The sequence below is a fragment of the Oncorhynchus nerka genome, linkage group LG23 (genome assembly GCF_034236695.1).
Source record: "Oncorhynchus nerka isolate Pitt River linkage group LG23, Oner_Uvic_2.0, whole genome shotgun sequence".
Classification (NCBI taxonomy): Eukaryota; Metazoa; Chordata; class Actinopteri; order Salmoniformes; family Salmonidae; genus Oncorhynchus; species Oncorhynchus nerka.
Window position 1 is genome coordinate 58,537,929 of NC_088418.1, and position 115,305 is coordinate 58,653,233.

Below are 115,305 nucleotides of genomic sequence, written 5' to 3' on the forward strand. Positions count from 1 at the left end.
TATAAGTGAGGTTTGTAAGTTTTTTGTTTTAATCAAGCACATTATGCCTACAACATGTGTTATGCACATGTAGAACTTTTCTTTTTTTTGTGCTTTTTTTTTTAACCAGGTGGGCTAGTTGAGAACAAGTTCTCATTTACAACTGCAACCTGGCCAAGATAAAGCAAAGCAGTGTGAACAGACAACACAGAGTTACACATGCTATAAACAAACATACAGTCAATAACACAATAGAAAAAGTATATATACAGTGTTTGCAAATGAGGTAAGATAAGGGAGGTAAGGAAATAAATAGGCCATAGCGGCTAAATAATTACAATTTAGCAGTTAAACACTGGAGTGATAGATGTGCAGAAGATGAATGTGCAAATAGAGATATTGGGGTGCAAAGGAGAAAAAAATAAAAAATAAAATAACAGTATGGGAATGAGGTAGTTGGATAGGCTATTTACAGCTGGGCTATGTACAGGTGCAGTGATCTGTGAGCTGCTGTGACAGCTGGTGCTTAAAGCTAGTGAGGGAGGTAAGAGTCTCCAGCTTCAGTGATTTTTGCAATTCGTTCCGGTTCAATGATAATTTGTGTGAGATTGAGGGCATCAAGCCTAGATTGTTGGATGGCCGGGGTGTTAAGCATGTCCCAGTTTAGGTCACCTAACAGCACGAGCTCTGAAGATAGATGGGGGGCAATAAATTCACATATGGTGTCCAGGGCACAGCTTTGGGCAGAAGGCGGTCTATAGCAAGCGGCAACGGTGAGAGACTTGTTTCTGGAAAGGTGGATTTTTAAAAGTAGAAGCTCAAATTGTTTGGGTACAGAACTGGATAGTAAGACAGAACTCTCCAGGCTAACTCCACCCCCTTTGGCAGATCTATCTTGTCGGAAAATGTTATAGTTAGGGATGAACATTTCAGAGTTTTTGGTGGTCTTCCTAAGCCAGGATTCAGACATGGCTAGGACATCTGGGTTGGCAGAGTGAGCTAAAGCAGTGAATAAAACAAACTTAGGGAGGAGGATTCTAATGTTAGTATGCATGTAACCAAGGCTTTTACGGTTACAGAAGTCAACAAATGAGAGCACCTGGAGAATGGGAGTGGAGCTAGGCACTGCAGGGCTTGGATTAACCTCTACATCCCCAGAGGAACAGAGGCGGAGTAGGATAAGGGTACGGCTAAAGGCTATAAGAACTGGTTGTCTAGTACGTTTGGAGCAGAGAGTAAAAGGAGCCGGTTTCTGGGCACGGTAGAATAGATTCAAGGCATAATGTACAGACAAAGGTATAGTAGGATGTGAATACAGTGGAGGTAAACCTAGGCATTGAGTGACGATGAGAGAGGTATTGTCTCTAGACACCATATAAACCAGGTGAGGTCACAGCATGTGTGGGAGGTGGAACAAAAGGGTTAGCTAAGGCATATTGAGCAGGTCTCTACAGTGAAATAAGACAATCACTAACCAAAACAGCAATGGACAAGGCATATTGACATTAGGGAGAGGCATGAGTAGCCGAGTGATCATAGGGTCCAGTGAGTAGCTAGGCGAGCTGGAGGTACTGCGATTCAGACAGCTAGCGGGCCGGGGCTAACTGAAGGGCCTTAGAGAGACGTTGCGACGAAAGAAGTCTGTTGTAGCCCCCTCATATGGTTGCGTTGGCAGACCAGTCGTGATGGATCAGCAGGGCTCCGTGTAGTAAAAGGGTCCAGGCCAATTGGCAAAATAGGTATAGTGGCCAAAGAAATTGGCTGATGGACCTCTTCAGCTAACTGTCCGATATGCTCTAGACAGCTAGCGGGCCGCGGCTGGCAGGCTAGCAGATGGACTTTCAGAGGACGTCGCAATGGAGAAGCCTGTTGATAAAAAACCTCGGGCAGATTACGTCGGTAATCCAGTCGTGATGAATCAGCTGGGCTTTGTATTGGCAGTAAAAAGGGGTCCAGGCCAATTGGAAAAATAGGTATTGTAGCCCAAGGAGTGGCTGATGGACCTCTTCAGCTTGCTGGGAGATGGGCCTAGCATGGGCTAGCTCCAGGCTAATTTATGCTTTCTTTCGGGACAGAGACGTTAGCCAGTAGTAGCAACTCGGATTGCAGCTAGCTAGCTGCAATGATCCAGGTGAAAAGGTTCAGAGCTTGCAGTAGGAATCCGGAGATGTGGAGAAGAAGTCCGATGGGTTGAATCTCGCTGTGCAGACTGGCACAAAGTTGTCCGGGCTAAAGGTTAGCTGATGACCGCTAGCAGTTGTTAGCTGACTACAAGCTAGTGGCTAGTTAGCTGGCTAGCTTCTTTGGGGGTTCCGGTTCTAAAGTAAAGGAAAATAGCAGATCCATACCACATTGGGTGAGACGGGTTGCAGGAGAGTATGTTGAAGTTGAGGTTAGTTGAGGTTAATAATATATGTGAAGAAAAAAGTTCTAAAAAGATATATACATGGGACACGACAAGACAAAGACAAAGAGGCCTGACTGCTACGCCAGCGGAATAGAAAACAAATATTGATTGTGTTTCTGGGTAAATCCCTACTTTCATGGAAGCACAATTAATTTGTTGTACAGTCCAATATGTTTTTGCAATACAACAAAATAAAAATGACATTTTAATAATATAACGTAGCAATTAAACTGAGATTGAACTGTGGGCTGGACTCAAACTCAGGTCCCAGTCTAGTTCTAAGGGTAGGTAGCCTACAGTGGTGGCTAGCGGCACTTAAAATGGGGAGGACGGCTAATAGTAATGGCTAGAACAGAATAAATGGAATGGTCTCAAACACATCAAACACCTGTTTTCTACGTGTTCTATGTGTCCGTTCACTAGATTCATTATTATAAGCCGTCCTCCCCTCACCAGCCTCCTCTGGTAGCCTACCCTTAGAACTAGAGGGACCTGAGTTTGAGTCCAAGGCCAGGCTAGGTTCGTTACAATACAATTACCCCACTCCTTTGGGATGTGCACAGAATGTATCAACGTGAGCCTTTATTAAAAACATGGATTTCCTATCATTTACTAAGCAGTTTCACTGGGGACTTTTATTTTGATGGCAGCTATCGGAATAAGAAGTTATATTATTGCCAGTTGTTGGTTATTGTTGCCAGGATTACAGATCTCTCACTGCTCACGCTTGTAAACTACATTGTAATGTAGATTGGACACTGCAAGGCATTGTGGACAGGTTTAAAGCCGCACATACCAATTGGAACCGCAGATCCACTTTTCCTCAGGTTCTGAGCACTTAACAGTCAGCAATGTGCAGGAATGTGCTGTTAATCAGTAAACTCATTAACTGTCCCATCTGCATCATCCTAAAATTGTTTTCTAACCCAACATAAACGATGGATGTGTGGTGAACTTTTGGTTGACGATGTAAAAATGATCTACAACACTACCAATGTTATGCTTTTGAGGACACCCGCCTTTAACTAAAAGGCCTTTGTGATTCTCTGCATATTCAACCATTTTTGTTCAAATGAAAAGCTAGCAGGGGGGTTGTTGAAAGCCTAAAACTAAACAAATGATATACATAAAACAATTTGGAGGTAGTGGATATATATGAAGATGATAGTGGATATAACCTTGAAAAGTGAGAATGGATATCTGGACTTGTTCCTCCGCTTCCTTCTTGGCATCTCACTGGAATCCAACCACAAACAGTTGCAGTGGCATGTATTATTGGATTCCAAGGGAAGCCAAGCTTCCCCAAAACATTTACCAAGAAAAAAATGTAAATATTGTATGTACATATTTTTTTCTCTTTCGTCTCTCTGTGTTTCATAATTTTCCTACAATTTGCAAGAGGCTGAATGTATCTAATGAGAGAAAGCATCAGAGCGAGCGACACAGCGCCCCTTCGTCTCTGTATGTGTAGGCATTCTATCTGATGCTGTCTGGTCAGAAAGAGTATGACATTTGTTTCCGCCCATAGCCTTTTCCACCAGCGAGCATTTGGCCTCCCTTGATTAAAAAAATAACTAATAGCCAATCAGTGTTGAGCTAAACTGTTAATGGTCTTGGACCACCAAAAAAAGTATCAAGGAAAGCCAGTTTTGATTTGGCTTCACCCCTATCACATCGCATTGAGAGAAATATGTAATTGACAGAAACAACTTGAATTGTTGCACTTTGTTGTGTTGTTATCCTTCGGTGGCTAGCTAGCTAACTAAATTTGGCCCGTTTCTAAATTAGCCATGGATGGAGATAGGGTTTGGACTTGTGATTTTACCGGCCAATGATTATAACAGTGATTCTGATCCAACCATGAATTCATACATTGTGCCCCTGGACTGAGAGGATGGAAGTTCAGTATGTAGCTAGATGTAGAAGGCCAATGTTAACTAGCTAACATTGCCCATGAAAGGAAGTTAGGCTAGCGAGCAAGCAAGAAAATAGCTTTCAGGTACACACTGCTCAGCACTGCCCAATGCTATGCTGGTGTCAAAGGGCATGCTGGATGAGTTTGACATGAGAAAATATGGGGGAGTGAGAGACTGATCCCTGCTGTGAGGAAACGTAGAAAGGCAATGTAAGTACAATAATAACAAAATGCCAAACTCACACATACCACATAACTATAGATAATCATACAATTTTAGACCTTAGGGGCTTTGGTGTGTTATTTTTTTTGATTCACTTTGACACTTTCATACATCAATACGGTACGAGACACAACAGCATTGGGGACAAATATATGACACTGTAGGAATGATATTTTCTTTGCTTCTATAGATTGTTTAGACTTAGTCTTTCAGTTGAGAGCTGTGAATCACTGGCCTTCATACTCCCATCAGCAGACTCACTTCTAAAAGAGCTGGACCTGAGGAGAGTTATGGTGAGGGCAGACTGTGTTCTCTTAGCTGGACTGAAACAATCACACCGTAAACTAGAGACCTTGAGGTCAGTGTCCTGTCCAGGGGGTGTGCTTCTACATAAAGCTGCCTCATGATATAGAAACAGGAGATAGGGTCCTGCCACATGAACTGGTCTGGCTCGCATAAGGCTACTTACTTCACATTATGATAGCCTTTAGATCTCTTCATTTTTGGACAGTTTGTTGGGGTCAAAAAAAAGATTAAAAAAAGATTAAAAGATTTAGATGCACTATTGTAAAGTGGCTGTTCCACTGGATGTCTTAAGGTGAACGCACCAATTTGTAAGTCGCTCTGGATAAGAGTGTCTGCTAAATGACTTAAATGTAAATGTAAAATGTCTCCTGTTTTGTTCTAATAATTATTTTTATTGGTACTCACACACCTACAGTCACATGCATACAATGAGTATACAAACATTAGGAACACTTGCTCTTTCCATGACATAGACTGACCAGGTGAATTCAGGTGAAAGTTATGATCCCTTATTGATGTCACTTGTTAAATCCACTTCAATCATTGTAGATGAAGTGGAGGAGACCGGTAAAATAAGGATTTTTAAGCCTTGAGACATGGATTGTGTATGTCTGCCATTCAAAAGTTTTTAAGTGTCTTTGAACAGGGTATGGTAGTAGGTGCCGGGCACAGAGGTTTGTGTCAAGAACTGCAACGCTGCTGGGTTTTTCATGCTCAAAAATGTCCGTGTGTATCAAGAATGGTCCACCGCCCAAAGGACATCCAGCCAACTTGATACAACTGTGGGAAGCATTGGAGTCAAAATGGGCCAGCATCCCTGTGGAATCCTTTTTGACACCTTGTAGAGTCCATGCCCCCATGAATTGAGGCTGTTCTGAGGGCAAAAGGGGGGAGGGGTGCAACTCTATATTAGGAAGGTGTTCTTAATGTTTTGTACACTCAGTGTATGACTACAACAGATGACCCAAGACATGGACTTATCTCAACAGAGGACCACTTTCGAGGTCTGAATAGATTTCACGAAATGAATGTGATTTTGGGATGTAATGTCCCTTTAATTGTTTTATCTCTAATAATAGACACATCAACATTGGATTTCACTCATTGTATTAAATGTAACATGTATGTTTCATCCACAGGATCAGATGGTTGACTATCACAAGATGGCAGGTAAAATATGTCACCAATGGCAGTAGGGGTGTGGGTCAGCATACAGTATGTAGGCTGTTGTAAATCATATCTTAAACCCTCTATTGTTGCCTGGTCTTATGGACTTCAAGCTGTCCCATGGCAACGACAAACAAGCCCTTGACAAAGAAACTCCTGCAGCATGGAAACACAGAGAGAGAGGTCCAGAAAACAAGGCGCACATTGACGTTACATTACAAATTGCCTGAAAATATGTCACACATGCTGGTGAGTTTGACATTTTCAATCGCCTTACAGAAACTTGACTCTTTTTTGTCGAGCCTTTCTAAGAGAGAGAAAGGTTAGGTTCTTGTTCAGTCACACTGTTCATATCAAGGGAGATGGACATGTATGCACAAAAACATGAACAGTTTTGAATATTTCATCTCTGAATTACTGTGGACCGAAATGATGTTCTTTATATAGACTTCAATGTTTACATGGTGGATCATTTTGGTCTATTTTCAGTATTCATTTCAGTTTGATTAGGAGCAATCTGTAGCATGACCAGTGAAATGTGGCATATCAGGGGAGGAGGAAAATGTCCATCTATCTTGTCCTCCACTCCAGGGTCGTTTTTAGAGTCGTGGTCAGAGCAGGAGGGCTCTTCTACTCATTACGTTATACAGTACATTTGCTCTTAAGGTAGGGCCAGGGTGATACCAGAACATGACTTTATGCTGTGTACTGTAGTATTGTGTTTAGTGTTCTGTTTAGAGGCTAAGTTAGCCTGATCCACCTGCCTGACCACTGCGCTGAACTTTCCTTTCACTTCATGTACGTTTGCGAGATCAGGATGGTCGCGCGAGGCTAACCCTACTACTGTAAGTAGACACTAAACATTGTTGTAACATTGTCATAAGAATGACTATATACCTGACAGTACATGAAATGACAAGCAATGACACTGAAGTGATTTCCTCTGAAGCATCATGGCAGTTTCTTAAGAGTGTTCGTAAGGAACACTAGGAACCAGCTGGATTGCATCCGCAAAGAGGGACCTTTTGGCTTGCACCTTAAGAATAGCAACCACAGTTGTAGCTATAGCAATGTGCCCTTAACTTGCACATTAGGAATCCATCAATCCAGCAACCACAGTTGTAGCTATAGCAATGTGCCCTTAACTGACCCTGTAGAGTGGTTGTTTTATTACTGGGATATATATTTAATCCTGGCTATATCACTGACCCTAAAGCCTGTTAAAAGATGATCAACACAACATGGCAGTATTAGATTTGAAAGTGAGTGTATTTCCACTGTAAACTCTGAGACTGGTAACTAGATTGAGGGATGTAGAAAGCAATTCTCATTCTAGAGTAGTATGAGCATTAATCATGAGCCCTGCGTGTGGTGCTGATCAGGCAGAATCCTTAATCACTTCTCTCGCGACCCTCATTTCCGCTTATCCAGCCCACTCCCTATACATGCGTAAGCAGAAAAAGAGAGGGTGTGGGAGTATGATGTGGTGATTAAGAGCACTTGGAGGGAATCAATATATTACACAGGACGATACATATATATATATATATATAATATATAAAAAATTGGGGGAATAATATTTACTTTTTTTTTTACATTTACATAAAACATTTTTTTATGAACAACAACTTACAGACACACAAACAATGACTACATCTCATCTGCCCAGACCCTGTCACGACTTCTTCCGAAGTCGGCTCCCCTCCTTGTTCGGGCGGCGTTCGGCGGTCGACGTCACCGGCCTTCTTGCCATCGCCGCTCCATTTTTCATTGTTCCATTTGTTTTGTCTTGTTCCCCGCACACCTGGTTTTCCCCACATTCCCAGAGACGTGGAGTCTCTCCGTCTTCCAGCACCCCCGCTCCGGTGCCCATGGAGCTGGGAGGGGCTGCGCTTAGGGAGACTGGAGGAGGGGCCTTCACGTGCACCATCTGTGGCCACAGAGGGCACACTGCCTGTCGGTGCCGGGTTATTCCCTCTGGGAGTCAAGGCAGCAGGCAGGGGTCTCTGGCATCACCCCAGGTGAGTCTGCACCACTCTCATCCAGAGCCCTCTGTTGACCACCTGTTTGTGCATGCTTGTTTTCCTGAGTTTTCCCCGCATTCCCAGCATAAGGCGCTCGTCGATTCAGGTGGGGCTGGGAATTTTATCGACAGAGCGTTCGCCCTTAGTTTAGGGATTCCCATTGTTCCTGTGGTTAGACCATTCCCGGTACACGCTCTGGATTGTCGACCATTAGGGTCTGGGTTAATTAGAGAAGCCACCATCTCCCTGGCCATGGTGACGCAGGGGAGTCACGACGAGAGAATCAGTCTCTTCCTCATTGACTCTCCTGCGTTTCTCGTGGTACTAGGCCTTCCCTGGTTGGCTAGTCATGACCCCACCATTTCATGACAACAGAGGGCTCTAACGGGGTGGTCGCGAGAGTGATCGGGGAGGTGTGTAGGGGTTTCCGTTGGTGCTACCACTGTGGAAAATCCAGACCAGGTCTCCACCGTGCGCATCCCCCCAGAATATGCCGATTTGGCTCTCGCCTTCTCCAAAAAGAAGGCAACTCAATTACCACCCCATCGACGGGGGGATTGTGCGATAAATCTTCTAGTAGACGCTGCACTTCACAGGAGTCACGTGTATCCCCTGTCGCAAGCGGAGATGGCGGCTATGGAGACTTATGTCTCTGAATCACTGCATCATGGGTACATTCGGCCCTCCATTTCACCCACCTCCTCGAGTTTCTTTTTCGTGAAGAAGAAGGAGGGAGGTCTGCGCCCGTGCAATGACTATCAAGGTCTCAAACAAATCACGGTGAGGTACAGTTACCCGCTACCTCTCATCGCCATGGCAATTGAGTCAATGCACGGGGCGCGCTTCTTCACTAAACTGGATCTCAGGAGCGCTTACAACCTGGTGAGTATCCGGGAGGGTGGAAGACAGCGTTCAGTACCATCTCAGGGCATTATGAGTACCTCGTCATGCCGTACGGGTTGATGAATGCTCCATCAGTCTTCTAATCCTTTGGAGACGAGATTTTCAGGGACCTGCAAGGGCAGGGTGGAGTGGTGTATATCGATAACATTCTGATATACTCCGCTACACGCGCCGAGCATGTGTCCTTGGTGCGCAGGGTACTTGGACGACTGTTGGAGCATGACCTGTACGTCAAGGCTGAGAAATTCCTGTTCTTCCAGCAGGCCGTCTCCTTCCTAGGCTATCGCATTTCCACATCAGGGGTGGAGATGGAGAGTGACCGGAGGTTTTTAAGGTTTGCCAATTACTACCGGGGTTTTGGCCAGGTGGCTGCTCCAATTACCTCACTGCTGAAGGGGGTCCTGTACGTTTGCAGTGGTCGGCTGAGGCGGACAGGACTTCTGGGCACCTAAGGGCTCTGTTTACCTCAGCTCCCATGCTGGCCCATCCGGATCCCTCTTTGGCGTTCATAGTGGAGGTGGGCGTGTCCGAGGCTGGGATAGGAACCGTGCTCTCTCTGCGCTCGGGCACGCCACCGAAGCTCCGCCCCCAGCCCGGTGGAGCAGAACTATGATGTGGGTGACCGGGAGCTGTTGGCTGTCGTCAAGGTTTTGAAGGCATGTAGACATTGGCTTGAGGGGGCTAAAAACCCTTTCCTCATCTGGACTGAACACTGCAACCTGGAGTACATCCGGGCAGCAAGGAGACTGAATCCTCGTCAGGCAAGGTGGGCCATGTTTTTTACCCGTTTTGTGTTTACCCTGTCCTACAGACCAGGTTCCCAGAATGTTAAGGCAGACGCACTGTCCCGGCTGTATGACACAGAGGAGCGGTCCATGGATCAGACTCCCATACTCCCGGACTCCTGCCTGGTAGCGCCGGTTGTGTGGGACCTGGACGCGGACATTGAACAGGCGTTACGTACAGAGCCCGCTCCCCTCCCAGTGTCCCGTCGGGCGTATGTACGTTCCATCTGCTGTCCGTGACCTGTTGATCTATTGGGCCCACACGTCACCCTCCTCTGATCATCCCGGGATCGGACGGACGGTGCGTTGTCTGACTGGGAAGTACTCGTGGCCCACCTTGGCAAAGGACGTGAGGGTTTATGTTTCCTCCTGCTTAGTGTGCGCCCAGTGTAAGGCTCCTAGATACCTGCCCAGAGGTAAGCTACATCCCTTACCCGTTCCACAACGGCCTTGGTCACACCCGCTCACAGGGAAAAACCACGATCCTGGTTTTTGTGGATCGTTTCTCTAAGTCCTGTTGTCTCCTCCCTCTGCCCGGTCTCCCTACGGCCCTACAGACTGCGGAGGCCTTGTTTACACACGTCTTCCGGCACTACGTGGTGCCTGAGGATATAGTGTCTGATCGAGGTACCCAGTTCACTTCGAGAGTCTGGAGGGCGTTCATGGAAGGTCTGGGGGTCTCGATCAGCCTCACCTCAGGTTTTCACCCCGAGAGTAATGGGCAGGTGGAGAGAGTGAACAAGGATGTGGGCAGGTTTCTGTGGTCTTATTGCCAGGACTGGCCGGGGGAGTGGGCGGCGTTCGTGCCCTGGGCTGAGATGGCGCAGAACTCGCTCCGCCACTCCTCGACTAACCTCTCCCCCTTTCAGTGCGTATTGGGGTACCAGCCGGTTCTGACGCCATGGCATCAGAGTCAGACCGAGGCTCCTGCGGTGGACGACTGTTTCCGGCGCGCAGAGGAGACATGGGAAGCCACACATGTTCACCTCCAGCAGGCTGCGCTGCGCCAAAAAAACAGCGCGGACCGTCACCGCAGTGAGGCCCCGGTGTTCGCACCAGGTCTGGCTCTCGACCCGAAACGTACCCCTCCGCCTGCCCTGCCAGAAGCTGGGTCCGCAGTTTGTGGGGCCCCAGCATACTCCGTCCGTTCCATCCTGGATTCGAGGCGTCGGGCTGGGGGGCCTTCAGTACCTTGTGGAGTCGGAGGGGTACGGTAGAGAGGCGAGGTGCTGGGTTCCGGTGGCGGACGTGTTGGACCCTGAAATGCTGCGGGAGTTCCACCTTCTCCGGCCGGATCATCCGGCGCCTCGCCCTCCGGGTTGTCCCCGAGGCCAGTGTCAGCACGCTGCTGGAGCCGCGCGTCAAGGGGGGGTACTGTCACAACTTCCGCCGGAGTCGGCACCCCTCGTTGTTCGGGCGGCGTTCGGCGGTCGATGTCACCGGCCTTCTAGCCATCGCCGCTCCATTTTTCATTGTTCCATTTGTTTTGTCTTGTCCCGCACACCTGGTTTACATTCCCTAATCAACTGCATATATATATTCCTCTGTTCCCCCCCATGTCTTTGTGTGGGATTGTTTTGTTACGTGTTTTGTATTGACGCGCCTAACTGGTTTTTCCCCCGGGTACTATGGTTCAACCCGGAGTATGTTTAATTGTTAAACATTTTTGCTTATTTGTGACTCACTCTTGCCTTTGGCTGGAGGTTTGTTGGACACTGTTGCGTCTGTCTGTTGTTTGCTTCTGCCGAATAAAGTGTGCGCCTGATCACAACTCTCTGCTCTCCTGCACCTGACTTCAGCACCAGTAGCGCATATGCTGACAGACCCACATGCTCACACCCCCATCCCTAGTGCTTGCATTATTGTTTGCCACTTGGCCTTAGATTGTACCAATCTGTTTTTCTAAGTCATTACATATTGTATCATGCAAGATGTTTATTAAGGACACCCCATCAAGGTTGTTCAGGTATTCCCAATGACCTGTGTTATGTTCCAATAGGGTAGAAGGGATTTGATTTGACCTCACCCTCTGAACCTACAGGAATTCAAGATGTTTATTAAGGTTGTTCAGGTATTCCCAATGACCTGTGTTATGTTCCAATAGGGTAGAAGGGATTTGATTTGACCTCACCCTCTGAACCTACAGGAATTAAAATGCTCCATGTTTTGACCTTGCCTGCCTAACCAGATGAAGCCTCTACGATCTTTGACAGATGTTTGTCTACAGCTTTCAGGATATAGTCAATGTTACAAAATAACGGACTACTCAAGACTTAAATACCTCCGCTCAATTACCTGGTTATTTTAAATTACACCAATCTTCCAATCAAATTTTATTTGTCACATACTTCGCAAAAAACAGTTATAGACTAACAGTGAAATGCTTACTTGCAGTTCCTTCCCAACAAAGCAGAGAGAAAGAAAATAGCAAAATAATAGAAATGTAATAACACGTAATAGTAAAGGTAATAATAAATACACAATGAGTAACGATAACTTGTCTATATATACAAGGTACCATTACGGAGTCGATCTGCAGGGGTAAGTGCATTGGCTATGATGTCATTATGGTACAAAGTCCATGATCAGCTCTTTCATTCAGAAACTAGGCTCGGATTTGGATTACGAGATTGGATGATGTTTTATCATGTTTGCAATTGTGGAAGATCCCAAAGGCAATATGCAATGCCATCTGTTTGCTATTACAGTATTGTTGGACGTTAATACTGTGGGTGGATTTAGTATTTCATTTTATTTATTTAGTATCTACTGTTGGTTGACATAAGGACAGATGTGGTATATAACAGTTCACTAAAGCCAGATACAGACAGAGGAATACTAAAGAAAATACACAGTGCCAAAAATCCATGTACCGTGTTTTATATACACGGTACACTACAAGTGATAAACAAATACAAATAAAATATTAAAGTTGTGGCCTGTGAGACTGCCTGAGAATTTTGTGTGGTATATGAAATTACTTTAAGCTTGTCCTTTAACTTGATTTGTGACTGAAATGTCCTGCCTTTGTGACTCCCATTTTGGAGGAGAGCCAGATGAGAGACGGAAGAGTCTGTGTAAGTTACTGACCTACTCTACTCACACAAACAAGATAGCGTGTGTAAGTCAAACGTTATTTTATCAACTATTCTCTATAGCACAGCTTGCTTTGTACAATAGTTTCAAGATCGTTCTCTGTGTGTGTGCGTGTGTGCGTGTGTGTGTGTGTGTGTGTGTCACGGCTCGGGAAAGAGCTGGACTGAAAAGGAGGGATGTGGGGAGGACACACTGATTCATAGTATAATCGATAAGATCTCCTCTCTCTCTCTCAAACCCCCGCTGTGATTTCCTCCCCAAAAGTTTCAATCTGTGGTCAAACCCGTCGGGAAGAAACGGTGACCTCAACAAGATGATATGGTGTTTAAAAACACTTTCAAAACCCCTCTCAAAAAGGTTCTCGACAAAGACCAAAAACCTTTGCATACTTAGTGGTTGCCATGGCACGGCCTCGCAGTGTTTGTTACATCATAGAGGGTGTTACTACATTCCATACATTTTTAAGAGATCAGAGGGATATTTTGGCGTGTTATATGGGCTCCACCTCATGAAGCTGATATATGGAACAACTCTCCACAATGCTGGGGTGAGTGCTGCATAGTACAGGCCTCAATGACTTCATTATCTTCCAGAGTCCTTCTCTGTGTGAACGTATTTCAGTGGATGATAATTCCCTCTATGCAGAACACCACTAGCAGTGAGAGTCAGTGTGGGGGATTAGGAAAAGAGACAAGACTCTGCAAATTAACTCTGCATGCCTTGGCTTTCATCGCGGGTTGCCTTTCAAAAGATCCTGAAAATAGAGTTGTTTTTTTCTCCATCTATGTCTGAGAGTTGAATAACAACTACAAAGCAGAGGTGGAAAAAGTACCCAACTGTCATACTTGAGTAAAAGTAAAAATACCTTAATATAAAATTATCCAGTAAAATACTACTTAAGAAAAAGATCTACCTTTTATTTAACTAGGCAAGTCAGTTAAGAACAAATTCTTATTTCCAATGATGGCTTAGGAACAGTGGGTTAACTGCCTTGTTCAGGGGAAGAACAACAGATGTTTACCTTGTCAGCTCAGGGATTCAATCTTGCAACTTTTTGGTTACTAGTCAAACACTCTAACCACTAGGCTACCTGCCGCCCCACTACCTGCCGCCCCACTTGAGTAAAAATCTAAAAGTATTTGGTTTTAAATATACTTAAGTATCAAAAGTAAGTGTAATTGTGAAAATATACTTAAGTATCAAAAGTAAAAAATATATAAATATATAAATAATGTCAAATTCCTTATATTAAGCAAAACAGAAGACACCATTTCTTGTTTTTATTTTTTTTATTTACAGATAGCTAGGGGCACACTCCAACACACAAATATAATTTACAAACATAGCATGTGTGTTTAGTGAGTCTGCCAAATCAGAGGCAGTAGGGATGACCAGGAATGTTATCTTGACAAGTGTGTGAATTGGACCATTTTTCATGGTTTTTCAACAAGTCATTTTGGGTGTCGGGGGAAATGTATGGAGTAAAAGTAGATTATTTTCTTTAGGAATGTAGTACAGTAAATATAAATAGTAAAGTACAGATACCCACAAAAACTACTGAAGTAGTACTTTAAATTATCTTTACTTAAGTATTTTACACCACTGCTACAAAGACAGTGCTCCACCCAAGCAAACTAGATAGTTGATTGAAAACATCTGGCGCTTATTTAATGTAGACATCTTGAGGGAGTGCCAGATATGATGGTGGTTACCCTTAGAGATGTGAAGTAATGCCTCAACATAATGGTTATGTTTACATCACTTCTCGCATAGTCAAGTCAAGCACACGTTCATGGAATGCTTTCAGTCATGTAATGGATATAGACACAGTCGGCTACTGCACAACATTTGCTAGTCAAACATAAGCTCCAAACACTGTAAACAAAGACTGCTCTTCACGTTCCAAAAGTTCTTAGAACATCCAAATTGGAGCCTCAAATGAACACATTCATTGTGGTATCAGTAACAAAACAAAAGGCTTGCCATACAAATGAGAGTTGACTTTAAAGTATAACTTGTGCATGTTATCAAAGGTTTGGTGTTATAGGTATGTGGCTACTAGGAAAGCATCTGCAAGAGCATTTCATTGGGGATGTGACTGACGTTAACTGGCTTCAGAAACTCTACGTGACAACTGAATAAACTTAAAGGTCCTGAGTGTGCTCATGCAGTTGGTGAGGTAACATTGTCGGCTAATTGTATTAGATTACATCACTCGATACAGATTGATCCATTTAGAGCTCTGTGGAATGATTACAGGGATTACACATTTACCTCCAGGAAAAGATGTCTGTAGCCTCAGTAGTGTATCACTTTCTGAGGAATGAGAAAACAAGAAAACACCTTACTTGATTGGAAGAATGATAGGTGATGATATAATGTACAGCCCACCATAGTGTTTTTAGAAAAATAGATGTATGTTGTTTTGCTGTGTAAAATGGATCAAGGCACAGATGCTGATGTTACGTGGTAGTGTTAATTATTGTTGCAACATTGCCCTCTGTAGGAAAGATATAGGAATGCCTGACTTGTGGTAGAAAAAGACAGTCAGATCATTGTGTCAGTTCTGCATATTACATTTCTATGTCCAGATTTCCAAACTAAAAGGAAGCTGTATGACTGTTTCTGTTGATGCTCCAGCTTGGTCTTTTGAAGTGACATTTTAACAAATAAATAAAGTGAAGCCAGTTCAGAAGGGAAACCAGAGTGTGTTGGCATCAAATCAAACTTTGAATACAACAAGTGTCGACCTTACTGTGAAATGCTTACTTACAAGCCCTTAACCAGCAGGGCAGTTCAAGAAGACCTTACTGTGAAATACTTACTTACAAGCCCTTAACCAGCAGGGCAGTTCAAGAAGACCTTACCGTGAAATGCTTACTTACAAGCCCTTACCCAACAGGGCAGTTCAAGAAGACCTTACCGTGAAATGCTTACTTACAAGCCCTTAACCAACAGGGCAGTTCAAGAAGACCTTACCGTGAAATGCTTACTTACAAGCCCTTAACCAGCAGGGCAGTTCAAGAAGACCTTACCGTGAAATGCTTACTTACAAGCCCTTAACCAACAGGGCAGTTCAATAAGACCTTACCGTGAAATGCTTACTTACAAGCCCTTAACCAACAGGGCAGTTCAAGAAGACCTTACCGTGTAATGCTTACTTACAAGCCCTTAACCAACAGGGCAGTTCAAGAAGACCTTACCGTGAAATGCTTACTTACAAGCCCTTACCCAACAGGGCAGTTCAAGAAGACCTTACCGTGAAATGCTTACTTACAAGCCCTTAACCAACAGGGCAGTTCAAGAAGACCTTACCGTGAAATGCTTACTTACAAGCCCTTAACCAGCAGGGCAGTTCAAGAAAACCTTACCGTGAAATGCTTACTTACAAGCCCTTAACCAGCAGGGCAGTTCAAGAAGACCTTACCGTGAAATGCTTATTTACAAGCCCTTAACCAACAGGGCCGTTCAATAAGACCTTACCCTGAAATGCTTACTTACAAGCCCTTAACCAGCAGGGCAGTTCAATAAGACCTTACCGTGAAATGCTTACTTACAAGCCCTTAACCAACAGGGCAGTTCAAGAAGACCTTACCGTGAAATGCTTACTTACAAGCCCTTAACCAACAGGGCAGTTCAATAAGACCTTACCGTGAAATGCTTACTTACAAGCCCTTAACCAACAGGGCAGTTCAAGAAGACCTTACCGTGAAATGCTTACTTACAAGCCCTTAACCAACAGGGCAGTTCAATAAGACCTTACCGTGAAATGCTTACTTACAAGCCCTTAACCAACAGGGCAGTTCAATAAGACCTTACCGTGAAATGCTTACTTACAAGCCCTTAACCAACAGGGCAGTTCAAGAAGACCTTACCGTGAAATGCTTACTTACAAGCTCTTAACCAACAGGGCAGTTCAATAAGACCTTACCGTGAAATGCTTACTTACAAGCCCTTAACCAGCAGGGCAGTTCAAGAAGAGTTAAGAAAATACTTACCAAATAAACTAAAGTAAAAAATAAAAACAATTATAAAAAGTAGCACAATAACATAACAATAGCGAGGCTATATGCAGGGGGTACCGGTACCAAGTCAGTGTGTGGGGTACAGGTTAGTTGAGGACATTTGTACATGTAGGTAGGGGTGAAGTGACTATGCATAGATTATAAACAGTGAGTAGCAGCAGTGTAGAAAACAAATGGAGGGGGGGGTCAATGTAATAGTTCGGTGGCCAATTGATTAATTGTTCAGCAGTCTTATGGCTTGGGGGTAGAAGCTGTTAAGGAACCTTTTGGTCCTAGACTTGGCTCTCCGGTGCCGCTTGCCGTGCAGTAGCAGAGAAAACAGTCTATGACTTGGGTGACTGGAGTCTCTGACAATTTTATGGGCTTTCGTCTGACACTGCCTATTATATAGGTCCTGGATGGCAGGAAGCTTGGCCCCAGTGATGTACTGGGCCATACACACTACACTCTGTAGCACCTTACGGTTAGATGCCGAGCTGTTGCCATACCAGGCGGTGATGCAACCGGTCAGGATGCTCTCGATAGTGCAGCTGTAAAACCTTTTGAGGATCTGGGGACCCATGCAAAATCTTTTCAGTCTCCTGAGGGGGAAAAGGTTTTGTCATGCCCTCTTCACAACTGTCATGGTGTGTTTGGACCATGGTAGTTCGTGGGTGATGTGGACACTACAGCCCCGTCGATGTTAATGGGGGCCTGTTCGGCCCGCCTTTTCCTGTAGTCCACGATTAGCTCCTTTGTCTTGCTCACGTTGAGGGAGAGGTTGTTGTCCTGGCACCACACTGCCAGTTCTCTGACCTCCTCTCTATTGGCTGTTTCATCGTTGTCGGTGATCAGGCCTACCACTGTTGTGTCGTCAGAAAACATAATGATGGTGTTGGAGTCGTGTTTGGCCACGCAGTCGTGGGTGAACAGGGAGGACAGGAGGGGACTAAGTACGCACCACTGAGGGGCCCCAGTAGTGAGGATCAGCGTGGCAGACGTGTTGTTGCCTACCCTCACCACCTGGGGGCGGCCCGTCAGGAAGTCCAGGATCCAGTTGCAGAGGGAGGTGTTTAGTCCCAGGATCCTTAGCGTAGTGATGAGCTTCGTGAGCACTATTGTGTTGAACGCTGAGCTGTAGTCAATGAACAGCATTCTCACATAGGTATGATCTAAGGCAGTGGTTCCCAAACTTTTGTAGTCCCGTACCCCTTCAAAACATTCAGCTTCCAGCTGCGTACCCCCTCTAGCACCAGGGTCAGCGCACTCTCAAATGTTGTTTTTTGCCATCATTGTAAACCTTCCACACACACACTATACAATACATTTATTAAACATAAGAATGAGTGTGAGTTTGTCACAACCCGGCTTGTGGGAAGTGACAAAGAGCTCTTATCGGACCAGGGCACAAATAATAACATAATAATAATCCATTATTTTGCTCTTTATTTAACCATCTTACATATACAACCTTATTTGTTCATCAAAAATGATGAATAACTCACCACAGGTTAATGAGAAGGGTGTGCTTGAAAGGATGCACATAACTCTGCAATGTTGGGTTGTAATTAGAGAGAGTCTCAGTCTTAAATCATTTTCCACACACAGTCTGTGCCTGTATTTAGTGAGGGCCGAGAATCCACTCTCGCATAGGTCCGTGGTTGCAAAGGGCATCAGTGTCTTAACAGCGATTTGCCAAGGCAGGATACTCTGAGCGCAGCCCAATCCAGAAATCTGACAGTGGCTTCTGATTAAATTACATTTTCACAGAACCGCTTGTTGCAATTGCGATGAGGCTCTCTTGTTCAGATATCAGTAAGAGGACTGGAGGCAGGGCATGAAAGGGAAAACTAATCCAGTTGTTTGTGTCATCCGTTTTGGGAAAGTACCTGCGTAATTGCGCACCCAATCACTCAGGTGCTTCGCTATATCACATTTGACATTGTCTGTAAGCTTGAGTTCATTTGCACACAAAAAAATCATACAATGATGGAAAGACCTGTGTGTTGTCCTTGTTAATGCAGACAGAGAAGAGCTCCAACTTCTTAATCAAAGCATCAATTTTGTCCGGCGCATTGAATATAGTTGCAGTGAGTCCCTGTAATCCTAGATTCAGATCATTCAGGCGAGAAAAAACATCAGCCAGATAGGCCAGTCATGTGAGAAACTCGTCATCATGCAAGCAGTCAGACAAGTGAAAATGATGGTCAGTAAAGAAAATTTTAAGCTCGTCTCTCAATTGGAAGTCAGTCATGGCTACCGACGTGAGTGCTACGGGGCGGTAATTATTTAGGCAGGTTACCTTCGCTTCCTTGGAAACAGGGACTATGGTGATCTGCTTGAAACATGTAGGTATTACAGACTCTGTCAGGGAGAGATTGAAAATGTTGGTGAAGACACACTTGCCAGTTGGTCTGCGCATGCTTTGAGTACACGTCCTGATAATCCAATCCAATCTTAATCCTATATTGACGCTTTGCTTGTTTGATGGTTCGTCTAAGGGCATAGCGGGGATTTCTTATAAGCATCCAAATTAGTGTCCCACTCCTTGAAAGCGACAGCTCTAGCCTTTAGCTCAATGCGGATGTTGCCTGTAATCCATGGCTTCTGTTTGGGGTACGTACGGTCACTGTGGGGATGATGCTGTCGATGCACTTATTGATTAAGACGATAACTGAGGTGGTAGACTCCTCAATGCCATTGAATGAATCCTGGAACATATTTAAGTCTGTACTAGCAAAACAGTCCCGTAGCGTAGCATCCGCGTCATCTGACCCCTTCTGTATTGAGCGAGTCACTGGTACTTCCTGCTTTAGTTTTTGCTTGTAAGCAGGAATCAGGAGGATAGAATTATGATCAGATTTGCCAAATGGATGGCGGGGGAGATCTTTGTATGCATCTCTGTGTGTAAGGGGGTGCGTTCTGGCGGCAGAGAAGTCAGACGCAGGAGAGCAAAAACGGTGTTTCCAACGGCGCAGTTTAATAATAAAAACCCACAGGAAACAAGAACAATAAATAAATGGGTACAAAACCCGACACACACCAGACATAACGTGCACAAGCACTTACAATAAACAATCACCCACACGGACATGAGGGGGAACAGAGGGTTAAATACACAACATGTAATTGATGGAATTGAAACCAGGTGTGTGGGAAGACGAGACAAAACAAGTGGAAAATGAAAGGTGGCTCGGCATATGGCTAGAAGACCGGTGACGTCGACCGCCGAACGTCGCCCGAACAAGGAGAGGGACCGACTTCGGAGGAAGTCGTGACACTGTGTGTGGAGTAAAGGTGGTCTACAGTTTTTCTTCCTCTGGTTGCACATGTCACATGCTGGTAAAAATGTGGTAAAACTGATTTAAGTTTGCCTGCATTAAAGTCCCCGGCCACTAGGAGCACCACTTCTGGATGAGCATTTTCTTGTTTGCTTATGGCCTTATAGAGTTGGTTGAGTGCGGTCTTAGTGCCAGCAACGGTCTGTGGTGGTGAATAGACGGCTACGAATAATATAGATGAGAACTCTCTTGGTAGAATAGTGTAGTCTACAGCTTATCATAAGGTACTCTACCTCAGGCGAGCAATACCTCAAGACTTCTTTAATATTAAAACATTGTGCAGCAGCTGTTGCATTAGAGAATATTGCCCCAACATGCTACCTCGATGCCGGATGTCGCACACACACATGTGCTGGTGTCTCTTGCTGCTATTGCTGTTGCTGCTGTAACTAGCTATTACTCGCTATGCTTGCTGTTTTCTGATATCCCAGGGTTCTGTGTTTCTTCATTCAGGGGATTTGGTATAGCATATCGTGCTCACTACCTGTAGTTATTTGATCACCTTTATATGACGCTTCACTCTGGCAGTGAGCTACCCTGAAGGAGCAGAGCCTAATGCCAAGACAATGCATTGTACTCTTTTCTAAAATATGGTTAAACGTACACGTGGTGTTTCATTTCTGAACTAGGCCTTACTGATACACATTAAATGAAGTTGACATACGGTATTTGAGAGAATAGCTTGTCTTATCAAGGATATTTTTTTTAAACTGTACCAGACCTAATTTAGTATACCTATGGAATATAATCTCTTCCACACAGGCAATGTGGAAGGTGCCCTGGGATACCCATGGGACTTCAGCATTGGTCCCCAGGTAGGAAAGACTGGCCACATAACATATAAAAATGTATGTGCATTTGTGTGTGCACAAAGTTTCAAGTTTTCCACCTGGTCCCTCCCCAAAGACAGGCCCATGTGAAGAGACCTGCTACAGCTGCAGACATCTGCCCCAGAAAACCGCATCAGGGAGCAGATAGCAGTATGTATTTTTGCATTTGAATATAAGTATTGAGAACGCAGACTAAAACATTCAGGCAACAAGTCAAGTACTGTCATATTTAACAAACAAATTGTTTAGTTTCTATACATTGTTCTTCTGCTTCCAAAACCTAAACCGAGTGTGTGTGAAAGACGTGTAAATCAGCATATGCTGGGGTGGTGTCTGTATACCTAGTAGAGACAGCTGCTCACCAGTAACGCCTCGATCACACCAACAGTGTTTTTGCGCAAAATGGCACACAGCATCATCTTGATATGTGTGCAACAAAAGTTCAATATTCACCTTCTGCTGCCATTTATGCCAAGCCTTCTACACATACAGTCGTGGCCAAAAGTTTTGAGAATGACACATTAATTTTCACAAAGTCTGCTGCCTCAGTTTGTATGATGGCAATTTGCATATACTACAGAATGTTATGAAGAGTGATCAGATTAATTGCAAAGTCCCTCTTTGCCATGCAAATGAACTGAATCTTCAAAAAGCATTTCCACTGCATTTCAGCCCTGCCACAAAAGAACCAGCTGACATCATGCCAGTGATTCTCTCATTAACACAGGTGTGAGTGTTGACAAGGACAAGGCTGGAGATCTCTGTCATGCTGATTGAGTTCGAATAACAGACTGGAAGCTTCAAAAGGAGGCTGGTGCTTGGAATCATTGTTCTTCCTCTGTCAATCATGGTTCCCTGCAAGGAAACACGTGCCGTCATCATTGCTTTGCACAAAGGGCTTCACAGGCAAGGATATTGCTGCCAGTAAGATCGCACCTAAATCAACCATTTATCGGATCACCATGAACTTCAAGGAGAGTGGTTCAATTGTTGTGAAGAAGGCTTCAGGGTGCCCAAGAAAGTCCAGCAAGTGCCAGGACCGTCTCCTAAAGTTGATTCAGCTGCGGGATCGGGGCACCACCAGTACAGAGCTTGCTCAGGAATGGCAGCAGGCAGGTGTGAGTGCATCTGCACGCACAGTGAGGTGAAGACTTTTGGAGGATGCCCTGGTGTCAAGAAGGGCAGCAAAGAAGCCACTTCTCTCCAGGAAGAACATCAGGGACAGACTGATATTCTGCAAAATGTACAGAGACTGGACTGCTGAGGACTGGGGTAAAGTAATTTTCTCTGATGAATCCCCTTTCCGATTGTTTGGGGCATCCGGAAAAAAGCTTGTCCGGAGAAGACAAGGTGAGTGCTACCATCAGTCCTGTGTCATGCCAACAGTAAAGCATCCTGAGACCATTCATGTGTGGGGTTGCTTCTCAGCCAAGGGAGTGGGCTCACTCACAATTGTGCCTAAGAACACAGCCATGAATAAAGAATGGCACCAAAACATCCTCCGAGAGCAACTTCTCCCAACCATCCAGGAACAGTTTGGTGTCGAACAATGCCTTTTCCAGCATGATGGAGCACCTTGCCATAAGGCAAAAGTGATAACTAAGTGGCCAGGAAACTCCCCAGACCTTAATCCCATTGAGAACTTGTGGTCAATCCTCAAAAGGCGGGTGGACAAACAAAACCCACACATTCTGACAAACTCCAAGCATTGATTATGCAAGAATGGGCTGCCATCAGTCAGGATGTGGCCCAGAAGTTAATTGACAGCATGCCAGGGCAGATTGCAGAGGTCTTGAAAAAGAAGGGTCAACACTGCAAATATTGAATCTTTGCATCAACTTCATGTAATTGTCAATAAAAGCCATTGACACTTGACAAATGCTTGTAATTATACTTCAGTATTCCATAGTAACATCTGACAAAAATATCTAAATATCTAAAATTCATATATGTGTCATTCTCAAAACCTTTGGCCACGACTGTACAGTTTGACGCATATGTTCGATAAATCCAACTGTGCACCACACAGAACGCACTGAAACTGCCTCTGCAACGCAAGGCAAATGCAGCATTCCATTGGAAATGAATGTACTTCTGGTGTACCAAAATGCATTTTCACTGTCTGTGTGATCAAGGCGGAATCTTAGTTCGAGGTGTGTCCAATCTGGATTATGTTAGATGGACAACCCATGCCAATGTTCAATTGTTTAAAAAAGTGATGGTCCACAAAAATGAAACAAAAAATCCAAACTCTCCTCTTCTTCACCAGGTGAAAGCCAGCCTAAAAATGAGTTTCCAACATATTATTTTTTACCTGTTAAGTCATTTCCAATCAACTTCAAATGCCTTCGCAGGTAGGGACAAAATGGTTGCTCGTGCCAGGCGTTCTGAGTCGGCTGAGGACAGTCGAGCCGGATGCACCACAGATATCTGGAACTCCCTGACAAAGGACCTGGTGGAGGAGAGCATTCCCTGCGGGACACAGGAAATGAAGAGGAGGCCGTCCACAGCCAGGCAACACAGGCATGAATACTCCAGGTATGACCCTTGAACACAATAAGTTTGGGAGTAGGAAAGTGTCAAGTCATGCCAAGGTGACTGTGGTGCTGGCTTACTGTGATGATGATTAAGATGGTGATGATTGTGATGGGGATGGAAATGATGATGATGATGATGATGATGATGATGGTGGTGGTGTTGGGATGTGCTAAACTTTGAACATTGAGATATTAAATGAATGATAGGAAATTAAAAAGACTGGGTTATGTTAGAATTGAATGGTTCTCAGAAGAAAGAAGGCTTTGGAATGTGTTTGATGGAGGAGAGGAGAGCGATGTGTTGATACAGTGGAGACAGATGGACATCTGTGTATTAGATGAAAGAGGGGTTGAGGTCAGGAGGTGAGGACAGATTCTCTTAAGAGAGTAATACATGTTTGGAATCCTGTTACCCTCTTTATTAGCTTCCTGTAGAGCCATAAAATGTAAGGATTGGAGAGAAATTTGAGTGTTTTAAGTAGGATGCATATAAACGGTGAAGTCTGAAATATTTTGCTGTCTGTTTTCAGCTGTACAGAACCTTTGGGGAATGATTAAACTTGGTTAAAGCTTCTATAGTGTCTGAGTAATTAACTCTGAAAAATAAGGACCTAACAGTGGTGATGATGATGGAGATGATGGTAATGATGATGGAGATGATGGTGATGGTGATGGAAAGGATTGTGATGATGGAGAGGATTGTGATGGAGATGATGGTGATGATGATGGAGGTGATGAGGATGATGATGGAGGTGATGAGGATGGAGATGATGATGGAGGTGATGATGATGGAGGTGATGAGGATGGAGGTGATGAGGATGGAGGTGATTATGAGCATGATGACTGCGGTGCTATGCAATAGTGCCTCAGGCAGTGTGCGGATCACAGATGTCCAGCTGCAGGGTCTGTTAGTGAGGCTGGGAAACTCCTCCCAGAGAGAGCAGGACATTGGGGGGTTCCGTCTCCAGCAGAACGTAGCAGGACGTCCCATCGCAGAGTTCCTCTTCCCTCCCAGAACACTCCTCCAGCCAGCTAGCTCTGTTACGGTAGGCCTGTGATGAAAACACAGACATTAATCCTTTGGTGAACATTGGTATAGGTTGTCATAGTATATCGACTTTTGTTTACAAAAAAAGCCTCATTTAATTTTCAATTGAACAACTTAATCATTCTAGGAGGTAGTTTATGCTTTGACAGAGGTTTATGAAGTCGACTCAGTTTTGACCGTGATTTGTACTGTACTGTAAGGTTTGGTCTGAAGCCTCTGGAAGGAAGACACAGAGCCCAGGGGACTTCCTTTGGGTTGGGTTGGAGCGCATCATGTTGAGACCAGAGTGCACCACAGTCCTATGCAAAGACAATGGCCAAGTGAGAACACTGTGAGGGGTGAAGGATGATTGAGTGTTCTGCCCCTATGGTTTGATAGACTGATAGTATATAATTGATCCAGGACTACATTATTTGCCCTTTTTCACATAATTAATCTAAAAACACATTTCCTACAAGTATCGTGTATGTTAGCATTGAATATGCTGTATACATAACATGTAATGATCTGCATACTCTGGTGGGTGGCTAGGCCATAGCATGGTACACACCTGCACGCTGTACTGGGATAAAGCCACAAAAGGCCTGGGCTGAGCATCATGAGAAAGTGGAGAGCTGCAGAGAGGACACTTTGTCCTGTGAAGAGGCAAGCATCCCTGCAACAGAGATCAACTGCCCTGACAACACACCCTTTCTTCTGATTAAAAGGTCATCTGTGTATTCAAATGCAACATTCAATTAATGCTCTGTTGACGTACCATTAGAACAAGAATTGATTGAAGCATTACATAAAGTGATACAATTTCTTTAATGCTAGTGGTTTGATTTTCCTACAGGAAGAAGCATGTGTTTAGGGTGTGCCACAGTCCGTGGACCCAGAACCCTTCATCCATAACCCATCCTTGCTGCTCCCCCTGTGCTCTGCTAGACTTCCGGGCCCAGCCCCAGAGCAACCCTGCAAGGAAGCACACCGGTACAGATTTCCATAGTTCAAGTCAGAACTCTTATTCCGTCATTGAATTGAATTACTTTTTTTTCTGATTCCTTAATTGAATTTAGAATGCGTGACACATTGAACTTGAGAGATAAGTGTATCATAGTATGGTTCTCAAAGTCAAACTATGTGTGTACCATCACATGCAGCCGGTGTCCAGGCCAGAAGACCTGCCACCCTACGTTCCCAGGGGACTGGAGTGGGGGGAGGGCCTGTTCGATCAGCAGGGGTATGTAGATATTACACATGCTATTTTTTTCTTGCTGCTGACACTGAACAATGTAACTGGTAATTTTGTGGATAGAGAAACTATATGATTCAGTAGGGGACAATTCAAAGTCAGTGTTAGTAACATCCCACTGGGCACAGATATCAATTCAATGTTAATTTAACTGAAATGACATGGAAACAATGTTTATTCAACCAGTGTGTGCCGAGTGGGATGACCATTACCCAGAGTACAGTAAACATATGGCTGCTTTGTGTGTTGTGTCTCAGCCCTGTGTAGGAGGCATGATGTTCCTTGGCTCTCAGCCCCCCTGCACCTCCCTCCTCCAGCAGTACCGCACTGCAGCTAAACTACACAGCCACAACATGGTTATTACTGCTTAGGTGCATGAAAGTCAAAGCGGTAGCTACTGCTGCACAGGCACATGACTGTCCAGGGACTAGGGACATGAGACTGAAACCACCTTGGGCAAGCAGCAGAAACAGAGACCCACTCTAATCTTCATCTGTTTCATTAGATCTACTTAACAGAAGATCCTCTGTACTGTCAGCTTTGGCATCTATTGGTTGCCTGTTTAAAAATAAAATACAATGTACATGGTTAAATAGTCACAAATGTCTATATTATTCAATTGGATAAAATAAAATAGTATTTCTTTCTTTTTTAATAGGCAGGTTGCAAGTTGGGATGTATTTTATTTTCCTCCAGGTCAAAGAGGTGTAAGAAGTTCAAATGTATTATTCTCAATAAAAAGTCTAACTATAACCTGCCCTTTATCAAAAAGCATTCCATGTAATTTAAAAAGACAGTCAATTGACAAGGTCAAGAAGGTGCTTCTACATCTGCATGGCTTGTTGTTAGGGGTTTTAGGCTGGGTTTCTGTACAGCACTTTGTGACATCTGCTGATGTAAAAAGGGCTTTATAAATACATTTGATGAATTGATTGAACCAAACCCAGACAAAAACACAGGGGATGGAACAGGGTCAAGGGGAAGCACCACAACAGTGTAAGTGGATCTAGAACTGTCAATCACTGTCAATCACCCAAATTCCATCTCCTGGTTTTTCTCACATAACAAAACAACAACTCCCCAATACTAACTCTAATCCCCCCCTCTCAGGAACTTTAGTTATGTTCTTTATTTTATCAAGTTAGAAATTATACTATAAACAAAATATGTATTTTATTTATTAATGTAATCTTTAAAACATAGGTCCCAGCCCTCCCCAATAGTAAAGCTGGACTCAAACATTGTAGATAAAGAGCGGCTTCGCAGCAGGACTCCTAAATGAAGTGTCAACTCCCTTCATCCATGTCACGATTTTAAGCAAATCAACTTTCTCCAGTTTTCCCAAGTGATCTGTCTTAAATTTCTTTCATATTTTCATTGACCACTGGCTCTATACACTCAGTGGACTCTACCCACACACTGACACGCCAACACACACACACACACACACACACACACACACACACATTGATGCCACACACTCACACACAGACAAGAGTTTCACACTCTTTGCATACACTGCTGCTACTCTGTTTATCTATCCTGATTGCCTAGTCACTTTTACCCCTACCTACATATACATATTACCTCATACCCCTGCACATTGAGGCAGTACAGGTACAACTTGTATATAGCCTCGTTATTTTATTGTGTCACTGTTTCCTTCATTTTTCCCCTATTTTTTCCTACTTTTTAACTCCGTATTGTTGGGAAAGGGCTCGTAAGTAAGCACAGTAAAGCCTACACCTGTTGTATTCGGCGCATTTGACAAATACAATTTGATTTGAAATACACTTGATTCTATGACGTTCAGTCAACACAGAGCCACAGATGATCCACAACCAGGACCAACCCAAAACCCAGCACAGAGGTCCTCAGTGAATGTGGTCTGGACTCTGTGGAGGAGGGTCATTGTATCCGAGACGCTGTAGAAGGCCAGAGTCCCTGCCCTGCTGTCCAGATACACTCCTACTCTGGTGGAGCAGGGGACAGGGATATCAGTCCTATTCTTATTGTGCCAATAGGAACAACTCGAGTTGCGACACACCAAACTCCAGGACTGATCATTGGAACCAAAGCAACATTCCAATCCGCCCTTCCTGCTGATGCTTCTGTATGTGATCACTACCTCACACTCCCCCCTCCTATCCACCTCACAGTAGCGGGTTCCAGACAGATCCTCTTTACACAACACCTGGTAGTGGTCTGTGAATCTGTCTGGGTGGTCAGAATAAGACAGAGCCTTGTCACTCCATGACTCTTCTCTATTGCACTCAGACAGACGCAGGTGTTGATATGCCGAGTTGGGATCCAACGTGAGATGGCAGTAGTCTAAGAAAGTGAAAAAAATAAATGAAGGTGAAATATGCATTCGTGATAAGGTGTGTGTGTTTGTGTGTGTGTGTGTGACGGTATTACTTACTCTCCAAGAACTCCACTCTGGTCTTGGGCTCATGATGGAAATGTACTTCAGCAGCAGCCATTACTATATAGAGTAGGGAGGTATATTAATTAATTCATGTTTTATTAAGAAGCATTCAACACAAATATATACAACATTTAACCAAGATTAAATATTCAATTGTGTGTGTGTATTACTCACACAGACTTCGGAGGCAGCCGTTACTATACAGGATAGGCAGACAAATGGATGTATTAATTTATAATCAAGAAGCATTTAACAGAAAGTTAACCAAATATTTTATCTTCACTATATCTGTAACACTTACCTTTTCCAGGTATCTGGACCATTTCCTCCTTCAATACATCCTCCAGTCGCTCCATCATTCCAGAGATGGAGCTCTTCACTTCCTCAAAGGAGAAGTGCTGGTTGGCAGTGATATAGGGTAAGAGCTCAGATCCAGGAGCCACACAAAGAGACTGGAAAGTCTACAGCGGGAGAGAGTGAGAGAGGAAAAATAGACAATAAGAAAATATGAAGAATTCTGGAGCTCAGAGGTTATATGTTGTGTAGAAGTAAGGAATCCTGGGTCATGCTTGATGGGCACAAACGGGGAACATATTATGACACAAAAATAAACATTCTTATTGAACAAGCTCGGGTAGTTTCGTGCCTAGCTCTGAACACCACCCTGCCACTGTGGATAGAAAGACGTCACCTTGAAGAAATTAATGTTATCCTCTGTTTGTGCGAGCTGCTCCAGATCCTCATCTCTCCTCTTCAGCTCAGCTATCTCCTGCTCCAGTTCCTCCAGGAGTCCTTCAGCCTGGCTTACTGCCGCCCTCTGGTGGGCACTGATTAGCTCCACCTCACAGCGCCTTCCCTCAATGGAGCGGATCAGCTCAGCAAAGACCAGCTCACAGTACTCCACTGCTGCCTGTGCAGAAAGCTGTTACGAGAGAAGGACGGGGGGGGGGGCATTTTAACCAGCACATTCACTCTGCTCGCACCTAGACCCATAGAGATAGATAGAGCACTCCTCTTTGTATGTGTGTCATTGTAGTGTCTGTGACAGCATGGGCAGTGCAATTGAGTCAGTCTCCATTTTGAAGTAGTACTTTTTCTTCCTCACAATTGGCTAATCCCTCCTGATGACACAGTTGGACATGACTCCAACAAAGTCACCAGGAGGGATCAGCCAATGAAGTTAGAAGTCCCACCCAGTTAACTACATTAAAATAGTGGAAGCCCTTAACGGCGCTGCCCACACTAATTCGGCCTTCTGGCCACTAGAGGCCTCTATCATTCTCTATGCCTAGACCCCAGACAATCTGTCTGTTCCCTATAGTGTGTCCCAGTGGTATTTGGCTCCTCCCTGGTTTTAGTTCAGGAATAGTATGTAACTTTCTGCAAAATAAATGTACATACTCTAAATGGTTAATAAATAGTCACTGAAAGGGACATCACCGCCTGTCTTATGTCCTGCATCTCCTTCTCTCACACACAGATTCTCAGCCCGACGTGCTGCCGTTTCTCCCTCAACTGCCCCTGTGCCAAAATTAAAACAGTTTTCATAACAGACCAAGTTATGGCAACAAAATTATTATCACTTAGACTAATTTAACTGATAAATGAGTGCCTTCAAGACAAAAAGGTTACGATAGTTCAGAGTTCATGCCTCTGCAGTGTATGTAAATGAGTGACCTTTGACTTTTTTTTTTTCACCTTTATTTAACCAGGTAGGCAAGTTGAGAACAAGTTCTCATTTACAATTGCGACCTGGCCAAGATAAAGCAAAGCAGTTCGACAGAGTTACACATGGAGTAAAACAAACATACAGTCAATAATACAGTATAAACAAGTCTATATACAATGTGAGCAAATGAGGTGAGAAGGGAGGTAAAGGCAAAAAAGGCCATGGTGGCAAAGTAAATACAATATAGCAAGTAAAACACTGGAATGGTAGTTTTGCAATGGAAGAATGTGCAAAGTAGAAATAAAAATAATGGGGTGCAAAGGAGCAAAATAAATAAATAAATTAAATACAGTTGGGAAAGATGTAGTTGTTTGGGCTAAATTATAGGTGGGCTATGTACAGGTGCAGTAATCTGTGAGCTGCTCTGACAGTTGGTGCTTAAAGCTAGTGAGGGAGATAAGTGTTTCCAGTTTCAGAGATTTTTGTAGTTCGTTCCAGTCATTGGCAGCAGAGAACTGGAAGGAGAGGCGGCCAAAGAAAGAATTGGTTTTGGGGGTGACTAGAGAGATATACCTGCTGGAGCGTGTGCTACAGGTGGGAGATGCTATGGTGACCAGCGAGCTGAGATAAGGGGGGACTTTACCTAGCAGGGTCTTGTGGATGACATGGAGCCAGTGGGTTTGTCGACGAGTATGAAGCGAGGGCCAGCCAACGAGAGCGTACAGGTCGCAATGGTGGGTAGTATATGGGGCTTTGGTGACAAAAATTGCACTGTGATAGACTGCATCCAATTTGTTGAGTAGGGTATTGGAGGCTATTTTGTAAATGACATCGCCAAAGTCGAGGATTGGTAGGATGGTCAGGTTTACAAGGGTATGTTTGGCGGCATAAGTGAAGGATGCTTTGTTGTGAAATAGGAAGCCAATTCTAGATTTAACTTTGGATTGGAGATGTTTGATATGGGTCTGGAAGGAGAGTTTACAGTCTAACCAGACACCTAAGTATTTGTAGTTGTCCACGTATTCTAAGTGAGGATATGGTCTGGGTGTTATCTGGCCCATCATGCTGTTTTCTGTAATCTACTCCATCCTTTGTTTGTTTTAAAGTGATTTTGTTGTGACAGCCTATTTTGTCTAACATAGTTGGTTTTTGACTCTATAATCAGTCAATTTGAAAGCAGAATAGAGAATTTACAAACCTAATTGTGGATTATGTGATACTGACCCCTGAGTGTATGTCACTGGAACAACTCAACTTTGGAGTTGGCTGGAATTTCCTGCTCTCCCAGTTTCTGGCAAAACAGTAAGCAATAACGAAGCTGATCTCTAAATATAAAACATTATAGATGGCAATATTATGTTCCAGATCCATAGGCCTACCTGTTTCTCAGTCATCTCTGCTGCTGTGGCTGAGTCATCATGATCATACTTCACATATTCAGGTCCAGGGAAACAAGAAACAGAGGGAACCGTTTTGAAATCGGTCTTCAATTTCTCTACCAACTCAGCCAGCAGAATGTTTCGATTCAGAGCAGGTCTTGGGGTGAAGGTCTGTCGGCACTGGGGTCATCAAGAGACCAATATTCCTTGATACAGCCTTTACAGTAGCTGTGTCCACAGGGAATAGTCACTGGATCCTTCAGTAGATCCAGGCAGATCGAACAACTGATCGAGTCCATGGTCTCGACTATTCTGGTGCACACACCAACCAATTGAGTCCCAAGTGGTGAATGCTGAGGAGTCGAAGAGAAGGGCTATCACGTGCGCTGCTGTTACGTTAGAAGTGTTTACACTTCCTGTTTGGGTTGGGTCGTGGGTAATCTCGGAAAACCCAGATTTGTGTCCGCTTTGACGGAACATTGAGGGGGTTCGATTCATCCTGTCCGGGCGCCCGTGTAGGCGATGCCTTGACAAAATGACCGAGTGGTGGAGATTACTATTCAATTCGAGAATGGAACGCCTCCCTCCCCGCTTTCGCCCAATTACGTTACTGGTTCATGCCCGGTGCTCCGCGTTTCAGCATAATCGAATCTGCCCATTGGTAACATTGTAGAATAAGAAACCATGTCTATCTGCGACGTTCGTGGCTCTGTTAGATTGATTGACCCCCCAAAAAAATATCCATGATTATGGACATTTTTAATAGACCAACAGGTAGTAATTTAATATAGTTTACAACCAACTATGTTAACATCAAAACTATATTTTACAACTTCAGTTAGTTACTTCAGTTATGATATTAATTCATAACATACAGTAGATAATGTTACCCTTATCTTGTCTTCCTCTTCTATGCGGATTCATTTTCTTCCTCAAAATCTTTCCTACAAATGGAATTCAAGTCATTACTGATCCTCCATCTTAGTTTTTAATCATTGTTTTTCCCCATCGTAGACAGCTTGGTCTGCTACCAAGAGCTTTCAGAAATGGTTGTTACTGGAACACACTCACACACAGTGGAGAAGTCAACACACAAAACAAGTATTTTATAAAAGCAGTGAATTGAGTCATCCAAGTCCACACAGAAGAGAAACTACACTATTGCCTCAATCAGCACAATGCTTTGTGATTGTCCACTTAGTCCCATATTTAATGTACAGCCTTTGATGTCCTGCTGTTGACGAAGTCTGCTTTTCTATATCCAGCCTACCAAATGATGAGAGGAAAAGCAACACAGATTAATTCAAAACTATTGTCACCACACAAAATGTTTCTTATCCTTTGAGGTTCTACTGTGTATGGGGCCTTATCTTCCTATAGGCCCTGTGGAGCTCTGAGTGGCTCCACATGCTGTGTAGTAGGATGCAGGCTGCCTGGCCAGCCCTGGTGGGACCAAACCTAAAGGGACACAAGGTTACTGTCATCGGACATAAAAGGAACAGTATAAAGCAAGGAGAAGAGGTTTAACAGATTCAAATAAATTCCCTCCAATCCAACTCATAATGTTCAGGAATAATACAGTGCATATTAAGGCCATCTGCAGTCCTTGCATAGCATCAACCAACAGTGCCACATTGACTGTGCAGTCGGGCATCAGATTACTACGTGCAGTATATCATGATGTGGTTAGTGGACATGTTAAATCCAGGCAATGTAGTCAGCCTGGAACACAGCCGTGGTCTTCAGAAGCTACCCACTGACCCGTTGTCCTTTGCGCTGATGTTGATGATCTTGGGCAGCGCCCCGTGGTTGACGATGGCCCTGACGTGCTGCGTCTCGTCCTGGCTCAGGTTGATGAGGATGTGGCACAGGGACACAGTCACCTCTATAGGCAGGTCTGCGCTCGTGTCGGAGTTGGGTAACATGACCACCAGCTGTGGCAACAACTGTTTGACTACAGAGAGAGTGGAACGCTTCGTGAGAGATTGATTTTCTACAGCAGCAGGTTTATGCTGCTGTGCTTTTACATACACTTACAAGTCCAAAGACAAATACTTTGTGGGACTTATGTAGGACTAAAACAATGCAGCAGTCAATTCACAGCTCACCAATGTGAGCGTGAAGCTCTCTGTAGCGTGAGATGTTACATCGCAGGGACACAGCAGTCTTCTTCACAACCATCCCTCCTTCCTGGAGCATCTTCATGGCCTGGAGTAGACCATTCTCCCGCTGTACTATGGTGTGGGCGATGGCCTGGGATACCTGCCCAAACAGAGCCATGAGCCAAACATCACCAACTGACAGTCAATATAGTAATGCATAATATAGTAGTCACATCAATGTAATACTTACCATACAGTCAAGTCATGACAACATAATAGATGTGTGGCTGTATTATAGTTATTCCAAATCAAACCCATGGGCAAATCAATTCCACACTCCCAGAAGTGTACATCGCCCATAGAAATAGGATCAAAGATCTGTGATATAGCTTTACCAGGCCGTTCCCAGCTGTGATGTTCTGTAGGGCTCCGATGGCAGCCTCCTGGGTGTAGGGACAGATGCTGCGTGCCATGATTGACAGGTACATGCGCACTGTGATGGCGCTCCACAGCCACTCTATCCCACAGGGACTACCCTTCTCCTCCAGCAGAGGGCACTTTGGTTCAAGACGCTATAGGACAAAAACAACCAAAACACTTTGAATGAAAGGGCCTCCTGTTAACTCCCAGATACCAGGTTTCACATTCATTTTCAATTAATGTGTATAAGGCTTTTAATAAATACATTTGTCAAAGAAAACCGGGCTTAAAGAGTTAGTTCAAAACGTATGCTTTACCACTTACCAAGGTGGATTATCCATAACATAGGAATTGCTCATTTTCTTTAGTGGTAATAACTTATTTATAACCAGATATAAACAGTGCATGTCAAGTACATAAAGGCCACAAAGATGATAACAGCCACGACATAGAGGTCATGGGAGCCCACCTGGATGATTTTGGCACTGCGGGAGCCGAAACAGCTGGGGGTTTTGGTCTTTGGAGCCAGGTTGAGTCGAGACTCATGGAGGTCGCTGGCCAACTTCTGTGGAAGCTCCACCTGGTAGGAGAGATTGTGTAGGATGCACACACAGTTCTCTGTGGACTGTGGGAGGAAAGAAGTGGTTCTGTTCAGGGGACTATGATTTTAAGATTAAACATTCTGCAGATGTCTGTTGCACAAAAATTCAATTGGAGAACAGAGCTGGTTCATGATGTTCTCAATATTTAACACTAAAAGGAGAGATTAATAAGTTGTTCTAGAGACATAAATTAATAAAATATAGGCAAAAACAGTCTCATTTAATTTCCCTGTGTCAATATTTATTCCACCTACAAATGTTCAGTAATGCTTGTACGGAAATAAACAAGTGAACACTTTGCACAAAAGCTTAGTAAATGTTAGTCCTTCACATGCAGTACCTTGTCATCAGGCTTGTAGTCAGCTATGGTCCCGCGGATATAGTACACCAGGGAGTCAATAAGGTTCTCACACTACCGCATGGCTTTTCTCCCTTCTGGACCAGCCAAGCTTATGTTTCTGACAACAACAATGACAGGTTGTCATTATCGCCACTAGGCAACAACAAAAGCATTCTTTACATTCCAGACATTGGCCAAACTGGCTAAACATCTATCCTAGCGGTTGGCCGGATGAGCCAAATGTTTATGTAACGGAGAGATATTTGGAGTACTTTAAAAAGATTTTCTGTTGTCTGCAGTTAAAGCCATTAGAATACGTCATTGTAATAAAATGTCTCTATGCGTTGAGAGATAGCAACATGTATTTCAAGCACAAAGGAAACGTAAGAAAAAGAGTAACAAGAGTTAATCTTTCACTTTAATTTCAACCACTTGTCAATGAGTCAACTGTTCCACTTCCTTTTAGATGAAGTCAGCACGTAGAGAAAAAAACATGACAGTTGCCTCAATACATGTGACCAAATGGTCATTATTTATTCCTAAAAATTCTGCAGTGTTTTTGTTAACGTCAAGCCAAATACAGTAACATTAGTGATGACCCAAGGTTATGGCTGTGAGTTGGAGTGTTGGAGCGTTGGACTAGTAACCGGAAGGTTGCAAGTTCAAACCCCCGAGCTGACAAGGTACAAATCTGTCGTTCTGCCCCTGAACAGGCAGTTAACCCACTGTTCCTAGGCTGTCATTGAAAATAAGAATTCGTTCTTAATGACTTGCCTAGTTAAATAAAAAAAGTTTTTGTTTTAAATCATGCCAAAGACTGAGGAATTCCTCAGTGTTACACAAGTCAATGGTTGCCAGGGCTTGATAGCACCAGCCAAAATGGATTCAGAGGTTTCAACTCTACTAGAGCCACTAAGAGGGAGAGGGCTCCATTAATAATTTAGTCCCGGACTGTTTTCAGTTGTATCGGTTGCTAGGAAAAAGCAAAACACTCCTTGTTATACCATGTTGTGTTTGTCAGGTGGAACCTCACAGTTCTCACTCATGGCGAGGAAGCTGTCAGAGATAAATATAATAATCTTGACAAAGCCTTGTGAGATGTAACACTGTGGTGAGAGATGGATTGCACATGAACCGCCTGGGTCACCGTATAATAATCAGCGCCTTAAGTATTCACACCCCTTGACTCTTTCCACATTTTGTTGAGTTAGACTAAATTTAAAATGAATTCAATTGAGATTGTGTGTAGATCAGTGACAATACCCTGTAATGTTAAAGTGGAATTATGTTTTTAGCAATGTTTATAAATGAATTCAAAATGAAAAGCTGAAATGTCTTGAGTCAATAAGTATTCAACCCTTTAACGGCAAAGCCGAAATAAGTTCAAGAGTACAAATATGCTTAAGTCACATAATAAAGTAGCATGGACTCACTGTGTGCAATAATATTGATAAACATGATTTTTGAATGACACCTTCTCTGTACCCCACACATACAACTATCTGTATGGTCCCGCAGTTGAACAGAGAATTTCACAGATTGAACGAAAAAGACCAGGAAAGTTGCTTTTTGTTGCCAATGCCTCGCGAAGACCACCTATTGGTAGATGGGTAAAAAAGACATTGAATATCACTTTGAGCATGTTGAAGTTATTAATTACACTATGGATGGTTCTTGAGTGGCCTAGTTACAGTTTTGACTTAAAATCAGCTTGAAAATCTATGGCGAGACTAGAAAATGGCTGTCTAGCAATCATCAACAACCAATTTGACAGAGCTTGAAGATTTTTTTTCCATTAATAAGTAGGCAAATATTGTACAATGCAGGTGTGCAAAGCTCTTAAGAGATTTACAGAGAAATACTCACAGCCAAAGGTGATTCTAACATGTATTGACTCAGAGGGTTGAATACTTATCTAATCAAGATATATTAGTGTTTTACAGTGCAATATTATATATATTTTTTAATCTTCCACTTTAACAGAGTATTGTGTAGATTGTTGAATAAAAAAATAAGACATCCATTTTAATCCCACTTGGTAACAACAAAATGTGGAAAAAGTCAAGGGGTGTGAATACCTTCTGAAAGCACTGTATACCATTTAGCAGAAGCTTTAACCAAAGTGACTTAGTCATGCATGCATACATTTTACATACGGATGGACCCGGGAATCGAACCCACTGTCCTGGCTTTGAAATACACCACGCTCTACCAACTAAGCTAGAGGACCATCAATCAAGAAATTATTTAATGATCATTCCAAACATAACTACGATACCCCTTTCTGCATCCCACTGCCGAGTGTCTATCCCAGGCTGCCCTGAGATGGATCCCTAGAAATACTTGACCACAGATACTACATAGGTCAGTGTCAAACACACAAATGGCCAATAAATGCCTTTGTCCAGACCAGACGACCTACCGAAGGGAGCCAGTGGCGTTGTAAAAGGTGTCTGGGTCAGCCAGCATGGCGTCTTTGGGGTTCTCCCCCTCAGACAGGCCTGAGCAGGGCATCAGCACAGAAGTGGTCAGGATCTCCAGGGCCTCTTAGGAGAGATGCTCCTTCAGCAGGTCATGGGAGGATAGGTTCCACAACAGCCCTGTGGAACATGTTTCATTCTTAGGTTACTACTGTGTCATTACCATTTTACCATGTAAGTACATGTCAATCACATATTCACAGAGAGTCTCAGAATAAGAGTGCTGATCTAGGATCAGCCCCCCCCATTCATTCATTGTGATTTAAAAGGCTAAACTGATCCTAGATCCACTCTCCTGCTCTGAGGCACTTTGTGAATACGCGCCCTGGTCATTAATAAAGTTCTACGACGATTTCTTTCAGATCTACACCAGCTGTTAGTCTACGTGCATGTGACAAATGACATTTGATTTGTTGAGAACTAAATTAATTGCCAGATGTAATCAACTACAGGTTTGTGTAGAACACATAAGCCATCTTACAGCGCAGTGACTTCCTTCACGTCTGTCTGCTGGATCTCTGGCTCCGCCGCCTCCCTCTTCTGGCCCATGTCCACCTCCATGCTGACCAGCGAGGCCGGGTACGAGCGAGGCCATTTGGCTCCCACATGATTCTGGCTCTCCCTCCCCACCTGGCCCAGCCAGGCCAGGCCTCTGCTCTCTGAGTAACATTGAATGACCCATAGCCTGTTTGTCTCCTCGCCCCTCTTTGAACCTCCATCAGGTAGGGGCTGTTGTCGGTGCGAATCGCAGGGCTGCTGCACAGGAATGAGTGGTCTGCCCTATGGGCTTGGGGCTTACAATAGAGATGGGTATCTAACACTCTCTGCCCTATGGGCTTGGGGCTTACAATAGAGATGGGTATCTAACACTCTCTGCCCTATGGGCTTGGGGCTTACAATAGAGATGGGTTTCTAACACTCTCTGCCCTATGGGCTTGGGGCTTACAATAGAGATGGGTATCTAACACTCTCTACCCTATGGGCTTACAATAGAGATGGTTATCTAACACTCTCTGCCCTATGGGCTTACAATAGAGATGGGTATCTAACACTCTCTGCCCTATGGGCTTGGGGCTTACAATAGAGATGGGTATCTAACACTCTCTGCCCTATGGGCTTGGGGCTTACAATAGAGATGGGTTTCTAACACTCTCTGCCCTATGGGCTTGGGGCTTACAATAGAGATGGGTATCTAACACTCTCTGCCCTATGGGCTTGGGGCTTACAATAGAGATGGGTATCTAACACTCTCTGCCCTATGGGCTTGGGGCTTACAATAGAGATGGGTATCTAACACCCTCTGCCCTATGGGCTTGGGGCTTACAATAGAGATGGGTATCTAACACTCTCTGCCCTATGGGCTTACAATAGAGATGGTTATCTAACACTCTCTGCCCTATGGGCTTACAATAGAGATGGGTATCTAACACTCTCTGCCCTATGGGCTTACAATAGAGATGGGTATCTAACACTCTCTGCCCTATGGGCTTACAATAGAGATGGGTATCTAACACCCTCTGCCCTATGGGCTTGGGGCTTACAATAGAGATGGGTATCTAACACTCTCTGCCCTATGGGCTTACAATAGAGATGGTTATCTAACACTCTCTGCCCTATGGGCTTACAATAGAGATGGGTATCTAACACTCTCTGCCCTATGGGCTTACAATAGAGATGGGTATCTAACACTCTCTGCCCTATGGGCTTACAATAGAGATGGGTATGTAACACTCTCTGCCCTATGGGCTTACAATAGAGATGGGTATCTAACACTCTCTGCCCTATGGGCTTACAATAGAGATGGGTATCTAACACTCTCTGCCCTATGGGCTTACAATAGAGATGGGTATCTAACACTCTCTGCCCTATGGGCTTGGGGCTTACAATAGCTGCACATACCGGAGACTATCCAATTTGTTTTTATACAAACCATATGGGCGGTACATTCAAAACCAACGCAGCCCACAGTTTATTTTAGGGACAATAGATAGATACCATCTCATTTCCCTGCTGTTTCTTGTGAAGTTTATCACCTCGGTGACCCACTAAATAGGGAATTCTATTTTTTGTTAATAAATAAAAATGAACACACTTCACGTAACCTCCGAACACATTGCACATTGCCATGTAGGGTGAAGTCCCTTGCTCCGGAGTTGAATCGCGTAGCTGTTCATTCTAAAATTCAGGCTCTCTGATGAACTAAAGCACCTGTGACTGTGGATAGTGTGTATATTAAAGGACTGGCCTTACCTTCATGTTCGACAAGGTTCCATCTCTGTAACCGGTGATAATTGATGGCTTTCTGGATAGATGAAGACTACCTGAAAGATACACCACATGTGTTCTGAAGGATCATGCCATCTCGCCAATTCCCTAATTACCATCTGGATGCACGCCTTCTCCTATTGGAAAGGTATATGGGGAGGACTGCAAATACAGTAGACTAGAGGAGCTTGAATATAATAGTTTGCTGACATGATTGCAAACATCATGACAAATACAATGTCACTAAGAATTTGACACCAATGACCAGGCCTGCATGTCCATTCGGTTGCATCTGGTTTCGACCAGTCCTGTATTTCCTGGTAGACTATGCCGAAACATTTTTACCCCCCAATCATCAACTTCTGATTCCCTTGGCTAATCTTGCAGACCTTGTTTCTTCGTACAGACTCAATGAAAAACACATGTTAGACTACCCTTTTACCATTGGACGTTGTCTTTTTGCCCTTACGAGCAAGTGTGAGCTGAACACGAGAACTCCGGTCGTTTGATTGGGTATATGTATAATCCTCTGGTGGTAATGCCAAACTCGTGTCATCTGCGTCAAGTGTGAATGAGTCTAGTGCAGGTAAAACCGACGTATTAAATTGCGTCTCTTCCATGATTCCGTAGCTCTCCAAACGTGTAATTCCATAAAATAGCCCGCAGATTCATCAAAAGTGTCACTATCGTCCTTTCCCGACCCGTTCATATACAGTGAAGTACTCGGGTGAATCTGTGCAAGTGAGACAGTTGAGTTCATTGTCACTGGGGTGTGGTCTGTATAGTCGACACCTGTAATATCATTTTACAAATAAGGAAGCGAGGACACGCTGGGGAGAATGCCAAAATATTATCGTTGATAGGCTACAAGGCCAATTCTCTGGCAAATAGCAACCCTTGTAGATCCGGGATGGGCAACTGGCACCCCCCCTTTATAGGCCCGCGGATAAGTCTCCCCCCCAACCATTTTCTTTTAAGGAACTGTCAGGGTTTCAATTTACTGTTGATAGTTGGACTATTAGAAAATACAATATGCTATTTCGAAATGTGGTTGTGCATCAGCAGTTTTTCTCTTATGTCAGTTACTGACTGTCACTCACTTAGTTCATATCAGCAAAACTTTTTTAGATTGGTTTGTTAGTCTAGCGCCCAGCTATCTAATCATGTTCGAATTATCGACCGGACCCCATTGATCATCAGATATCATATAAAAACTTCAAACATGTCTACACCCTATGGAAAAATGGAAAAACATTGCAGGAAATTGTCTGTAGAACTGTAAATGTTTCTCTCTGCCCAACCTGGTCTCAGAGCATTTTGTATTATTCTGTATGTAAATTAGAGACATTCCATTTAGTATGATATGTTATGTTTGGTATGGTATGTATTATTTTGTGGATGCCCATCATCTATTTCTTATATATGTTACGAATGACAATTCGTATGAAACTAATTTGCTAAACTTATGATATGTTACGAATTCCAATTTGTTGTGATTGTCGTTAGCAAGGTGGCTCACGCTAGCTAGGCTAGGGCTTAGCGGAAGGGTTAGCTAACATGAAAAGTAGTTGAAAAGTTGCTAAAGTTATACACCCACCCATCCACCCCGACCAACCACCCTCCTTTTGTTTTTGTCTTAAGTAACATGTCTTGTGTAATTATACCATACCAAATATAACATATCATACTAATTTGATTGTCTCAGAGAGAGCCGGCACTGACTGCACTTGTAGGTTAACAAACCAGCGAGCCACTGCGGCCCCTCATGAGTGCCAAATGTATTCATTCAGTTTTTTGTGACGGCCCGACTCCCATCAACATTGCCCATCCCTGTTGTAGATCAGTGGTTCCCAACCTTTTTCGGTCAGTATACCACCAACTGAATTTTGCTGTGCCCGAAGTACCCCTGAAATACCCCCTCTTGCATTTTAACAGTAGGCCTATGGTCTCTGAGTATTCTCAAGTACCCCCCTGTGGATAGGCCAAGTACCCCAAGGGCTCCTAGTACCCCTGAAATACCCCCTCTTGCATTTTAACAGTAGGCCTATGGTCTCTGAGTATTCTCAAGTACCCCCTGTGGATAGGCCAAGTACCCCCAGGGCTCCTAGTACCCCTGATTGGGTACCACTGTTGTAAATTATGCAGAATTTCTGGATGAGGTCTTTTTTTTGCCATTGTTTCCATTTACTATCCAATCATTTCTGATATGCAACACCTGTATCACACCTGTCAATTACTAATACCATTTGAATCTCACAAAGTCACACTTTATGATTTCTATACCAAAGTTGGGTAGTTCTGTGTCATAATCAAGCAAAAGTTTTGTTTATGCCTGAAGAGCAAGCAGGCAGGCATGTACCTGAAAAGGAATGTAATGCTCCTGAGCATGTGATGTGTGTGTTGTGTGTCAAGTTGGGTACTGTGACAAATATCAAGAATATTAGTGCAAATGGATAAAACAAGTATTTTATTAAACTAATGCACATTAGTAGTAACAAGTGTTATAGGCAAGACCATTCACCTCGCTGTGTAATGGCTCTCTACATTTTCATTAAAGGAGGTGTTCCCAGTGCTGTACGGTACTAAGTATGACACAGCACTGCAGATTCTGGTGTGGGAGTTCTTCTCCAGACTGGAGGAGTTGCTGCCAGGGCCCAGTTATACACAGGTTCTGATATGACTGCATCTTCATCCTATCAATTCAAATGTGAAAAATGTTGCGTTTACAGTTATGAATGAATGAACCCCCTTTAATAGATTAATAAATGGACTGAACATCAACAAGTTTCCAGTGGGTAGGAGCTAGGGGTTGATTTGGGATTGGACTGCACTCTCCTTTTCCATTTTAACTTTAAGTTTGTCTCTCTCACGCTCAGACAGCATCTTGTCTCAGCCTTGCCTTCTCTGACCTGGATGATTGTGTTCAGTCTGTCTCTGACCTTGAGCACCCGAAGACACTGCTACAGCATCAAAGACACCTGGGACACCTAAACAGAGGTAGGTAGCCTTCAGGTTATCCATACTGAACAAAAATATAAATGCAACCATTTCAAAGATGTACAGTTCATATCAGGATATCAGTCAATTGAAATAAATTCATTAGGCCCTATATCTATGAATTTCACATGACTGGGAATACAGATATGAATCTGTTGGTCACAGATACCTTCAAAAAAAAGTAGGGGCGTGGATCAGAAAACCAGACCACCATTTGCCTCATGCAGTGTGACATCTCCTTTGCATAAAGTTGATCAGGCTGTTGATTGTGGCCTGTGGAATGGTGTCTCACTCCTCTTCAATGGCTGTGTGAAGTTGCTGGGTATTGGCGGAAACTGGAATACGCTGCCATACATGTCGATCCAGAGCATCCCAAACATGCTCAATGGGTGACATGTCTGATGAAGATGCAGGCCATGGAAGAACTGGGCCATGTTCAGCTTCCAGGAATTGAGTACAGATCCTTGCGACATAGGGCTGTGTATTATAATTCTGAAGCATGAGATGAATGGCGATAAAATGCTATTTTATTTATTGTCTGTAGCTTATGCCTGCCCATACCCTAACACAAGGGGAGGCAACGTACTTTAATCCGGCCCGCAAAACATTTAAAAAAATATATATATATATATATATATATATACACTGCTCAAAAAAATAAAGGGAACACTAAAATAACACATCCTAGATCTGAATGAATGAAATATTCTTATTAAATACTTTTTTCTTTACATAGTTGAATGTGCTGACAACAAAATCACACAAAAATGATCAATGGAAATCAAATTTATCAACCCATGGAGGTCTGGATTTGGAGTCACACTCAAAATTAAAGTGGAAAGCTACACTACAGGCTGATCCAACTTTGATGTAATGTCCTTAAAACAAGTCAAAATGAGGCTCAGTAGTGTGTGTGGTCTCCACGTGCCTGTATGACCTCCCTACAACACCTGGGCATGCTCCTGATGAGGTGGCGGATGGTCTCCTGAGGGATCTCCTCCCAGACCTGGACTAAAGCATCCGCCAACTCCTGGACAGTCTGTGGTGCAACGTGGCGTTGGTGGATGGAGCGAGACATGATGTCCCAGATGTGCTCAATTGGATTCAGGTCTGGGGAATGGGCGGACCAGTCCATAGCATCAATTCCTTCCTCTTGCAGGAACTGCTGACACACTCCAGCCACATGAGGTCTAGCATTGTCTTGCAATAGGAGGAACCCAGGGCCAACCGCACCAGCATATGGTCTCACAAGGGGTCTGAGGATCTCATCTCGGTACCTAATGGCAGTCAGGCTACCTCTGGTGAGCACATGGAGGGCTGTGCGGCCCCCCAAAGAAATGCCACAATTTTGTTTCTGGTGTCCTTTGACAGCTATTTGGTCTTGGCCATAGTGGAGTTTGGAGTGTGACTGTTTGAGGTTGTGGACAGGTGTCTTTTATACTGATAACAAGTTCAAACAGGTGCCGTTAATACAGGTAACGAGTGGAGGACAGAGGAGCCTCTTAAAGAAGAAGTTACAGGTCTGTGAGAGCCAGAAATCTTGCTTGTTTGTAGGTGACCAAATACTTATTTTCCACCATCATTTGCAAATAAATTAATTAAAGAAAATGTGATTGGGGCCTCCCGGGTGGCGCAGTGGTTAAGGGCGCTGTACTGCAGCGCCAGCTGTGCCATCAGAGTCCATGGGTTCGTGCCCAGTCTCTGTCGTAACCGGCCGCGACCGGGAGGTCCGTGGGGCGACGCACAATTGGCCTAGCGTCGTCCGGGTTAGGGAGGGCTTGTTCGGTAGGGATGTCCTTGTCTCATCGCGCACCAGCGACACCTGTGGCGGGCCGGGCACAGTGAGCGCTAACCAAGGTTGCCAGGTACACAGTGTTTCCTCCGGCACATTGGCTTCCGGGTTGGATGTGCGCTGTGTTAAGAAGCAGTACGGCTGGTTGGGTTGTGTATCGGAGGACGCATGACTTTCAACCTTCGTCTCTCCCGAGCCCGTACGGGAGTTGTAGCGATGAGACAAGATAGTAGCTACTACAACAATTGGATACCACGAAATTGGGGCGAAAAAGGGGTAAAAATTCAAAAACAAAAATGTGATTTTCTGGATTTTTTTTCTCATTTTGTCTGTCATAGTTGAAGTGTACCTATGATGAAAATTACAGGCCTCTCTCATCTTTTTAAGGTGGAGAACTTGCACAATTGGTGGCTGACTAAATACTTTTTTGCCCCACTGTACAGTTGAAGTCGGAAGTTTACATACACTTAGGTTGGAGTCATTAAAACTCGTTTTTTAACCACTCCATAATTTCTTGTTAACAAACTATAGTTTTGGCAAGTCGGTTAGGACATCTACTTTGTGCATGACACAAGTCATTTTTCCATGTTTACAGACAGATTATTTCACTTATCATTCACTGTATCACAATTCCAGTGGGTCAGAAGTTTACATACACTAATTTGACTGTGCCTTTAAACAGCTTGGAAAATTTCAGAAAATGATGGCATGGCTTTAGAAGCTTCTGATAGGTTAATTGACATAATTTGCGTCAATTGGAGGTGTACCTGTGAATGTATTTCAAGGCCTACCTTCAAACTCAGTGCCTCTTTCCTTGACATCATGGGAAATCAAAAGAAATCAGCCATTAATTGTAGACTTCCACAAGTCTGGTTCATCCTTGGGAGCAATTTCCAAACGCCTGAAGGTACCACGTTCATCTGTACAAACAATAGTACGCAAGTATAAACACCATAGGACCACGCAGCCGGCATACCGCTCAGGAAGGAGATGCATTCAGTCTCCAAGAGATGAACGTATTTTGGTGGGAAAAGTGCAAATCAATCCCAGAACAACAGCAAAGGACCTTGTGAAGATGCTGGAGGAAACGGGTACAGAAGTATCTATATCCACAGTAAAACAAGTCTTATATCGACATAACCTGAAAGGCCGCTCAGCAAGGAAGAAGCCACTGCTACAAAACCGCCATAAAAAAGCCAGACTACGGTTTGCACATGGGGACAAAGATCATACTTTTTGGAGAAATGTCCTCTGGTCTGATGAAACAAAAATATAACTCTTTGGCCATAATGATCATCGTTATGTTTGGAGGAAAAAGGGGGATGCTTGCAAGCCGAAGAACACCATCCCAACCGTGAAGCACGGTGGTGGCAGCATCATGTTGTGGGGGTGCTTTGCTGCAGGAAGTACTGGTGCACTTCACAAAATAGATGGCATCATGAGGATAGAAAACTATGTGGAGATATTGAAGCAACATCTCAAGACATCAGTCAGGAAGTTAAAACTTGATCGCAAATGGGTCTTCCAAATGGACAATGACCCCAAGCATACTTCCAAAGTTGTGGTAAAATGGCTTAAGGACAACAAAGTCAAGGTATTGGAGTGGCCATCACAAAGCCCTGACCTCAATCCTATAGAACTTTTGTGGGCAGCACTGAAAAAGCGTGTGCGAGCAAGGAGGCCTACAAACCTGACTCAGTTACACCAGCTCTGTCAGGAGGAATGGGACAAAATTCACCCAACTTATTGTGGGAAGCTTGTGGAAGGCTCACCGAAACGTTTGACCCAAGTTCAACAATTTAAGGGAATGCTACCAAATACTAATTTAGTGTATGTAAACTTCTGACCCACTGGGAATGTGATGAAAGAAATAAAAGCTGAAATAACTGTTTTTCTGACATTTAACATTCTTAAAATAAAGTGGTGATCCCAACTGACCTAGAACAGGACATTTTTACTAGGATTAAATGTCAGGAATTGTGAAAAACTGAGTTTAAATGTATTTGGCAAAGGTGTACGTAACCTTCCGACTTCAACTGTATTTCTTTTTTTACCCCTTTTTTCTCCCCAATTTCATGGTATCCAATTGGTAGTTACAGTCTTGTCCCATCGCTGCAACTCCCGTACGGTAGAGAGCCGTGTGTCCTCTGAAACATGACCCAGCCAAGCCCCACTGCTTCTTCTTGGCACAATGTCCTCTTAACCCGGAAGCACCAATGTGTAAGAGGAAACACCGTACACCTGGCGACCGTGTCAGTGTGCATGCGCCTGGCCCGCCACAGGAGTCACTAGAGCGGAATGGGACAAGGAAATCTCGGCCTGCCAAACCCTCTCCTAAACCGGACGACGCTGAGCCAATTGTTCACAGCCTCATGGGTCTCCCAGTAATGGCCAGCTGTGACACAGCCTGGGATCAAACCCAGATCTGTAGTGACGCCTCAAGCACTGCGATGCAGTGTCTTAGACCATTGCGCCACTTGGAAGGCCCCTGATTTGCACATTAAATTCTTTGGCAACAGCTCTGGTGGACATTCCTGCAGTCAGCATGTCAATTGCACGCTCCTTCAAAACTTGAGACATCTATGGCATTGTGTTGTGACAAAACTGCACATTTTAGAGTGGCCTTTTATTGTCCCCGGCACAAGGTGCACCTGTGTAATGATCATGCTGTTTAATCAGCTTCTGATATGCCACACCTGTCAGGTGGATGGATTATCTTGGCAAAGGAGAAATGGTCACTAACAGGGATGTTATCTTTTTGTGCGTATAACATTTCTGGGATATTCTTTGGCTCATGAAACATGTGACCAACACTTTACATGTTGTGTTTATATTTTTGTTCAGTGTACATGGTCATCTTGAGTCCCTTTCCATGCAGAATCATTGTGGACTTCCTGTTCTATACTGTCTTTTTAAACAAACACAAAGTAACACCTGACCCCACCCACTAACACCACCCTCACACAACCATGCACCAACAACCTACCAAAAGACTGGGAAAACACTGAACAAAATGAGTAGATACAGTACAGACATTACAGACAGAATGGAGTCAAGTAATTCCCTTTTAATTCATTATTATTCCAAACAGAATAGTCTTCAATCCACTTTATCCAATTTCACTGTTCATATGATCATAAAGGAAATTCTGTTTGCATTGATAAACAAGTGAGTTCTTCAAGACACCTTAGTGCGAGAGTGCCTGGAACAAAGTTGATCAGCACACATTCACAGCAGTCCCCCACCCATTCATTATACAGGGACTGTTTAGTGTCAGTAATAAGGGTCCATGGGGGTAATTCATTCAAAATAAAACTACAGCTGCTGTACATTTTCCACTTTTCCCCTGCAAATGTTTTTAAAAAGAAGGTAAAATTCAGAACAAATAGCATTAATGTCCTTACTTTCCTTCCTGAATGTAGTGTACCAGTATGCATAAATCCAATCTCCATAAATTGTTATATCCATAAAAAATACAACTGGTTCAAGGTGATAGTTTCATGAATAACCATGTTGTTTTGAAATCCTTAGAACATTACCAAATGTACCAATTATTATTATCATGTATTAGACATGGCTAGAGTAAGTAGATTTTGACTTTATCATTCTGCCTGGCCAATTATACCAAACATTTGTAATTTGGCACAGGATCGATATTTATTTGTCACAAAGACACAATGTATGCAACAAACAACACATGTAGTCTGACCAAGTGGCAGACATTATCCAATGACAGGTTTTATAGAAAGACTGGACCAGCCAGATGACTGTCCAATCAGACAGGCCGGTGAAATCTTTTCATGCAACAGATTTTAAGAAGGGTCAATATCAAACTCACAATAGACCCCACCTTCATCTTTTAACACTTTCTTGGGTTATTTACCTGCTCCTAAACACTGCCTCCCAAAAACCTGCTCTGATGAAGCATGAGCTCAAATTAAAACAAGCATTATCCACAATGGCAGACCCTGGTCAACACTTGTAAAATACAGTGCTCTTGATTTAGCTTACCTAGTAAAAATTGAACCAATGGAATAATCCCAAAAGTACAAACTCCGCCCACCCAGCAATACCTCAAGTATTTGAAAGTTGACATACTGGTATGTATTTGACCATGTCTGCCTCAGAGGGGTATTCTTGTGATAAAATGAATGCTGGGAGTCTGGGTGAGATAGTGGTTGAGTGATAAGATTAAAAAGTGAAACCACTTATGTTTGTGTAATCTCCAGTAAAACACTACAATTTCTCAACTACAATATCTCACATCCATGTCCATGGTAAGAACATTTCCATGTTCAGCCTAACCATCAGTGTCGTTCCACCATGAATCTAACACGGAAAGCACCCATTTCCATCCATTCCCTCTCTCTTTCAGACTACTTCCCTATTCGTTGTTCCATGTCATCTCATCTCTGTTCTCAGGTGGAACTGAAAGACTGAAAGGAGGAAAAGGTTTACTGTCACACCTTCACTACATGGCACAGCATTTTCTCAATGAAACACTTTTTTTTTTACATCATTAGAAAAACAATTGCAAATATGGAAGTTAATATGGTTGCATTTCTGTTAACCAGACACACAACTCTACACTTCTCTGCAGCAGAGTATTTACAGGTCCCCTGTGTGGGGGGGTTCAATGCTCATTCAGCGGTCAGACAAGATGCTCAACTGTGGATTATGGTACATTATCTCAGCATTGAGGAGACATCATTTCTGGAATTTTTTTGAAATATAGATATTATTATATTAAAGAGGGCCTGCCTTCAACTAGTAAAGATACTCTTTTGAAGGTTGACCAGATCATATATGGGGCGGGGGTTAAAAATTAAATTAGTATATCAAATTATTGTTATTTATGATGATGATAGATGGAGAAACTGATGACAATCAAGGCAACACAATTCAAGGCAATTAAATGTGAAATTCTCCATATAAGAAATTCAAAATGTGTTGTTTTTACAGCTAAACTTGAAGTAGGGCACCAATTACTGAGGTGAACGGGGAGGGACAATAGTGAGCCCTTGTCTTCTGCCCACACAGTATGGTACTACTTGAAGTAGGTAAACAGTCATATTTTTGAGCTGTAGTTTGTTTGTACAGGTTAAACACCAGCCAAAGGGAATCTGACACCATGCTAAGACATCCTTCCAGTGCTCGTCCAACTGAGGTAGCATCTCTTTGTTGTCAACACTGCTCCAGCTCCCGAGGTCCAGTGACACTGCCATTTTCCATCCTATTGTCAGCCAATGACCCATTTTCTGTGGCAGCCATGTTGTGTGATTTTCTTAATTATGGAAGAAAATAATAATACAATTGACCCCAATAGAACATTCTTAAAGACGTTACTGAAAGGCATTCCTTAACTGAATCATCCAGACACAGTTCCAAGTATGGCTTTGGTTTTTGTCCAAGTATACAGTCATTTACATACATGTGGCGTGAGCCGTGACTCTGAGGATTTGTATATTCATGCAAAATGTCAGTTTTCAGTGTATCTGTACAGGTAGAAGATAGTTCATAGGCATAGGAAGGGGCCAGTCCTATCTGCGCGAGGGGCCCAGAACAGACCCTGTGGTGAGGGGGCCGTAACGGGGGAAGTTGTCATTAGGGGGCTGGCTGGGGAGCAGGGAGTTCCCATTAGTTGGAGAGCAGCTGAGATGAAGCCGCTTCAAATACTCAGCGTGGTCCGGCTTGTGGTGCTGCAGGACTTTGATGGCTTCGTCCACTGTGAACCACTCCCGTTTACGACCTGCAGGGGGAAACAGACTGAGTGTCAATCACTCCTGCTGTTGACCACAGGGGGTCTTTAATACACACCCAATAACCAATCAGCATTCAGAACTACTGGGGTTTTCCACGTGAACTTAGTGTGACATTTGCCCTTTGAGGGATGGGGATCTTCTCACAAAGAGATGGGATCAGGATCAACCCCATGTGGCACTGTCAATAAAATATTCTGGTATCCCCTTACCAATCTGCAAACATGCCCAACGTTTGTCATCTAAACATTCAAAATGCCCCTATTAATTTCAGCCTACCTAAAGTCTTGTGAAGGGTGCTAATAGCCATTTTGAATACATGTTTCCAGAATAGATGTTATCAGAATACATTGATTATCTCTAACAACAGCTACATTGTTATTGCGTGAAGATGAGGCCATAGACATGAGCTCATTTAAAGGAAAGGTCATTCACAGTGGCATGTTTTAACAACATTCTTTTTGAGGAACAAGTTGTAGCCCATGTTTGGTAATCCTGTGTGTTAACGGGAATGAGGACTATTAGTGCAAAGGAACAAATATTGGTGCGGTTAAGTCGGTAAACAAAACGGAAAGAAAGACTGAGGCTGATATTCTGCCTACTGTAAAAGCTCTATAAGGACTGAAAGCTCCAGCCACCCAGGGAAAAGACTGAGGCTGATATTCTGCCTACTGTAAAAGCTCTATAAGGACTGAAAGCTCCAGCCACCCAGGGAAAAGACTGAGGCTGATATTCTGCCTACTGTAAGCTCTATAAGGACTGAAAGCTCCAGCCACCCAGGAAAAAGACTGAGGCTGATATTCTGCCTACTGTAAGCTCTATAAGGACTGAAAGCTCCAGCCACCCAGGAAAAAGACTGAGGCTGATATTCTGCCTACTGTAAGCTCTATAAGGACTGAAAGCTCCAGCCACCCAGGGAAAAGACTGAGGCTGATATTCTGCCTACTGTAAAAGCTCTATAAGGACTGAAAGCTCCAGCCACCCAGGGAAAAGACTGAGGCTGATATTCTGCCTACTGTAAAAGCTCTATAAGGACTGAAAGCTCCAGCCACCCAGGGAAAAGACTGAGGCTGATATTCTGCCTACTGTAAAAGCTCTATAAGGACTGAAAGCTCCAGCCACCCAGGGAAAAGACTGAGGCTGATATTCTGCCTACTGTAAAAGCTCTATAAGGACTGAAAGCTCCAGCCACCCAGGAAAAAGACTGATTAAGTCTAAAGGATGATTAATGGATTTCATCTGCTCGGTAATCCAATCACACGTTCACATTTTACTCTACCTTTTACCAGCTATTTTAGTCCACCTCTCCAAAGCCAGCAGGCTGGTGTGATTTAGCTGTTAGCAGCTTAAGTTGAGTCTTAATCAGCCACTTTGGAATTGATGTGTTATGACTCCAAACTTTAGATTAGGTGAAGCCGGATATTATTGGAAAAATATTGAACTTGTTTGTTGCTTGTTTTCTGCAATCCCAGGCCTTTTAGTCAGTGAGTGGGATTTCATTATTTAGTCTGTGAGGCCTGTTGGAACTGGCAATATCCTTCCTGGAAAAACATATTATTATACTAGACATTGAAGTCCTGATTAGAGGTCGACCGATTATGATTTTTCAACGCCGATACTGATCATTGGAGGATCAAAAAAAGCCGATACCGATTAATCGACCGATTTTTATATATTTATAATAATGGCAATGACAACAATACTGAATGAACAATGAACACTTTTATTTTAACTTAATATAATACATAAATAAAATCTATTTAGTCTCAAATAAATAATGAAACATGCTCAATTTGGTTTAAATAATGCAAAAACACAGTGTTGGAGAAGAAAGTAAAAGTGCAATATGTGCCGTGTAAAAAAGCTAACGTTTAAGTTCCTTGCTCAGAACATGAGAACATATGAAAGCTGGTGGTTCAATATTCCCAGTTCTTCAATATTCCCAGTTAAGAAGTGTTAGGTTGTAGTTATTATAGGAATTATGATGCATCTATTTCTCTCTATACCATTTGTATTTCATATACCTTTGACTATTGGATGTTCTAATAGGCACTTTAGTATTGCCAGCCTAATCTCAGGAGTTGATAGGCTTGAAGTCATAAACAGAGCTGTGAAGAAAGCATTGCTAAGAGCAGCTGGAAAACACAGTAAAGTTTGAATGAAAGCTTACAAGCCTGCTGCCGCCTACCACCGCTCAGTCAGACTGCTCAATCAAATTGTAGACTTAATTATAATAAACACAGAAATTCAAGTCATTAATATGGTAAAATCCAGAAACTATCATTTCGAAAACAAAACGTTTATTCTTTCAGTGAAATACAGAACCATTCTGTATTCAACCCTAAGTCTTAATATTCCTGTTACATTGCACAACCTTCAATGTTATGTCATAATTATGTACAATTCTGGCAAATTAGTTTGCAACCAGCCAGGCAGCCCAAACTGTTGCTTATACCGACTCTGTGTGCAATGACCGCAAGAGAAGTGACACAATTTCCCTAGTTAATATTGCCTGCTAACATTCATGCAACGATTGTGCTTTTTTCACGAATGCGCTTTTGTTAAATCATCCCCCGTTTGGCAAAGTAGGCTATGATTCAATAAAAAATGTACAGACACCACATTGATTATACGCAACGCAGGACAAGCTAGTTAACCTAGTAATATCATCAACCATGTGTAGTTAACTAGTAACTATGTGAAGATTGATTGTTTTTTTAATGCTAGCTAGAAACTTACCTTGGCTCCTTGCTGCACTCGCATAACAGGTGGTCAGACTGTCACGCAGTTTCCTCGTGGAATGCAATGTAATCGGCCATAATCGGCGTCCAAAAATACAGATGACCGATTGTTATGAATACTTGAAACTGGCCCTAATGAATCAGCCATGCCTATTAATCGGTCGACCTCTAGTCCTGATGTCATGTGACCATAAACTCACCTATGTTGACAGAGTCTTCCCATGCTTCCAATGTCTCCGTCACGGTCAATACGTAAACGTACGTTCGGTGCTTTCGGTCTTGATTCTGCTGTAAAGTTGAAAAGAAAACTACATTTCAAAATTCAGGTTGGAAGAATCTCTACCTGTGGCACCTCAAGAAAAAACAGCTGCTTTCAGAGGGTGCACATGCTTTAGGGTACTTTATCAACCCTTGACTAGGCATCAACCAAATCCACTCATTTTCTATTCTTGAATTCCATTCATGTGACAATTTACACAAGAGAGCAATGACAGTTTTTCAGGGAGTAAAAATGTAACTGTCTTATAATTACTGTCAGCCCAGAGTCAAACCTTACCTCAAACACACCTAGGAGACGTCCCAACTTGCCTTTCACTCCTGCCTGGTGGGAGAGAGGAGAGAGGCATTAGGGGGATGTGAGATGAAGTATTGGGCCTATGGCTATTTGACAAACGAAAACACTTGTGTTAGATTAAAAAGGAAAGTAGAGAAATCCCAATACTTGACAACACTGTGTGGGGGTTTAGAATGAAAACCTTTGACTGGAGTTAGGAGTGTGTTGAGATGTGAAGATAGAGAGAGAGAGTGTGTGTGTGTGTGTGTGTGTGTGTGTGTGTGTGTGTGTGTGTGTGTGTGTGCGTGTGAGATCAGAACACGTTGACCAATATAACATGATTGAATATCACAACACAAACCCAGTCCTGCTGTATATTTAGAGGTCAAAATCAGAGGTTACTGTTTCCAAAAAAACACATGACCCATCCCCTATTCCCCTTCCTGCCCCTTTATCAAGCTTCACAAAGAATCTGCCCACGTCCACTGGACAGGCTTTAGGACCTGTGAATGTGCTGGAATCCAGCAGGGAGCCAAGTTTAGCCTGCTGACGTACCCAAGTACGTTAGGTTTCCCACCAGCTGGACCTTTGGAATACCACGAGCTCCTCAGTCCTTTCTCTACAAACTCACTTTGGACCCACCAAAATGTACCTCCCAATTGTGTCATGTCATAAGTGAGTTCCCGTCACCCACTATCATTGCATACATCAAGTCTCTCAGAATGGAACCCTTTTTAGCTGTGAAGCCACTTTGGAGAGGACATACTATGAAGTGCCAGTGAGATATCCCAGGAGATCGACAAGGTCAGTCACATGCCACAAGGAAGGCAGTGGTGAATTATAGAGTGTCTCTCTCTCTCTCTCTCTCTCTCTCATAGTGTATATGAGAAAATGTAGGGTCTGCACGTTGCCTTTAAATGACCAATCAGGGGCCAGCAATACTTTTGATACTCATATAGATGACATGATCACTACATGACTTGAAGCCAGAGTTTACAACTAACACATTACAATAGTCTCACCCATCACTAAAAGGCATGTTCTTTACAGACAAATCAATGAATGACCATCAGATCAATGTGTGTTTTGTGCGTGCATATAGCTATTAGTTACACACCCACTTTGGGATTCATTTCAAATTCATCATCACTGATGATTATGGTGATGATTGATTGGATTAAAGTAAAGATCCCATCATTCTGAATGTGATATTGTTTTTGTGCATCTCTGAGCGATGCTCTATCGACTCCCAGGTCATTCTTTAATTTTTATGTGTATCTGAAAAGGTTTTGCATCATATGAAAACATGAAATGACCCCGGGAATTGACAGAACATCGCTCAGAGATGCACAAAAACAATATAACATTCAAAATGTTTGGATCTTTCCTGTATATGATGATGATGATGATGACAGGTGAACTCACCTCTTCAAACACTTCTCTGACCGCTGCGCCACAAGGCTCCTCCTCAGGCTCCATCCCTCCACCTGGGACGATCCACTGGTCCGGGTGCCGACTGCTGCTCACCAGCAAGACCTGGAACAGAAAACACAATAGTTCTGTGAGTCCAGCTCCACCACAGGGCCCTCTGCTCCACCACAGGGCCCTCTGCTCCCCAACAGGGCCCTCTGCTCCACCTTTGCTAATCGATTGACCCAGATCAGGTCCTTTTGGGAGCATCAAAGCAGGTGCCTGAGCTTAAATTACACGACAGTCTGCCGTGTACAACAATCCGAACAGATTGAATGAGCCTGTATCTGCATTTTCATGATGCAATACACACACATGACCTAAACACACACACACTCATGAACTTTGGGGCTCATAGTTGCTCAGTTGTCTCTTTCACCATGCTGAGGAAACATCCAACTCAAGTCAGTCGAATACGACAGTAATGCAGTGTCAGCTGCCGCTAATGTGGCTTTCACCTTCCATCTTTTCCCCATCCAGACCCCTCTATACGGGACCAGTGTGTCAGCCTGACAGCCATGTAATATCAGCTAGCAGCTCCGCTTTGACACTCCTCTGTGCTGCTCTAATGGGATTTTGGGATTGCTGGAGCAGACCCGTTTTTGCCTGAGCCATGAGCCAGGTAGTGACAAGTCAAGTGGCCAAGAGAGGCCACCCAGTGGATACGGCACGTGTCACCCTTCCACTCTGGGTCACCATGTCATGTTCCCGGGCCTTAACTGAGCCAACATCTCATCTGGCTCGTCCCGGGCTAAGAGCGGATGGAGGGTGGACAGGAAGTGGGGCGGTTAGCTATATTTACGGGCGCCACATACAGATGAGGGGATCCAACTGAAGCAGTGGGGTAGACCAGACTGTCTGCTTAGTACCCTACATTATAAAGCCATAAACCATGGAGATAGAATGAACCTACTAACCTATTTATAACAGACTGCTAACGCTTCAGAATGTGAGTGTACATGTGTGTACACAAGTGTTTGTGTGTGTGTTGAGGGGGAACTGTCTGTGTTTAAATATGGGGGTGGGGCACCGTTGTGTGCCTTTTGCAAATATATTTTTGGGGGAGCAAAGCTTTAAGCTGCTCAGGGATGTCACTGTGTTTGACAGTGTCTGCTGTGGAGTTTACAAAACAAACCTAGTTATACATCCTGCCAGTGTTATTTTTGCCTCACTTTATGTCCTATTTTTTCTATTTCTTGCTCAAAATGTGGTTGGATATGAAATGTTACGAATTTAACTAATTCCAGGAAAGACATAAGGCTTGTCAGCACCTCATACAAATTCATGCAATATACAAATGTTCATGTCATTTATGTCAACAGCTTAGGCTAACAAGGTATGTCCCACTGAAAAATCATGCCACTGAGGAACACTCGGCACAGTGAGGAGCAAAACCCCACACCAACATATTAGATAGGTCAAAGGTTAGGTGCAGATGGAGGGGGGGAGACCAAAGGGAATAGAGCAGCGTCTCCCAGCGAGATTCCAGTGTGTTTTGTAAGTCTGCTAAACGGGCCAGGAATCTCAGGGAGGAAATAAACACCGACTTTCTCGGAGGAGCAACACTGCGGCTGTCGAATAAACCAGTCTCCCACATGCCAGCCTAAGGAGGTCTGAAGTTTTAGACAGGAGTATTTTAATGCAATAGGAGAGTGGTTAGTCATAACCAAAATAGACCTATGAAGTAAACATACGGAAGTTTGCTGCCCCTTGGTTTACACCAAATACACCTACTTTCAGCCTAGTCGATATAAGAAAACTAAGCCCAAATATATGCCAATTCCAGACCACACACATTCAATACAGCTTTAAATTCTATCTAGCAATGTACAAGTAGGGCAACATCATTTGCCTTGTAATAGGCTACCCTTTAGTCCATCCAGACCAACAATAAACCGTACTTCAACTTTACCAAGCGTCAACAAACCCTTAGTCTTGTAGTGACACAATGGACTGAAAACACACAATGTACTGTAATACAGTCTCAGGGAGACACCCATTGCTGGATGAAGGCACCCATAACAGATTGCTCCTACCCTCCGGCATGAACGCTCTCCTAGTCTCTACTGTTGTTGGAGGCAAATGACCCACCCACTGGCCCTGAGGGATGTCATGTTCCTGTTTTCCCTTGATGGACTTTAAACCTTGTCACTGAACACCTGACCCAGGGGGGTCCTCTTTCTCCTTTTCCATTCCTTAAACAAAGTCTTTGACATCACAGAGTTCCTATTAACCTACTCAGGCCCTCTCAATGGGGGGTCGTCTAACATGTCATGTGTGTGGGGGGTGGGATTCAGGGATTCAACAGCATGGGATTGGCACAAAGAAGTGGTATTGGCATAGACAGTATCGGCCACTCAGGAGCCACAGGGGCTTTTCTCCTATTCAGGCTTAACGAGTTCATGCAATTACGACAGAGTAGCTGGACAGATCCAGAGCAAACTCTGTAAAGATGTTCCTGGGGATGGGCTCTATACATTACAACAGATCAGTATAACAGTTGAACAGACACAGGCGAAGCATTTCTTGACCTAACAATATCCTTGACCAGAGACACAAGTGGGTGATTGAAGATGGTCTCCATTTGTTCCACCACAGGTATCTTAAATATTAAAACAAGCTAAGATATTACACAAAGGTTGACTTGTTTTATAGCATCACAAATGAAATATCAGCAACAAGATTGTATGTGTAGATAATTACTAATGTTAATAAACATTTCCCAAGTAAAAATCAAAAGGGAGATTGGGATGCAGTATTGAGCAGTCTCATTAATATAACTCAGTGAGAAAGCCTTCCAGCTACCCAGCTGCCCTACCACAATGCAATGTGCCTATGGCACGGAACACACTGACACACAGCAAACTGATATATCTCTATTCCTTGTTCCTGAAAGAACCGGCTATACATGAGGGAGGGAACTCCCGCAGTCATAAGGGACAACAGTTTCTCCTTCAGGCCACCTCTGTGTGTGTGTGTGTGTGTGTGTGTGTGGTACAAATACTTGAGTGCTCTGATAGAGTTCTTCATGACAGACAGATAAAGTCTGCAGCTTATTTATTGCATAACAGTGGTGCAGGGAAGTCAGAGGCTGCAGTGTCTTGAACTGTCTGATAGAGATTTGGATTTCTATCAGACAGTACAAATCCAAATGTAGGAGCTGTTCATAAACAAGGCGTGTGGCTCAGTAAGAGATGAAAAGCATCGCCACTTTTACAATAATGACCCGCCTTAATAGTATTCTCGATTTTAGTTCATGCACTGAAAAATGACATAATTTGCTTACTAAGTCTTCTATGACAACAAATCAAATCAATCAAATTGTATTTGTCACATGCGCAGAATACAACTGGTGTAGACTTTACCGTGAAATGCTTACATACAAGCCCTAACCAACAATGCAGTTTAAATAAAAAATAGTAACACATCACAATGGAATAGGTCCATAGATTTTGGTTATGATAAAGTGGGCCAATTTAACTTGTTACGGTAGAATATATAAGTCATATCTGTATAAATTGTGCCTTTAAACATTTAAATAGACCTAGGCAGAAACAATTGGAACATGCTATATTGACTGAAAGGACACATGCACAACAATATAGCCAATTACATGGAAATAATTGCTTCCGATTTAATCAAATGTTTGAAAAAAAATAAAACATGTGTGGAACGAGTCCTATATGTTGTTATAATTTCGGGGAAATTGACTTGGGTAGATAGTCCATTTTGTCAAACCATAGACAGTGAACGCTTGCATCATGGTGGTACGTATAGGCTATGGTGAAGCCCGTTAAAAACCAGAAACTATTACGAGGAATATGTCTAGGTCTACAGCAGTTTGTTAAGAATATTCTCTCAAACCAGAAATATAAAAGCAAAGCCTTGATTGAGACTACTTTTCAGTAGACTACCTTTGGTTTCAGCCTAGGATACTTGAAAACCTGTCTTACAAAATGGCCACTTCATCAATAACGCATTTTCATTTCATTTTTATGAGGCAGCAGAGATTATAAGGTGTAAAATGATGACGGTGATATTGTTACTAGTATTTAAACTCGTATGCATTAGTACAGTGGTATCGTCATACAATGTAGCAATGGCTGGACTGATGTCCCGCCCGTCGAATGAAACATGCAACAGAGCGCCTCGACCCCCTTGCATTTCTCTCAAACTAGCCCAAACTGGATAGCCGCGGGCAGTCACACAACACCACTGAGGATGTATTCCAAAAGCCATGGAACGTAGGCTAAAAAAGCGTATAAATAGACTATAACGCTCCTGTTTTTTTTTGGGCGGGGGGGTTGTTTACCATCAAGCCTACTTCTCTAATCATTAGGTTTGAAAAACCCGCAGAAGCATTTATTTCAGACACGGCAAGACAGCCCCCCGCACATCGACATTTTCTGAGTAATTAAGTGGTAAAACCACAATAAAACCCGATTTAAGTCTATTACAATTGGCAAATATAGATAAAATATTAACAAATGTAGGATATAGCCGAGAACAGTGGTTTGGTTTAAAGACAGGACAGTATCGGTCCCCTGAACTGAGAAATATAACCATCTAACGTTATACCTCTTCTTCACGTTCGTTCTTGAAGCACAAGCATGCCGCTCGTTTCTTGAAGCCGTCGCCATCATATGTTCTGGTCTGGTTCGGCTTGAACTTCATTATGTAGGTTACTCCTCTCCTCACCGGGCAGGCAACGAAATCCAGAAAATGAACGAACGAAGAATGAGTCACCAAACCAAGATTCTGGATGGCGAAGAGAAAACCGGCATATGTGTATCACTGAGGTACAAGAACGCGATATACCGGCAATCTACCCATTAACGGTGTATTTTCCCATTCACTCCAATTGCGTTTAGTGCGTTCGTGTCAGGGAATTCCCTCCGTGATGTTGGGTTAATGGATGCAGTTCAGTCCCCCATAACCTCCACTTCTATGTGCAATCTCTTATTTAAGTAGAGTAAGTCGATAATGTACCCTCCTCCGAAGTCCTCCCACCTTAGGTAGTAGCCTACAAGGTAGGCTTTGCGCAGTCGCTGACTGTCAATAGACAGAAGGCAACCTAGCGGAGCGCTGTTACGCACCGCACCATACGTCTGATAACTGTTGGAGGATAGGATAAATAAAAAAAGTAGGACAAATCTAGCTGTGATTGAACACCTATGCACTGCTCACTCCATCTGACTTGATGCTTTCTTAAAAAGTAGCCTATCCTGTTTGTATCATGGGCCCACCCATATAGATAAGCAATCTAGAAAATAGTAAGGTTACAATTTTTAACCCTTAAGCCTATAACTTCATCAGAGTATTTTCTCAATATAAGATGTAATGTGACGTATTGCCCTGAAATGTCAGTAATCAAGATCTTTAAAAGACTCCTTATAATAGCCTCCACTATAAACGTCTGTCTTGGGATTGGGGGTGGTGGAAAAGACGGTTTCTGACCTTCCACTTTTTTCTGTATTCACATCAGAATAATAATTTCACAAATAAAGCACTGTCAATTTTATAGCCTACCTTAGCTACTCTGTGACGACTATTCATGCTATTGACTGAAAGCAAGTTGGGGGTATAGATCCAGTCTAGGTTTGTTCTGTTTATAGCCTATAAAGGAAGGTGGGCCCACTTGAAGAGGTCTAGTTTTGTGTGTTAATGTATAGCTTTTACGTTATAGAAGACAGGTCAGACAGGTCTACCTTACCCTCATAGAAAAAGGTTCTATATAGAACCTTTTGGGGGTTCCATAGATGAAGCAAGCGATATAACCCTTCTTTTTTAAGTGTATACACATACAAAGACATGTTGTATAGGAGTTCCTCTATCTTAGTCACTGCATTTCACTGTTAGTCTACAGCTGTTGTTTACGACGCATGTGACAAGCATTTGCTGAGGGTGTTGTCAAAGTAGAAAATAGTTATTATTGAGTCAATGTTTTAGCAACTGTAAATGCAAGTTTGTTTTGTTACTTACTGAAACTAGTGTTGCATAGCAGTAGATCAATTGTACAGACTATACATTCAACAACATCTCTACCGGAACCTGAATATTTTATTTGTCATTACTGGTACAGGGTTCCTTTAGTTGGTATTGAAATACAACGTCTCCTGAACAACACTGTTTTTCCTCTGCAGAATCTTTTATCAATGTTTCGGTCAGAGACCTTTGTCAAGACAACGTGAGATTCACACAAACATACACATATATGGTTTATATACACACCTCTGAGTTCATTCATTACACCTGTGTGTTAGTGCTGTAACTCTCTGCACCACAAGCGAGAAAAGCATATAATTGTAAGTGTTAACCCTTCACCTCTAAAGGTTTTGCTCTACCAGTAAGGCCAGTGTAGTCATCTGTCAAACCTGTGTTCTTGTCAAAATTGGAATTCAACGACTGAATCAAAAGAGTCTGTTAACTTGATTGACTTTTCTAACTGGCTGCCAGCAGGACAAGCATCCTACCTCACACTCTTCATTAAAGATATGTCACTCACAGAGTATCAGAGTTTTGGAACTGACAACCAGTGTATCATGATGTGATTGTTTTTAAGAGAGGATGGATTGAACTTCTTAAAGAGAGAAACATTGATTAGGTTATGGGGTGAGATAGCCTGCTTTTTCTTAATATAATTGATCGTTACAGTTTGAAATGACTAGTCAAAATCTTATTAGGGTCTTACGTCAGATTGAGCAATGATTCCGCCTGCACTGAGCGAGGAGCGTTGAGTGACGAAAAGCAATGGGGTAGCCTTTGATGTGTAAAAATATGAGCGGAATTGCAAAGATGTCCGACTGTGTTGTGGAACACCAAAATAACATATGCCTCGATGTTATCTTCCCTGTCTCAATGGATCTCTACCATCTTTCCATAACTTGAATTGGTCTCTAAAATCACTTTTACCAAAATAATAACTTCTTTCTACCCTCTTCTCTTACACAAAGTACTGTATATCTCTGTCATTATCTTAGAATAGACAGGGTCTCAAAGTCAACACTCCCAAAGTATAGACAAAAAGTCAATATCGTCATCTAACCCAAAAGCAGTCATCTACAGCATCATCTTGCCCAAAGTAGAAAGGATATCAACAACCCATAATATTAGCTGCAGTCCAAGTGAGAGAGAGAAGTGGGATTTGATTTCACATGCTTTAAGGATGACAGAAAGATGTGTATGAAGGTACCAGATTTGAACCTCTGCCCATTCCTGTCACCACTCTAATGATAGTGCCGCAGTCTAACACATCTGTTCTCTGCCATCGCCAAGGCAATCTCAAAACACACACAGAACACACACAGCTAGGCTAATCCGACTGTTCTTCATCTATTCTGTCACTTTCCTCGTTTGCTAATGATCCACTCTCTCAGCACAGCCGGCTCGGATTGCCCTTTGTGCCAATTAGAGTTTGAGATGATCAAGTCACTTGCTGTAAGTCCCTTTAAGACAGTATTAAAGGGGAGGTGCTTTGGTCTTTGAATCTCCCATGGCCCATTGCCAGTTAATTCTAAGAGCAGCAGGCTCTTGAGCAGCAATAGCACAGCCCCCACCACGACCCATAAACCTTTCCCTAAAATGTCACTTTAGGATATTTATATATGGCTTGTTAAGCAGCATGGGGTGTAATGTATAGGTCACTACTACTGCCTGGACGGGTTAAGCGAAAGCTAATGGTCCTTTAAGCATAATTTATCCTATATCACACATCCACACTCTCTCTCAAGCACACACACACACACACACACACACACAAATGCTGCAACCAGACTCTTATTTACTATTGCTAATACTGCTAAATTTAAACACTTGTCCCCCAATGCTCCCTTCTCTGACAAATGTGTACATTTTGGACTATAAATTGTATTCTATTCTACTGAGTCATTTACTTTATGTTCCTATTCTTATCTTCTATTATTTATTATTGTTGTTGATTGTCGAGAAGGAGACTGCAAGTAAGCATTTTATTGGACAGTGTATACCATGTGTATCCTCTACATACGTCTAATAAAAACTTAAAACTTGAAAATGAAACTATATATCATGCGTACATCTAGATATTTGAAGTGTGTGTAATTTGAAATCATACCACTATTACTACGAACAATAATACCAGTAATCAAAATATCATTGTTATATCTATTCTTTAAAATATTTCTACATGCTTTAATGTTGAGACTGTTGGTTTTTTTCTCTCTAGAGAAATCAAATCAAATTTTATTTGTCACATGCGCCAAACACAACAACCTTACAGTGAAATGCTTACTTACAAGCCCTTAACCAACAATGCAGTTTAAAAAATATATCTACAAAAAAAATAAGAATAAGAAATAAAAGTAACACATTATTAAAGAGCTGTAGTAAAATAACAATAGTGAGGCTATTTCTGAGCAATAATAGATATCCATCCACTTGATGCGAGTTTTTCTTGATGTCACACTCTGACAGTGTGTCCTCATTGAGAGACAAATAACGGATGATTAAGTGCTTCGACGGCCATGATGGATCTAATGTTGCTGTTGTCACTTTTGAATATAGAACTCCCCTCTATCTGTGTGAAACATAATCCTCTGCCTCCATATCAGTATTTACCAATGAATGATCAGTGACCCAAAAATAGAACCACATAGAGCAAAATCATGCAGCGTCATTCTAGGTTACCATATAAGGCTCTTAAAAAGCCTTTATAAGCATTACATGAAACATTTGTACACATGTACTCACAGCAATTGTCATAACTGATCACCAGGAAACCTGGTAGATGTTCTATACCATACCAAACAAATGGCTGTTGGCTTAATTTGATATCTATTTTCTTTCTTCTCTGACCCTAAGGTCAATAGTACATTGCCCTCTGACCCTAACTCTATAAATTGAAGGGTCAAACAAGCAAACAAACAAAATGATAGGATAAGGGAATGTCACAAGTTAAAGGAAACAGAGCAACTATTTGACAGGGAATGAGGCCATAAGTAAACACAGCTTTCACAATCCTTATATCATCACAATAACCTGCTCTTAAAGATAAAAGACCAACAATGGGTGTTTATCACGGCCAGGTCTTTCTCATGGCCTTTCATTAGGATAGGGAAAACATCACTTAGACACGGACCACCTGACATTATAAGCTACGCTATTATGTGTGTCTTTCTGTGTGGGTATATGTGTGCATATGTGTGTGTTTATGTTCCTCACTGCCTCTCTGTGGGTGTCTCTGTGTGAGTGGATGTGTGTGTGTGCGTGCGTGGGTGTGTGCACATGTATGTGTAATGGTATTATATTACCAACTACAGTTACTTATAGGCCTGTTTTACCTCCCCCTGAGGAAAACAACCTAGTCCTCTGTTGTGTTGCACTCACAATGATAGCACTGTCTCCTTGAGCTGGAACAAACATGGACATGCTGTAATCATGGGCAGAACAGTGTGCTGAGACATAAACAAGGCCAGGGAGCGACAGTGTAATTGCTAGATTGTGGGAAAGTTCTCTGAATCAAAATACACAGCATGGACAGAGGATATTGTGGAGAACAGTCTGACCTCCTCCAGGTAGACAAAGGCAGTTCACTTCATTCTTTGAATGGGCATTGGGTTAATATGTGTTTTATTATACTTAGGACTTCTGAAGTAGAATGAACTGAAAAAGCAACCTTCATGGTGTGGTGTCTTGTGGGGTAGAAACTTAACGCGTAACTTTAGACATGTAGTCAGCCTGGAACGCTCATGCTGGGGGAGTCTACTAAACTATATGGATTTTTTTAAAGAAGGTCATACCAAAGATAAAATTCCAAATCAAATAGCTAAATTAAGACTCCTTGAAGTATAAAAATAATATTTGATGAAAAAAATGTTTTGTCCTTACTGCTATTAGCCCATTCAAACGCATTGAATAACAGATTCACTACATGGAACAACAGGTAGTCCCCCCCACCAAAATAAAATCTAAAGAAGTTTGTTCTGAAGTGTCTGTCCTATATCTGAGAGATACCCCTTATTTTTGGCGCTAAACATTCTCCATATATACTTAAATATTTTAAACTGGTACCGGGGACCTTCAGACACGTCTTGAGAGGCCTGTGGGTGTCCTAGAGTAGAACAACCGAAATGTACAGTACGTGTTTGTGAGATCATAATATTTTCTAGGCCAAACCGTTTGGACTCTACAGAAGATTTTGTGAGAAGAACGATTTTCGGGATGTCTCATGGTCTGACAAACACCACTTTAGCTCTGTCACCCTTCACCCTGCAGATGCGGAAGTGCGAAATCGGCGAATAGGGACTAATCCAATGCAACAAAAAAAAACAGATCTCTCTTAAACTAACAGATTTTACGCAATTTTTAAAATTACACTAGTTAGATTTATGCGGGGGCTCATTGAGGGCTTGATGATTAGTTGACAAGTTGATCAGGTGTGCTCACAAAAAAATGTGAGCTGTTGAGGGTACTAAAGGAGGAGTCGGGAAAAACTGGTTTAGAGGAGAGGACTGAGAGCAGGTAGCTCTGTTCGCATGTTTGTGTTGCTGAATATTTACATTTTATTCATTATTGATTCTTTAGGTTGTAAACTTCATAGGCAATAAAGCTATTTTGTTTTGACGTTACCCTGTCTCATGAGCCTCTGTAGTGGAAGCCTAGATCTGGTCAGTGGCAGCACTTCTCTCCCCATGCTGACACAGTGGCTTTAACCTGGCTTTATAGCTTTAAAAAAATTAAACTAAACAGAAATGATTTTCAATCTATGACAAATTTTACCATGAATAACACTAAGCAGAATGACACATCAAATGTGAATGCAGAGGGGGTTTAGACGGACAGTGGAATCTTGAGCAGGTTATATTATAGCGCAGTACACTGTGGCTAAAAGCCTGAGTGAACAGATGATACACCTGAAGGACAGCATCATCCATCTAAGAGTAATATTTTCCACCATTGTGACTCAATTTGACCTCGGAACGGAATGCTCTCAAGGGGACTGTCTGCAGGCCTGCCTGCCTGGTCAGCCATAGAACTCGCAAGATGAAGAGGTGACAATATAAGAGGCTCCATGACATTAATTGTAGCCCTCCCTCTAGTGTTCAGAGTACCTTGCTACTTATGTAATGCCCCATTCATAAATCAACATCAGCCTGCTGGGAAATGAGATGCGGACTCAGTTCTGGATTTGGAAGTGTAAAAGGGGTCCTTGCTATCTGGAATCCTTGGGACATCCCTACCCTATTGAGATTGACATTTAAAATTGTTAAGGTAAGGGTAAAGGTTTGGATTAGGGTTTGGCAAGGGTTATGATTAAGGTTAGGGGTTATGGTTTAGGACGGGTACGGCCCAAGGATATCGGATTTTTTTGTATTTTTTTGTATGTTTTATAGGGCAGTTTTATAGGGAATTCACTGCAGTTTGTAAGTCTGTCTTTCTCCCAACAAATCCTAGCATTGGTTGTGTGTTGCTAGCAATTAGCTAAGAGTCATACTCATTTCTCTCCACTTTTAAAGCAGATTATTCCTCCTCTGTTGACATTGTTGGGCAATGTCACCCATACTAGCTACCTAATCTCTGTCCTCTGAGACTTGTGGACTGGGTTTGGGTGTTCCATAAGCACTGATCTACAACATATTCAAATAGTGTCATATAGCTATTATCTAATCACTCACAAAGCTCGCCTACTGAGTAATATCATATTCCATTAGATGTCACAACACTTTGACCCTAAATGTCCAACCCCTGCAATCAGTACGTCTACACGAAAAAAAAGTAATCAATTCTATTTGAATGTAACAGGACAGGTAATTCATCACTGCTATAGTTGTTATTGTAACAGCTGTCGTGGGAACCCCCCCCCCCCAAAGGTGCGGACTCCGGCCGCGAAACCTAAACCTATAGGGGAGGGTCTGGGTGGGTGTCTGTCCGCGGTGGCGGCTCTGGCGTGGGACGTGGACCCCACTCCACCATAGTCCTTCTCCGCCTCTCTACCCGCCTCCGTGGCCTCTTTAACGCGGCGACCCTCGCCGCCGACCTCGGACTGAGGACCCAAGCCACGGATCCAGAATGGACGGGAGATTCCGGCAGCACCGGACGGCAACTCCGGAGTGAAGGGCAGCTCCGGCAGGTCCTGGCTGACCGGCGACTCCGGCAGCTCCGGACTGACCGGAGACTCCGGCAGCTCCGGACAGGCGGGAGACTCCGGAGACTCCGGCAGCTCCAGACAGGTGGGAGACTCCGGCAGCTCCGGACAGGCGGGAGACTCCGGCAGCTCGGGACAGGCGGGAGACTCCGGCAGCTCGGGACAGACGGGAGACTCTGGCAGCGCTGGGCAGGAGGAAGACTGGCAGTGCTGGACAAGCGGGAGCACCTGTAGGGAGGAGACGGAGAGACAGCCTGGTGCGGGGGGCTGCCACCGGAGGGCTGGTGCGTGGAGGCGGCACAGGATAGACCGGACCGTGGAGGCGGCACCGGCTAGACCGGACCGTGGAAGCGCACTGGAGGTCTCGAGCACCGAGCCTGCCCAACCCTACTTGGCTGAATGCTCCCCGTATCCAGGCCAGTGCGGCGAGGTGGAATAGCCCGCACTGGGCTGTGCTGGCGAACCGGGGACACCATGCGTAGGGCTGGTGCCATGTACACCGGCCCGAGGAGATGCACTGGAGACCAGATGCGCTGAGCCGGCTTTATGGCACCTGGCTCGATGCCCACTCCAGCCCGGCCGATACGAGGCGCTGCAATGTACCGCACCGGGCTCTGCACACGCACTGGGGAAACCATGCGCCTCGCGGAATAACATGGTGCCTGCCCGGTCCCTCCATCTCCATGGTAAGCACGGGGAGTTGGCTCAGGTCTCTTACCTGACTTTTTGGGGCTGCCTCTCGCCGCCGTGCAGCCTCCTCATACCACCACCTCTCGGCTTTCGCTGCCTCCAACTCAGCCTTGGGGCAGCGATATATTCTCCAGCCTGTGCCCAGGGTCCATTGCCGTCCAGAATCTCCTCCCATGTCCAGGAGTCCTGCGATCGCTGCTGCTGTCCGTTACCACCCTGCTTGGTCCTTTGGTGATGGGTGGTTCTGTAACGGCTGTCGTGAGAAGAAGGTGAGGACCAAAGCGCAGCGTGGTGAGTGTTCATCTTATTTAATGAAAACTGAACACTGAATAACAAAACAACAAAGAAACAACCGGAACAGTTCTGTCTGGTGAAGACACACAAAGACTGAAAACAACCACTCACAAAACACAATCGAAAACAGGCTACCTAATTATGGTTCTCAATCAGGGACAACGATTGACAGCTGCCTCTGATTGAGAACCATACCAGGCCAAACACAGAAATAGAAAATCATAGAAAAACGAACATAGACAACCCACCCAACTCACGCCCTGACCATACTAAAACAAAAGACAAAACAAAGGAACTAAGGTCAGAACGTGACAGTTATGATGTATATAGTGCTATTTCTATTGTTTTAATTACCATTTTCATTATTTTATTTCACTAGTTTTACCAATGAGCTGTGGTTTATTTCACCAGTGGTTTTACCACTGAGCTGTGGCTTGTTTTCTTCCTGATAACACACTCAGTATTTCACAACCTAATTTCAAAACGTACAATATCTACAGGAACAGAGGATATGAATCATTGGCATTGAACACAATTGTGTGTGTGCTTCTTCTGTACCTTTGTTTGTGTCTGCTGTACATTCTGATAATATAATGCAGTGAATCGCTGTTCATACTGCATCACACCCATGTCATCCTCCTATCTTGTCACACCAACACCAAATAAGACATCTTGCACCATTATTCCATACAGCACTCTTGGAGGCCATGCACTACCACCCTTTCCCTTCAGTCTCCACCTTGGCTGGTTATATGTAAAGGTCAGCAAAGGAGAACCCTGACACAGCAGTCTGTTATCCCACTGCAAATATTCACAGGAAGAGATCCCCCCCCCCCCCCACCCCTCCTTGTCATGTGGAGAGTGGATCTCCAGGCAGTGCAGACATTCATAGTCACAATTGACTCTCATACTGACTGCAGAAGGAGAGGAATCCCATCACAACAAACAAATACTTCATAATGACTTCAGATCAAAAACAGTTATTACCATGCAACCACTAAGACTAGAGCATCACACCACAAATAATGTATTTCTACTAGTGAACAAGCAGAAAGTGTTATATTTCCGTGACACATTGATGACGCGACATCCAAAACATACGGTCTACTGTGAGTGGCCAGACAGTGTTCTACCCTGTGCCGTAAGCACCTGGTGATGAGTAATGTTCACCTGTCAGGTCAATAAATCAATGCCTGTCACAAAGGTTCTGTTTATATTTGGAAGTTTCTGAGCTGTCAGCAGTAAGTCACCTTATAACAACAGATCGCCTACCCTGTAACAACGCCCTGTAACAATGGATAATCTAATATCCCCCCCTCCATGACTTACTTTGAGGAAAAATGTACTTACTATGACTGGGATGGATGTGGTTGTCCCACCTAGCCATCTTAAGATGAATGCACTAACTGTAAGTCGGTGTGGTTACGAGTGTCTGCTAACGGACTAAAGTGTACAAATAAAAAATAATAATAAAGTGATGGACTAATTTCACTGACAAATCTTTATTGCTCTAAGGTTAGTTAATGTTTAGTCTCTAAAAGATAAGACAAGGAATAAAATCCTGCATTTATATTCTGAGGATTAGTTCCTACACTGAGTGACTCACTGTTGCCATATAAACGAAGACAAGACCATAATACAAGGAATCATTTCCTGCATTTACATTCCGAGGATTGGCACATGGGTCATTCTATGAAAATGGTGGCTTTCCTTTCCCCACTTTAAGCACCAGGGAAAACACTTAAGTGTCAGATAATGACACAAGATGTTTGTTTTAATTGAAGTGTTTTGTGTTAATAGACAGTATATACAGGGCGTTCTGAAAGTATTCAGACCCCTTGACTTTTTCCACATTTTGTTAATTTACAGCCTTATTCTAAAAATGGATTAAATCGATTTTTCTCCTCATCAATGTAGATTGATGAGGGGAAACAAACTATTTAATGCATTTTAGAATAAGACTGTAACATAACTAAATGTGGAAAAAGTCAAGGGGTCTGAATACTTTCAGAATGCTCTGTATATAGTACAACATGCTCAATACCATTAAATTGGCTTGTCCTACTCCCTAGGGTCATCAATGAGTTGTGGTTTAGTGACATATTTTGAGTAAAAATATATATTTCTCTCACACCTTAAAATATTATAATATAAAAGTATTTAGTGGAATACTTCAACTAAAATATCAACTAAATAGTATAATTTACAAGGAATAGCTGTCCCTCAATTTCATGTCACTTGTGTTACCCCGTTATAGATGACCACTTTGAAAACAATTCAACATCTTTGCCAACTTCTTCCTGGGTCAAAGGTTCATTGGAGGCAGGGCTGTTTTGAAAGGAACATGGTGGGTCTGCACTCTCTCTCATTTGAGCAATTTTAAGATTAATTTGGTAATTTCATGCTAAACCTTTGGCAACTAGCATGTTTTTTTTTTTACCTCCCGCTTTGGCCAATGTGGCCAGTTTATACATGCATAATCCAGGAGCAGAATTACAGTCTCACCTTGATTTGCCACAAAATCTCTAGTTGAAAGTGACTGTTTCTGGAAACTGTGCAACAACATTTTCTCTTTTCCCCCATGCAATTTGAGTTTCAGGCAATGAGATTCAGCCCCTCGCCATTTGAGTGACAGCTAGCAAGATGCACACAGCAGGTCGAGAGAGCAATGACACATCGGGGACCGCTTTTGGCTAATGAGTGCTACTTTCAGAACTACTACCAAATAAGTACCGGAGTGTTACACTGTTTATAGTAAAGGGAAAGGAAAGTTGATTACAATAATTTACAAACACAGCTGTAGCTCGGCCACCTTCCACCGCAGATGCGGAAGCCCGACATAGGTGGATGCCGTAGATTGAAACGCAGCCCATGCAAAAAGCCAGATATCCATCTTAAATTGACAGAGTTTGATGGGGATTTTTTTTGTTACTTAGATTGATGCACAAGTGCGTCAATAGAAACTTAAGAATTACGTGATTTAATAACAATTGAAGAAGTGTGGTTTGAGCTACTGTGGCCGACAGCTATGCCATCTAGCCTGCAAATGTCACTGGTGTTATTGTAAAAAAAAATATATAGTTTAAAGTAAATTACTAATCAAAACATATTCTTAATATTATCATTAACCTTATGTCTGATTATATATGCAAATTAAATAGTCAATTTACATGGAAAGCCCGAGTTGTCATTAAAATATATGTAACACCAGTGACAAAAAGGGAAGGCATAATTTTCAGGGAAATGTAACAAATTAAAATGCATTAAGCTGTCATTTATGGTGATTTACAATGTTACGGGGTGTTAACTATTATCTGACTAAGTTTTGGTTAAAAACATTTTTATTTTTAATTGCTGGTCAAAAGCCATTATTTTCATGGAACGACCCCCACTGAGTGGCTCACTGTTGCCATATAAACAAAGAATGAACAATAAAACCATTGTGACATACTGGCCCCTAAAGACAAGCATGGCCCTGACATACAGGTATCCATCTACTCCGACAGAGCAAGGGTGTCAATAAAGAAAACAAGTGTGTCGTGTCCCCTCCCCAGATACACAACAGCACAGACACATTCACAGGAGTCTTACTCAACTTGTTTTATTTACAGGAGCCACGTATGCAAATGCATTGTTTTTTTCCCCCATATAATTTCAGACACTGGTAATACACAATTATCTTTGCCTTTTTCACATGAAGAGTTGACTAACCAGAGACATGGAAGCCATTCTCAATCTAAAGGCCAGACGCTTGGATGACGAATCATTGATATTTAATTCCAAATCCCTTAGAAAAAGATAACAAATAAATTAGAACATTCTCTGACTTTCTCCCCTCTTTCAGGATGTTGGTTGAATTAAACATGAATACACTAGCAGTAGAGAATTGTAGAAAAGACAAGGGTGAGGACAGAGTTTGGGAAAAGCAATGAAACACCACCTACCAGAATATGTAGCTAGCAAGAAAGAGATCAAACAAAATGGCACAACAAAAATATTTTTACTACAACATAACATTTACAGAAAAGCAGTACAGAAGCAACACAAGCCTGTGAGGATCTCAGCAATGAAGTGACGATGATAGTATTTCGTACCTCGTTGTTTCATGTCAGAATTGGGTGTACATTTCCCCCCCATCAACACCCCAAAAGTGATACTTCTCAATATCAATACGGATCAAACTAGTTAGAACAGTCATGTTCTGAGCTTGGTTAAGTACATGCTTTTAATGAAGTATCATAGGAGGGGGAAAAAAGAGACACCTGAAAAAAAAAATAGAATAAAAATCGACATTAAAAGAAAATGAAAAGAACGCCATTATCCCCAGAAGGGCGTCGTAACAGACACCCTTACCTCCCTAATCTGAGCTTCTGCCAAGGACTTGCAAACACAGGGCTTCCGAACCCACAACTTCAACTGTCTGAGGGAAACAAAGGTTACGGTAAATTCAACAAGAGACTAGGCGGCAAAACCTCAAGTGGACATTTTTCAAATGGGTGGGTATTTGGTGGCTGTGTCACAAACTCCCTCAATTTATTGACCTTTGAATAAACTGACCCATTGTATGACTGTGGGTCCAGGGCGATTTTCTATGTTTGTAACCCCTCGGGGGTGTGCCGAGACTTGTCACCACCCCCCCCCCCCCCCGCAGAAAAACAGAAAGCATCAGCCTCTGTCCATGCATTCGAGCAGTGAGCCGGGACAAAAACAAAACACATTGCCATGTGTCATAAGATCACCAGAGGGCTGCAGTAGTCTTGTTTTCTTTTAAATATATTCTTTACCGTTATTTTTTTGCTTGCTTTTATCTTGTTTTTTGTCTAAGACTGTGTCCTTTAAATGCAAATAAAGGAGATCATCTTAGGTTGTGATAACATCCAGTGCCCGTCTTTTCTTCTATACCTCAATGCTGTTTCCCGCGTAAAGCCTGGTCCATGTCCGAGCTGCAAGGTGCACAGAGAGGGGGTTCATTAACTACAGGTATTAGCATTCTTCTTGAAGGAATGTCTTGCTATCTCTGAATTGATTTGACCTGCAGTGGCACTTTAGGAGGCTAAAGTGAAGAGCACTACAAGAGCAGTAAGTAATTGGTTCCTTCTCACAATCACTGCCTCTGTTTAAAACAAGGCTTTGTTCACATTCAGAGATAGGTACTCTTGATCAGGATGCAAAATCATTTAAATGCCAAGGGGTGAGAATTTAAACTGAGTTCACTTCAAAACATGACACGTGCGTGCGCTGTCTCACCTGTCTCAATGGCTTGGGCTTCGTTTGATTTCCACTGCTCTGCAACATCGTTTGCAAGTGGGTCATCAGGGTTAGGAGCGCTTAATAATGCTTGGATTGATAGCAGCACTGTGCGGATCTGCAAAGCTGGGGACCACTTATCTGTGAGAGACAAAGAAAACGGTGGAGGAAGGAGTCATACTTTGAGTCAGGTCATGACTGTGACTAATGATAACTGAATCTGGATAACTCACCTTTCAAGATGTCTAGGCATATCCTACCCAGCTTGTCCACATTGGGGTGGTAGATTTTGGTCATGAATCGCACTTTGGGAGCTGCCATGGGATATTCTTCTGGCAGAAACAGTTCAAGTTTAAAGGTGCCTCCTTCGAAAGGGGAGTCCTGGGGCCCTGAAATCACCACATGGAAGTAGCGTGCATTCGCCTCATCAGGCTCTGCCTTTATTCCAGGAACGGGTTCGGCCAGCAAACGCTGAGTCTCCTGAACACAGACAGAGATACAGATCGAGACATGCAGGTAGATAGACAAACACATGCAAACAGAAACGTGTCATGTTCATGTTTGAAGTGAACCCAGTTTAAATTGTCTCAAGCAGAATGCGACACACATGCAAAGAACATCCACTCAGTCTTGTCTCTTTCAAGAGCACAAAATGGTCACTCGCCCAGTGTTTTTAGATCCTCAGCTAAGAGCTCATAGGATACAATCTATTGCAGTTTAATTAAAGGTGAAATTAAAAATATATAATAATTACATGCCTGGATGTGAACTTGCTGCAAAGTCTGTTTTTTGTGAATTATTCTGAAGCCTAGTGAGAACCAACATGTAACATCTTCATGGTATGACCGTCATTCTGATGTAAATAGATTTATTAACAATCACTTTCAAATAGAACTCTAATAGCCCCATGTAAACTATAACACCCACTGTAAAATGTTTGTCTTCTCGGTTTTTGTATTCAACAACTAGGCAAGTCAGTAAGTTAGGCCAGTTGAGTAGGCTGATAATTGAATGTTTCTGTCAAACATTTGTTTTTGTAGCCACCTAGTATATGTATGACAAACTATTGTCCCATGTCTCTTCATTCATTTCTGACACAGAACTCCTGCAAGACAAACAAGATCTCCTGATCATTGGGCCTAGACACAGTTTGAGAGAAATACCTGCACTGCCACCGGTTTCTATACTACAGCCAAGTTAGCTTTGCTACCCAAAGCACTTTCATACACAGTAAACCAAGCAAGTAAATGTGAGTTTATAATGCATACTCTGGAGTCCAGTAGTACAGCAAGTTCTACCAATATCTAACTAGCTAAATCTGCTAGCTGTATGTACGTTGCTAATGTTAGCTAGCAGTGCCAGTCGAGTGTCACTGTTGAGATCGTTAACTTGAGACCATAGCAAGGTTACTTCAATACATATATACCAAGGAAATTATGAATTTCAACACAAATAGACAATTAAGCAGACTTGGGCCTATTCAGCAGGAAGGATAATACATTTGACCAAACATTCCTGACTTGGGGCTGAGCCTGAGACACAGTACCTAGCTAACGGAAGTAACGTTAGATAGAAAATACATGGCAATGCACGTGCCTAGTCGTATTTTTCTTCGCAACTCAAAGGGGACCGAACTACGGCTTGTGAACCATTTATCGCATGTGGTTTTTGGAATTACCTTTATAATCCTGCGGGGTAGTCCTGCCATCTTGTTTTACTGTATACAGTATTTTTGTATGTTCACTCCTTCGTCGCCGATAAACACGCCTTCTGGTGAATGGTGTTGGCCTCTGACGGGATTGTGAATGCTGGGAAATGTATTTGTCAACGACCAGCGCGAACATATTTCAATGAAACGAACTTAATGTTCCAGTAGAAAATACTATAAATATGAACGAACTCTTTATTGTAATTTCTTTGAATCACAAAAACCTGAAAGATATGGACTGAATTGAAATGATCGTAAAAATGGACAGTTCTCACAATCAATGTAATATTGTTCTGCACCGTATGAGCCAAAGTTTGAGTCCCAGTTGCAGCTTTGTCTTTCTCCCGTTACACTGGTCCCCATTGCAGTGCTCTCCTTCCACAATAACATGCAAATACCCTAACCATGTCTCAGAATTTCATGAAATACAAGGTATTCAGCAAATAGGGAAAATATATATTTCACTGACAGTTTTGGTAATCTGCTTCAAAACAAGTGCGCAACTTCAGATATGTTAATTTTATTTTACAGCACAATTAATTACACCAAAAAACAGTTTTGGATTTGGAGGGTGAGCCAAGCTAATAATTATGTAAGGTATCAATGATTCTGAAGGTAAGAAACTCCTTAACAACTATCGGTCTTTTGGGGGATCTCTCTTTCTGCGTCGTGTATGGTACCTAAGAAAAAAAAGGAACAAAAGTTCAAATGTTCAACATACAGTGGATTCCGAAAGTAAGTACAGCCTTATTCTAAAATGTATTAAGCGATACTCTCTCGATCTATACACAAAATACCCCATAATGACAAAGCAAAAACAGGTTATTAGAAATTTTAAAAATCTGAAATATCACAAGTATTCAGACCCTTTACTCAGTACTTTGTTGAAGCACCTATGGCAGCGATTATAGCTTCGAGTCTACTTAAATATGACACTATAAGCTTGGCACACCTGTATTTGGGGAGTTTCTTCCATTCTTCTCTGCAGATCCTCTCAAGCTCTGTCAGGTTGGATAGGGAGTGTTGTTGCACGGCGATGTTCAGGTCTCTCCAGAGATGTTCGGTTGTGTTCAAGTCCGGGCTCTGGCTGGCCACTCAAGGACATTCAGAGACTTGTCCTGATGCCACTCCTGCATGGTCTTGGCTGTATGCTTAAGGTTGTTGTCCTGTTGGAAGGTGAACCTTCACCCCAGTCGGGGGTCCCGAGTGCTCTGGAGCAGGTTTTCATCAAGGATCTCTTTACTTTGCTCCGTTCATCTTTCACTCAATCCTGACTAGTCTCCCAGTCGCTGCAAAACATCCATACAGTATGAACCTGCCACCACCATGCGTCACCGTAGGCATGGTGCCAGGTTTCCTCCAGACGTGACGCTTGCCATTCAGTCCAAAGAGTTCAATCTTGGTTTCATCAGACCAGAGATTCTTGTTTATCATGGCCTAAGAATCCTTTAGGTGCCTTTTGGCAAACTCCAAGCAGACTGACTGTCATGTGCATTTTACTGAGGAGTGGCTTCCGTCTGGCCACCACCATAAAGCCCTGATTGGTGGAGTACTGCCAAGATGGTTGTCCTTCTGAAAGGTTCTCCTTTCTCCAGAGGAACTCTGGAGCTCTGGCAGAGTGACCATTGGGTTCTTGGTCACCTGCCTGACCAAGGCCCTTCTCCCCCGATTGCTCAGTTTGGCTGAGCAACTAGCTCTAGGAAGAGTCTTGGTGGTTCCAAAGTTGTTCCATTTAAGAATGATGGAGGCCACTGTGTTCTTGAGGACCTTCAATTCTGCAGAAATGTGTTGGTACCCTTCCCCAGATCTGTGCCTCTACAGAATCCTGTCTCGAAGCTCTATGGACAAGTCCTTTGACCTCATATCCTGGTTTTTGCTCTGACTTGCACTGTCAACTGTGAGACCTTATCTAGACAGGTGTGTGCCTTTCCAAATCATGTCCAATCAATTGAATCTACCACAAGTGGACTCCAAGTCGCTCTGATAAGAGCGTCTGCTAAATCACTTAAATGTAATGTAAAATGTAGAAACATCAAGGATGATCAATGGAAACAGAATACTCCTGAGCTCAATTTCTAGTCTCATAGCAAAGGGTCTTATTTACATAAGGTTTCTGTTTAATAAAAATGCTAACATTAAAAAAAAAACTGCTTTCGCTTTGTCATTATGGGGTATTGTGTGTAGATGGATATAATGTTTTTTCCTCAATTTTAGAATAAGGCTAACGTAACAAAATGTGGATAAGGGGAAGGGGTCTGAATAGTTGCAAATGCACTGTATAGGTGATTTTAAAAAGGACTGAGTGAGGATTGTACCCACCTTCATGCAAGTTTCTCACTCAATACATTCATTTACAAATTAGCTGAATACTTAAAAAGCCCAATGCAAACATTATCTCAATATCAAATCATTTCTGGGTAACAATTAAGTACCTTACTGGGATTATTTTCAATCAAAATTGTCAAAAACAAACAAAAATAGCTTCTTAGCAAGAGCAATTTCTCAAGCAAGAATTTTGCTAGAACTGTCGGAGTGGGGAAAACCGAAGCCTCGTTATTGGCAGAGACGCTTGGAACTCTTTCATATTGGTCTATTAACTAATTTACCACCTGGTGATGTAACCAAGCAGGCCAAAACAGGCTGAAATTTCAGGCGACCTTTTCAAACCGCTCTCTTACACAAAAAGAGCATTATCATTTTCACAGCATTCTTCCAACCTCAACATGGAAATATATATAAAACACAGGAAATTACATTTGACTGCACTGGGCCTTTAATTCCAAGGAAGTGCCATGTGAGTTCAGTACCAATATTTAATATGGAACAGGTGTGGCTTTATCTATTGCCCTGCTTTGAGCAGTCAATAACATAATTTTCCCCTTCTGAGCATCTTTATAATTTAGACAGTGCCCAGTTAGTACTGACTATCACTAAAGTGATTCAATCATAGAAGGTGTACTTACTGTCCCACTGGGTACCAGCGGTGCTTGGTGGTGTGAAACATTTTGCTCAGCTCCTCGATGGTGGGGGCCTGTTTGTTCTGCAGCACCTCCCTGCCGAGGTGGGCCTTCAGCACCTGGTCATGTGTCTCTGCCGGATTGGTCAGGGGGTCTGGCCGTAGAATGGGCTACAGTGTCACAAATACATAAGCCCAAAACAATCAAGGACCATTTATGCTGTTTTTCAACCTAAATCGCAGGGCTTATTTTGCCATTTAATAGCTGCCATGATGAGAAAAGGGGCATATTGCTGGCAGGGAAATCGCAGTCTTCCACAGACATCATGATTTTACAGATCAACCTGCAGGGCTTATTGTGTTTGCAAGTGCAGTATTTACAGTATTTAAGTGGTTTCCTTTTCCTCATCAGCTCTGTTAACGTCAGTATCGGCAAATCCAAGTTCTAATTTATTACCTGGGTAAGTTCATAAGGAACATCCTCAGAGGGATGGTAGCACACTATGGTCTTCCCATCAGATGTCACACCAATTTCCACCTTACTGCAATGAAGGTGACAAGAAATTAACAAAGTCATCACAATACACACAGTTACAAAATTATGATTTACTGTAACTAAGGCAACATAGCAAGCTATCTACTTACCAATCATCATCAATGGAAGGTCCACGGATAGTTGACTTGTGAAGGACAGGCACAACGCCTGTTGTGGATATATTGGTTTACATAAATCAAAAGGTACAGTATGATGTCATTAATAACAGCCAAGCTACAGTCACAAGATTGCTAGCTAGCTGGGTTCTCTGCCTCAGAAATGCTTACAAATATATGTGCGCTAACAATAACTATATAGCTAGTTGACAAAATCATTTCCTCAATCTTGCAAGTTTTAAAATAGACAGTACTCACCTGTGCAGTGTTTCAGTTGAGTAACAGTTGAAAACCGTGTAAATAAACAACTCAACCTATTTAAATGACCTGTAGCAGCCATGCTCAACAGAAATGTTGCATTTGTGTTTGATGGAAATATTTCCGTGTATGTCCTACACGGAAATAATTCCGTGTGAAAACGTAAATCCTACATTCAGTTCCGCCATACAAACCTTTACGAACAAATCCTTTTTCTTTAGCAAAGCCAAAGTAAAAATACAAAAATAAAACAACTGGTGCAATTTAACTGTCAAATTTATTTTGGGAAACGTATTTATCACATTTGTAGAAATATCTTTTTAGAATTGGAATAGAGTAAACTGAGAAATAATGGGATTTTAACATTTTGCTAATTCGTTAACATGAAACTCCAGTTGCAGCATTCCTCTTAACCTCCATATAATGGCAACTGAACATCGAAAGGGTTACCGATGTGACGTCTTACTGGAACCCTCAGTATTCCACAGCCAATGGAGGAGGGGAAGGCAAATGTATCAGTGAAACTTCAGCCAGAGGTTTTTAACCCATTCACATTTACATTACATTTAAGTCATTTAGCAGACGCTCTTATCCAGAGCGACTTACAAATTGGTGCATTCACCTTATGACATCCAGTGGAGCAGCCACTTTACAATAGTGCATCTAAATCTTTTAAGGGGGGTGAGAAGGATTACTTTATCCTATCCTAGGTATTCCTTAAAGAGGTGGGGTTTCAGGTGTCTCCGGAAGGTGGTGATTGACTCCGCTGTCTTGGCGTCGTGAGGGAGTTTGTTCCACCATTGGGGGCCAGAGCAGCGAACAGTTTTGACTGGGCTGAGCGGGAACTGTACTTCCTCAGTGGTAGGGAGGCGAGCAGGCCAGAGGTGGATGAACGCAGTGCCCTTGTTTGGGTGTAGGGCCTGATCAGAGACTGGAGGTACTGAGGTGCCGTTCCCCTCACAGCTCCGTAGGCAAGCACCATGGTCTTGTAGCGGATGCGAGCTTCAACTGGAAGCCAGTGGAGAGAGCGGAGGAGCGGGGTGACGTGAGAGAACTTGGGAAGGTTGAACACCAGACGGGCTGCGGCGTTCTGGATGAGTTGTAGGGGTTTAATTTACATTTAAGTCATTTAGCAGACGCTCTTATCCTTAATGGCACAGGCAGGGAGCCCAGCCAACAGCGAGTTGCAGTAATCCAGACGGGAGATGACAAGTGCCTGGATTAGGACCTGCGCCGCTTCCTGTGTGAGGCAGGGTCGTACTCTGCGGATGTTGGAGAGCATGAACCTACAGGAACGGGCCACCGCCTTGATGTTAGTTGAGAACGACAGGGTGTTGTCCAGGATCACGCCAAGGTTCTTAGCGCTCTGGGAGGAGGACACAGTGGAGTTGTCAACCGTGATGGCGAGATCATGGAACGGGCAGTCCTTCCCCGGGAGGAAGAGCAGCTCCATCTTGCCGAGGTTCAGCTTGAGGTGGTAATCCGTCATCCACACTGATATGTCTGCCAGACATGCAGAGATGCGATTCGCCACCTGGTCATCAGAAGGGGGAAAGGAGAAGATTAATTGTGTGTCGTCTGCATAGCAATGATAGGAGAGACCATGTGAGGTTATGACTGAGCCAAGTGACTTGGTGTATAGCGAGAATAGGAGAGGGCCTAGAACAGAGCCCTGGGGGACACCAGTGGTGAGAGCACGTGGTGAGGAGACGGATTCTCGCCACGCCACCTGGTAGGAGCGACCTGTCAGGTAGGACGCAATCCAAGCGTGGGCTCACAGTATCGAAGGCAGCCGATAGGTCTAGAAGGATGAGAGCAGAGGAGAGAGAGTTAGCTTTAGCAGTGCGGAGCGCCTCCGTGATACAGAGAAGAGCAGTCTCAGTTGAATGACTAGTCTTGAAACCTGACTGATTTAGATCAAGAAGGTCATTCTGAGAGAGAACAGACGATCCTTGATGTTCTTGTTGACTGGGTGCAAAACAAACGGCTCTTTTCACCCACTGCAGCCAGAGGAATGGTCATCACTGACGTAACCCATGAGGTTGCATACTGTTACAGACTGGAAACATTTACAGAGTACAGGTCTGTGTGCTTAAGATTTGAACCACAATGCAAAACTTCCAAAGCAACAGTGTCTCCAAAACCAGCAGGGGAAGTACAGGAGCCACAACCCTGGCCAAGATGTTCCACAACCAGGTGTTAAATTACAGGCTGATTCACACAGACCGAGTGACCGGGTGCTCTTACTGCCAGGAGCAGAAGTGGGTTATGTGCAAGGCCTGCTGTGCCTCTACTAGGGTGAGCTTCCCTGTGTGCCATGGGCGAGGCAGGGGCAACAAAAAACCCTGCAGAGTGCAAGGGTGAGAAGATGGTGCCCTGCATGTCCCTGGGCCGGGTTTGCTGTGAGATGTGCGTGGGAAAGGGCCAGATGTGCTACTTCAAAGAGCTGCAGGTGGACTACCATTGTCATCTCGACAGATACCTGCTAGGTGTCCCAGGCAGCATCCCAGAGGGGAGATCCTCCACAATGGCTTGGGCCAAAAGGTGTGCCCCATTAGTACCTTCTCTGTGGAAGAGGTCAACGCAGCCTCATGGCGGATGGTGCGGTCGTCCCACTCCAGCTGCCCCCAGTGCCGCATCATTCAACAGAGACATCCACTGAGGGCAGTGCCAGTGACTCGAGTCCAGTATCGCTGGAGGGATACTTCTAGAAGTGTGTTTATTTTTGGAGTAGACCACTCCATCTACTGGCCAGGCTACCCAGAGAGGAGGATCCATCTCTGGTTATAGAACTGGTAATGCTCAAATCCCAGATAAAAGCTTCCTCAAACACATGCGTATGATAACAAACAGATTTTCATCCTTTCCTTTTCAAATATCAGATTTACTACAGTACCAGTCAAAAGTTTGTACACATACTCATTCAAGGATTTTTCTTTATTTTTAATATTTTCTACATTGTAGAATAATAGTGAAGACATCACAATTATGAAATAAAACATATGGAATCATGTAGTAACCAAAAATGTATTAAACAAATCAAAATATGTCTTATATTTTAGATTCTTCAAAGTAGCCACCCTTTGCCTTGACAGCTTTGCACACTCTTGGCATTCTCACAACCAGCTTCACCTGGAATGCTTTTCCAACAGTCTTGAAGGAGTTCCCACATATGCTGAGCACTTGCTGGCTACTTTTCCTTCACTCTGCGGTCCAACTCATCCCAAACGATCTCAGCTGGGTCAAGGTCATTTGATTGTGGAGGGCAAGTCATCTGATGCAGCACTCCATCACTCTCCTTGGTCAAATAGCCCTTACACAGCCTGGAGGTGTGTTGAGTCAATGTCCTGTTGAAAAACAAATGATAGTCCCACTAAGAGCTAACCAGATGGGATGGTGTATCATTGCAGAATGCTTTGGTAGCCATGCTGGTTAAGTGTGCCTTGAATACTAAATAAATCACAATGTCACCAGCAAAGCACCCCCACACCTTCTCCTCCATGCTTCACGGTAGGAACCACACATGCAGAGATAATCCGTTCACCTACTCTGCGTCTCAAAGACAAGGCGGTTTGAACCAAAAATCTCAAATTTGGACCAAAGGACAGATTTCCACGTCCATTACTCGTGTTTCTTGGTCCAAGCAAGTCTCTTGTTCTTATTGGTGTCCTTTAGTAGTGGTTTCTTTGCAGCAATTCGACTATGAAGGCCTGATTCGCACAGTCTCCTCTGAACAGTTGATGTTGAGATGTGTCTGTTAAACTTTGTGAAGCATTTATTTGGACTGCAATTACTGAGGTGCAGTTAACTCTAATGAACTCATCCTTTGCAGCAGAGGTAGCTCTGGGTCTTACTTTCCTGTGGCTGTCCTCATGAGAGCCAGTTTCATCATAACGCTTCATGGTTCTTGAGACTGCACTTGAAAAAAAAAGTTCTTGAAATTTTCCACATTGACTGACCTTCATGTCTTAAAAGAATGGACTGTCATTTCTTTTAGCTTATTTGAGCTGTTCTTGCCATAATATTAACTTAGTCTTTTACCAAATAGGGCCATCTTCTGTACACCCCTACCTTGTCACAACACAACTATTTGGCTCAAATGCAGTAAGGAAAGAAATTCCACGTTAACTTTTAACAAGGCACACCTGTTAATTGAAACTACCGGTCAACGCAGCGTTGACCTGCGTTGACTACCTCATGAAGCTGGTTGAGAATACCAAGAGTGTACTAAGCTGTTAAGGCAAAGGGTGGCTATTTTGAAGAATCTCAAATACAAAATAGATTTTGATTTGTTAAACTCTTTTTTTGGTTATCACATGATTCCATATGTGCCATTTCATAATTTTGATGTCTTCACAATTATTCTACAATGTAGAAAATAGTAAAAACAAAGAAAATGAATGAGTAGGTGGAATGAGTAGGTGTGTCCAAACTTTTGACTTTTGACTGGTACTGTAAATGTTTCACAAGTTGGTAAAATCCTTATTTCTTTACAATTTTTCCCTGATGGGCCTTTCAGTAAATGTTTGAGTAGGTATTTCAGATTTCACACATTTCTCTTTGAACCAATGCAGGAATGTCAATGACACAATACATAGTTTATTCTGAGGGAGAAAAAAAAAATCATCTCAGGATTTCAGGCCAAGATCAGCAAATTCCTACACAAATAATCATTGATGACATTAAACCAGATACCTGTGCCTTCAAAATCACATTTCAATAGTTATTCCATTGATTGTTAGTCAAAAACAAATATCTATTGAAATATTTAGACATACATTCAGATAAATATTCACCTTCCTTGTTGCAACGACATTTTAGCTCACAAAAACAAATATTTATGTGGTGCTTAATTATTAGGAGATGTTTTAGAAGAAAAGTTTGAAGAGAGAAAGTCTATCCACAGATCTGGCAATGTTCTTGAAGTGCCTTCTTGGCCTCAGGTTGACAGAAAGTCTTTGGCTATGTGGATCTCTCTGTGTGAGTCCAAGGTGTCGCTCTATGTTGATTGGAAGTTGGTCCAGAGTGGTTCACTAGGAAAGCTCCATATCTGCTGTGGAAGAAGTGCTGCTGGATGCCTCAGGCGCTGTGGTTGCCACCAACCGCTCCCGATTGCCAAACACCTCAGCGACTGGAGACAGCACATACATGGATGGCACGCGAAGTCAGTGAACATACTCGGTCACGTACACACAAAACACACCATGTTGATAATCATCAGCTACTAATCTAACACCTCAGTGGCCAAGCAGACACACAGATATACAAACCCATGACTCTACTACCAAGCAGGAGAGATGATAGCTATATAAACATAACAGTCAAAGCCCATAATAAATAGATGTTCAATACAGAGGGAGAGAGATACTATCCCTCTATTGAACAGGTAGTTTTTTCATAGCCACTGTGCTTCTACATCTGCACTGCTTGCTGTTTGGGGTTTTAGGCTGGGTTTATTTGTGACATCTGCTAATGTAAAAAGGGCTTTATAAAATACATTTGGTTGATTGATTAAAAAAGTGTAAAGGCTAGTTGCCATATTCTAAATATATATATTTTTTTCTTGAACAAAAATAAAATACATGATAGACTCAGCTCCTTGTCAGGCCTAGAGCAGAAGGTAATAACATTGAAACTGTACCTGCTGCCACATCACTTATGTCCCAAACCCGCAGGCCATCCCTCTGTCCTCCAAATGCATATACAAAGGGCATGTCAGGACAGCACGCTGCACAGAACAGCACCCCCTATCAACAGAAAGGGAGCATTTCACCGGAACAGCCACATATACAGCACACATTCAAACATTCGCTGTTAGACCGAAACGTGGCGGATCTTAATGCAATGACATGGCAATGATTACAGCGACAGAGAAACCATCTTTACCATTTTCATGTCCCGGGTGTGAACCAGATTGGGCTTGTTCCCCAAGATGTCCCAAATCTTGACGTGTTTGTCTGCTGACGAGGTGACCAAGCATCCCCGGATCTGGCTGCTAAGGTCCAAGCCTATAGGGTCAGAGACAACCGATTTCAACTCTGTTTCCCTGACTTTGAATGCCATGTTTGTGTACCAGTACTCATCCAGTATTTTAAAGTCTGAATATGAAGGGGTAGGGGCTAGAGGAACTGGGGGCAGAAATTGGCCAGTCTCCACACCCACCTGACACCTCTCCGTCATGTGCCCTTAGTGTAAACACTGGCTTGTCCGAGCGTGCGTCCAGACAGTAAACAAAGCCGTCCTCTGTGCTCGCCTAAAACACAGCCAACCATCAGTGAGAGTGGAAACAGGAAAGTGCACCAAGCATTTTCCATGTGAAAGTTAGCCAATATGCAATGCTATGTGAGAGGTGGCGAGAGGGCAGCTTACCAGGAAGTTGCAGGGAGAGAAGTGGTTCCAGGCGACCCTTTCCACCTGCCCGCTAAACCTCCAAGTGCGATGGCTGCTGTCCGGGCTGCGGCAGTCATACAGGATTGCCGACCTAGCCAGAGGAAGAAGACACAGGTTAAGACTTGTTAGTTTTGTACAGTCACAATTCCAACCTCCTATATACAGGATACTTTTTTTAATTTTTTTTTTTTTACAATTTTAGAGGTTGTAATAGATTAAGATTGGACATACTTATCGTATGATCCTGATATCAGGGTCTGAGCTTCAAAGGGGTGGAACATCAACGTCTGGACCTAAAAGGGACATGACTTTAATGTTTGAGATCAACATTACAAGTAAGCAGGCGAGGCTACATCCAAAATCAATTTCACATTTTATTTTTATTATTTATTTAGAGTAGGCCCATTATGGGAAGTTAAACAGGCTGTGATGACTGGACACACATACCTTGTCAGTGTGTCTGCACAGTGTTGTGGCCGGTTTTCCCTGTGCCAGATCCCACAGGATCACTGTTTTGTCGGCTGACCCACTGGCCAAGACGTTGCTGTGGAAAAGAGAAGCAACACACAGAACCTCAGAGTAAAGGTGGAGGGTAGGTTTGTGACAACGCAAGTGACATTGTGATTGTGTGGTTACACTGACATGAGTGGAAAGGTCTGGGGCTAGGGGTGAGGGGTAACGGGTACCACTCCAATATGACTCACCGGACCAGTTTGTTCCAGGATAAGTCGAGTACAGCGTCTGTATGACCTTCCACTGGCTCTGCTGCAGCCTAAAAATTCCAATTGCATGTTAGGATTCGGGCCATAGTGAGGAGACACCAACACCATAAACATAACAGTAGAAACTACCACATCCAAGTCCTTGTGGGAAAATTACCTTTTTGCTTTTCTTTTTCTTCTTGGAGGCCTTCTTGCTCCCCAGAGTGAAGGCAGGCTCTAGGCAGTCCACCACATCCAGGTCCCACACGTCAATCTGCGGTGTCATGTTGCCTACAGCCGCATAATTGCCTGTACAAACAGATGGGATTAATGTGAAGTCAAAAAAATACATGTTATACACTAAGAAAACACTGAATTGAATGTCCACTTCACAGAGTCGGGTTGAGATAAACTGCTGTTTGAGTTTAACTCAAATCTGAGAATCCATTCAACACTATAAAAAGTGAAAACACTCACCTGTGCCTTCTGGACTAGGGTCAAAGTTAAGCCACTCCACACACAGTGGATAGGCTGGCAGGAGTATGTCATGGTGAATATAGAGGGATTCCTCCTCGGAGTTGTATACTGTGCAGAGGCAAATAAATATTTATTAAAAACAACCTTTGTTTTTACACTGGCATGTACACAGAGTATACCAAACATTAGGAAAACCTTCCTAATATTGAGTTGCAAACCAAGCAGTGTTGCAGGTCTTGACACAAACCATTGTGCCTGCTACCATACCCTGTACAAAAGCATTTAAATATTTTGTCTTCCCCATTCATCTGATTGGCACACATTCACAATCCATGTCTCAAGGCTTGAAAATCCTTCTTTAACCTGTCTCCTCCCCTTCATATACACTGACTGAAGTGGATTTGACATCAGTTGAAAGCTATGGATCACATGTTGGTCAATCTATGTCATGGAAAGAACATTTTTTGTACAGTCACTATGTCTACACTGATACACAAACTCCCGCTTCACAGCATCAAATAGTAAGTCTCAGCTGAGAGTCAAATTGCAGTCTCTGCAACTCACCGTGAATCTCCAGGTTGCAGCAGTCCTTCTCTGCTCTGCCTGAAATTACGAGGTTATCATTGGGCTTGATTTGAAAGTCCTCTCGCTCATACTGGTCCTGGAGAGACAAAGAAAAGATACCAACAACTATGTCTGAATGATACAGAATTACCAGAAATTAAGAGCTGGGACGATAAACCGAAAATGATCAGTACGACCATTTATCGCAAGCATTTTGCTAATATCGTTCATCATGAGAAGTAGCCTAAACTAGAGAAATGTGAAGTTTGAAATTAAATAAGTTGGTTTAATGGGACAATTGATGGCTACAACCATCAAACTAGTAATAGTTGTTTAAAGGATAATAAATAAATAAAATACTGTAGTGCACATTATAAACTTATTGTTACTATTTATCGGTATCGCAACAATTAGGTCATTTTTCACAATATGGATTTTTTAGGTGGCAGGTAGCCTAGTAGTTAGAAGGTTGGGCCAGTAACCGAAAGGTCGCTGGATCGAATACCCGAGCAGACATGGTGAAAAATCTATCGATGGCCCTTAAGCAAGGCACTTGACCCCAATTTGCTTCAGGGGCGCCGTACTACTATGGCGGACCCTGTAAAACAACACATTTCACTGCACCTATCCGGTGTGTGACAAAATATCTTTTGTGTGATATGTATGGCATGTACTACTAGTTGGTACCAAACCAGACTGGTGAGATGTTTCATCACTCTGAACTGGCACACAGCCCTGGACTCACTGTGTCTTTGATGGTAATGTAAGGATCCTCCTCATTGGTGCTGAACACTGTGAGGCCGGCAAGGCTGTCACCAAGGTTGGCAGTCACTGTGCCAGAAAAAAGAGATGAACAGTAAGTGAGTTCTTTTGGGGGGGGGAGGGTCAGACATAATCTGAGAGCAGACGCAGAAACGATATTTACCAGAGTCTTCCTCGTCATATCTATCCAAACCATACTCTGCTAGTTCATCAGCTTCCTCCCTTCCTGCTTCATTTTCATCTTGCTCTGGCTCCTGTCCCTGAACAGCTTCTGCCTCGTCACTCTGTTCCTGCCCGCTGGCCATGCCTTCATCATCCTCCTCTTCACCTACGCGTTCACTGAGCAAACAAATACCTGAATTGCTAATCCTGAAAATGTATAATGTTGGGGTCAATTCCATTTTGAACTTATTTGATGAAACCCCCACCCCCCATTGAGAAAATTATTTCTTAGTCACGTCGCTGGTCCAGAAATAATGAGTATTTCAACCATTTAGCTACACATTTCAATTCATTTCCTATATTGACTGGGTTTAAATAGCAGTTTCGGTCTCATACTCTCACTCAGGTCAGTGTTCTTTTCTAAAGCCCTCCCAAACAAACAAAACAAGTTATATGTCAAGTAAGTCATCCAAAAACTCCACCAACCCCAATTGTTCTTTTGCCTCTGCTATAATGCGTTGCAATTCCTCTTTGCTCAACTCCACCTGTAACAAAATGTGGTAGCAGGTTAAAACAGACATTACCTAGCTGGTGCCATTAATTTTATTTGAATGAATTAGGCTGTTTATTAACTATAAATGCTGTAATTCCAAACGAACGTATTAGCGAGCTTGCTAGCTGGGGTGTATTCATTAATTGGATTCCGTTGCAAAATGTTTATCTGTTGCAAAACGTTTTGAAAACATTTTGCAACTGAAACCGTTTATTCCAAACTTAAAACGTTTTGCAACGAAAACGAGTTTATATTTGTCAAATTATGGTAGGTCCCTCCCCGTCTCGTTTGCTTCAGTTAGGTTCCTAGTATAAATGATAAACGGTTTGGGTTTTGCAACGTAATACGACTAATGAAAACACCACAGATGTATTTTCTGTCTTGTTGACAATTTAGATTCTTACCTTATCTGGTGTTTCCTTCGAAACGCCTCGCTTTACCCATCCAACACAAGTGATCTGAGAACTCATTATTGACAACGTACCAGTTTTCTAGTAATGCACACGAAATGCAATGTAATGTACAACTTTAAAGTGTACAAAACAGTTCGTAAAGATACAGAAGTTACATAAAAATGGCACACCAATGATTGACATGTGAGTTGAGTCCTACTCTGTCGAGAGAGGCAGTGTCGCAGACTGATGACGTACTTCTTCTTTTGAGTTTTTAGTGCCGAGTCGTACACTTACGGTACTTACCGTACTGGAGTGTGAGGCCGGTCACGACCTGTCTATACCACTATATCCAAATCAAATGTTATTGGTCACATTCAAGTGTTTAGAAAACGTTGTTGCGGGTGTAGCGAAATGCTTGTGTTTCGAGCTTCGACAGTGCAGTGCAGTAATATCTAACAAGTAATATAAAAAAAATTCACAACATATACCCAATACACACATCTAGTAAATGAATGGAATTAAGAATATATACATATATGGACAAGTAATTTCAGAGCAACATAGACTTAGATACAGTAGAATAGTATAGAATACGGTATATATATATGAGATGAGTAATGCAAGATATGTAAACATTATAAAAGTCACTAGTACAATTTGGGTTACGTGCCTTCCTCAAGGGCACATCAACAGACTAACCTTGTCAGTTTCGGGAGTCGAATTAGCAACCTTTCAGTCACTGGCCTAACGCTCTAACCGCTAGACATGGTGCCGGAGGGAATAGCTGCCGTTTTATGGGCTCCTAACCAACCGTGCTATTTTGTTTGTTTTTTCCCATTGTTTGTAACTTATTGCGTACATAATGTTGCTGATACCGTCTCTTATGAACGAAAAGAGCTTCTGGACATAAGAACAGCAATTACTCACCTTGAACTGGACAAATAATTTTTCTTTAATGAGTCGGACGAGGGGGATTTACTCCAGACAACCAACAAGGCCCTCATTCCCGCCATTCGGAGATATTGCGGAAGGAGGTCGTGGTGCCTTGTAAGGATCCGGCAACGAGTGGCTAATCTGCCTTTACCATCGGTACTATTAGCCAGCGTACAGTCATTGGATAATGAAATAGACAAACTACAAGCACATATATCCTACCAACGGAACATTGAAAACTGTAATATCTTATGTTTCACCGAGTCATGGCTGAATGACGACATGAATAACATACAGCTGGTGGGTTATACATTGTATCGGCAGGATCGAACAGCAGCCTCTGGTAAAACAAGGGGTAGCGGTCTATGTATATTTGTAAACAATAGCTGGTGCACGATATCTAAGGAAGTCTCAAGGTTTTTCTCGCCTGAGTATCTCATGATAAGCTGTAGACCACACAATCAACCGAAAGAGTTTTCATCTATATTCTTCGGAGCTGTCTATTTACCACCACAAACCGATGCTGGCACTTAGACTGCACTCAATAAGCTGTATACGGCCATAAGCAAACAGGAAAAATGCACATCCAGAGGCGGCGCTCCTAGTGGCCGGGGACTTTAATGCCGGGAAACTTAAATCCATTTGACCTAATTTCTACCAGCATGTTAAATGTGCAACCAGAGGGGAAAAAAACTCTAGACCACCTTTACTCCACACACAGAGACACATACAAAGCTCTCCCTGTCACATTCTGACCTGTATTTTCCTTTGTTTTGTCTTTATTGAGTATGGTCAGGGCGTGAGTTTGGGTGGGCAGTCTATGTTTTGTATTTCTATGTTTTTCTATTTCTGTGTACAGCCTAGTATGGTTCTCAATCAGAGGCAGGTGTAGTTAGTTGTCTCTGATTGAGAATCATACTTAGGTAGCCTGGGTTTCACTGTTGGTTTGTGGGTGTTTGTTTCCGTGTCTGTGTTTTTCACTACACGGTACTGTTTCTGTTTTGTTATTTCACATATTCATTTATTGTTTTTGTATTTCATAGTGTTCAGTGCTTTTGTTATTAAAATCGTCATGAACACTTACCACGCTGCATCTTGGTCCGATCCTTACTCCTCTTCAGACGAAGAGGAGGAAATCTGCCGTTACACTCCCTCGCTCTACATTTGGTAAATCTGACCATAATTCTATCCTCCTGATTCCTGCTTACAAGCAAAAACTAAAACAGCAATCACCAGTGACTCGGTCAATAAAAAAGTGTTCAGATGAATCAGATGCTAAACTACAGGACTGTTTTGTTAGCACAGACTGGAATATGTTCCAGGATTCTTCTGATGGCATTGAGGAGTACAATACATTAGTCACTGGCTTCATCAATAAGTGTATCGACGACGTTGTGCCCACAGTGACTGTACGTACATACCCCTACAAGAAACAATGGATTACAGGCAACATCCACATTGAGCTCAACAGTAGAGCTGCCACTTTCAAGGAGCGGAGCTTAATGGAAATCCTGCTATGCCCTCAGACAAGCCATCAAACAGGCAAAGTGTCAATACAGGACTAAGATTGAATCGTACTACACCGGCTCCGACACTCGTTGGATGTGGCAGGGTTTGCTAACTATTACAGACTACAAAGGGAAGCACAGCCACGAGCTGTCCAGTGACACAAGCCTACCAGTCAAGATAAATTACTTCTATGCACGCTTTGAGGCAAGAAACACTGAAACATGCATGATAGCATCAGCTGTTCCAGATGACTGTGTGATCACACTCTTCGTAGCCAATGTGAGTAAGACCTTGAAACTAGTCAACATTCACAAGGCCGCAGGACCAGACGGATTACCAGGACGTGTGCTCCGAGCATGCACTGACCAACTGGCAAGTGTCTTCACTGACATTTTTAACCTCTCCCTGTCGGAGAGGTAATACCAACATGTTTCAAGCAGACCACCATAGTCCCTGTGCCCAAGGACACTAAGGTAACCTGCCTAAATGATTACCGACCGGTAGCACTCACGTCTGTAGCCATGAAGTGCTTTGAAAGACTGGTCATGGCTCACATCAACACCATTATCCCAGAAACCCTAGACCCACTCCAATTTGCATACCGCACCAACAGATCCACTGATGATGCAATCTCTATTGCACTACTCCACACTGCCCTGTCACACCTGGACAAAAGGAACACCTATGTGAGAATGCTATTAATTGACAACAGTTCAGCGTTCAACACCATAGTGCCCTCAAAGCTCATCACAAAGCTAAGGACCCTGGGACTAAACACCTCCCCCTGCAACTGGATCATGGACTTTCTGACGGGCCGCCACCCATGTGGTAAGGGTAGGTAACAACACATCCACCACTCTGATCATCAACACTGGGGCCCCTCAGGGGTGTGTGCTCAGGCCCCTCCTGTACTTCCTGTTCACTCATGACTGCATGGCCAGGCACGACTCCAACACCATCATTAAGTTTGCCGATGACACAACTGTGGTAGGCCTGATTACTGACAACGACGAGACAGCTTATAGGGAGGAGGTCAGAGGCCTGGCCGTGTTTTTATTTATTTTTATTTAACCTTTATTTAACCAGGTAGGCAAGTTGAGAACAAGTTCTCATTTACAATTGCGACCTGGCGTTATGTGGTGCCAGGACAACAACCTCTCCCTCAACGTGATCAAGACAAAGAAGATGATCATCTACTACAGGAAAAGGCGGGCCGAACAGGCCCCCATTAACATCCATGGGGCTGTAGTCCACATCACCAACACACTTTCATGGTTCAAACACACCAAGACAGTTTTTTGGAAGATGAGCTGTATCTGACCTGAATATTGAAATGACGACCAACACAATCACAGTTCTATATAAAATACAAAGAATTTTGATTTGATTTGGAATAACATACAAATTACAATACACTAGACAAAATACTTGAATGACAAATATTGTACAGGGGCAGATTGTTAGTTCATATATACCTTTGGTTTAAAACAAATCACAATATAATACAGCAACATGTATTGAGAGTGTCATGCCCTGACCTTAGTATTCTTTGTTTTCTTTATTATTTTGGTTAGGTCAGGGTGTGACATGGATGATGTATGTGTTTTTGTTCCTGTCTAGGGGTTTTGTATGTCTATGGTTAGTTGCCTGTGTCTGCACTTGTTTATATATAGCGTCACGTTCGTTTTTGTTTTTTTGTATAGTTTGTTTAGTGTTTCTCGGTTAATAAATAGAATACTGTATTCACATCACGCTGCGCCTTGGTCTCCTCCATTCAACGAACGTGACAGAATAACCCACCAAACAAGGACCAAGCAGCGTGAAAGGGAGGAACAGCACTTTGTGGAAGAATGGACCCGAGAGAAGGATGAGTGGGTAACAACCTGGGAGGAGATGGAGAGGTGGTCGATCGATCGAGGGAGAGTACCAAAGCCCGCTTGGGATTCTATGGAACAGTGCGCGGAGGGATACAGGAGAATGGAGGAACGGCGACGATATAAGTGTACACGGCTAGCACGGAAGCCCGAGAGGCAGCCCCAATATTATTATTTTTTTTTGGGGGGGGGCTAAGGGGTAGGAGACCTAAGCCAACTCCTCCTTACCGTGGGGAGCGTGTTACTGTTCTGGCACTGTGTGTGAGTCTGCACAGCCCTGTGCGTCCTGTGCAAGCGCCCTGCATTTGCAGGGCAAGTATAAACATCCAGCCAGGATGGGTTGTGTCAGCTCTACACTCCAGACCTCCAGTACACCTCCACAGCTCAGTACGTCCTGTGCCTGCTCCCCAGCCCAGTACCAGTGCCAACACCACGCACCAGGCTTCCTGTGCGTCTCTAGAGCCCTGTACGCCCTGTTCCTCCTTCCCGCACTCGCCCTGAGGTGCGTGTCCTCAGCCCGGTACCACCAGTGCCGGTACCACGCACCAGGCCTACAGTGCACCTCGCCAGTTCAGAGCGTCCGGCGACAGTACCCAGTCCAGAGCGTCCAGGCGACAGTACCCAGTCCAGAGCGTCCGGCAACAGTACCCAGTCCAGAGCGTCCAGGCGACAGTACCCAGTCCAGAGCGTCCGGCAACAGTACCCAGTCCAGAGCGTCCGGCAACAGTACCCAGTCCAGAGCGTCCGGCGACAGTCTACAGACCGGAACCTCCTACGACGGGCCGCAGACCGGAACCTCCTACGACGGGTCACAGTCCGGAACCTACCGCGACGGGTCACAGTCCGGAACCTACCACGACGGGTCACAGTCCGGATCCGCCAGAGTCTCCCTACAGTCCGGATCCGCCAGAGTCTCCCTCCAGTCCGGATCCGTCAGAATCTCCCTCCAATCCAGAGGCGCCACTCACTCCAGACTCGACCATCAGTCCAGTGGCGTCCTCTAGTCCGTGGTCGGCGGTGAGGGTTCCCGCTCCAGAGACATTAAGTAAGTGTGCCGAGCCAGAACCGCCACCTCGGAGTTATGCCCACCCAGACCCTCCCATATAGGCTTAGGTGTGCGGCCGGGAGTCCGCACCTTTGGGGGGGGGGGGGGTACTATCACGCCCTGACCTTAGTATTCTTTGTTTTCTTTATTATTTTGGTTAGGTCAGGGTGTAACATGGGTGATGTATGTGTTTTTATCCTGTCTATGGGTTTTGTATGTTGCCTGTGTCTGCACTTGTTTATATATAGCGTCACATTCGTTTTTGTTGTTTTGTATAGTTTGTTTAGTGTTTGTTTAGTGTAATAAATAGAAGAATGTATTCACATCACGCTGCGCCTTGGTCTCCTCCATTCAACGAACGTGACAGAGAGGTTATATAAGAGGTTAGTCAATGGCGATAGACTTCTATCAAAATGCTTAAAGTCAAAAATGTTCACGTAAATACTTGAGGTGACCATGAGTTTGTATGGAAGCCCGTTCCCGCCACCAAAAAATTAAATCTGACTCAGAGTTATGACATAGTAAGTCATAATTATATGATAGTAAGTCATTATTATGAGATACATTTAGGCGATCTGTATCATATAAATCCAATGTACACTTTGCATCAGGCCCTCAACTTAAGATAACCTTATGCATATCCTAGTCAATCACACATTGTGTGTGTGTGTAAGAAAGAGATTGTGGTGATATTGTTCAATATTAACATATTGAAAAGTTTTGTTGATGTGAGTTGGTGCCTGTTTGATGACATCTGGTTGACATCAGAGTTAATTAATATGTACAAAACATTAGGAACACCTTCCTAATATTGAGTTGCACTCCCTTTTGCCCTCAGAACAGCCTCAATTTGTTGGGTCATGGACTCTACAAGGTGTCGAAAGCGGTCCACAGGGATGCTGGCCCATGTTGATTTCAATGCTTTCCACAGTTGTGTCAAGTTGTCTGGATGTCCTTTGGGTGATGCACCATTCTTGATACACGCGGGAAACTGTTGAGCGTGAAAAACCTTGTAGCGTTGAAGTTCTTGACACTCAAACCAATGCACCTGGCACCTACTACCATACCCCATTCAAAGGCACTTAAATATTTTGTCTTGCCCATTCACCCTCTGAATGGCATACATACACAATCCATGACTCAAAAATCTTTCTTTAACCTGTCTCTTCCCCTTCATCTACACTGATTGAAGTGGAAGATCAATAAGGAATCATAGCTTTCACCTGGATTCACCTGGTCATGGAAATATGTTTTGTACACTCAGTGTAAAGCCACTGATTATTCAATACTGTAACTTAGAAATGAGTTACCCAATCAGAACCCAAAATATAAGATTGGTTTACTCTATTGTGCGTAAACAATGTAATTGTAAACAACACAGTATAGCTTCAACACATGGTTAAAAATATAATTTGTATCTGATGGATGGTCAGTCCTGCATCCATATGTGAGTCCTTGTGTCTATGTATTTGAGATTGGTTACATTTCTCCTGCCCCATTCCTCAGCTGTGGTGGGAGAAGCTTTGTTATTGTGTGAATCCCAGATTGCCCCTTTAAAAGGGGTCGACCTGCAGGACTATTCAATGTCCATGATCCAGACATTCTATCTCATAATCTCATAATTATGACTTTCTATCTCATAATTATACCTTAGTATCTCATAACTCGTAGTCAGATATTTTTTCCTGGGTGGCGGGAACGAGCTTCCATACTTGATGGCTTGCCTGGTTCATGCAATTTGAGCTTTTGGAATTATTCCTGACTAAATCCAGAAATGTTTGGATAGGCCTAGGCCACAAATTGTATAAAAATCTGTATGCTTTGTTTAAAGAAGAAAAGTATTGTTGTCATTCATAGTCTTCCATATGGCATTGAAATCAGAATTTTAACATTACAAGACACATTAAATGTAACAGTGTATACATGTGCTGTATGTAACACCCAGGCACTGTTGTGTTCCTCCCAGAAGTGTCTAAGTTAAGACCTCCAAAAAATGTCATCATTGTAAAAATACAAGACACATTAAATGTAACAGTGTATACATGTGCTGTATGTAACACCCAGGCACTGTTGTGTTCCTCCCAGAAGTGTCTAAGTTAAGACCTCCAAAAAATATCATCATTGTAAAAATACAAGACACATTAAATGTAACAGTGTACATGTAACAATCAGTGACATAAAAGTGCTAAATATGCAATAGATCCAGAGATCTGAGCAACAGAGCTGAGCTTCATGGCTGGTTTGGTTAGTCGTAGTCCCCACCAAACTATTAAGCTACTAATAATATTAATTCATATTAATTAAAGCTATTAAAACATGTATTGAATACATCTTTAGCTGCTCAACAATACTTGGAAATATGGTAGGTCCTGACAAATGCAGGACTCTCTCTTCTCTGACAACGTTTCAGAGATTAAAAGTAAAGGTCCATAATCTCCTCCTCCTTGTCCTCATTGTGTTTAAGTATCTTATCACCGACAGGCTTTAAGCGTTTGGTCACCAGTTTGAGGTTGGTCTCGTGAAGGATGACCTGGCTCAAGTACTTCTCTCGTTTGATCTGTTCCCTCACTGTGTAAGGCACGTCCGGGATCACGTAGGACAGAACGAACTTGGTCAGGTATACAATGTGCTGAGGGGACAAGGGTATAAGGGTCGGAAGGAGGGAAAACATTATTAGGATTTCTTGAAAGGCTAGAAAATGTCCATCTGGCATTAGACTATACAGTAGAAAGAAAAATCAGGTCAAAGCAACGTTTCAGAGAAATTTCTACTCACCTCTACAACTATTATGAAAGCCATCTTGGCAGCTATCACATGCCAGTAGTAGATACTGTATTCATATTGTCTGTGGTGTCCTGGTGGATATCTGAAATCTCGATATCTAAAGTATGACAGAGAGACTGCATGAAATATTTCAATGTCTAACACGATTTCATTGAAACCCATCTCATATACATTCACATTACCTGCAGGTGGTGCTGTTATTGAACCAGTAAGGTGTTTGCAAGGGCCGGCTCTTGTTGGAGAAGTCCTTGATGTCGAACACAGAGAGCGTGTTGTTGATGTAGCCCTGCATGGTGTGACTGGAATGGTCTCCATAGGGATACACAGAGAAAGACCAGTAGTAAACCAATCGTGGGATCATGTCTGATGTGAAGGCAATGATCATGGCCTGGCAGAGAGACAGGGAAGTGGAGGAGACAGTGCACATTAAACTGGTGCTCATCATATTAGATTAATTATAATCTTTCTAAGAATGTCACTACATCAGCATGGTAACAATCAAATCATATGACTGACATCCAATGATGGGATTATGCAATGGAGAATAAACCAAGATAAATACGTCATCTTAAAAAATATATGTATGTTTCATAATACTTCATAATCCAATGGAGGAGCCATCACTCACATTTGATGCCACAGCCAAGATGGCGACACCTTGGAGAATGGGTTGCCACGCCCCGATGTCTTGGGCCTTCTCTGGAACCATGCGGCGGAACTGGGTGATGATCTTCCAGGCGTCCACCCGGATCTCAAAGAGGTTATTGACCAGAGCCAGGACAGGAGCCAGGGGGAAGGAGGCCACAAACAGAGTCACAAAACCAAACTGGATCACTGTAGGAAAAAGCCACGCAGACACAAAGCCAAATTTGATCACTGCAGAAAAAAAGCCTTTACATCAATAGATCTGGGAACCTGATACTATGATAGTAGCTGATAGGCTAGCTAGGGGGGAATCTGACACTATGATAGTAGCTGATAGGCTAGCTAGGGGGGAACCTGATGCTATGATAGTAGTTGATAGGCTAGCTAGGCGGGAATCTGACACTATGATAGTAGCTGATAGGCTAGCTAGAGGGGAACCTGGTACTATGATAGTTAGTAGTTGATAGGCTAGCTATGGGGAATCTGATACTATGATATTAGCTGATAGGCTAGCTAGGGGGGAATCTGATACTATGATAGTATCTAGGGGGGATTTGCACCATATAGCTTATGTCCATCCAACCCTTCTAGATTAAGTAAGTGCCTTGGGGATAGGGGCTATAGGTGGGTTCTGGACAGAGTCCAAAGAAATAGCAGGATCAGGTTAAAAAACTTCCCGAGCATACGCATATAGCTACCACCATATTGTGTCCACACCTATCCAATCCTCTCAGATCTACGGAGGTTCCAGGGGCTAGGGTGGGAGAGAGGGAGACAGTTTGCCTCATTCTTCATATCTTACCCATCTCCAGGTATTCATAGAAGAGGCCCAGCTTCCCAATGGGCTGCAGCTGATAGTCCTGCTCCCAGCGAGGAATCACCTTTTCAGACCCCACACGTGTGCAGTAGCGGAATATCAAATTCTTCATCCACCTGATGAGAAACATGTCAATCGCAGAATCATGATGCTTATAACAAGGTAATAGAGCTCGCCAGCTTGTAGTCCTAAAAAAACGGAAATGAGTTAGCATTTTCTAAGGGGAAAATCCTAAAAAACTAACATTTGTTAGCATTTCCTATGGGGAAAATTAATAGGGAAAGAATGGGGTTTTGGGATAAACGCCGAAAATAAGGTCTGAGGTTGAAATAGGATTAGGAGATATTATATGTTTTATCCAATGAGATAATATCAGTCAGTTAACATGACCTTAATGAATTATGAAGCCTTTATGTGCTTTATGTTTTTGTTTTGATTACATAAATGCTTTAAAAATCACAAAAAGCGATGTTAGCTGATGAAGATGATCTCATAGAACAAAACGTATAAGATCTCCTAAACCTGTGTTTTTGGCATTTATCCAGAAACCGAACAAAAAAACATTCATTTCCCCATAGGCTTTGGCCAATAAGCCATGGTGGAGTTAGTCTCCGTTAGTGCCAACAAAAAGACACCTTTATGTTTGCTCTCTGAATCAGATGATAATGATGTCTGAATACAGATACACTTGAAGATAAGGGGGTATTCCATTTTGAGTTGGGATGGAATAAATCATTGAACCAACCCTGATCCAATGTAACTGGGAAACTTTACGGTTGCTGGACTCCTAGAGAGCTGATGTGGTTGGCCATTTTGTTCTTCCATTGAACCAACCCTGATCCAATGTAACTGGGAAACTTTACGGTTGCTGGGCTCCTAGAGAGCTGATGTGGTTGGCCATTTTGTTCTTCCATTGAACCAACCCTGATCCAATGTAACTGGGAAACTTTACGGTTGCTGGGCTCCTAGAGAGCTGATGTGGTTGGCCATTTTGTTCTTCCATTGAACCAACCCTGATTCAATGTAACTGGGAAACTTTACGGTTGCTGGGCTCCTAGAGAGCTGATGTGGTTGGCCATTTTGTTCTTGCATTGAACCAAAAACTTACGGCAGCAACACCTCCTGAATGTTATTCCAGATGGCTTTACCGCCCATGATGACAGTAAGCTGGGTTGTCAATTCAATCAGGCATCCTCCTGGATCACACTGGCAAGGATGAGACACAAACAATGCATCAACCAATGTCGGCCATCTTGTAGTATTACATGATTAAGCACCTCCATTCAAACAGCTTGTATTTAGTGGAAGATTTCCAGGTTCATTCATTTTAAATATGAAGGTCTCTTTTAGTCAAACACAAAGGCCACAGAATGCAACAGCTAATAATTTGGCAACGAAGTTAGAACACAAGCGAAGTGGAAAATTAAAACACTGTCATACAGAATATGTGATAACACAGTACTAAGCACCAATCTCCAATCAACTGAGCCTTCAATCAACTGATCTTTCAGTCAACTGATAGGCGTACGTACCTCCTCATTCCTGTACTTGCCCAGCAGGTAAACAGGTTGTCCTGGGTAACCAACCACTTTCCCTTTGGCAAAGGCAATGTAGAAGCAGGAGGAGTAGTAGTTGACAAACTGGAACAGGAACATCTTCAGAGTCAGACTGTTCTCATAATCCGTCTTGGTCCTTGGTAGCTCTTTAAAATGAAGTAAGGCATCTTCTCAGTCTCATCAAAAAAACATCAGGCTTAAATCAAGCTTTTGCTGTGTCCATATTCTGCAAGTGACTCTGGATAAGGACATCAGCTAATGGCTATTGTGGTGGTGCTAATTTCTGTATAAATCTGTTGGCATACATATATTTGGATTACTTCAGACCTATTGGCGTGCAATATTTACTCATACCATGGTATAATAGCAGAATGTTTGGGGCACTGCATCAACCTTGCTACGGCATGTTTGAGTGAATATTAGCCCTTGTCTGAAAGCAGTTTGAGAAACACCATAGTTCTGTATAGCAAACAACATATTTCCTGTTTGACATTGGGGCGTCTCACCAAAGTCAGTGATCCAGATGGCAACCCTCTCATACAGGATGTTGAGCACCATGATTACTACGAAGCTGATGATAGAGGCAGTGACGGAGGTGGCCATTTGGGCGGTCACATACTCCTTAAACGGTTCGAGCTCCTTTAGGTCAGACTGGAGTCTCGTCGAAAATGAAAAGAACACTGCCAGTCGGTATACGATGATGGCCACCACTGACGCTAGGATCAACACAATCTGAACACAAGCACAAACACAAGAGTTGGAGGGGTCAGACTTGAAACAAAGGTTGGGGTTATATAAAACATGTTTTTCTGTTGGAGTGCATATGAATTGGCCTATTCAGAAGAAGATAACAGTAGAGAAATCCAAAAGTATTTACCCAGAATAAGACAGTCCCGATTCCTAAAGACACTCTTATACACCGTCCACAGGCTGTATAAGGTACTTTCTCTTTTGCCTAAATGAAGAATAACATGTTTTAGAATGAAGTAATGATACAGGTAATATTGTCCTTTTAAAACAAGTATATAACATTACTATCATCGGTTGTGGAGTGTTCTTCTAGCCTCCTGAGTCTGACGCTATGGAATCACCATAGGGACTGTGTGGCGAACACATCTTCCTTACCCGTGTGACAGGGTTGATTCTCTCGTGGTTACACTTGGCCTCATACTCGGGACGAGGTTGCTCCTCCTGCTCCAGGAACTCCACGGTGTCCCACTCATACTCCAGCTCTGCCTGGTAGCGCTTCCAGAACTCCAGAAACACAGTCACTAGAACCAGGATGGGAACAAGAGTGTAAAGCTTTATTTTACTTGCCTGGTCCTAGACTGTAGCATGTGCTGAGGAAAACTCTAATATCGATAAAATAATGCAGTTTCTGAAACCTCTACATTTGAACATTTGATAAGTTGAATGAATTAAATGACTCACCCCAAATGGCCATAAAGACAGCAAACACGAGCGTCCCATAGTTATCAAATATGCAGAGTTTCTGAGGAAGGTAAGGTCTCATGAAATACTTAGCTTTTCACATCATTTTTTCTCTCCATCCATGACTCTTTGTAAATATATACGAAAACAAACCCTGTTCAAAAAGGTTTAATATGACTTGTAGCATGTCTCATGGGCCAAAGAGTCTAAGAAAACAGTCTGACATAAAAAGCATTGGCAAATAGAATTTTAAGGGACTAACTATCCATATAAGTCACTTTCATAATCATAATCACTCTGAATTGACCATGTGAGTGAATGAGATAAAACCTGTACAGCCATGGACTGGAATTAGTGACCCCTAATATTTGCATTACTTACTTTAGAAGATTCACAGGTGCTGTTGAGCCTCCAGTATGTGCACTCCTTATCACACTGCGGACACATCACAATATTTCCTCCAATCAAAGGGTCGCACACCTCTTTGCTGTCCAATAAATGAACAGAGCAGATGGGTTAAACTTCACCAAAAACTCAATAACAAAATGCAACAAAGTTGTTAATCATTGGGTTTTCACACTGTTAGCGTGTCAGGGAACAGCATGGAAGGAACATCAAGCAACTTATATTTACTCTACTTAACCTTGTGTCCTGTCCTGCACTAATTGATCTTAATCTGATATACACTAGATTTAGCAACTTGTAATATATTTATATGGTGTTGTGGGTTTCTGAAATACTTTTCTTTGAGTTTTAAACTTACCTCCAGGTGCTTGTTTCTTGAGTCGTGTACCCATAAATGAAACAGCCAAGTCCAACAATAGCAGCGAGGGCGAGCATGGCTGTATAGAAGCCCAGCCAAGCAAAGTAAATGCCAATCTTCTCCCCATAATACTTTCTGTGAGAAAATAAAAGAAAATATTATTTCCTTCCCTTATTTGCTATAATTACAATGATTAGGCCTCCAAGCACATTCTGTTCGGAAGAATAATTTTCAACACCTTATTAAACTAAAGCAGTGATGTGCATTTTTTGCAAAAGTAGATTAAAGTATGAACCTTATGAGATCAAGTGGCTGCATCTTATAGAAACTTTTAGGGTGAGCCCACTCGTTATACAGGAGGTATCTCTCATTGGGGCACTCGTCTTCCTTCGACCTGACGTTGAATCTGCACTAAAGTAAGTTCACAGAAAACAAAACTAAAAAGTCCATAAAAACACTGCTCAGTCTTTTCACAGATCGATTGGTGTTTAATGTACTATGTTGTCAGTTACTAGTGCCACCCCACTCTTTATCCCCACTCACATCATGCAGGGGATAAGCAGCCTTGTACACCCCCCCATCGAGCAGCTTGGTGACACCAAACTTCTTGATGTTCCCTCGCACCTCATAGGGGGCTCGGCTGAGGATGTAGTAGGCCTGAGGAGGAAGACCAACAATTCTGTTATCATTGAATTGTAAAGAAAAGAGCGTTAGCACTGTGTTTTAAGTATAGGTACATTGATATTTTTGTAGTGCAAGGGCTGAATAACCAATCTAAGTGGTGTACTGACCAAATATCTTCCAACACCATTTAGCATCAGAAACCTGAGATGCTTAATCTACCGAAAGTAAGTCAATGAGGTGACTGCTTTTTAATGATTTATTTTTCATCTCTATCAAAATCTAGTGCGCTGCTGCATCTTTAACTTCTTATTGGTTGACTTTGGGGTTTATGTCCCATGATGAGGTAAAGAAAGCAGCGCACTTGCCATTCTACTCCTCATGGACGGCGTGAAGAAGAGGTCCCGGTCCTTCACGTAGAAGTACTCCAGTCTGTCCTTCTCGAATGGGGCAGTGAAGTACTCCGTCTCCTTCGCTATGAGGTCCTCGCTGGGGTAGAAGTGTTTGGTGATACAACTGAGGAAGTTGAAGGGCGAGGAAGTGGTGGACAGGTCATTGGGCTGAATGGGCAGCTTGATGTGGAGGACCTCGGCGTAGGTACACAGCACGTCCCAGGGCATGTGCACCTTGACGAACAACAGCTTCTCATCCACCACCTTGTCGAAATGATGAAGATAAAACAACAAGATAAGGCAGCCCTTTTCATTTCAACTAAATATATTACAATTTAAGTAATCCCCTAAAGGGAAATTAAGAAGATATTGCCATGATCCTAAATGACATCCTCCACATAAAACAAGTACTAAAACATCACATGAATCTAATGTAATGCTTTATTATCTACAAAATCAGAAGTTGGCTCTGTGTTTATCAATGTTAACTCATTGATCCTGTTCCATAAAATACCACTAAAGTTTGCCAATAATTGGTCAACTACTCAAATAATTGAATTGGTGCCATAGTTTTCCACTGCAATTCAATCTCAACCCTTTCTGAGGAAATAGTTGGCTGTTATAAGGAAAACTTTGTAAAACAACTGTGTCTGCCATCTAAAATGCAGCCAAAAACAAGATCCACAAGGTCACTTAAATAAGCAGCATGATAATAAAACAGTGTAACAAAAACAAACACTAGGTGTTTCTCTACCATTTAAGACCAAACGAATGTAAGATACTAAATATTGTTTCCATCCAATCGTCCCTGAAGATCGACACACTCAACCCCACTCTGCAAGCTAACAGCAGAGTAAATACATAAAGCCAGTCCTTGTAGAATGCATTATGTGGCCACTCACAGATCTGGCAGCCTCTAGTTCCATCCCCATTTTCATCAAGCTGGCCTCAAAGTACTCTCTCCGTTGCTAGGGAAGAGAATACAGGATGTTAAATCAATGGTTCCCGTCTTTGTAACACTGTCCCTTCGGTTTCCCTATTGGATAAGATATAATCTGTTTCCCTATTTGGATAAGATCCAATCTGTTTCCCTGTTGGATAAGGTCCAATCTGTTTCTCTTATTACTCTTGTAATGAAAAGTGCTTTACAAATGTTAAATGTAATATCTAATACATTATTACATTATTACTATTAACCCATCTTAACTGTGGTTGTGTATAATAAATAATTAATGAAAAGTGTCATTATATTGACATTACATTGACTGATTTCCCCTTGATGGATAGCAATGCATTGACTGATTTCAACCATGTATGAAACTGACTACATCTATATGGGAATTGTGTGTACGATACAAGACGCCTTCTGATAAAACCACGTCAAATAAATAAAAGCTCATTGGTCAATCAAAATACATTGCTGCTACATACGTCTGTATGCTTCTGTTAAGTGCATCCACAATACTTGTAAAGAATTGTAAATACAGTATATATATATATATATGTAAATGACCTCATATTAATCATAGGGATACCTTAGATCTGACACACAGTGACTGAAGCAAAGAAAAACTCCCTGTACAAATATTCAGAGTCAATATTCCGGGTGTACAATGAGAAAGCGTTGTGTGAATGCCTTAGGTCCTGGCATAATATAACACAAGCTTCTATGACGGAACATAACAGTGTTTCCTACAAGTTAACATCTTTGATGGAATGCGGCTTTAGTAACTTGTTTCATAGATAATACAGTACTCCTCTTAAGCTATAAGAAATCACATGTAGATTCACATATTCCTCAAAACTATGCTTGCATTGTGAAACTGCATTTCATTTCAAACATGCTTTTTCACAGCACAGTAGGAATTCTGTTTTTAACTTCTGTCAGACAGAAACCTGCTGACCGTGTTGAATGTGAATAAGGACGCTTAGACTCACAAGCTGCCACCAGAAATGCACTTACTTTACGTTTCTGGAACGTTCTATTCTTGTCGATCTCCTTCATGTCCTCATCTTCATAGACTAAGACAAAGTCGATCCGTCTAACCCCATCATTGAAGAACAGAGAGTCCGATTTGCCGTTGAACTCAGCCTGTGGGCAAAAACAACAGGCGATATCTGGTAGCTCCACAGTGATATCTGGTAGCTCCACAGCTTCAAACTCAAACTCTTCTTCTTCCATGATATCATACATGTCCTTTAACGAGAGAGGGACTGACAGACAGCCTCGCTGTGCTTGTACGAGACCCTACTAGACAACGTCTTTCTCAACTGACACCAGACGTAGATGGGAGAGGAAGGGAAGAGTCTACAACGGCAAAAAGTGACACACCCTTTTTTGTTCCATGAATAATAACAGTCCACATTTGCATTGGCATCAAACATAGACCTCTCTTGTAATTACAGATATTTGGCACATTGATTCATGCATTTTCTGCATATGAAAATACAAAAGTGAATCAATCCACATCCCTCTTGGTGAAATACAGTGGGGCAAAAAAGTATTTAGTCAGCCACCAATTGTGCAAGTTCTCCCACTTAAAACGATGAGAGAGGCCTGTAATTTTCATCATAGGTACACTTGAACTATGACAGACAAAATTAGAAAAAAAATCCAGAAAATCACATTGTAGGATTTTTAATGAATTTATTTGCAAATTATGGTGGAAAATAAGTATTTGGTCACCTACAAACAAGCAAGATTTCTTGCTCTCACAGACCTGTAACTAGGATGAATTTAAGAGGCTCCTCTGTCCTCCACTCGTTACCTGTATTAACGGCACCTGTTTGAACTTGTTATCAGTATAAAAGACACCTGTCCACAACCTCAAACTGTCACACTCCAAACTCCACTATGGCCAAGACCAAAGAGCTGTCAAAGGACACCAGAAACAAAATTGTAGACCTGCACCAGGCTGGGAAGACTGAATCTGCAATAGGTAAGCAGCTTGGTTTGAAGAAATCAACTGTGGGAGCAATTATTAGGAAATGGAAGATATACAAGACCACTGATAATCTCCCTCGATCTGGGGCTCCACGCAAGATCTCACTCCGTGGGGTCAAAATTATCACAAGAACGGTGAGCAAAAATCCCAGAACCACACGGGGGGACCTAGTGAATGACCTGCAGAGAGCTGGGACCAAAGTAACAAAGCCTACCATCAGTAACACACTACGCCACCAGGGACTCAAATCCTGCAGTGCCAGACGTGTCCCCCTGCTTAAGCCAGTACATGTCCAGGCCCGTCTGAAGTTTGCTAGAGAGCATTTGGATGATCCAGAAGAAGATTGGGAGAATGTCATATGGTCAGATGAAAAAACTGATAACAGATAAAAACAGATAAAAACTCAACTCGTCGTGTTTGGAGGACAAAGAATGCTGAGTTGCATCCAAAGAACACCATACCTACTGTGAAGCATGGGGGTGGAAACATCATGCTTTGGGGCTGTTTTTCTGCAAAGGGACCAGGACGACTGATCCGTGTAAAGGAAAGAATGAATGGGGCCATGTATCGTGAGATTTTGAGTGAAAACCTCCTTCCATCAGCAAGGGCATTGAAGATGAAATGTGGCTGGGTCTTTCAGCATGACAATGATCCCAAACACACCGCCCGGGCAACGAAGGAGTGGCTTCGTAAGGAGCATTTCAAGGTCCTGGAGTGGCCTAGCCAGTCTCCAGATCTCAACCCCATAGAAAATCTTTGGAGGGAGTTGAAAGTCCGTGTTGCCCAGCAACAGCCCCAAAACATCACTGCTCTAGAGGAGATCTGCATGGAGGAATGGGCCAAAATACCAGCAACAGTGTGTGAAAACCTTGTGAAGACTTACAGAAAACATTTGACCTCTGTCATTCCCAACAAAGGGTATATAACAAAGTATTGAGATAAACTTTTGTTATTGACCAAATACTTATTTTCCACCATACCTATGATGAAAATTACAGGCCTCTCTCATCTTTTTAAGTGGGAGAACTTGCACAATTGGTGGCTGACTAAATACTTTCCCCCCCCCCACTGTACATGCAAGAACAAGCCATGTTATACAAATATGGTATTAATTGTAAAGTTATTCATTGGCAGCTCAAACTAATACTACAACTACTATCAAAGCTATGAGTACTAATCATTTTCATAATGCAGAAATGTTATACAATTTAAAGAGTTGAGACTCACCTTCTCCACTTTGGGCACTGATGCCCCCTCAGGTATAGTCTCATAGGTTGGCAAAAACTCCTGAGAATAGACTGCTCCCCCCCCCCCCAAAAAAAAAAACAAACAAACATGAGAGACATGCATGACAAGATCTTGATGGAGATTTGACTCTTCTTAACCACCATCTTTTGTAAGACTCTGACAAGGTCCAGCAGATACACATTATCAGATTTACTGAGCATATGCACCAGTGCAAAGTATTCACATCTTTATTTCAGAGGGGAATATAATACCAAATTAAAGCTCATTCAACAACCTACATTAAATTGTGTTTATTCAGTTAAATGTGACATTTTATTGTGCCTGGTACTACATTCATACGTTACACTACAGATGCCATTCCATCAGGAAAACTTCTAAACGTCCCATGGTAGAAAGTACTATGGGAACCTAATGTAACTGGAATCAGATGGTGTTTGGAAAACATTACCCCTAGTAACGCCCTGGAAAAGACTGTAAATGTTCAAACTCAGATACTCCATGATGGAATAGTTTGTTTAAGTCTCTTAGGCAAGTACCTCCATTCGACAAGTTGATAGCAACTGTGCTAATAAAATTGTGCTGAAAACATTATTTTAAAATCTTCCAATGTTATTGAATTGAAGCATGCCTGATGTACTTCACTTGACTTGCTTGTATGCAATATCTCTCACTTTTTTTGGCATGCAGATCCTTTGAAGTTACCAGAAATACTTAGATACTTGCATACTGCATGCCATGTGTCATGTATTTCTCCAAGTTTGACTGTGAACATATGAGACACAATACAATATTTACCTTCAGCAAAACCATCTAGCTATGTGATTTATACAGGCAACCCTGTCCCCCCTGTAGAGTGCTTCCCTAGGAACAGACCTGCTACACTGAGCCTGCTTGAACTGATGCTAGACCAGGTGAAAGCCTGTGTTTACTAGCTCATGGTAGAAAGACAGACTGATGAAGCACCAGCTCTTGTTGGAAGCACTTTCAAAGTACTTTGTTAAATGGAGAGAGTATAAAACACACTAAATGGATGTGGATGTTTTTCAGGCCCTTCCCTCATTACATATATATAACCTGAAACTACAATTATTATCAAGTAATTATCTATTAATGAAAACCTGCCTGATCCCAGAGAATTGATACATTGTAGGAGAGTGGGAGTCCACATTGGGCCAATAATAGGTTCATTTTTTGAATTTAGACTGGGGTAGGGGAAAGCTGTGCAGTCAGCCATAGGCTATGACTGAAATCTGGCATCTGTGAATGTAATCAGTGCAGTTGTTAGGCCTATGCCTATCTATTGCTATGTCCTCCAGTGTGATCAAGGAATACTTATATATTCCAGAGACCTTAGTACAACAACTAGCGACTTAGTCAAGTAAGTCACTGTAATGGCTAAGGCCTTAGCCTGACAACCACAGATATCCCAAAATTCGCTGCACTTGTGTAAGAAATGGGATGGGGCATCCTTCATGGTAAACACTGAGACCATCGAAGGTGTGCCTGTGCATAAGGAAGGCTACATTCTTCTGCCCTTTTCTTTTGCGATAAAATATATCGTATGGCGAAAGATAATGGAATCCACGTGAATTTACCGTAGTCCTCTATCATTCCCATCTCTATCTCCGTGTCGCCCTCAAATTCTGTTTCAGACAGATAATCAATTTAAAAATGTCTTTGTACCCGTCCTCACTCATTTTAATAAATCTGTCACATATCACAAGTCATCAATGGTTAAAAGTGGAGGGTTGTCTGGAAAATCTTACCGTGGGAATAACGCAAACGCATCATGTAGATTACTGCCAATGAGCTGCATTTGTTTAAAAATTCCCACTTTATTTGTCAACATTGTTTCAAAAGAAAAAAACGCTGCATGCTTTTCAGAACAAATTCCAATTTCAAAGAATGGGTGGGGTAGTCCTATACGGACTATTTGCACTTTAGGAGGAGGGTTTTTGAGTAGTCTCTCTAGACGTACCGGTTCCCTCTCACCAGCCTTTGAGCGATTTGGCAGCTTTGTTATGCCCACAAACTGTCTGAATAGCATTCGTTAGGCCCGTAGTGTAGTTGTCGTTTTCCGAATTCCATATTAAGTGAATGATTCTGATTGGGAAATGTTATTATTGCATTTGCTGGTTATTATTAACCAGTGGGCCCGTGAGTGTCCTCAAAGAGCTTTAGGGTCCTGAAAAGGCAGGGACAAAGCGAACAAATTGAACATAACAGTACGGTCAACATATCTCACATTCAATTGAAGGATTGTTTGACATCCATATTGTGGAATTTCATATCTAGAGTGTTGACAATAAATATAGGGCACAAATTTTACTCTTAAAATGTGACCCCTTGTTATCTGTTCTGTTCCCAACCAAATTCCCTGTCAGATACTGTTCCCTATACTGTTCCATATTAGATAGACCTACGGTTCCCCCACCATACTGTTTCCCATTAGATAAATTCAGTGGCGACCCATCATTCATTGCCAGTTTTGCATGTTATTTTGGCATTAATACGTGTCACATATCAGTTTGAAAACAATGTAAAGCAAATATACACTACCATTAACAAGATTGGGGTCACTTAGAAATGTCCTTGTTTTTTAAAGAAAGCAACTTTTTTTGTTCGTTAAAATAACATCATATTGATCAGAAATACAGTGTAGACATTGTTAATGTTGTAAATGACTATTGTAGCTGGAAACATAGGGGTACAGAGGCCCATTATCAGCAACCATCAGCTTTGTTCCAATGGCACGTTGTGCTAGCTAATCCAAGTTTATCATTTTAAAAGGCTAATTGATCATTAGAAAAGCCTTTTGCAATTATGTTAGCACAGCTGAAAACTGTTGTTCTGTTTGAAGAAGCAATAAAACTGTCCTTCTTTAGACTAGTTGAGTATCTGGAGCATCTGGGTTCGGTTACAAGCTCAAAATGACCAGAAACAAAGAACTTTCTTCTGAAACTCGTCAGTCCATTCTTGTTCTAAGAAATGAAGGCTATTCCATGCGAGAAATTGCCAAGAAACTGAAGATCTCGTACAACGCTGGAAGGGGCAATTACTTAAAAGAGAAAATAATGAATTCGTTTAAAAAGAATAAATGGCTTAAAACGACCAATATAAATAGTAAAATGTATCAGTTCCACTTACAGTCAAGAGGGTAGAACACTATGATGCATACAATTCAAGCTAGTTGGGAAAATATTTTCGATATCCCAATACCATGGCATCAGGTTTATGAACTGATATACAAAACAACAATTGACCAGTGGTGGAAAAAGTACCCAATTTTCATACATGAATAAAAGTAAAGATACACTAATGGATAATGACTCAAGTAAATGTGAAAGTCACCCAGTAAAATACTACTTGAGTAAAAGTCTAAAAGTATTCGGTTTTAAATATACTTAAGTATCAAATGTAATTGCTAAAATATACTTAAGCATCAAAAGTAAATGTTAAAATAAAATTATTTTGATTAAGCAAACCAGAAGACCCATTTTTTTGGGGGAAGCCAGGAGCACACTCCAACATTCAGACATTATTTACTAACAAAGCATGTGTGTTTAGTGAGTCAGCCAGATCAGAGGCAGTAGGGATGACCAGGGATGTTCTCTTGATACGCTCGTGAATTGGACCCTTTTCCTGTCCTGCTAAGCATTCAAAATGTAACGAGTACTTTTTGGTGTCAGGGAAATGTATGGAGTAAAAAGTAAATCGTTTTCTTTAGGAATGTAGTGAAGTAAAAGTAAAAGTTGTCAAAAAATATAAATAGTTTAGTAAAGTAAAGTACAGTACAGATACCCCAAAAAACTACTTGAGTAGTATTTTTTACTTAAGGACTTTACACCACTACAACTGACGCATCAATCCATTATTTTCCATTTAAGCTATTATAGGAATTTCTCGCCACAAAAAGAATGCTCTGTATATTGGGCATTAAACAGTCAGCCCTGTGCAGACTCTGCCATGTGGAAACAGAATCAAAGAGTATCTCTTTTGGTACTGTCCATGGGTGGCTTGTTTTTGGAGTCCAGGAATGGTATGTTATGTCATAATATCAGGGCACGGTTTGACCTACAAACTGCATTTTGGGGGGATTTGAAGGACCACAGTCAGTCAATAGGAAATATCATTGTGCTGTTGGGTATAATGTTTATTTTGGGGTCAATTTCAGCAGAAATGTTGTAGATGGGGAGTTTCAAGTCCCTAGTGAGACACCATGGGAGAATGGAGAGATGTAGCAAGAGGAAATTGTAGAATTATTATTTACTGGGAAAGCTGGGTTGATCTGTGGCTGTCTAAAGGTTTGAATTAATGAGTGTGGAAATAAATACATACACACATGCACAGTACAAATGTTTGAGGTTCTCCAACCAGGGGTGAGGGTGGGGATGTGATTATTGTATGTTTTGTGTTTAGTTATTTATGTTTTGTATTTTGGTTTAATGCTGTGAGTGGTGTCTGTACTGGTCCTGGTGGTTATCGGTGTGCTTGCTTCCATGCCCTCCTGGAAAATCCCTTTGGGCCAGGGAAGTGGCTTCGCCCTTCAGGCCTCTTGGGGCAGGTGGGGGCGAGCGCACCCACTGACCAGAGCACCCACTGATGGGAGCAGCCATTGGTATTGTCATTGCATTGTTGTTTTAATATATATATAGTGTTTAACATACACATCCAAAATGTATGAATAAAAAACAGTAATATTTTACACACACATGAAGGTACCCATAAGCAATGATTTCTGATTATTTTATTTTTTAACACAAATGTGACAAATTGGTGGATATAGCATTTTGGAAATAAACTCTAAAATAACTATAAAGTAATGATCTAGTTATTAACAAACTGCCCGAATATCCCGACGATCGAAGGATATTTGACTGTGTGGGAAAGTGGGTGCGAACATTGGGCCAATAATAGTAGGGGCAAGCTGTGCAGCCAGCCATAGGCTATGACTGAAATATTGCGTCTGTGAATCAGTGTGGTTGTTAGCCTATGCTATGTCCACCAGTGTGATAAAGGAATATTTATGTATTCCAGCGACCTTAGTACAAGAACTAGCGACCTCGTCAGATGAGTCTGACTGATTGGTGTAATGTTAGTCTGAGCACCATAGATATTCAGGTACGAGTCCCGGTCACGATACCCCAAATTCGCTGCATTGTATGAAGTTGTATGGAGCACCCTTCATGGTAAACACTGAGAGCATCGAAGGTGTGCCTGTGCATGAGTGACCTTGGACTGACAATCACAGAAACAGTTTGAGTCCAAGCTAATTTACTACAATTTTACTGATGATAATGAAGTGTATGATAGCATATAGTGTAGGGTATATTGAGGCAGATAGATAGCGGCAGATAAAAAAACTGAGTTGAACGTTCCTCAGCTAAGCAGAGCCCTCTCATTACAGAGGGCAATGGTGGTGCCAAAAGTCAATGCTGTTATTGCATACTTTTTAAAGTTTGAAATAACAAAGGAGAAAATATATAAGTGACACAACAAAATAGAATTTGAGCAAATCAAATAAAATGTTGGTTCGTGATAGAGGCGGAAACGATAGGTTACAGAGGAAGGCTACATTATCCCGCCCTTTTGCCTTGCAATAAATCCTCTCCCGTTGCAAAAGATAGTGAAATCCACGTTAACTCACCAACTTCCATTCCCATCTTTATCTCCGTGTCGCCCTCCAATTTGATCTCGGACAAAAAATCAATTTCAAGAATGTTGTCCCCACTCTCATTCATCTCAAATATGTCACATAGTACAACAAGTCATCAACGGTTAAACCTGGATAGCAAAATGTCACGGCGGAATGTAAGATCACTACCAATGAGCTGCATGTATTCCAAAAGTTCCCACTTTATTTCTCAACGTCGTTTCAAAAGAAAAAACATTGCATGCTTTTTAGATCAAGTTCAAACTTGAGAGAATGGGTGGGGTAGTCCTATACGTACTATAGGTACTTTATGATGAGTTTTTTTAGTAGTCTCAGACAGGCGGGTTTCCTCCCACAATATTGTTACCAAAACAATGTAGGTAGGTCTGCCATTTCCCAGTTCAGTTTTTGAGCGATTTAGCAGGACGGGCAGCTTTGTTATGCCCATATAATTACGGTCTGAATAATTGACATATACACAGTCAAATATATATATATATATATATATATACACAACAGCATTCTTTAGGCCCGTATTGTAATATGAAACTGTTTCCAGTTTCCATATGCAATGAATGATTCTCATTGGGAAATGTTATTACTGCATTTGCTGGTTATTAATAGGTCTGTGATTCTCAACCAGGGGGCCCCTGGGGGGCATCAAAGAGCTTAGGAGTCTTGAAAAAGCAGTGGTAAAACGAACGAAATGAACATAACAGTAGGAAGGCCAAAATACCTCACATTTAACTGAACAATCGTTTGACATCCATTAATATATTGTGCAATTTCATGTATTGAGAAACCCGAACACGGCTCTTGCCAGTATCATTGCTCGTTATTAAGTACGTAGGCAAGGCCTGCGTTAGAGCTTTTTCAAAAAAATAAAAAAGCTCTGACAAAGGCCTTGAGGCCGATAAGTAAAGCTTAATAAAGAGCATTGATATGATACTAGCAAGAGCAGTTTGCGGGTTTCTTCTTTTTTTCTCATTTTATTCAACTATTACCATGCACCTGCAACAAAGACCGCTGCGAGTGCCTTTTGAATTTTATATCTTGAGTGTTGACCGCGAATATCGAGCACATCTTGTTATCTGTTCTGTTCCCAACCGAATTCCCTGTCAGATACTTACAATTTAAATAAAAAATATATATATTTCACCTTTATTTAACCAGATAGGCCAGTTGAGAACAAGTTCTCATTTACAACTACGACCTGGCCAAGATAAAGCAAAGCAGTGCAACAAAAATAACAACACAGAGATACACATGGGATAAACAAACGTACAATATAACTCAATAGAAAAATCTGTGTGAAAATGTAGTAAGATTAGGGAGGTAAGGCAATAAATAGGCCATAGTGGACATTTATTTACAATTTAGCATTAACACTGGAGTGATAGATGTGCAGATGATGATGTGCAAGTAGGGATACTGGGGTGCAAAAGAGCAAAAACAAATAACAATATGGGGATGAGGTAGTTGGGTGAGCTATTTACAGATGGGCTGTGTACAGGTGCAGTGATTGGTAACCTGTTCCATATACTGTTCCTTATTAGATAGACCTACTGTTCTCTGCTCCATATTTGATGTACCTACTGTTCTCTACCAAACGGTTTCCCATAAGATAAGTTCCATATCACAGTGTTCGCAGATACTTTACTTCCCCATCTTTGCTTCCTATCAGATACTGATACCCCATCAGATAGGTTTGGGTCAACTGTTCCTTATACTGTTCCCTATCAAATAGATACTGTTCCCCATCATAATAGTACCCCGACAAATATTGTTATAACCTTTCTTATCAGAATACAGAGTATAGCCATGATGACAAATTGAAATGAAAGCAAATACAATATTTTTTCGAAATACATTATTTATATGATAAAATTAAAAATATGTAATATTGAACGCGTCATATGCTGCACATTGATTGCGCACATTTTCAACACCAGGGATCATCAGCTAGATTCAGCCATGGGCCATTTTATTCTTGAGATGGTCTTGGGGGCGGAACATAATAAAAACATTTTTGTAGACTTCAAATTGACCGCAAGAAGCCTAAACATATATAATATTTGACTAAAACAGAATCATTTCAAACCTTGATTACATTTGGGAACATTGGGTGCCTTCTTTCGGATGGGACATTAAAACTGGAGTCCTGACTGTGGCTAGTCAAAATCCCATGAAGTTTATTTTAAGAGTATGGGTTTTCACCCCAGTGTCACGGCTAAATTCCCAACTTGGCCACATTCCATCATGACCGCCTAATCATCCCCCTCATTCCTAATTGGCATCCATCACTCATAACTTCTCCACCTGATAGCTGATGTGCGGTGAACGTTCTGACACAAAAATGGTTGC

General features: G+C 42.6%; 6 protein-coding genes, 1 long non-coding RNA gene and 1 pseudogene across 9 annotated transcripts; 1 reads left to right on the plus strand and 7 right to left on the minus strand.

Annotated features, from left to right (window-relative positions):
• Positions 1-6,152: 6,152 nt before the first annotated feature.
• Positions 6,153-26,552, plus strand: LOC115107128 (lamin tail domain-containing protein 1). The gene is made up of 10 exons (XM_029630546.2): positions 6,153-6,246; positions 20,913-20,965; positions 21,057-21,130; positions 23,335-23,518; positions 24,380-24,563; positions 24,766-24,885; positions 25,097-25,272; positions 25,401-25,537; positions 25,708-25,787; positions 26,057-26,552. The coding sequence occupies exons 1-10, from the start codon at positions 6,232-6,234 to the stop codon at positions 26,168-26,170; spliced, it is 1,137 nt and encodes a 378-aa protein (XP_029486406.1). The 5' UTR covers positions 6,153-6,231; the 3' UTR covers positions 26,171-26,552.
• Positions 26,553-26,957: 405 nt separating this feature from the next.
• On the minus strand, positions 26,958-31,198 carry LOC115106284 (uncharacterized). Its single transcript, XR_003860021.2, has 5 exons — positions 28,919-31,198; positions 28,529-28,688; positions 28,402-28,424; positions 28,222-28,284; positions 26,958-28,130 (listed from the first exon to the last, which is right to left on the minus strand). It is a non-coding gene; the product is annotated as an uncharacterized LOC115106284 (long non-coding RNA).
• A 1,046-nt stretch (positions 31,199-32,244) lies between these two features.
• LOC115106285 (plakophilin-2-like) lies at positions 32,245-39,475 on the minus strand (annotated as a pseudogene).
• A 7,845-nt stretch (positions 39,476-47,320) lies between these two features.
• Positions 47,321-59,818, minus strand: LOC115107129 (diphosphoinositol polyphosphate phosphohydrolase 3-beta-like). The gene is made up of 5 exons (XM_029630547.2): positions 59,375-59,818; positions 54,752-54,862; positions 53,330-53,374; positions 52,974-53,061; positions 47,321-50,022 (listed from the first exon to the last, which is right to left on the minus strand). The coding sequence occupies exons 1-5, from the start codon at positions 59,468-59,470 to the stop codon at positions 49,814-49,816; spliced, it is 549 nt and encodes a 182-aa protein (XP_029486407.1). The 5' UTR covers positions 59,471-59,818; the 3' UTR covers positions 47,321-49,813.
• An 11,668-nt stretch (positions 59,819-71,486) lies between these two features.
• On the minus strand, positions 71,487-74,934 carry LOC115107130 (ubiquitin-conjugating enzyme E2 N-like). The gene is made up of 4 exons (XM_029630548.2): positions 74,827-74,934; positions 73,382-73,628; positions 73,149-73,289; positions 71,487-72,844 (listed from the first exon to the last, which is right to left on the minus strand). Exons 1-4 carry the CDS (start codon positions 74,854-74,856, stop codon positions 72,798-72,800), a joined length of 465 nt encoding a protein of 154 aa, XP_029486408.1. The 5' UTR covers positions 74,857-74,934; the 3' UTR covers positions 71,487-72,797.
• A 426-nt stretch (positions 74,935-75,360) lies between these two features.
• On the minus strand, positions 75,361-78,855 carry LOC115107131 (large ribosomal subunit protein mL42-like). The gene is made up of 5 exons (XM_029630549.2): positions 78,722-78,855; positions 78,458-78,515; positions 78,270-78,354; positions 77,820-77,983; positions 75,361-75,536 (listed from the first exon to the last, which is right to left on the minus strand). Exons 1-5 carry the CDS (start codon positions 78,801-78,803, stop codon positions 75,491-75,493), a joined length of 435 nt encoding a protein of 144 aa, XP_029486409.1. The 5' UTR covers positions 78,804-78,855; the 3' UTR covers positions 75,361-75,490.
• A 4,445-nt stretch (positions 78,856-83,300) lies between these two features.
• On the minus strand, positions 83,301-88,971 carry LOC115107132 (periodic tryptophan protein 1 homolog). Of its 2 annotated transcripts, none has more exons than XM_029630551.2 (15): positions 88,735-88,971; positions 88,264-88,322; positions 87,779-87,954; positions 87,599-87,684; positions 86,854-86,950; positions 86,290-86,397; positions 85,991-86,121; positions 85,816-85,883; positions 85,559-85,655; positions 85,343-85,404; positions 85,091-85,202; positions 84,884-84,974; positions 84,608-84,729; positions 84,363-84,468; positions 83,301-83,852 (listed from the first exon to the last, which is right to left on the minus strand). In XM_029630551.2, exons 1-15 carry the CDS (start codon positions 88,798-88,800, stop codon positions 83,755-83,757), a joined length of 1,479 nt encoding a protein of 492 aa, XP_029486411.1. In that variant the 5' UTR covers positions 88,801-88,971; the 3' UTR covers positions 83,301-83,754. The 2 variants fall into 2 exon arrangements, with proteins under 2 accessions (XP_029486411.1, XP_029486410.1); XM_029630550.2 differs by having other exon boundaries at positions 87,779-87,984.
• Positions 88,972-95,408: 6,437 nt separating this feature from the next.
• LOC115107133 (anoctamin-6-like) lies at positions 95,409-113,220 on the minus strand. 2 transcript variants are annotated; one of them, XM_065008358.1, is made up of 20 exons: positions 112,936-113,211; positions 107,268-107,338; positions 105,059-105,187; positions 103,998-104,063; positions 103,072-103,359; positions 102,626-102,739; positions 102,378-102,493; positions 102,083-102,217; positions 101,701-101,806; positions 101,320-101,380; positions 101,014-101,159; positions 100,766-100,843; positions 100,395-100,620; positions 99,865-100,034; positions 99,441-99,538; positions 98,318-98,448; positions 97,499-97,704; positions 97,053-97,258; positions 96,862-96,967; positions 95,409-96,715 (listed from the first exon to the last, which is right to left on the minus strand). In XM_065008358.1, exons 1-20 carry the CDS (start codon positions 113,027-113,029, stop codon positions 96,500-96,502), a joined length of 2,763 nt encoding a protein of 920 aa, XP_064864430.1. In that variant the 5' UTR covers positions 113,030-113,211; the 3' UTR covers positions 95,409-96,499. The 2 variants fall into 2 exon arrangements, with proteins under 2 accessions (XP_064864430.1, XP_064864431.1); XM_065008359.1 differs by lacking the exon at positions 95,409-96,715 and having other exon boundaries at positions 96,880-96,967; positions 97,499-97,621; positions 112,936-113,220.
• Positions 113,221-115,305: the final 2,085 nt, after the last annotated feature.

Bases quoted from the DNA above. Each gene is read 5' to 3' on its own strand.
- LOC115107128 (XM_029630546.2), top strand. The intron at 24,886-25,096 runs GTGAGAACACTG...GTGGGTGGCTAG, and splicing joins TATGCAAAGACAATGGCCAA to GCCATAGCATGGTACACACC. The intron at 25,538-25,707 runs GTACAGATTTCC...CATCACATGCAG, and splicing joins CCCTGCAAGGAAGCACACCG to CCGGTGTCCAGGCCAGAAGA.
- LOC115107129 (XM_029630547.2), bottom strand. From the start codon at position 59,470: ATGAAGTTCAAGCCGAACCAGACCAGAACATATGATGGCGACGGCTTC. The intron at 54,863-59,374 runs GTATAACGTTAG...TTTCTGTTCCAG, and splicing joins AGAACGAACGTGAAGAAGAG to GTCTTGCTGGTGAGCAGCAG. The intron at 50,023-52,973 runs GTGAGTTTATGG...TTCCCCCTGCAG, and splicing joins GGAAGACTCTGTCAACATAG to GTCGTAAACGGGAGTGGTTC.
- LOC115107130 (XM_029630548.2), bottom strand. From the start codon at position 74,856: ATGGCAGGACTACCCCGCAGGATTATAAAG. The intron at 73,629-74,826 runs GTAATTCCAAAA...GTCTGTGTTCAG, and splicing joins TACCCCGCAGGATTATAAAG to GAGACTCAGCGTTTGCTGGC. The intron at 72,845-73,148 runs GTGAGACAGCGC...TGCACCTTGCAG, and splicing joins AGCCCAAGCCATTGAGACAG to CTCGGACATGGACCAGGCTT.
- LOC115107131 (XM_029630549.2), bottom strand. From the start codon at position 78,803: ATGGCTGCTACAGGTCATTTAAATAGGTTGAGTTGTTTATTTACACGG. The intron at 78,355-78,457 runs GTAAGTAGATAG...CCTTCATTGCAG, and splicing joins CCTTCCATTGATGATGATTG to TAAGGTGGAAATTGGTGTGA. The intron at 75,537-77,819 runs GTAAGTACACCT...TTTTTTTCTTAG, and splicing joins CGCTGGTACCCAGTGGGACA to GTACCATACACGACGCAGAA.
- LOC115107132 (XM_029630550.2), bottom strand. From the start codon at position 88,800: ATGAGTTCTCAGATCACTTGTGTTGGATGGGTAAAGCGAGGCGTTTCG. The intron at 85,405-85,558 runs GTATGTGTGTCC...TGTCCCTTTTAG, and splicing joins TGTGCAGACACACTGACAAG to GTCCAGACGTTGATGTTCCA. The intron at 83,853-84,362 runs GTACAGTTTCAA...TGCTGTCTCCAG, and splicing joins CATAAGTGATGTGGCAGCAG to TCGCTGAGGTGTTTGGCAAT.
- LOC115107133 (XM_065008358.1), bottom strand. From the start codon at position 113,029: ATGAATGAGAGTGGGGACAACATTCTTGAAATTGATTTTTTGTCCGAG. The intron at 104,064-105,058 runs GTAAGTGCATTT...TCTCTTCCCTAG, and splicing joins GAACGTTCCAGAAACGTAAA to CAACGGAGAGAGTACTTTGA. The intron at 100,844-101,013 runs GTAAGGAAGATG...TTCTTCATTTAG, and splicing joins GAATCAACCCTGTCACACGG to GCAAAAGAGAAAGTACCTTA.